At 38.7% G+C, this 121,896-nt stretch overlaps 1 protein-coding gene across 2 annotated transcripts; it reads left to right on the forward strand.

The window, feature by feature from the left end:
- The first annotated feature begins 4,235 nt into the window (after positions 1–4,235).
- Positions 4,236–98,327, forward strand: gfra2b (GDNF family receptor alpha 2b). Of its 2 annotated transcripts, XM_053644830.1 has the most exons (9): positions 4,236–4,960; positions 8,438–8,722; positions 49,318–49,395; positions 67,687–68,068; positions 81,276–81,385; positions 82,771–82,911; positions 83,062–83,249; positions 92,421–92,471; positions 97,122–98,327. In XM_053644830.1, the coding sequence occupies exons 1-9, from the start codon at positions 4,921–4,923 to the stop codon at positions 97,257–97,259; spliced, it is 1,413 nt and encodes a 470-aa protein (XP_053500805.1). In that variant the 5' UTR covers positions 4,236–4,920; the 3' UTR covers positions 97,260–98,327. The 2 variants fall into 2 exon arrangements, with proteins under 2 accessions (XP_053500805.1, XP_053500804.1); XM_053644829.1 differs by lacking the exon at positions 4,236–4,960 and having other exon boundaries at positions 8,224–8,722.
- Positions 98,328–121,896: the final 23,569 nt, after the last annotated feature.

Raw genomic sequence — 121,896 nt, forward strand, 5'->3', positions numbered from 1 at the left:
CCCATTTGAAGTTCCAGTAGTGTCTGACAAACTGAAGATGCTCGAGTTTCTTTTTGGATGAGACCTAGAGGCTTTTTTCTTGAACCCTTCCGAACAACATGTGGTGATGTAGGTGACTTTGGATTGTAGTTTTGGAGATTTTCTGACCCCAAGACGCAACTAACTTCTGCAATTCTCCAGCTGTGATCCTTGGAGATTTTTTGGCCACTTGAACCATCCTCTTCACAGTGTGTTGAGACGATATAGACACACGTCCAATTCCAGGTTGATTCATAATATTTCCAGTTGACTAGAACTTCTTAGTTATTGCCCTGGTGGTGGAAATGGGCATTTTCAATGCTTGTGCTATTTTCTTATAGTCACTTTCCATTTTGTGAAGCTCAACAACCTTTTACCGCACGTCACAGCTATATTCTTTGGTCTTACCCATTGTTATGAATGATTAAGGGAATTTGGTCTATGAGTAGTGTTGGGTAAGTTACTCAAAAAAAGTAATCCACTACAGATTATTAATTGCTACTTTCAAATTATAATCTGATTACATTACTGATTGCTGCATGTAAAAAGTAATCAGATTACTAATTACTTTATTTTCACGTTACTTTCAAAACCTATCAAATCTACAAAAATACACTACAAAGTGAAACTCACAGTTCTTTCAGTAAGTTTAGTGTGCGTCAATAAATGACATGATCAGAAAAGGTTGGATCATAAAACTTGCCTCTGGTGTTGTCACTGCTTGTAGGACTCCCAGACCGATAAAATATAAAACTTTTCTAACTAGGTTAGTTTACTGCAGTTAAGCAGCTACTCTTCCTGAAAGCACCGTTAATCTAGCCGCACGTAAATTTTAGGGGTGTGGCTTTTACACACTTAACGCTAATGGCAGCGAAAGCGAAAAACAAGCGTCCGTGAGCTACTACACAGCTAAACTATCACTGTATGGGTTTAGCTGCTACAGTGCCATGCAAAATACATTATGTTTCCTTATGCTCTGCTCAGATTATGTTCATGTAAACTAGAACTCATATAGACATTTACACACCTTGTTTTCCTGCTCAGCATCAGAGGATGTAACTGTTTCATTTTCAACCCCTTTACTGGTTTAAAAAAAAAAATCGGCGTATATCCATTTTTCCTCACATTGACTGTGAGCTAGCGTTTGGCAGAATTGAGACCCGTCATCCAATAAGACACGAGTGTTTTCACATATTTTCCTATAACCCTGTCTGATTGGTCTCGCCTCCGTTCAATGAAGATATAAAATTACAGGCTGCTCTTTTACTGACGTTCAGTTACATAGTGTCAAACCGCTCCAAGTGGCTCTAAAGAAAAAAAGCATTTTAGTTAATATTGTTTTCTTAACAATAAATTTGTATTGCAATTAACGTAATTTTATTGACAACAGTAACTGTAATCAAATTACATCGATTTAAAATGTAATGCACTACATTACTGCGTTATCAGAAAAAGTCATTAGATAACAGTAATTCGTTACTTTGTAATGCGTTACACCCAACTCTGCTTATGCGTTACCTCATATTTATACCCCAGTGAAACAGGAAGTCCAGGTTGAACAATTTCCTGTTCCTAGTCACTAAAAACTGAATTAACATATCAATGGGAATATACTTCAAATATATTTTTCTCATATGATTTCAATAATTGTTGCACACCTATATTTAACAAAGATTTTTTTTTTTGATAAACCTGTGTTGTGTTTGCAATTGTTTGATATCCATGAGAGCATTTTTGTGAATTCAAAAGATCAGAAGGTTAAACAATAAATAAAATTTTTCACAGCCTTCATTGCCCATATTTACCAAGGGTGCCAATATTAATGGAAGGCACTGTATGATCTCTCGAAGATAAAATAACGACTATCAAATTATGATTCATTATTATTACCCATAATGCTCTTGATAACGTTCGTGGCGTCATCTGTAAACGTCACGTGCGTTTAGTGTTCCAGTGCCCTTGCTGTTTTGTAGTGTTATTAGTCTATTAGTTAGATATTATGTAAGATCACTAAGTAGGCACGAGGGTAGCTGCTATTGTTTCCTAGGCAACAGACCTCTGACCTATTAAATTCACGCCCCATGAAATCAACTGTACTTAAGATCCACTTGATTTTTTTTCCCCCCAGAGCAACCTCGTGTGGCCGCGCGGATTCAGAATAAACGCTCGCGTGCGGTCTGACGTGCAGCAGCAGTATGGAAAGCCAAATCGTCCATAACCTCTTCAAAACCCAAAACAGGCGATAATGTTGTCTTTAGTAGCAACAAAAGGTTAATATTACAGGTTTTCTAGGCTGACTTGTCAGAACACTTTGCTTTTACAGCAAGTGTGTTCATTTAAAATGTCCACATTCATAAAACTCCTTCCTCAGAAAGGTCTGGTTCAGCAACTAACATGACTGAACGATGACGACAGTAACATTTTAATGCTAAACCATTAGTAATTATTGCTATAAACAGGACTTTTGACCAACACCGTGGACGCTAAAGATTTGAGACACATAGGTTTTAAACTTGAAGTGAGGAGAATTAACACACTTTTTTTTTTTTTGTTCCTTTTTTTTTTTTTGTTCAATATTCAGACAAGAGAGTAAATAATTTAGAGTTAGTAACTGCATGTGATTGGATTAATCCACAACAGAGGATCTTCTACAGAAGAGACAGTGATTCATGTTTAGAAAAATGGAGTCGCTGAACTATGGCCATTTATATATTTTTTTGTCTGTGTATTTAGTGTATTTAGAGTATATTCATTTAGTAATGCTGTAATTTTTTTTTTTTTGGGGGGGGGGGACTCATTTTATACTGTGTGATTATTACTCTCTTTTATAAAATTTTCTGTAACACACTGTATGGAAACATGTTCTCATGTCAGCTTATATGATGAAGATCGTCTAATGATTAAATGAAAATGACTACATTCTGCTTATGCCATCGGTCAGTGTGAAGGTATTTGGAGTCATTCTTGACTTGGTAAAAGAGAGGAACATGGAATAGTTTAATTTGAGCTTGAGAAAATAAGGATAAAAACAAAATAATAATAATTAATGTGAGCAAGTCAATATTTTAAAAGGTTGCTTTTGTGGTTGGGTTTTGTATCATCCTATTGCATTGTCTTATTGATTTCGGACACTACCAGAACATTGTCATCTGTAGTCACCTAAAAATGAAGATTTCTGTCATCAATTACTCATCCTCATGTCGTTCCAAACCCATAAGCCTTTCATTCATCTTCGGAATATTTTTAATGAAACCTGAGCGATTTCTGCCCCTCCATTGAAACGCTGTTCACACAAGGACTTTTGAGCTTCAAAACGTTCGGAAAAACAACATAAAAGTAATTTGCTTCCGGGTTCCTTCGTAGCACCTCTGCGCGAGAACGTCCACTTTACGAATGTACGAGTGATACAGCAGGACCCGGAAGCGATGCACTGTTTACAGCAGAGAAGGTGGACGCTGTACACAAACCGAGTCACATAGAACAATATTTGTAACAAAGATGTCTGCAGATTTCGACATAGAGAAGGACTTTTTGTCTGCTCTCGCATCAACACAACACAACACGCATGCATCGTGGTCCTCTCATGATCTATGCTGAAGTATATTCAGTCAATAAAGACTTTTTTTTTGGCACACACAAAGTATTCGCAGCGCTTCATAAAATTGGGATAAAACCACTGGAGACACATGGATTAGTTTCATGTTGTTTTTCTGAACGTTTTGAAGCTCGTACTTTTTGGCTGAACAGAGTTTTGTTTCGATAGAGGGGCAGAAATCTCTCAGGTTTCATTAAAATTGTTCCGAAAATGAACCAAAGTATTAAGGGTGTGGAACGACATGACGGTGAGTAATTGTCGACACAACCTTCATTTTTAGGTGAACTATCCACTTAATGCTACGCGGCTTGATCGCACTCACTCTCCACAATTCAAATCTAGCCATTAGAAACATGTTTAAGTTTAGTATAATCAGTGAAATCACATTTTGATGAGAAACTTCTTTGTAAGTGTGTTAAACGTTCTACTAAATTTGGTCATTTTTTTTCCACTGTACATGCATGTTAGGCTGCGATGGACTGGCGTCACATCGAGGGTGTATTCCCACCTCATGCCCAATGTTCCCAGGACTCCAGACTCCACCCACCACCTATCACCTAACACCACCCTGACCAGGATAAAGCGCTTACTCAAGACGAGTGAAAGAACCGTTTGACTTGAACATGCTTTTGAGGCGTTTGTGGAACATTTGGCTTTCCATAGCGCAACAAACACAAAGACTCCGGCACGCGCCACTTCGGTTCAGGCGCAAAAAGAGCAAAAACGAGAGAGAGAGAGTGAGAGAGAGAGTGAGAGAGAGAGAGAGAGAAGACAGAACAGAAATTACACTCGATACTATCCTGCCTGGAAGAACAGTCTTATATTTCATTAGCCTATATATTGCATGAATTCTTCAAACTTATTTACGCAATAATTATTATGATGATGATGATGATGATGATGATTGTGGCTGGTCAGTGAGTCCAGATGCGCAGTGATGAGGAATTAGTCTGAATTAGTCTCAGAAGTTGTGACGTGACGTTCTGGGAATAAACATGGCACAAGGAAAAGTTTAAACGGGAAAAAATCTGAGGTTTTGTGTCCGTATGGACGGGAAAGCACCATCGGATCTTTACCCAAGGATGCCGTGCTGGACTCCGTGATCCCCTCAGAAATAAAGATCCATAACTATCTTTCTTTCTTTCTTTCTTTCTTTCTTTCTTTCAATCAGTGTCATTTTTCACTGGATGCCAAGTGGAGCTACAGGAATCTGGATGTGAAATAGTTCAATAAAAGGGCGATTAGAGATGGAAATGTCTCATTTCTTTTAAACAACCGGAATCACCGCACCTTCATTCGGATTTATCATGATTTTATTAAATATTCTGGCACTCCTGATTGTAGCGGGTAAGTCCAAGAAAATGACACGGGATCTGTTTGGACAGGAAGTTACACTCAACAAATAACGCGAAAAAAAAAGAAAAAAAATCACTTTTTACTTTGATGTTAGTGATACATGATACAGATGTGCGTTGTGACTTTATACATATTTAGACTATATAGTATTATATAGTATACTAATATTTAGACTATATAGTATTATATAGTATACTAATATTTAGACTATATAGTATTATATTGTATACTAATATTTAGATATATAGTCAAATATTCAGATTAGACGATACACTTAGGCTAGATGAATGCTATTAAACCTAGTCTTATGATTTAAAATTATTATTTAATTTCAAATGGCTATATACTATTTTTGGGATGTCAGATTAGAGCTTGGTTTACTTTGTGGTTTACATTCCTCTAGATAGCCTGTTTATTAGTTAGGCTATCTGGTTATCTAATTTCAGTGTTTTTGTTTGTTCTTTTAACTCAAACTGTGTTTCAAAAACATCAATGGAATATCTTGACAGAAGGATGAAACTTGACATGATGTAGCTACCTCAAACGTTTTTTTGTAACTTATTAGCAGGCTGCAGTAGCTACATTTGCTGTTATACAGAAATATAGCAGGTCTTTGGGAGATTATATTTGTGATTATGCTAATTAGTCTGGAAGACGTCATGTCAACGTTATTCGGAAGGGGAAAACATATGGTTACAAAGCACAAAGTAAACAATTTAATTAGAATTAGTAGGCTATGGTTAAAGTTGGAACATTGAAATGACGCCATATATGTATTTTATTTAGAGAAGTTAAGGAAGCAGTGGTGTTAAGTAACACTCAGCAACAACCACTAATCAATCACCACAATCCATATTAGCCATTAGCTATGTTGATTTTTTTCTTTTCTTTCTTTCTTTTCCCAATTTTAGCTAGCTACACACACACACACACACACACACACACACACACACACATATATATATATATATGTGTGTGTGTGTGTGTGTCTGTGTGTGTGTGTGTCCAAGCTAAAACGGCTTACTGAGTAACTTCGAAAATGTGCCTATTTGACAACTCCAAAGAGTAGCTCATTTGCAAATGCTAGCTAAGATTAGCTTTTATGCTAATTGATAGCGAGCCCAAAGGACACTCTTGGTCATCAGCATATCACAAACCTTGCTGAAGGGGAAAAAATGATAGAGCTTTAAATAAAATAGTCATATTTAGTAATTTAAATGTTTAAAATACTTCATATTGATTTAAATTTAGAGAAATTCCAGTGTCAGCTAACAATATTTTACATTTTGCAAATTAAAAAACAAATAATAGTCACATAAACAGCTACTTATGTCCCAACAATGCGTTGAAAATGTCATACCATGCATTTCTGTTTGCTTTTAAAGAAGGTTCTTAACATTTTTTAAAAATACTTTTTATAGCTTTATACAAATTCATATATATATATATATATATATATATATATATATATATATATATATATATATATATATATATATATATATATATATATATATACACACTCAGTTGCCGACTGTAGTCAGTCATGTGCTATTTGGCTAAACAATGCCCCCCAAAAAGTCTTCCAAAATGATTGAACTAGCATGTTTTGTTGTTGTTGAGATTTAATTACACACGCCATGCCAACTTTTGTGTCTTATCTAGCATTTAGCTAAGTAATGCTCTAAACAGAAAACCCTGTAAAAATTGTAATGCTCAACATAAAATCGGTGACCAAAGCCATTCAGAAAACAAAGGCAATGTACAGTAGCTAGCATGCCGTCGATAGCTAATATAGCTAAACTATCATGCCTTGGCAGCAAAACACAAAACCTTTCAGGGGAAAATAACTTAAATAACTAAGTAATCTAAGATTTATGAAATGTTTCTATGGATTTAAATTTTATTCAAATTTAGTAAGCGGCAGTATCAGATCTGTAATAGGAGTTGTTATGCTAATGTTAATTTAAACTTAGTAAATAATCAATTGTCACTTATTAGCTACTATCTTGCTTAATTCTCTGTTGTAAATACCACGTTTCATGACATCTTAATTAAGCATTCATTTGCTGACTTATATTTGTAAATATTTTTATTTAAAACTACTCAGAAAAGAAAAGAAGTTAGCAAACAGCAGTGTCTGGTTAGCAGACTGATAGGAACTGTTTGGCTAGTGTTAATATACAGTCTGCAAATTGTCAGTGGTTCATGTTAGCTGATTTTTAGCTGGCTTTATTCTCAATAATATTTTTACTAGCCCCTTTTTATTATTTCATTTTTTAAATTAGCTTCGTAGTTGTTGGGCCATTGAGCAAGACCTGTCACCTGCTCAGTTGTAAGTCATGTTAGATAAAAGCGTCAGCCACATGAGTAAAATATAGAATGTCGAAACAGTGGTAGCTGAATGGTTAACTGATCAGAAAGTCAGGTGTTCAAATACCAGCACTGCCAAGCTGGCACTTGAGCAAGACACTTAACCATAAACTGTTCAGTTGTATCTTGTCTCAGTTGTAAGTTGCTTTGGATAAATGTGTCAACCAAATGAAGTGAATATAAATGGAATCTGGGTAATTCTGCCATTACTCAGTTCTTTCCCATACATGGCAAATCCCCAGTGTTCAGTTAGCCCTTCAATATTAGCATTGAAACAGTGTTGAGTAGACATCTACAGGGTTGAACTGACAATGCTGAATAAACACCCACAGTGAACCCTGTTATTTCAGCACAGGGATTTAGCTGGGTCGAGAAATGTCCACAGTGCTGAAAAGATGAGGAAATTACAGTCACAATCCCAGGACACACTTCAAATCTACTTCTGCACAAATTGCAGTCATTAACAAAATGTGAAACTAGCTATATTTCATTTTTCAATTAGTTTATATAGCGCTTTTAACAACAGTCATTGTCACAAAGCAGCTTCACAGTAATCCGTCTCCAGACTGCTAATGAGTGAGGCGAGGAAACACCCTGAGAGCGGCAAAAGTTTAGAGGAATTGAGACTTAGAAAGGGGAAGGCATGCAAAAGTACATCATCAGCGATGTAATGAATTAATTTGTTTGAACACATCTAACAGAAACATTCAATTTCAGTCAATATCCAAATAGTTTTTTTCCAGTAATTCGAGAAAAAAATATGTAAAAGAAAATATAAAAATTTCTATTGCTAAGTAACATACTGTTTTGATACAGTGTAGTGTATGTAGAGAAAGAGGCAGAGCCAAGGGTGACCGGTATACATGAGCTAAAAGGGCAAGTCTCCCTGACCATATTAAGAGGAAAAAATGGGGATCCATTTCATAGTGGGCTGTCATTTCCATTTTGCGTTTGATTCAAGATGTTCCTGCCTTACAATCCTCCGTCAAGTACACATAGTATATTGTTAGGATGTAATGCATAATGACTGGTTTCAGCCAATAAAAACAGAGTGGAAGTGGAGAATGATTGGATGTCTTGCCTATCTCTTCCCAGATGAGGTGGTTGCTTTGGAGAATGGTGAATGGACAGCCCCCATGGACTGTTTACGGGCGAGCGAGATGTGTAACCAAAACGCTCAGTGCAGCTCACGTTTCCGTATCATGCGCCAGTGTCTGGTGGGCCGAGACCGCAGTGCCATGCTAGAGAATAAGGAGTGCCAGGCGGCACTGGAGGTCCTGCAGGACAGCCCACTGCACCACTGCCACTGCAAGAGGGGCATGAAGAAGGAGCTGCAGTGCCTGCAGAGCTACTGGACCATCCACATGAGCCTCAACGAAGGTAAACATCAACGTTTTGGTCATGTGCTGATAATATCCACACAATATACCGTGATATTCCTGATCTTCTTATTGTGGACACTTCAACGTAATCTGTGTTTGATTCAGAAAGCCACTAGTTTTCAGCAAAGTTTGTGCTGCTGTTTACTTCCAAGGTCCCTTATTATAAAGTCCTCACAATTGTCACACAATTTTCCCCTTGCATCTGGGTTTCCATGGCAACAAGTACCACATGCTCATGTTTTGCAACATTTCACAGGTACAACAGGGTATAAGCAGACAAACTAATCAAGAACTAATCCAAAACAGGTGCACGCTATCAGGTAATATGGCAATGACAAGACAAAGGGCGGAGACAGGACCAAAACAGAAACAAATGCAGACATAAGCACATGACACATGCTGTCATGGGAACCACGTCATGAAGGAGGAATCCATGACAGCTATAGGTAATCCCATTATTGTTCTCACCAGATCAGAGTTTGACGTTTTGGTGAACGTGGTAGACCAAACAAATGCATCCACTGTGGAAAAAGCATGGTGGCTTAGTGGTAGCACGTTTGCCTCGCACCTCTGTGGTTAGAGGTTTGAATTCTGCCTCTGCCATGCATGCATAGAGTTTGCATGTTCTCCCCTTGTTTTGGCGAGCTTCCTCAGGGTACTCCGGTTTCCTCCCACAGTCCAAATACATGCATTGTACACATTGTAGGATGATTGGCAATTCCAAATTGTCCGTAGTGTATGAATGTGTGTCATTGTGCACCAATGGGTTGGCACCCCGTCTAGAGTGTCCCCTGCCATGTGCCTGAATTCCCTGGGATAGTCTCCCGGCTCTCCCATGACCCTGTGTAGGATAAACTTTTTGGAAAATGGATGGATGGATGGATAGATAACATAATGCGACGCCACAGCTTATGTAGGCAGCTTATGCAGCTAGCGACTTCCAATGTCGCTTACGTACAATAATTAGCAAACAGTAGACTGGTTGTTTTCTAGTATCTCATATTAGTTTTGGATAGTTTAACCGATTAGTTTAACTGATAAACTAGTGAGCACTAGTGAATAAACAAATGTGCAGTGAGTTAAACAACGTATAATAGAATAAATAGTGTCTCAAATGCGATGCCTGCCAAGGTCCTATTTTGGTTAAAATGCTGCCCAGGAAGATAGCTTCTAGAATGGAGCGTGACTTTATAAAGATATTTATAAGTACAGTATCACGAGTTTGGGTGATTCTCATGATATAAAAGCATAATATTGGAACATGTCTCGTCAGGATTCTACATTCAAAGGGACACTGCTTTATCTGTAATGCTATTAACTATTTCTGCTGACGTAGGCTCATGACTCTGAGATTCTGTTTAAAAAGTAACTCACGCTGTGTAATGTGTTCTATATTAGACTTGTGGAAACAAACAGACAGCTGAATGAACTTCCACTAACAGCACTGCAGTGAGTCAGGAGTTTTTTCTAAGTACTTTGGACATTTAGAGAGCTGTTGAGTTATTTAGAGGCTGTAAAATGAGTGCGTAGCCATCCTACTGTCAGTGTTACTGTGAGGTCCAGACTGAAATAGTTTAGTGTTTTAATACTGTAGTTTTTAGATAGATGTTTTTATTTTTGTAGCGTATTACGTACTGTAGCGTTATTGTAGCGTTATTTGTACTACATACAGGGCTATGGCAGCCTAAACATTATTGTAGGAAAGTAAGTTTTAATCTCTGAACTGCCACATATCTGTTGTTGGACTCTCAAGTAATATTTACAGAAGACTGCAGTGCAAAAAAATGCCTTTGTTGAAACAAGCAAGACACACTTAAATCTAGTTAAAGTGTACTAAAATCAAGCAAATAAGGTAAGCGAAACTCACTTGGTAAGAATTCTTGAAAATAGCGTAAATATCTAGTCACTAAAAATACTATTGTATCTTAAAACTTGACAAAAATGTCAAGCAAGTTGTGCTTATTACAAGCAGTGAAAACTCAGTTATTCAAGATAGACTTAAAATGAGGATTTTCATCTCATGATTGAGCTGAATTTAAGAATTTATCTAATCTTAATCTAAGATTAATAATTAGCAAAAAAAAAAAGAAAAGAAAGAAAAGAAAAGAAGCTTGCGATAAGACACAACTTCTTCAAATAAAACATAATAAAATAAGTGACTCTGTTTTAAATTAAGGCACCAGAAGCATTGTTATTTTTTAAATTTTGATTGAAACAGGGAAAAACTCTGCAACATAGTGTCAGGGATTGTAGAAGGTGGCAGATGCAAGTGCAGATTTTTATTGAATAAAATGCAAAACAAACAACCAAAACTGTGAAAACAAGAACCATGACCGTAAAAATGGACACCAGGCAAAAACATGAAGACTATAGTTGTGTCCCAAATGACGTACTATACACTATACACTTATACTATGCACTATACACTCTGCCGTCTAGTGTATAAATTTTAGAATGTAGTATCGTCTCAAATGGCACACTTTTGAAAGTATATGCTGTTTCCCGGTCGAGGGCGAATTACATCAATCGTCTCCGCAGGTGAATTTTGCTCGCACAATTTTGCTTGCACAAATCAACGTAGTAAGTTGTGGTTGTGGCTATGGATGCTGGCAATATAAACATCTTTTTTCTGTCCATCATTCCACACTTGGTTTTTTCGGTTGAATGAGTGCATCATCCGGGATCTTGAAGTGCACTTTGTTTTTTGGGGTTTTTCAGTGTGAGCACACTAATCACACTATCGATACTACAAAACGGCGTAGAACAGTGCAGAAGCGTGCAATTTGGGACGCATTATATGAGAGCAACTGGAGGACACCTGATAACACACGAACATGATGACAACAACAAAAGCCTGATAATTAGGTGCTGAAAAACTAGAACTTCTATAGAGGTGCTTATTAGGGGTAACACAGAACAGGTGTGAGTGATCAGTGGGACATGTGACATGGTCATGTGACATGCCGGGGCTGATGGGTAATGTAGTTCAGTGTGGATTTCAGCATAACCATGACACATAGCTGCTTCATTGAAAAATTTAAGTGTGCAAATGATCTTCGTTTAAAATAAGGAAAACCATCTTATTCCTCTGCTGGTGTATTATACACACCATTGTTGTTACTTGTTACTGGTTAAATCTTGCTCACTGTTAGCTGGAATATCATATTAAGACAAAGTTAGATATATTTTCATAAAATGAGATTACTTTTCTAATGAAAAACATGCTTGACAAGATTATTTATCTTTTTATACAAAAAATAAGACTCATTTCCCAGAAACAAGCCTTTTTTTGCTTTTTTTTTTTTTTTTTACTTTTTTGCAGTGTGATTACTATGATAGAATCATGGAAAGGATCAAAGACATCCAGATGATCCACATGACCTTCACCTTTGAAGCAGAGTTACTTCTACCGGCCTGAAGTTGATTATTTTCCTATAACGGCACACCCCAAATTGTTTTATTCCTCTTATACCATAGCAATTTTCCAGCGCTAACAATTTATTTATTAAAGAATGACATGTCATACTTTTTTTTATCCAAATAATCCATTTAATGTTGTTACATGAAGCAAGTTAAGTCACTTACATTATAGTAGCTATAAATATCAGATTATTTTCTCCCTCTTGAGGTTCATGAGACAAAAACAGCAGTGTGTAATGTCACAGAGAAACTGCAAAGCTCATCCTGCTGAAGACCTTTCCGTGTCGGACCGTTACAAAGCACTGACACTGGAGACTCCTTCCACGAATAAATATTTCCTTACAGAACATGTATAGCATTTGCTACTATAGAAGGGATGATGTATTTGAACGGGCGCATTAATAAAAGCAGAGTTGTCAAAGCTGCTGTTTTAGAAGATTAATCAGCACCTTCTGACCAATCATAATCAAGAGTTCACCAGTGCTGTAACACATTTTAAGACGGTTCAGTTCAAATGTACAGATAGAAGTCACCTTGTCCATTATTCCAATTCCAATGTGACCAGCTACACCAAGCAATGCCAATGATGTGGATTTCTGAATGCTGGCTTGACCGTGGAAGCAGACTAACAAAAACACTAACAAAAAATAACAGATTCAAGTGTGTAAAGACGAGCTGCCAGTACAGTGCAATACAAACAGGTATGCCAGATATTATCTAAAAAGGAAGGTCTTTAGACGTTTATGGAAGGCATGAAGATAATGAGCCGTTGAGATTGGAGACGTCTCTTTAGATGCTTTATCGACTGTTCGGATATTGAGGAGCAAGGACACCGAAGCAGCAAGATCTCAACTTACAAGCATACTCAGATCTCAGTGCCCCGTTGTTGAAAACCAGTGGTGATGCGTGGTTCCATACAAAGGTACATAGATGATGTGATACAGAGAGCTGTGAATATGCCATCTGTATTTAATTCCAGTGGAGTGATTTCAATAGGAACTTCACATGACAGAACTTATGGAGGTTACTGGATATGAAGGAAGACTAGATAGGTATGTACAGTGGAGTTTTCTGTTTTCTGAGGAACGCACAAATTGGCTGAAAAGTTGCAGTGGATAAAATGAAAACAAGACATAAAGTGCATTGTCTGTGTGTGTGTGTGTGTGTGTGTGTGTGTGTAGGAAAGAGACAGAAAGAGGAGAGGCCAAAGGGAGAAGATTGACCCTGCATTCATATGGCAGAGATATTTTACACTGGCCAAAGTGCAAACCCTTTTTTTCCCCAGGAGTGTACAGTATGTGCACTTTTTCCTGTTCAGATTAGGGACGTACCAGAATACAAATGATTTACATTATTTAAAATAAACAAAAAGCATTTTCTAAACAAATCCAAATTCTCATCCGAATACGAGGCGCGTTGTTCCTGCCAGAAGGGAACCCCGCTTGTAATACACTCCGAGCATTTGGAGTGCAGCTGAATTATTTGGTGTACACTCAGTGTGTTTGAATATTCAGTGCATGAAAATTAAGATGTACTTGCTTCCTTTTGCATACCGAGCGGCAGGCCTGCTAAGGTAAAATGCGTGCGCACACACATACACACACACACACACACACAGACGCACACACAAACATGCACAGACATACAGAGCTCCCTTTCATCATAGCATGTGTGTATACAGATAAGGCTGTAGGATTAGGAACAAGCTGAATACTCTAAGTGACCCAATGATTAAGCCTGACGACTCAATAAATGTGTGGATAAAACCATACTGCTTTTGTTCGCTGTTCTCGCAAAGTCATCGAATTTATTTAAACATCATGATTTAGGAGGAAACTGTAATCTGATTGCCACTGTAACCAATTTGCAGAAACTGTGATCTGATTGGTTAATGTGGCAATTTGCAGACAACTGTGATCTGATTGGGTACAGTGACATTTTTGCAGAAACTGTGAAATGATTGGTTACCATGGCAATTTGCAGAAACTGTGATCTGATTGGTTACCATGGCAGTTTGCAGAAACTGTGATCTGATTGGTTACCGTGGTAATTTGCAGAAACTGTGATCTGATTGGTTACCGTGGAAATTTGCAGAAACTGTGATCTGATTGGTGACATTTTGGGCAGAAACTGATCTGACTGGTAACATTTTGGGCAGAAACTGTGATCTGATTGGTGACATTTTGGGCAGAAACTGTGATCTGATTGGTGACATTTTGGGCAGAAACTGTGATCTGATTGGTGACATTTTGTGCAGAAACTGTGATCTGATTGGATACAGTGGCAATTTGCAGAAACTGGTAACTGGTAAGAAAACAGCTAATAACCAAAGTGATAGCCAAAGATTATGGTGGTATCATGGGTTACATTTGTTGTTATATTTGTTGTGAGTCAAATCGAGCTGTCAAAATGATCAGCATGCACATCAGTAATTCTGACACATGCCAAATCCTTACACATGCATGTTAGTATAAAATGGCTGGAGTTGGTTTATGTTTATTTGATGCTATGAAGTGAGTTTCATTAGGAGAAGCCCAGTGGGATGTTTACTTAAAGGTCTTCCATGTACACTCTAATAACCTGCTGCTTATTTCAGCAGCATCTGGCTTTCTCTGTGTCTCTGGGCACACAATGGCTTCTGTGCTAGTGCTTTTTTTTTTCCTTTCCAATCCACCGAACGGTTGGACTCCTATTTTGGGCTGAAGCGGCATCAGCACAGCCTGTCATTAAGATGTTTTCCCAGTGACCCTTTTGTTCTCGATTCTACCATTCTGTCGAGCCGAAAAGCAAGAGGCTTGTGAAAAATACAGGGCACTCTCGAGTGGACCGAACAGCGATGATTACAGCACCACAGAACTCAATCAAATCGACCAAGAGAACACAAAATGCACAATCCGAAACTTTAGGAGGCTCATGCACAGACACGCTCGATGTGGATACACTCAAACATGGTTATCTTGAAGCCATTCTGTCTGACTGAAGGCATGCTGTTTTACTGCTGCTAAAGAAATGCACAAATTGACCAAAAAGGTGCGATGGACACAGAAAGAGGGGCAAAATGAAAGCAGAAATGAAGTGTTTGTCTGAAAACGACAGACTGAGGAGAGGCCAGAAGAAATGATTGACCCTGCATTCACATGGAAGGGATGTTTTTACTTCACGTTGACCAAATCGTGTTACGCTGGCTACCACTAGGTCCTAGTTATTAGCGGTAAAAGCGGAATTTTTGCTCTCTTAGTGTCTATGTAGATTCCTACAAGAGTGTTTCCTTAATATTGGGAAAACCCTTCACATGGAGGAATTTGGACATTTTCTATTGAAAACGACAGACATTTATGAGCTGAACTACACTTTATGGCCAAAGGTTTGTGAACACCTGACCATCAAAGACATATCTGGTTCTTCCCCAAACTGTTGCTACAGAATTGTCTAGAATGTCTTTGCTGTAGCTTTACAATTTCCCGTCACTGGAACTAAGAGGCGCAAACCTGTTCCAGCATGACAATGCCCCTGTGCACAAAGCGAGCTCCATGAAGTCATGGTTTACCAAGGTTGGTTAAGGTGGAAGAACTCGAGTGTCCTGCTCAGAGCCCTGACCTCAACCCCAGTGAATACATTTTGGGATGAACTGCACGCCATTCCTACTCATCCAACATCAGTTCCTGACCTCACTAATGCTCTTGTGGCTGAATGAACACAAATCCCCACAGTCATGCTCCAAAATCTGCTGGAAAGCCTTTTCGAAAGTGTGGAGGGTATTATAACGGCAAAAGGGGGACTAAATCCAGAATCGGATGTTCAACAAGCACATGAGTGTGTAATGGTCAGGTGTCCACAAACATTTGGCAATATAGTGTAACTTTTAAGGCTGCATGCATGTCAAACAGAAGTAAAGTTCTGATAACATTTGAAACTCTGTTTACCCTGAAAAGTGAAAAGGGAGAATTTTGAATGATAAAAGATTTCATTTTGTCTGCCCTGCAGGAGCATCATGAATATTTTAACAGCTAATATCTGATTACAAAGCGAATTGATTAGGTGTATGTTTGTTTTGGTGTGCCATGTAGCTATACAGGAACTTGATCAATGTCTGATATTCACTGTGGGAGGAAATAACACTTAGCTAGCAAGGTTTTCCACAGAGTCTCTTAGACTGGCTCTCGTTCACAGCATGACCTTTGCAGGAAGATAGCTTAAAAAGCAAATAAATATATTTTGGTTATTTTGGTCAAATATATAAATTTACAGTTATGGCATTTGGCAGAAGCCCTTATCGAGAGCGACTTACATTGAATTCATTTATACAAATGAGCTTAGGGTTAAGGGCCTTGCTCAAGGGCCCGGCAGTGGCAGCTTGGCAGTCCCGACCTTCCGATCAGAATCTTAACTACTTGAGTTACTACTTATTTATGGGTTCTTAAATAATGCACACTCAATGTGCATTATTTAAGCAGGGGAAAAATATATATTTAAAAATATTTTAGACATTTTTTGCCAGAATTCCGTCACGGTGATTGTGATCTGCTGGCTTTTCCCAGACTGCCACAGCAAATGCGTTTGAGACGATAAAATGCATAATAATTTTAACCTTCATATTAATAAGATGTCTGGTAGGAGATCATTTCACAGTTCAACAGTTAGGAAAATGAAGCATCTGAAGTCCCATTGTCCATTACTCTTTATTTCTCAATTGCGTTAAGTTACATAACGCGCCTCACCTTTATCGTATCACCTAGCCCCGCCCATTTCATGCCGTCTGCACTGGTTCTGCCCCGCCTCTTTGTTGCTGTAAATTGCTGCAACTCTCCTGGCGACATCACGTTGCTGCAAGTGTGAGCGCTGAGTCTGAGGAGAAAAAGAAAGAAACAGACTGGAATCTGAAAAAAAAAATGGATGAGTGCAAAAAAACGGAGCTTGAATGTGTGAGAGGAAATGGACTGAAAGAGATTAAGGGAGATTAAATGGCATGGGAAGAGACCGAGAGTGAGCCAGAGGGAAAAAATGGTTATATTTGACAGATTGAAAGAAAGGGATTGAGAGAGAGAGAGAAAGAAAGATTAGAGAGGAGGGTGAGCAATAGAATAGGAAATGATAAGAATTTTTAATATAATTTTAATCTGATTATTATTGTTGTTGTTGTTATTATTGTTACATTTATTATCATTGTTGTTATTATTTTTTATTATCCTTTCTTATCTGTATTGATACTTTGGCAATATTGTATATAAGCAATCATGACAATAAAGTACTTTGAAATTGATTGAGAGAGAGAGAGAGAGAGAGAGAGAGAGAGAAATATTAGAGGAGGGTGAGCAATAGATTAGGGAAGAAAGGGAAATGATAAGAGTTTAATATAATTTTTAATTCTATTATTATTGTTGTTGTTGTTGTTGTTATTTTTTATTATCCTTTCTTATCTGTATTGATGCTTTGGCAATATTGTATGTAAACAATCATGACAGTAAAGTACTTCGAAATTGAAATTGAATTGAGAGAGAGAGAGAGAGAGAGAGAGAGAAATATTAGAGGAGGGTGAGCAATAGATAAGGGAAGAAAGGGAAATGATAATGATAGAGAGAGAGAGATGGGGGGATTTTAAAACATGAGTCACAAAAGGGTAAAACGAGTATTTGTCAGATATAAACATGTTCTCAATGGTCTCCATTTAATGAGCAAAAATAAAGAACTGTTTTCATTTTATTTGCTCAGAAATTAAACAGATACCAATATTTTAGTTGCAGAGCTTCGCTGATGTGAAACCTCGGAAAGAGCAGCATACATAAAAAAAAAACTAAAAAAAAACTAGCACATTATAAATATTAATCTCAGTTCTAAATCAGTGACACTGGAATAAGGTTGGCATATAACCATAACACTGAGAACTCTATAGTTTTACTTAGTAAAAAAATTTACTATATACAGTGCATGGGAATGTTTTTAAGTCACCTTAAGCTTGTTCTAAAATAAATGATCTTGCACTCCACAAAAAATAAAAAATATTTCAAAAATAATTTACACTTCAAGAAATCCTGATTGCACTAGTATGCAAATCGCAACTGCCACAACCCTGCATGCCCCGCCCCTTCAGCTGAGAAACTGGAATTTGATTGGATGTTATATTTGATGACGCAATATTACTTTAATGTTACGTGTCTAATGGTGCGTTCAAGTCATGTCGGAAAGATCGTATTTACGAGCCACAATGTCGTGATCACGAGTGGGAAAACTCTGGATTTTCGAGTTGGGGGCGTGTCAGTTAGAAAACACGGTGGAATCAATGGATGCGACGTCTGTAGTTGACGGTAAATTTGTTGAATTGAATGTGTACTCGTCTCAGAAGCTGATTTCAGTTATTATTTATTTATTATTTACAATAAAACGAGCTAACGGCCTGCAGAAAATACGATAGCATTGTACGATTACGATATAATACGTAACGATAACGTTTACATGTATGAATTGGCTTCATAAAAAAAAAAAAAAAAAAAAAGCAAAACACACCTGATGCACATTCTTTGGTCTTTATTTTCTAGAAGTAGAGTTAAAGAACCTTGCTGAATTTTTTGGTAGTTGATTAAGATAAGGTAAACCGCCATCTTGGTCCGACCAAAGTGACTCGAACGCACCTGAAGTTGTATTTACAACTTCCCGACTCGTAAATACGAACGTCCAGGAGGACTTGAACGCACAGTAACAGTATCTCAGATTTCCTACTGAGATGCTCATCTTCCTGTTTCTTAAGTAAGGAATGAAACACTTTGGGATGTGCTGTTATAGGAAAATAATCAACGACGGGGTGATGCATTTCAACCCGATGACAGCACATCCGGAAGTATTATATTCCTCTTATTCACAGCAATTTGCCAGTGATTCCGATTAAAGAATGACTCGTCATACTTTTTTATCCATTTATAGTTAATGCTTTAACGTTGTGGAACGTCTGTGAAACAAGTCGGTTCCTGCTGCACGTTTCATGTTTGTGGATGCAGTTTTCCTGTAGAACATTTAAACAGGTATTATTGCTGATTTTCACTGATGCTTGATCTTAAATAACAGCACATTTTATCCAGTTATGAACAGTATCAATCAGGTCATAGTCTCAGGGATGGCCCATAGTCATCTATCCTGTCTTTCAGCTCTGCCCTTTCTCTTTCTCCTCTTTTCCTGCGGCTCTCCTCATCTCTCTGCCTCCTTTTTTTATCGCCCTCATTTTTCATTCTATCTCTGCTCCATCTCCCTTTCTCCCCTCTCTCATCAGCTCATCAGTTTCTCGTTCCTTTGCTCATTTCTCTCATCCTCTCCTCTTCCTCCTCCATTCTACTTTCTCCCTCGTAGTCTTTCATTAATATCTCTCTCTCTCTCGCTCACGCGCAGGCATGCTCTCTCGTTCTCTCTGCTTCAAAGTTCTGTCAGTACCGGCAGTATCTCAGTGTGATCCCTGACACACACAGAGGCATGCTGGGAGAGAAATCACCTACAGAGGCTCTGAGTTTAGAAACCCAGGGCTGGACGAGTTTCTCTGTTCACACCCGACTGGGTGAATCCCTCCATCAAAAAGAAATAGGAAAGAGAGGATGACAGAGAAAAGGAAATTGAGCTGGAGAAGAGGAGAAACACACTGGGAGAGTAAACTGTCTCTGTAAGGAAAGTAGAGTCCAGAGACAGCAGGAAGCTGGAAGGGAGCCAAAAAAAACTATCATAGAGGAACAGGTAGAAGTAAGAGAGAAGAGGATGAGAAAAAGTATCAAAGAAAGAAATGAGAGAGACAAGACAAAGCGGTTGGAAGAAAAGAGAAAAGATAGACCTGAAAGAATCTCCTTCAGTTAGATAACTTTTGGCAACATTAGCGTTTTTGTTTTAGCAGATGTTGAAGCATGAATTATTCTTTTTCACATATTATCACACCTCGTTTAAATACCATCACAGGTTTATTTGAAGCACACCTTGATGTTTGAAAATGTCATCGCAACACTCGTCGACAGTGAGCAGAGAAAGGCTTTAACGTTAGCCTTCACCCTCAACAAGTTGTCAGCGATGACACGTAGCTAGCAGAGTTCTGTGTATTACCTTACCACTGTTGATATTTTTCACACTGCCTGTCTTAGCTGTAACACACTTTAAGGGCAATTTAGCTTCTGTGCTCTCGTTATGTTTTCACCTCTGACACCAATTAGCCATCATGCTAACAGGGCGAACACGCACACCCAGCTCTGGGTGCTAGAAGTGTGCTAACATTTTGGAGCGGTTGAACATTGTGGCTTTAACATATTTATTAATCTGTTCAAAACTATTATTAATTTATTAAAGCTTTCTGAATTTTAATGCATCCCTAATGTCCACTTTATGCACTGATTCATCTTTGCTTACGGTCATTTCATGAGAGAATCATGAAGAACCCAGGGTACGGTGTTTGTCTGGGGGAGTACGGGTTTAAAGGCAAACATTTTAATGCATGTTTATCTGACTGCAGCAGCCTGGAAGAATTTCATTCTGTCAGAGTGAACTTTTTTTTTACATTTTTTTTTTTGCCCGTATAGTTTCCTATACGTGTGTGGGCGAGCACCGAGGACAATTATGTAATTACTGAGACACACAGCGCAGCCTGCAAGCCTCGTACGTTCCTATGCAAATCCTTATTTTCAGCCGTCCATGTTAATTAGGGGATTATATCGCACCCGGATACCAAGAGACACTTTTAAATGTAAAAAGTGTTTCAGGACACAGCCAGGTCTGCGTTTGAGATATTGTTCTGTAGAGAGATGGCCCTGCCCCTCACAGATTTTTAATTAAACGAGCATGCAGGTTCGGGAGAAAAGTCATTAACTAGGTTTGCATTATAAAATGAAATAATAATAAAATGAAATAAAAAAATTTAAAAAACGAAATAATAACACGAAACCACGTGGACATCCCGACTACAGATTCATTTTGCTTCAATGTCTCGATGCAGCATGAGAAGGAGAAGTGAGCTAAATAACAGAGTTTATTATAAACTGCGACGTGACTCACTGCTTGTACTCTGCTTGTGCTCTGTTTGTACAAGGTTCATTTATTTTATTTTTAAAAAGATTTTGTTCTTAATACCGAACATGCATGACTAATTGCATACTCCAAATATAGTTCATTAGGAACGGTGTTGTGATTAACTGTTTATTTCGGTATACACGGCTTGTTCTACAAAATGATAAATATGCTATAGATTAAGAAAAAGCTATTTTCTTAATTGTCGGTAGACAGCGATACCAGCTAAAAACCCACCTCTTCCGTGAACACCTAACTAACCCCTAACATGCTAACCTCCACATTATTTAAAATAAATAAACAAATAATTTACACTGGCTCTTCCACCTCTACTCTGTGCACTTTGCTTCTCTAGAACTCAATTAAAAGATCTTGTATTGTAGCACTACTTGTATTGTTCTCCGCTTGATTTATCGCTTTGCTTGTATTTCCTCATTTGTAAGTCACTTTGGATAAAAGCGTCTGCTAAATAAATAAATATAAATGTAAATGTATGATAAGGGAGAGATGGCTAGTGGGTGGGAATTGAAGCTTACAACTTGTTGACAGTCTTACTGATGTGATTTCTGACACCGTATGACGTTGTTATCAATATAAATGACTGAAAGTAACCATCTTGAAGCAGAAATGTTCTGATTTTTGGTTCTCGCTCAGTTTTACAACGCAACCTGGCCTGCTTTTTCAGGAATTTTTTGTTTTCTGTCTTTTTAGAAATATATATTTTTTTAGAATATAATATACATTCAATCAGATGTCCCCAAACTTTACATCTGTATCCTCCAGAAATGATAAACTATTAGAAACCCTGCTGTATAAAAAGTGCCGCCGGCCACTGTGTTTTGGCATTGTGTAATTGATTTTTTTCGGTGGAAAGCAATTTCAAAAACACACCAACCTGTTCAATCTCAAGTCGCTTTCTTGTTGTCCAATTACTGCTGACTGGTTTGCTTTCTGTCTGGAGGAGGTAGAGGGGACAGAGAAAGCACTAAAACCCACTCGGATGGTGATAATAACAGAATTGACTCATATATAAGCAGCACCATTAAAATGTCTGAGCCTCTTTTTTGCTCTCTCTTTTATTTTTTTTGCTGTTGTGGCAAAAATCTACCTCTCATTTGATAATTTCCACTCAGCCCAGCGCATTAAGCCTTTTTCACCCATGCAGAATCACCTCTTTTGCATAAAACCTAAACACTGTGCATATACCATTTGGTAATTACTCATTCAAAAGGTTTCAGAAACTCAAAATGTTTTATTCAGTCAGGCCACAGTAATGGCTCTGCACTAATGGACTCTCTCTTTTTTTTTATTTTAAAGAACACTTTACTGACAATGACAGTATTTTTCTCTGAGTGGATGAGTGCCAAGTTATAGCGCAATGTAAATACAGTTTTGAAACTCTACTGCATGAAGTGCGTTAATGACCACTCAAGCAAACCACATGAGGTAACGTATAATTGGTGGAAAGGATCAAGGCTAAAACTCTCAACATGTTGTTCGAGGTTCTCGGATTTACTTTAAGCCCGATCTGAAGCTAATATCCGTGAGCTCCACATCGCTCCACAAGCTTTAGATAGTCCAGACCTCTGCCTCGTTTCTTACCGACACTGAATCGCAACATCGTGTTACACTTGTCCTACAAAATCTGCGCTGAATCTACATAAAGCAACGTATTTACTTTGAAAGCCCCTAGTAATCTTGCTCATTCTTGACCTACCTATCCTTTCATGTTATTGGATCTTCCTCTTCTCACTTGCTCACTGTCTCTTCATCAATCCTTTATAATCTCAAGCCTCGAGTCTCAGTCACAGTCACACATATTTTTTGTAAGACGTTTCACTTACATTTACCTTGGTTCTCTGTGCATTCATTTGTTCTGTACAGACACACTGACTGACTGACTGACTGACAGACGCACTGACTGAGAAACAGATCTACTGACAGACACATTGACTAACAGACACACTGGCTGACTGACAGACACACTGACTGACAGACAGATTTACTGACAGACACACTGACTGACAGACAGATTTACTGACAGACACATTGACTAACTAACAGACAGACAGATTTCCTGACTTAATAACTGACTGACTGATTGACTGACATGCAACCTGATTGACCAGTTGATTAACGGAGAGACAGAGTGACTGAGAGAAATACAGACTGACTGACACACTAATACACAGAGACAGACAGACAGACAGACATACTAACCGACTGAGAGACAGAGTGACTGACTGAGAAACAGACCAATTGACTGAATGACATAATGAGTGATAATAGGATTTAACTTGTCCTCCAGACATTTCATAACATTAAATATAACTTGGAATAAATCAAATGTACATCTAGTTTTTACTTTTATAAATAAAAAAATGTTAGCGTGGGCAAATCGCTGTGCTGTAAGAGGAATCCTATATATAAAAAAATTATACACAAGTAACCCTGGTGGTCAGAGTAACTCTGCTTCATGTCAACTTGCATTACACTACCCTGTTGATGATATTTTACTATAAACGCACATCACAACAGTCTTTCATTTTTAAGACACTGTTAAGAAACTCTTGAATGTTTTTTTTTTCTTCGAAGCTACCATCCAACACTCCAAAATTTCCAACAACCTCTTCTTAAACTGTTCACGCAAACGAGTCAAAGCCTCCACAACTTCCCATTCCTTCATGTTACTTCAGGCCACTCAGTGCCAAGATGACATTTATTTTTTTTTGCTTCGAAGAGTGATTTTTCAGAATGATCAAGCTGTCAAACCAAATCAAAAAGCGTGAGTGAGCTACAACAAATTTCTCACCTCCCAGTTGACTTACAGGCCAGTCAGAGAGTATCAAATATTTGATTTTTTTTTTTTTTTTTTGTTGCCCAAACTCTACACAGTCTAGCAGTGCGTGCTGGCCCACAAATCAAATTTAAACGGATTCGAACAACAGCCAGTAGAGACCGAGAGCTGGAAAAGAGAAATACAGAAAGTAGACGTTGATTAAATGAAACGGCAGCCCGGAATGTGCATGTGTCACTAAGGGATGAATTGAATAGATTGCGGCTAAATTAGAAATATAAGTGCACAGATTTAACCTGAGGAAATGTACAAAATTTGGGTGGAATTGGCCATGGAGGTGCTGCAATGCTTGATTTTATGTCCCTAATGGAAATATATTTTCCGCTGGGTTTCTTAAGGAATGCTTGATGCAGGTATATAGAGAGCAGGAGACATGTAGGGCCTTTTCTATATTGGTGAACCATTATGTTGTACACTAATAATAATAATAAGAAGAAGAAGAAGAAGAGGAAGAGGAAGAAGTAGAAGAATTCAATTCAACTTTATTGTCATCATACTCATAAACATAGCTATACGTAATTTAGCTAGCCTCAGGTTTGAACATATGGAATATGTTATATGATTATATTATATAACCAGTGTTAGTGCAAATTTCATAGACAGGACACTGAACATAGTACACAGTGAAGCAGAAAAAAAGGACAGTTTCATAGAATTAAAAAAAAAAAAAAAGATAACACCATTTGGCGAGAGCTTGCCGAGCTTCTCCTGCCATCTTTGATGTCCAATTAATAGCAATGTGATGCACATCGAGATGCAACATGTACAATATGATACTGTAACATGTGATATGTTGAGGCAAGACGCAAGTGTGTATCCATAAATCATTGTTACAGTGTATAGCAGGGGTCAGATAACAGGCACGCAGCAACAACAAGGGCAAATCCATACTCTTCAATCAAATAAACAGGCAGAGATGATAAAAAAAGGCTAGAAACACAGGAAAAACAAAACCAGATAACCCGACAGTAGTAAATCACAGAGAACAAGAACAAGAACGAGAAACAAGGCTCGGACTTAAAGACATAGAGGTGCAGTGAAACACTAGGGGTGCATCTCAGTCAGCTCCCTAGTCCCTCTTGTCACGAAATGATTTGTGATGTATACCTTTAAAATATAGGAACATGAAGGGACCTACTGAAGAAAGAACTTTCACCTTGCTGCGAGCTTGACCCTGTTTGGATCAAAATCTAATCAGTTCCTCTCCTGGTTACAGTGATATTTCCAGATGAATCCTACAAACATTCAGTGACTTGTTCTTGAGATATTGTGCTAACGAGAATCTCGGATGGACGCACAGACATTGATTAAATAGCATGGTGGCTAAGTGGTAAGCTAGTTTGCCTCACACCTCCAGGGTTGGGGGTTCGATTCCCACCTCCGCCCTGTGTGTGTGAGTGTGCCTTGCGATGGACTGGCCCCCCGTCCAGGGTGCCCCCAGCCTTGGATAGGCTCCAGGCTCCCCCACGATCAGGATAAGCGGTACAGAAAACGGATTGATAGATGGATAGTATAGGATTTACTGCTTGGTTTGTTCATTGGTCCATCCCTCTCCAAATCTCCAAATCTCTGTAGGTCACATAAACACCATCGAAAACATCTCATTATCAATCCACTGTGGCTCCGTCCCAAACCACACAAGCTATTCACTATATATTCCATATGTCCCCTTCTGAAAGCTCTGTGTATTAATAGGTATTCTGTCAGATAGCTTGTTCGGACACTATCCGCAGGGAATTATGGGATTTCATAATAGCCCTGGATATTTTCAATTCAAAAATGACAAGACTGTGTATAACACTGAGTAGCGAACACACTACATGGGGTTTAACGTGATGTGCCTCCAAGGACTTCTGACCTACAAGAAGAAAATGAGAGCATTTTTGCAAAGATGTGGTTAATTATAAATGATGACGACTTTATTGTCAGAGGTAATTAAAATGGGAGCACAAAGACAGCATAGAAGAATAATAGGGCACTTAAGTGAAAGTCTCTGTAGGACTGGTGTATGTGTCTCATCAGCACAGGAGAAGAATATTTAACAATCTACAAAGTAAGACCGCGACAGTACAGCAATGTATCATGATGAAGAAATAGCCATAAATGTTACGCTATACCCGTAGACCAGGGTGATCTTTTTATAAACTGCAAAAAAAATTCTTTATTTGGTACTTCAAAAATCATTATAGAACAGGAAAAGGAGCTGAAGATACACCTAGCTAGATGATAATAGTTAATGCAGGTGTATTTAGATAATTTTTTTTTTCATCCTATCCATCCATCCATTTTCTATACCACTTATCCTATAGGGTCGCGGGGAACCTGGAGCCTATCCCAGGGAACATCAGGCACAAGGCGGGGTACACCCTGGATGGTGTGCCAATCCATCTCTGGGCACACTGACATACACATTCACACACCCATTCATACACTATGGACACTTTGGACATGCTGATCAGCCTACCATACATGTCTTTGGACTGGGGGAGGAAACCGGAGTACCCGGAGGAAACCCCCGCAGCACAGGGAGAACATGCAAACTCCGCACACACACACACAGGGCTGTGGTGGGAATCAAACCCCCGACCCTGTCAGTGTGAGGGGAACGTGCTTTAAAATTACTTTAACATTGTGATAATACTGAGGTTTAGTAAGATGGTGACTAATTCAGTAAGTAATATATAATATACAACAGCACTGTTAAATTCTTGATTCTGATTGGTCAGACGGTGTTTTCTGTAACAGCAGCTCTGATAGTTGTGTCGGCTGCAAGGCAAATCACATTTACTGTACATTAACCCTTTCATGCATAAATTATTTATACACTCATCCATATTCTTTTATGTTTTCTTTTTCTTGATTAAAATTGCATGGTTCTGTCTAAATATTATTCATATTAAAATGTAAGTGGATTGTCCATGAGGGTAAAAAAAAAAAAAAAAAAGCTAAAACAGTATGCCTGGGGAAAAAAAAGTAACTTTTTTTTACATTCAGGTCTAAAATGTGTCATTTTGAAGACAAAAATTAGAGAAATTATCATTTCTGAACATAAAAAATGTACACAGTTCAGGATTCTTGCATGACACAAGGAGGCAAAAAAATCTTCTTAAAAAAATCTTCCTAGTTAAAAAAAAAACAAATAAACAAATTCTATTTTTCAATAGGCTGGTATGAGAAGACTGATTATAACTGCTATAACTTAAGCAATAACAAGAATGAACTCAGTTCACAAAGATTACACATAACTATAAACGGACAAAATGTACAACGTGTCCTTCTTAAAAAAAATTATATATATGGTTAGCGGCTGCAAATTGATATGTGGCGTAAGAGGAATAAAAGATTTCTGGACGTGCTACTATAGGAAAACAATCAATTAAGGGGTCACACCACACCATCTTGTTTTATTCCGTATTTATGTGAAGTCTGTTCTGCAGAAATCAGTCCATTCAGTATTTCACAGGGTTTTTTTGTGATTGTTGCACTCAAAAATGCTTGATTTTCCTGCTAGTTGTTTTGTCCTTTTTGCGGAAAACTATTTGAAATTGCAATTGCACGAAATTGTTTTTGCAGTGATGTTTGTTGGTAAATGAGACCTTTTAGCTGTATTCATGTTCGACGCACGCGAATCAAAAAGAGCTTTGGCTGAATAAGTGTTGTGATGATGTCACATGACACATCTTGGCCCAATTCCTGAGAAAATCTGCTGTAATTTTGGAAAATTGAAGGCTCCTCTGAATATTGCGTCGTTTGTTTGATTTTTCCATTAATTTCTGCCATCACAAAATGGACGAAATAGCTGATTCTAGCGGTGAGTAGGAGCGAAGACGGAGAACTGTTCCTCTTACCGCAGGACAGCTATGCCCTCATGAAGTGTGTTTCAATGTCAAGAGATAGGAGAGTCCTTTTTAGAACTGGTTTATTATTTAAGATCTACTGGGAGGATATTTTGACGTATTTTGATATATGGAGTTTGACCATTGCATATCATGTGAAGTATCTGGCCGTGATTGAATCTATGAAAGGGTACACCCTGTATCTCTGGTAATCTTAGAAGAAAGCACCACCACATTTTCAGGATTATAATGGGACAAGCCTAAATAATGTAACTCGAGAGAAATGCAGCTTTCCTCCATGGCATATGTGATGTTGAGCCGCAAATTTGGACAAAAATTAAAATTAGGCCCTTACTAACAGCATTAACCAAACACCCACACCACACTGTCATGTTTTATTCCAGATTTATGTGAAGTCTATTCTGCAGAAATGGATGTTCATTGAATGTGCTCCATCATGAAGCTGAAATGACTGAATGAAATGATGGATTTGTGCTCATTCATCTTTCCAAAAAATAAAAAATAAAAAAAAGCTATCATATCAAAAACCATGATAAAAGGTTAAATAATTATAACATCATGATTTATATTACGACCTCATTTATCTTATATATACCTACCCTCCCTTCGTATTTCTCTCAGATAGATGTCAGCCGTAGCAAATGAGAGGCTATAAATCAAGCAGCTCATCTGTCAGCACATTAGATCTATTCATAAAGGCTGAACTGCAAACGATGTGAGCGATGGCTGTTATTGATTGGCAAATCTGTAGTGTTATAGTGTTGTCCCACAGAAATGCTGCCGGGCTTTATTTTATTATTGTTATTTTGTATTTCTTTTTTTTTTTTTTTACAGAGATCTTTTCTAAATCAAAGCTACAAAGTGTTTACAGTGAAGATATTTTCATCACACAGACAGAGAAACAGAAAATAAAATCATTGATTATGTAAGGTATAAAATATGACAGGATATGTGGGAAAATAATCAATGATGCAGCTAAAGGGAAACTAATGGGGAGTGACTGTTACTGTAATTAAATGATTATTTGTTCCAATAAAAGTACATAGTATATAATAGCCTCAATAATTATTCTTCTTATAACACAGCAATTTGTCAAGGCGAACATTTTTTTAAATTTATTGATTAAAGAATGCCACTGTAAACACAAGTCTGTAAAACAAGTTAGTTCCTGTTATCACTTACTGTATAGTAGCAGTCAGTCCATACAGGATTGCACAGAGTTTTTTGTTATTGTTGCGACCAAGAATGCTTGTTTTTTTTATGCGACTTTTATAAAAAAAAATATTTCAAACTTTTTTTTTTTGTCTTTTTTGTGGAAAACTACTTGAATTGGCGAAATTGCAGTTGCATGAAATTGTTTTCCATATTTCTTTTGCAGTGATGTTTGTTGGTAAATGAGAGTTTTTAGCTGTACACATGTTCAACGCACATGAATAGAAGAGGGCTTTGGACGTCACATGACATGTCTTGGCCCAAACCTGTGGAAAATGTATGGTAATTTTGTAAAATTGCAAGCTCCTCTGACTATTGCGGACTTTCCTGAATTTTTCATTTTCTATTGAAAATGTTCTACTGAACAGTTGTCCTGTCTTTTTTTTTTTAAGTTAATAAGACAACAAACTTTCCTGTGTCGAAAAGCATAAAGTTACAGCTTCACCTCTGTTTCTGACTGTCTACAAAGCGCTGACACTGGAGACTCCTTCCATAAATGCTATAAATAAACAGAAGATTATCACTGTATCATTATCAATAATCAGAGTTTTCTTTTTTATCTGTTTGTGTGGAGCATCTTCCATACAAATGTCCCTGTGTTAGAAATGTAATGCATTAGAATGAGTGCATTGATATAAACCTGTGATTTGTCTTGCAGCTAGAACTACTCTCAGAGCTGCTGTTACACGATTTGACCAATCAAAATCAAGAAGTTTATTAATGCTGTGGTATACTAAACTAATCTTTATCTATTACAAATGGTCTTTAAATCAGTCTGATATCAAGCTGGCCTTAAAAATCTGACCTTCTAATTGGTTATTTTGAGGTTTTTCCCCGCTCTAAAAATCTGATTCAGCTCATCAACTGATCAACAAGCCTGATGCATTGGTGCACAAATGCATTGGGTGACTTAGAGGAATGAAAACACCAAACACCAGGATTGAGAAACACTGTTACACCGGACTATCTTGGCAGCCTTGTACTGAATGAACCACAGTAACAACAATGCATGACATAAATATCACAATATCATATAAATGATTATAAGCACTCATCAAAGGCTACACAACAGGCGGATATGACAGATAGGGGCGTTTAAGAGAGTGTGTCCCTGTGCTGAATCTAATTTTGGCATCACTCAAGGTCTCTCCATCTGCTGAACTCTTAAATGTCCTGAGACGGCACACTGCTCTTACTAAAATAACGGACAAAGTCACAGCCAAGGGCGATGTCAAAATCGCTTTACACACTCTGCTGCTTGAGATGCTTTGTGTGTGTGTGTGTGTTGTGTGTGTGTGTGTATATGCGTATTGTCATTAAGCAGCATAGCAGTGTGTAAATATGAGACCTAGCTAACAACATTATTTATAATCGTTGTCATGGTCATAGGGATGGGATGATGATTTTGAAGATTCGAGAAATTTATGTAATGAATTTTAGAAGTTTCTGATTGGCCAATAGGCATAATTAGGTGTTAATGAAATACAGCTGTGGTTGTATTAAAGGGCCTACCTTTACAGACAGTGCTTTTTTTTCCCTTGATACCATCAGACAATTCAAGTACTCAGGCAAGATCTCAGAAAAAACAAATTGTTGACCTGCACAAGATTGGTTCCTCGTTAGGAGCAATTTCCAAACAACTGCTCACACAGACATTACATCATTCAGGAAAGGCACAAATGAACTCCCAGGGATGAATAAACTTTGGTCCAAAAGGTATAACTGAGGCAACACCTTAGACAATAACAAAGGAACTATTGAAAGTGTTGGAGGTACCAAAGTATGTACATTCACTATTAAGAGTCCTACATTGTCATGGCCTGAAAGGCTTGTCATTCAAGGAAGAAGCCCCTACTCCAAGACCAGCATAGAAAAAAAAGCCAGACAGAAGTTTGCAGGTGATGACCAGGATGAAGGCCTGGCCTTGTGAAGAATAAAAATGGAACTGTTTGGCCATAATGATCAGCGCTATGTATAGGGGAAATGATCCGTGAAGCATGGGGGCGGCAGCATCATGTTCTGGTAGTTTTGCTGGAAAAGGGACCGGTGCATTCTGAAAATAGTTCATGAGGAAGGCGGATTATCTAGATATACTGACGCAACAACCTCAAGACATCAGCTAGAAATTTAAAACTTGGTTGCAACTGGATCTTCCAGCAGGACAATGATTCTAAGCATATCTCCAAAGTTGGAGGAAATGGATTCAAGACTAAAAAGTGAATATATTGGAGTGACCATCACAAAGCCCTAAGCTGGATCCCATAGAAAATATGTGGACCGAACTGAAAAAGGAATCCCACAAAAGTATGATATAGTAAATAAAAGATGAAATAAGCTATTATTTTGAAATGAACTCTTAAGGATATAAAGCAGATGTCCTGAATGGGAATTGTGAAAAAGACACAGAATGGGTGTTTGTTAAAAAAATAAATAAATAAATAAATTAAAAAAACACCAAAAGGGGTGAAAAGGTCTAATATATGTATTTCCATCTGACCCTGTTCTGCTAAATATTCTGAAGAGAAATGACAAGATGACAGCATCAATAGAGCTCCAACTGAACACAGAGAGAATGAACACGGTCATGGAGAAAATGAAAAATACACTCATGATGTTGTCATTTTCTCTGTTATTCATCGTCGTTTCCCTTCATCACATCTTCTCTTTATACAAACCATGACTATTACACCTGAACAGCTTTCTTTTCAGAATTTCCAGGTATCTCTGCACAGATCTTCATGTTGTTTATTCAAAATGTACATAAAAACAGGAGGATGGATACTGCACGTCTCTCTCACACACATCTGCAGTAAATATTAAAGAGGGCACATTACTCTATCTCTCAATTTATCTGTCATGTTATTGCCACTCTTCTTTCTTCACAGGTACCGATTCGCCCTAAAGCACTGTTTACAGATTAGGCCACGTTTGGTGGCAGAAAGCAGGATGCAGATAAAGCCACTGATCCGAGATGATCCCGTAAAAGGGCCGACTCGTTTAGAGTGATGATAAACGTTATGTAGAGATCTAAGCGTCTCTTACTAGGATGGATGTTCGCAGTGTAGCATTATGGGAAATCCACAGGATTAGGTAAGAGGGGAAAAACACGTGGGCTGTGCTGTTTTAGGAAAATAATCAATAATGTTATTTGCTGTGAAATGAATTCCAGTAAAATGGAGGTTTTCATATAACCACAACAGCACAATAATCAATATATGCCACCCCCCCCCCCCCATATTGTTCAGCCCTATTTTTAATAGAGTAAACACTTTGTTAATCACACTGTTATTATGCTGATACTGTTGGCCTTGAATATTGCTATTTGAGATTCAGCCACAGAAAAATGGAGCACAAAAAACAGAGCTGAATGTAACATGATAAAATCTCTCAGCATCTGACTTTTTATTCAAGGAAGATTAAAACGTAACCACTCGTACAAGTACAGTTTATGTAAAAAGGCAGCGCAGCTTGACATGTTTTACACTAATCTCGGGACTGAGGTGGTCTAATTTAAACCTGAAGTGCCGATCCAGAGATGTGCCTCCGCTTTTCAATACCAATTCTTCCTCACTTACTTTCTCACTCCTCGCTGTTTTTCTGAAACTCGGCTTAACAGCACTCATCTTTTTTAGCCTAATAGCCAACAGCAGTCTTCTTTTGAAAGCTATTATGTCACCTACGTATACACACGCACACACACACACACACACACACACATTTCCAGCATGAGAGTATCGCCTACATGTGGTTACACATGACAGGAGGTCTTGATGGTTAAAAAGTGTTTAGTGCTTCTACAGATTCAACAGAAACTCACTGGGTCTGAGCTGCGGGGCCACAATTTGATGATCTCGGATATAAATCATCTGCTATGATCTCAACACAACTGAATAGCTATGGGAGATATTGGAGTAATGTCTTAGACAGCGCTCTCCATCAACATCATCAAAACACCAAGTGAGAGAATACTTACACAATCTTCAAAGGGAATTCAACGTTGCGTGAGCTTCACGCTGTGGGAAGCACTCTCACGCGTGACCAGCATGTGAATCGTGCGTAACATCATGCCTATTTATAGGCCTGCCGTGATCAGGTGACGTGGCAATTAAGCATGTTGTGTGATATAAAAACAGCACCTGTGACCCGAGCCGTCAGCCTTATTATCTTCAGTGACACTGCGTGTCGGTCATTTATGTAATGCTCGCAAACACACTCTTCATTTACTCTCTATCTTTTCATAAAAAAGTAAGAAAAATTTCTTTACTTTTCCGTCCCTTAAAGAAGAGAGAAGTATGAGTGAGAGAGAATTCAGGAACACACTTTCTGTGTGAAGTGTCTAGGGTCGGAGCACACCAGGGCAACCCTCGAAGGGTCTGACTGTGCGCATCTCTAACAGAATGTGAAGTTAACATCACTAAAAGACCACCTGGCAGTGTGGAAACTACTGCCAAATGTGTTTGCATGGGTTCTGTCTACCATAGAAAAGGGTTACCAGGTCCATCTCAGAGCTGAACCATACCCCCCGGTTCAGAGGTGTGCTCACCACAGTAGTCAGCACAGAGCAGAGCCTGATGTTAGCGCAGGAAGTAAGATCCCTCTTGGACAAAGGGGCCATAGAACACGTACCCTGTTCCCTGAGGGAGGGAGGTTTTTACATCTGTTATTTCCTGTTCCACAAAAATGATGGGAGTATGTGGCCAATTTTAGATCTGCATCATCAGAACCGTACACTTTGGACATACAGGTTCAAGATGCTGACGCTCAAACTTATTGTTCCACAGATTCATTTCGAGCACTGGTTTGTGACAATAGATCTAAAAGATGCATATTTCCACATAGAAATATCACCCAGTCACAGGAAGTTCCTGAGGTCTGTGATTGGAGGCAATGTGTACCAATATAAGGATTATCCCTTCAAGCTAGCTTTATCCCCTCGCAGATTCACAAAGATCATGGATTCTGTTCTGGCTCCCTTGCGACTCCAGGTCATATGCATACTAAACTACCTGCACGACTGGTTAATTCTAGCTCAATCCAGGGAACTGGTGCTTCAACATCAAGATGTTGTTCTCGCCCACATGAGGAGCTTAGGGCTCAGGTGGAACCTCAAGAAAAGTATGCTTTCTCCAGTGCAGAGGACAACTTTTCTAGGGGTTATATGGGATTCTACTATGATGAGGGCGTTTCTATCCCCAACACGCGTAGGGTCAATCCTATATACATTGAGCAAGATAAAGCTGGGTCTGGGCATCCCCTCCAGTCTCTATGGGAGACTGTTGGGGCTTATGGCAGCAGGAGCCAACGTCATACCATTGGGCCTATTGCACATGAGACCGTTTCAGTGGTGGCTGAAAAATGAGAAAAAATCTGAGAAAAATCAGTGTCACATGGTGATGCCTATGTGCTCTGAGAATTTGGAGGTGTTTCCAGTTTCTAGTCTTGGGTTACAATCTAGGAGCATATCCTTATCGCAAGAAGGTAATGACAGATGCCTCCCTCACGGGCTGGGGAACAGTCTTAGACGGCTGTCCAGCTCACGGTCACTGGAGCAGCCCTCATCTGGAGTGGCAGATAAATCACTAGAAATGCAGACCATATTTGTAGCACTGAAATTCTTTCTTCCTCAATTCAGAGGTCACCATGTGTTGGTTGTGACACAGCGGTGGTGTCATATATCAACCACCAGGGAGGGTTATGTTCACGCCCTGTGTTCAGGCAGGCCCAACTAATTCTTCTCTGGGCGGAGGGAAAGTTTTTGTCAGTGAGTGCAACGTATAGGGGCAGACATCATGTTGAGACAGGGGCTGGGACCCAGGGATTGGAGGCTCCATCCACAAGTGGTGGAGACCATATGGTGGAGGTTCGGCCAAGCGGGACTGGATGTGTTCACCTCCAAGAAGCCAACACATTGCCTGCTGTGGTTTGCCCTCACTCCTCCTGTACCATTGGGGATGGACACCATCATGCACACGTGGCCAAGGTGACATCTGTACACTTTTCCCCTGATCGCTCTGCTCCCACCATTTCTAACAAGAGTTTGCCAAGACCGTCTATGTCTGCTCTTAGTAGCACCTTATTGGCCAGCTCGAATATGGTTCTCAGAGATAATATCCCTGCTAGCGGATCTACTGTCTCAAGCCAGGGGGCTGATTTATTACCCTCGGCCGGAACTATGGAAACTGTGGGTCTGGCCCCTGAGGGGAACCAGCTCATAGATTCTGGTCTTGAAACTGAGGTTGTAGTGACCATGTTGAATGCTAGAGCACTAACCACAAGGAAATTGTATGCGCACAATTGGCGGCTTTTTGTCTCGTGGTGTAGGGAACTTCAGCTTGACCTAGTGACTTGCGCAATAGCTACAGTCTTGGAGTTCTTATAAGGACGTTTCTCAGCAGGTTTGGCTCCTTCTACAATCAAGGTCTAAGTGGCTGCCATTTCAGCCAGCCATGCCCCTATTGATGGAGCCTCTCTGGGGAAACATCCTCTAACATCGAGGTTTATGCATGGTGTCAGGTGGCTGAGGCCCATCTGCAGACCACGCATACCTTCCTGGGACCTTTCTATGGTCCTGGAAGGTCTGTCAGGTGCCCAGGTGCCCCATTTGAGCACTTAGAGTCAGCCTCAGAAAAGCTTCTGACTCTAAAGGTAGCTCTTCTGCTGGTCTTGACATCTCTCAAGTGAGTAGGATATCTACAAGCTCTCTCTGTTGCCCCTTCCTGCATTGACTTTGCCCCAAAGTCAGCCAGTTATGTTGTGACATTATTATTTGTTTTTGGCTATCAATTATATTTTTCCAAGAAATTTTACTTGACCTTTTAATATACTGGAAATAGTTTGTGGACACTAACAGATGAAGCATTCAGAATACATAACACTCATAAAAATAGAACATGAAGAAAAGTAAATACCACTAGGCAAAACAACAACAACAATCCAACAATTAAACCTTCTGTCTTAGAATGTTTTTTTGTAACTTTTGGCCAAAAAAGGAATTTTCCCAATAAGACAAAACACACAAAAGTATTATTATTGGCATAATACCTCCTAATACTCTTTATGAGAAGTTTGCTTTGAGAATAGCCACAGGATCATAAGCTCTAATGACTTACAATTTCTTTTACTTTAAATTTACCAAATGTAAAGATAGAAGAAGGTCTTAAAATGGGCAATCAATGAATAACTAATGGTAGCCGTTTTAATTTTTTCCCACCCACCGGCCAGTTCTCCATGACAGTTACCAACCAGGTAGAGTTAAGGTGCATTCACACATACAGCGCCCTGCAGCGACCAAGCGACCAGACAACATTCATTTTCAATGAGAGCTGGTGACTTCCGGCGACATGAGCGACAGCGACCGTTGGTGACTAGATGTTGGCGTGTAGAGTGACATGACAAAGTTGAGAAAAGTTTAACTTTATGCAAATTTGGAGTAACTTGTGCAGGGAGTACAAATGGGAGTGAAGACAGTAGAGTGCATGTGTTGCATGATCCTCCATGTGTCACCATCCGTGGGTTGAGCCAGAAGCAGATGCAGATGCAGATGCAGATAAAGACATTTATTTAAAGAAACGTACTAAGAAACAAATACACTATGACAACCTTGAAACACACTGTGGCAAGAAACAAACATCAAGACATGAACAACGGGAGTCTAAGACAACGAAAGACAGTGAATCAGTGCAGACAATGGCTATATATACACATGAGTGCTCATTAACCAAAACGTGAATCAGGTGCAGGTGGTCATGTGACATGTAGTGCAGTGCAGTGGCTGATGGGCAGTGGAGTCCAGAGCTTCCTGATACGTGACAGAACCCTCCCCCAAGGGCGCTACTCCCGGAGCGCCCAAAATTATACGACCTCCATCTGGTGGTCCTGGCCCCCTGGAGAAAATGTCCCCCGCAAAATCAGGAGGCCGGGCGGCTTCTACAATGGCACAGGGAGGCTGAGATATTTCCTCGGCAGAGCATGAAAGCGGCGCGACGTCCCCAGCTGAACTGGAAGGCCGAGAGAAGTCCCCCGTGCGGCCAGGGAGAGGAGCGTGGGTCTCCTCGAAGCAGAAGGGGGGAACGCTAGTTGCCATGGAGCAGGCGGGCTGAGCGACGACCTCAGCTGAACGGGGAGGCTGAGCGACGACCTCAGCTGAACGGGGAGGCTGAGCGACGTCCACAGCTGAACGGGGAGGCTGAGCGACGTCCACAGCTGAACGGGGAGGCTGAGCGACGTCCACAGCTGAACAGGGCAGCGGGACAGCCTCCTCGGCTGTGCAGGGCAGCGGGACAGCCTCCTCGGCTGTGCAGGGCAGCGGGACAGCCTCCTCGGCTGTGCAGGGCAGCGGGACAGCCTCCTCGGCCTGTCCCTCTGAGGTCGCCATGTTGACCTCAGGTGAGAGCTCCACAGCTGAGACCTCCCCGTAGGCCTCAGGCTGGAGCCCTGCTGTCCTCATTGCCCCCCCCAAAAAAATTTCTGGGCCAGCCTTCACCTCTGGACTGCGCAGCAAGGTGTGCCTCCCCTGCAGTGGAAAGCCCCAGATGCTCAGGTTACTCTGCTGGCTGTGTTGCAAGGCGGACTGTGGCGTGAGCGGAGCTTGGCGATGCGTGTCGGCGGACTGTGGCGTGAGCGGAGCTTGGCGGTGCGTGTCGGCGGACTGTGGCGTGAGCGGAGCTTGGCGGTGCGTGTCCGCGGACTGTGGCGTGAGCGGAGCTTGGCGGTGCGTGTCGGCGGACTGTGGCGTGAGCGGAGCTTGGCTGGGCGTGAGCGGCATTTGGTCATTTGGGTCAGTAGGCCTGAACGTGAACTCAGGGACGCGAGACTTGATTTGGACCTCAGGGACGCGAGGCTTGGCTGGGACCTTAGGGACTTGAGACTTGACTGGGACTCGGACATCAAAGCCTGGTGCTAGTGCCTCCCCGCTGACCCTTTGCTGGAGCTCGGCGGGTGAGCCCACCTCGTGGGGCTCAGGTTCAAGCTCTGAGGTCACCCTGTCGGTCCCGGGCTGGGTCTCTGTACTGAACACAAACTCCCCCTTGTACCTGGACTCCTCCTCCTGTTGGCGTGGCATGGCGTAGTCCTGCATGAACATAGGCGGTAAGTTGAAGCCCAGGTAATTCCTGGCGTCCTGCTGCTTTCGTAGCGCAGCTTGGTAATTGTCCGACTGTTGGCGCAACGTGGCAAAGTACTCCACTAACATTGGTGGCATCCTGACGCCCCAGTTATCCATCTTGGCGATCTGCTGCTTCTGATTGTTGGTCTTTCGTTCTGTCACCATCCGTGGGTTGAGCCAGGAGCAGATGCAGATGCAGATGCAGATAAAGACATTTATTTAAAGAAACGTACTAAGAAACAAATACACTATGACAACCTTGAAACACACTGTGGCAAGAAACAAACATCAAGACATGAACAACGGGAGTCTAAGACAACAAAAGACAGTGAATCAGTGCAGACAATGGCTATATATACACGAGTGCTCATTAACCAAAACGTGAATCAGGTGCAGGTGGTCATGTGACATGTAGTGCAGTGCAGTGGCTGATGGGAAGTGGAGTCCAGAGCTTCCTGATACGTGACACCATGCTGTATGCGAATCCAAATTGTTTTGTGGACCCAGACAGTCTGGCGCTTGCGCTTTTGCCACAGAGAGATGGCTGAAATGGCAAAGACCACACACTGCTTCTCCTCGATCTCATAGGATGTGATGCATATAAAAAACGATGAATTTTATATACAAATTATCTCCCTCCAGAATGTTTAAATTTAACTGCAAGTTGTCAAAAGTGGAATGTTAGTTGCACCACCCAGTGATAAATGTTACTGTGGCACCCAATAGTAGGAATGCCTACTGTTGATTTCATAGTACAGCAACTGGCAACATGCAGCAATAAAATTGCTGAATGTGTGAACGTACCTTTAGGGTTAGCACATGTTCCTCCAAGCCAAATACAAGTTTTGAACTACTGCACATGCTGCATTACAGGGCAGCATAACACACTCAGAAGAAAGTGCTATCATACAAGAAGCTCACAGATGCCCACAATTGGCCAGTGTCACTCTGATTGACAGGGGAGAGGGAGTATGCCCCTCCCACCCAGAGAACATGGCTAATTTTGCTGCCTTGGCTCCGGGGCACTGTGACTGTGGCATCATCAGGAATTGAAAAACAAACACTTTTCTGTTTAATGTTAACTCATGTTAAGCATTTAATGGAGCATGCAAATACTGTCATGTGACTCATCTCCTTCTCCTGTGGTGCATCTGGAAATAAATAACGTATGATAACATACTTGAGGATTGAAAAAGGCTTCTTGGTGTATTGCCTATTAACAAACCGGTCTCAATGATCACAGCTACCATCACAAATGATCAAAATATTATCACAAATGCTGTTAATATTGTGATTCACAAACAATATATTGATGAAGCTGCTCATCTCGCCTGTGCTGAGAATCACGTAATGTTCTCTCACTTCTCTCACAACAACAACAAAAAAACACTGCTATTTCTTCAACCATGATGGAATCAAGGTGACGGATCAGTAGGGACGAGAGGGCAGTGTCGAATACAGCCATACATTAATTCACAAAGGGCAAAATGCAAAAAGTACACAAATCAAAGCTGACAAGCCAAGACGAGCAAAACTGTGCAATATGTTAAACATCAGCTAAGCTTTGTACAAGGAAATGGTGAGATTGTGTAAAGCAAAACAAGAGTATAAATACACAAGCTAATTAGAACTTGATATGAAAAATATGTGAGAGATAATTGCTTGTTATATATGATAATTAAAATGCTATAATTTGAACAGGAAAGGTTTGAGTGGAGGCGTCAGAGTGTGAGGCCGATACATGATAAAAATGCGCTTAAAATTAACCTGTTTTTGCAAATAATTCATTTGCAACCCGATCGGTAAGCCAACCTGTTTATTTCTTTTCACACAAAAGTGAACCCCTGAATGGCTGGATGAAATCCCTGCTGTATTTAACGCATTCTTGCTTTAGAGACATAATACTTCCCATTTGAAGCGCGATGAACCGATTTTCATTTCACACTGGTCACGAGTCACAAGCGTCGTGTAGTATTTTTTTTAAGTGTGTTCTCGAATAGGGTAGTAAATACAGCATGCATGTTTGTCAAGTCATGTCAAGTGGATTTTTATTGTCATTCCTCTATATACCTTGTATACACTGGAACTGTTGTTTCTTCAGGAACATGGTGCAACACAGAACAGTACACAAGACTACATAAAGTGCAAATGCACAACCATGTGAGACAAGTGCAAGACAATAAATACAGAAAACATGGGATGTAAACTACTGTGTAATGTAGCAACACAACAAAGTATAGCAGCAATTTTGGCAGCAAAAACAAGTTCCATAATATAAAAGTGACTGATGCAGCTATGTAAAGCTCTGATAAAGCTATGTAAAGACCTGTGCATGGAAAGCTATGTAAAGCTCAGATAAAGCTATGTAAAGACCTGTAGTGATAAAGCTATGTAAAGCTCTGATAAAGCTATGCAAAGACATGTACTGATAAAGCTATGTAAAGACATGTACTGATAAAGCTATGTAAAGACATGTACTGATAAAGCTATGTAAAGACCTGTACTGATAAAGCTATGTAAAGACCTGTAATGATAAAGCTATGTAAAGACCTGTACTGATAAAGCTATGTAAAGACCTGTACTGATAAAGCTATGTAAAGACCTGCACTGATTAAGATAAGATAACCTTTATTGATCCCACACTGGGGAAATTCCCTCACTACAGCAGCTCAATTACACAAAAAACAGATAGGAAAGAATACGCATTAAATAGGAATAGAATTGAAATAAAGTATCTAAAAAATATATACAATAGGGATAGAAAAATAAGAATTAAAGTAGTAAAATAATAATAATAATAATGGTATTATGTACACTATGGACACCTCAATGTATGTACAGATGAATACAAATTTGAATATATACAGATGAGTAACACCTTGTTTATATACATGAATGGATAAATGGACTATTGCGCAGTTAACAGTAGAAGGGTGAGAAACAAATAATAATAATGTGTGGGTTGATGATGCAAAAAAAACAGCTAGCAGTGCTACATTATGCTGTGGTTGCATTAAAGAGTATGACTGCTGTAGGGATGAAGGACCTGCGGTAGCGCTCTTTCTTGCACTGAGGGTGCAGCAGTCTGTTGCTGAAGGAGCTGCACAGGGACCCCAGTATTTCATACAGGGGGTGAGAGGAATTGCTCATGGTAGACGCCATCTTAGCTAACATCCTCCTCTCCCTCACCACCTCTATGCTATCCAGAGGGTAGACCAAGACAGAGCTAGCCCTCTTAACCAGTTTGTTGAGATGTTTCATGTCCTTCTCTGTGCTCCCAACTCCCCAGGAAACTACTGCATATAAGATGGCAGATGCAACCACAGTGTCATAGAAAGATTTAAGCAGGGTCCTGCACACACCAAAAGACCTCAGTCTCCTCAGCAGGTGGAGTCGACTTTGGCCCTTTTTGTACAGGACATCTGTGTTTGTGGACCAGTCCAGTTTATTGTTAAGGTGAACACCCAGGAATTTATATGTCTCCACACTCTCCATGTCAACACCCTGGATGCTCACCAGCATAGACCGGGTTGGCCTCCTGCGGAGGTTGACTACCATCTCCTTTGTCTTGATGGCATTGAGGCAGAGGTGGTTTATCTCACACCAGTTGACAAAGTCAGCGATGACCTCCCGGAACTCCTGATCGTTCTCCTCTGATACTCGTCCAACAATGACCGTATCATCAGAGAACTTCTGCATGTGGCAGCTGTTAGTGTTCTGCCTGAAGTCCGCTGTGTACAGGGTGAAGAGAAATGGAGCAAGCACTGTACCCTGCGGTGCTCCCGTGCTGCTAATCACCACATCCGACATACAGTCCTGGAGCCTCACATACTGTGGTCTGTCAGTAAGATAGTTGGTGATCCATGCAGCCAGGTGGCAGTCAACTCCAGCTCCCAAAAGCTTCCCCCTAAGTAGTGATGGCTGAATTGTGTTGAAAGCACTGGAAAAATAAAAAAACATGATCCTCACAATGCTCCCAGTACTCTCCAGGTGTAGAAGTGATCTGTGCATCAGATAAATAATGGCGTCCTCAACCCCCATGAATGGTCGGTAAGCGAACTACAGGGGGTCTAGCTCTGAGCTCACTAGGGTCCACAGCTGTCGCAGTACAATCCTCTCCATGGACTTCATCAGGTGTGAAGTTAAGGCTACCGGTCTGAAGTGGTTTGGCTCTCTCGGATGCGCAATTTTGGGTACTGGAACCACACAGGAAGTCTTCCACAGTATTGGAACTCCTGTTAGTCTCAGGCTCAGATTAAAGATGTGCAGGGTGACCTCACTGAGCTGATCTGCACAGTCTTTAAGCAGTCTGGAGCTGATTCCGTCCCGGCCTGGGGCCTTTCTTGCCTTGATCTTCTTTAGCTCCTTCTTCACCTGATTGAGTGTCAGAGGGAGACTGCAGGGGGGAGTTGTTGGCGATCCCTGATGAATGGTATGGAGGGAGGGGTGTGAAACCTCCTCGAGTGAGGGATGGAGTGGAGAGGAGTGAGCTGTGTAATGCTGATATCTCAGAAGCTCTGAGGTGTGAGTTGGATGATGCTGATATTCCTGGAGCCCTGGGGGTGGAGGAGGGAGTGCCTAATTGCCCAAGAGGGAAAGGTTGAGTCGCTGACAGGTCTGAGGTCTGGTAGGAGGGGGGAGGAGATGGAGCTGAATCAAATCTATTAAAAAATAGATTTAATTCATTTGCCCTGTCACGGTCACCGGATACAAGGCCCCTCCCATTATCTTTGTTCTGACCTGAAATTGTTTTCAGTCCCCTCCAGACCTCCCTCATGTTGTCCTGTTGAAGGCGCTCCTCCAACTTTTTTCTGTAGCTGTCCTTTCCTTTCCTTATCTCCCCTCTGAGCTGTTTTTGAACCCTCCTCAGCTCATCTTTGTCCCCCAGTCCAAACAGTTTCTTTTTTCTTTGTGGCATTTAACATACTGTGTGGGGGGATGGGTATTGGTGTAGACAGTTATCACGATGACGTGCAAGAACTCCCTCGGCAGGTAATATGGCCGCATGCTAACCGCTAGCAACTCAATATCCTTAGTCAACCACGGCTCTTTAACCGTGATATGCCCAGGGTTACACCATCTCTCATTCACAAACATCACTGTTCACCCACCCTTCCTTTTACCGCTCTCCTTTGCTTTCCTGTCCGCTCTCACAAGTTGAAATCCGTCCAGTGTAACCAGTGAATCCGTAGTGAGATCGTTCAACCATGTCTCCGTGAAGCACATAATGCTACATTCCCGGTACTCTCTCTGCATCCTGGTTAGCGCCATTAGTTCTTCCATCTCATTGGAGAGAGATCTCACATTCCCCATAATAACGGACGGAATGTACGGTTTGTACCGTTTTTTTCTCTCCCGACGTTTAAGTCCAGCTCTGCTTCCCCTTCTCCTTCTCCTAATTTCCTCGGGGATCACCGGTCTTTCTGTAGGAAGTATCCTGGTGTTGCTCAGTGCTAACAGCTGCTCCCTAGTGTAAACAACAGAGCCGTGGCCGAATGGGTCTCCCAGTGCGGAGCGGTACAGTCCAACTAACAGAAAAATAAACATTGCTAACCTCCACAATCGCGTATCCATATCTGCAAACGCAACGCCGAAGATTAGTGTAGAAAAAAAACACGAAGAAAGCACAAAAAACAGGGGAAATATACTAAACTTAGCCAAAAAAGATCAGAGCTGCTGCAACAGGCTGCCACTCACGCCGCGCCTACATGCCTAATGCCTAAAGCTATGTAAAGACCTGTAGTGATAAAACTATGTAAAGACCTGTACTAATAAAGCTATGTAAAGACCTGTAGTGATAAAGCTATGTAAAGATCTGTGCAATGACAGGTCAGAAAGTTTATCGTATTAACCAGCTGTTCCAGTCTGTTCCAGCAGGGCTACAAGTTGTGCTCTTTGGTTTATGAGCCTGCACTCTATAATATTCCCATTTTCTTCATAGGTTTATTTAAATAGCATAATGCAAGCACAGCAGTGGTAAATTGGGATGGATACTGCATCTGGTGTCAAATTGGCCTAAGTTGCTCGATCATTGTCGTGTTGTGTTGTGTAGTAGCTTTTGTTGTGTAAATCTGTAGAAGAAGTTTTTCTGTAATTCACACTATCACTATCATGGACCATTGTTGTAGACATACAGATTAAACACTTTAAAAAAAAAAAAAGTTTTCTTCTGGTACAAAGCAGACACATTATTATTTTGCCACATGACCGGTGTCCCTGATTCAACAAGGGCGGAGTTTAATTTAAATTTGATCAGGCAATTGCAACATTGATAATATGACCGCCACATAGCCTGTTCTGTTCCCTCGAGGTATTGCTTAGCATAAAATACTGTGTGTGCTCCATTCTTTCATCTTCATCATACCACAGCACTTTTGAATTCTCAAATCAGAAGCTTAGGAGCATCTCTGACAGGAGTTCTGGCTATAACATCATTCTTATAAGAATTCTTATATTAATGTGCTCATTCTAAAATACTATTGTTTCTATAGTAACAAATCATTTACTGGGACTTGAATAACACACATTCCACATAACCTAAGCCTATTTATAAACTAAATTTATTCAACTATAAATAAAAAAAAACAAAACAAACAAAAAAAAAAAAAACGTATAATTGATGATATGTCAAGTTTCCTGTTAGGAGTTTTTTATGTAACATTTGTGGAAGGAGTCTCCAGTGTCAGTGCTTTGGAACAGTCAGGACACAGGACTTTTTGGATTTCTCAGTAACATGACAACTGCATTTTTGTCTTATTAACTTCAAGAGAGAGAAAGAAAGAGAGGTTTGTGAGAGAAAGATGGTTGATAGCTGCTATAGTACAAGTGATAACAGGAACTAACTTGTCTCACGTGTATTCCATAACAATAAATGTCTCTATAAATGGTTGACGTCAAAGCATGACGTGTCGTTTGTTAATAAATTAAAAATTGTAATCATTGGAATATTACTTGTATAAGTGGTATAAGTGGAATAACACACTTTGGGCTGTGCTAATATTTGGGCTCTGCTAATATATGCACGCAGTATTAGGTTTATACACAATAAAATGTTAGCGAGCTAGGTAATGTAGCTACCGATTTTAATTATACAGTAGCGTAATTGACTTAATGTTGGCTAGTAATGTGATATCGCTAATGCTAGAGACATAATGTTAAAGCAGAGGGGTTAAAGCAATGCAAACATGTGCACACATGATGCAGTATTAGACCATAAGCACATCATAATGAAACTAAAGCTGAATCCGGGACATTTTCTCAAATTTAGAAATTAAATTAAATTAAATCAATTTAAATCTTTAAATTAAAATTAAATTTTGGCTAGTAATATGATCTTGCTAATGCTAGAGATATAACATATAATGCTAGAGATATATAATGGTAATGTTAGCTAAGCTAAATAGTTAGCTGTCTAATATTTGCTGTTTTAGGTAGCTGCCTAGCTAAGGTAATGTTGCTAAGCCATGATATTTTTTAAATTAAAACCAATTTATTCTGTTGCAATATGTTGAGGTGCAGAACTGGAAAGAAAAACATGGTGATGTCACATGATCATTAATCAGTAAGCCTTAGTACGTATTGCTTAATAAACAATACATTCACCTTTTAAAATTCTTGTTTAATTTTTACAGTGTAATTATAGTATTGTTCCAAAGATTCTTGGTCCATACATCTCTGTTGTAGGCCTGGATGATAAAGGTGATGTAGTTCACCACAGAGGGACTAATTTGTGACTTTCTACCACTAACCCTCATTGTTTTAAGCTCTAGTGCTCAGGGAGCAGCGAGCACTCGGATAAACGCCGGTGTCAGGATAAATGCCTAATCTTTCATCATGGTGAATGTTGTAGTCAGGATATTGTATTATAACAGTGTTGTATTTGGGCAGAAAGTTCACTTGAAGTATTTAAAAAAATAGGATTAAATCTTGAACAGAGTTAGCTGACTAACATCTAGCTTGATAACTAATGCTAGCTATTTACATATGCCATCTCCCAGGTTGTGTTTTGCTCTGTACTGTACTGTAGCTACATTCAGCACTGAACACTGTTCATTTCTAGCAATCTATAAACACAAATGAAAAAGCAACCTCTTGCAGCACAGAGTAAACTGCTAACTAGACTAACCAGATATTAACTGTGCTGCTCATTGTCTGCACACATTAGCTGGCTAAATGTAGGAAATGTCTAAATTTGAGAAAATGTCCCGGATTCAGCTTTAGTTTCATTATGATGTGCTTATGGTCTAATACTGCATCATGTGTGCACATGTTTGCATTGCTTTAACCCCACATTACTAGCCAACATTAAGTCAATTACGCTACTGTGTAATTAAAATCAGTAGCTAGGTTACCTAGCTCGCTAACAATTTTATTGTGTATGAACCTAATACTGTGTGCAGCATGTAGAAATAACATTTGGGAGTGTGCTCTTATAGGAAAAATAGCTACGCCATGGTGGTGTGATGCGGACAGATGGAGAACGGAGTTACTGTTACAGCACCAAAGTGGATTATTTTCCAATAACAGCACAGTCCAAAGTGTGTTATTCCACTTATACCACTTATACAAATAATCTGCCATTGTTTACAAGTTTTCATTTATTAACAAATTACATGCCATGCTTTTTAATCATGTATAGCGACATTGGTCAATTATAAAAGATTTGTAACAACTATTGGCCAAATTCCTGCCTCTCAACCATTAGCCTACTCTCGCATGAACAAGCGAAGGTGAAGCTCTGTTGTGTTCGGCTATTGTTGCTTGACAATAGCAGCAAATGACCGCTGTCCTGAGTCGAAACAACGCCCATGGCCATATAAGGTCATTTTTAAGTTCATGTTATCGCATTGCTTCGTATTACATGGCCATTTAAATGTGTAAATGATTGCAGAAGGTTCACTCGTGGCATCTGATATATTTTATTTTATTCCATGGACATTCAAAAGAATGTAGGAAAAAATATAAAACGTGGACAGAGTGAAAACAATTTTATTTATATATATTTATGTCTGCTTTCACAGTAACACTGCTTTGAACGCTGTTAAGAAAAGTCAGGTAACCAGGATAATGCACAGAATCAAATGGCTGGGTAAAGGTCAGATAAGAAACAAACTAAGCTTTTACTTTGCAGAGTCTCTTTTGAACTCTGTGTGTGTGTGTGTGTGTGAGAGAGAGAGAGAGAGAGAAAGAGAGAGAGAGAGAGAGAGAGAGATTGGGAACAGGTGCGTGTAATCAAAAGTCTGGCGACTGGGTGAGGGTTAGCAGCAGTGGGTTCCGGGGGTGGCCATTTTGATAGGCTGATGTGTGTTCCGGGACGTGGAGTTCATGGACTGAAAGGACTTGACACTAGATAGCATTAAGGCCAGTTTATTCCTAAAGCTGTGCAGTGCCTTTTCATTAACACTGGCCATTGTTATATATAATATATTGGTATATTGTTATACCACAGCACAGTTGATTGATTGCTCGAATCTGATTAATCAGGAAGTGGGCATTATTTTTTTCTCTGTAACAGGAGTGATAGATTAATATCAATGCGATCGTTCGAATACGTTATTGTTTGTACAGTAACAGCTCATACACAGGGGCTTGTACGACAGATTCTCCACATAATCTAGGACTAATAATAAACAGATTGTTTTAAAAGTGTTGTTTAAAAGTAAAATGTATCATCGTTGCTCTGGTGACATGTTTTGCTATTAGAAATTTAGTTTAAATTTATGGAAGGAGTTTCGGTTGAAGTGTTTTGTAACAGTCATGATGCCTTGTGAAATTTAGCAGCACAGAAAAGTCTTAGTACAGGGGTTTACGCCTTCCAGTTTTACAGTAAAGAGAGCGAGAGAGAGAGAGAGGTAAGGCATTGATTGTTTGTCACAGCTATAGCATAAGTGAGAACAGGAACTAACTTGTCTCTCGGATGTTCCACAACATTAAATCTCACTATAAATCTGTTCAAGTGCATGATGTGTCGTTCATTAATAAATTAAACACTGTAATTGCTGTGGCATACGTGGAATAACATACGACAGCCAATATAGCGCACTTGGGAGTAATGCACTTTGGAGCGTAGCATCACTTCCCTCAGCATGTATTATTTGAGTTATCAAATGAGTTAACCGACTGTTACGCCTACTGATGTTCCAGAGGGGAGGGGCTACACTTAGTTTCGGCTTGAACTGTACAGTATAGCATGCATAATTGTATTTTTTTTTTCTTCCAAAATGAATTAGAATATTGTAAACAACACTACGTCTGATGTAAAATGACTTGTCATTGTGGTCCATCAACTCCCAGATTATTTAATAGTTTTGTTTTGTTCTCATATATTTTAAGCTGGCTTCATGTTAAGGCTGTATTTATTCATGTATTAAATATTTACTTGCTCTAACATGAAGTCTAGAACTAAAACATGACATTGAATGTTGTGGAAGATCACGACTACACCACAGATTCAACGCAGTTGGATTCTCATTGTTGATTATTCCGAAAATGTTGATCAATTTTTTTCTTATAGCAACAACTCTGAAAGTCGTTCCAGCGGTAAGGCGAATCACGGGGTTATATTAATGCGCTCGTTCTAATTCATTATGTTTATATAGTAACAGCTAAATCATAGGAAGCTTTAAATAATCTAATCGTGATAAACTGATAAACAGATTATTTGTTATCTAATAAAGAACATTGTACAATGTTGACGTTTTCATTTATTTAACATTTACGGAAGGAGTCTCCAGTGTTAGTCCTTTGTAACAGTAAGTTTTCCACCATGGGAAAGTCTTTAGAATGGTTTCCAGTTTCTCTGGAACATGATCACGTACTTGTTTTGGGATGTTCCACAGCATTTAACGTAACCATAAAAGGATTTTTTTAAAAAGTATGACATGTCATTCTTTAATTAATAGAAAACGTAACGCCTGAAATAGACTAATTGCTGTGGCGTAAGAGGAATAAAACACTTCAGGGCGTGCTGTTATTGGAAAATAATCTACTTCGAAACTCTGCATCGCACCACCCCGTCACTGATTAGTTTCCGTTAACAGCACATCCTCCGGGGTTTTATTTCTTACATAGCACATGTCTGGTAGACTCTACTGGAAATGAAAATGTGATTTTTGTGTTTACAGGAGAAGAACTTTACGAGACGTCCCCCTACGAGCCAATGCATTTCTCAGATGAATTCCGACTCGCTTCTATTATTTCAGGTACAAGAGATTATTTTTAATTAAAAATGTGTTCATTCTGAATCTTATTATGCCATGTGTTTCCCTATAAGGTTAGCATCCGGGGGAGCAGCTTTGCAGTATCACACTCATATTTCTGTCACAAAAAGCCTGAAGCTATTGTTGTTTTTGTGTGTGTGTGTGTGTGTGTGTGTGTGTGTGTGTGTGTGTGTGTGTGTGTGCGTGATTGAGCATGCATCTTTTTCTTCCTTTCCTTTTTTTTATAGCTTTTGTTAAGCAGAGATTTATTTGCACTTACTAAAACATTAATAAAGGCTTTAAGGTTTAGCAGCTTTATATTTGGGTGTGTAATAAATGGCATCAGATTAAAACATTTTTAGCTTTTGCTTATTTGTAAACCTTGCTGATTCATTAGCAGATCTAATCCTGAGCTTGAAGGGAAAAACGTTGCACAAAAACAAACCAAATGCCTTGTGTGTTTAAGTACTCCTTGTTTTCTTTGTTTAAGACGGAAGTTTTCATTAAAACCGCATTATACATCATCACGTTTTAGCAGTGAGCTCACTGAGATGTTATCTTTCTTATCTATTTAGTTGGAAATATTGTTAATGCATCAAGTCACACGAGACAGAATCGTTTACAGTGATTAACCCATTCATGTCCGAAACCGATTACAGTAAAGCTAATGCTACAAGCTAATAATACAGTGAAACTGATCATTTCAGAATGTAAACGTGGAAAGCTGATGGGTTCATTTCTGTTCACAGTGATGGCGAATTTGATGGCGGTTTGCTTCATTTCGTACCGATGGAGTCATAAGGAAATGTATTAACCGTACCTCGGCTCTCAGCTTTAACGTTTACCTCGTGGCAAATAATAACAAATACACAAAGTGTGAGATGATCTAGGGGGCCCTCATCTGTTCTCGTCACTTCCAGCTGAGCATGTTGAGCTCTGATTGACTCTTCAGGCATGAAATAGTGCAGGGGGAAAAGAAATGAAAAGCGTAAAGCAAACAAACGGCAAACACACTGACATGGTAAGCAGTTTGTGCCTGCATTCTGCATCATAATCTTGAATAATATATATATATAAAAAAATAAGCAATTTAAGCACTGTGCATTACTGAAACACGCAACATGCTTCTCCATGTCGTAAATATGTATTTGAGGCAGGCTAGCACAAAAAAAGTGGGATGTCTATGGGGAACAAAGTGGAGAAATGGACAGTGTATCTGATTAAATACTTCATTTGATATAATAAACTTGCACAATCAGTGGCAGGCAGTTATGCATGTTATTTGTTCCTTGCTTGTTTGCTCAGAGGTTTATATACACTGTTGCAAGGATAGAACTACTTCTGAAATGTTTTTTTTTTTCACTCTCGAAGATATATTTTATTTATTTAGGTGAAATAGTTATCCAGGGAAAACGAATGCTCCTTTGTAATTATTTACAAATTAATGTAATTGTTTATTGAGCTGCTTTATTTTAATGCAGCTCTGGCAACCCTGGACATATGTCACAAACACATACATCCATCCTTCCATCCATATTCCTTACCGCTTATCCTACCCAGGGTCACAGGGAGCCTGGAGCCTACCCCAGGGAACTCGGGGCACAAGGTGGGGGACACCCTGGACGGGGTGCCAACCCCATCACAGGCACAATGACTCACATTCACACACTATAGACAATTTGGAAATGACAATCAACCTACAACATGTCTTTGGACTGGGGGAGGGAACCGGAGTACCACACACAACACGTGCATCAATTTGCTCAATTATGACAAGGGATTTTTTTCTGGTTTTGCTTTCTCGTAAATTTTCAAATAGGAGCTCAGTCATTATATTCAAGCTTGCTTTTGTCACATCTCCCAAGCCATTTCCCATACTGTAAAACCGGATAAGTTCATTTAACTCAAAAAATTTGAGGAAACTAAGCAAAATACACTTAAATATAACAAAAATTTAACTCAAACTTGTTATATTTAAGTGTATTTGGCTTAAAGAAATTGATTTATCTTCTTCAAATTTTTGAGGTAATTAGTTTCCTCGTATTTTTTTGAGTTAAATAAACTTATCCAGTTTTACACTTCAGAATTTCTCACCATCACTTCCACAACAAACTCCATTTCCCAGAATATACCGCCAGATAATGTAGATAAGGTGGTGCATGTGCGTATTTACCACATGACCATCACGTGCCCGGTTTATACTTGAGTTTACGTCCGTGTGCAAAATCAGTGAGCAGCATTGTTCATACACTCACCTACATACTTTATTGTACATCTGGGGGATTAAAACCAATATCCACTCAATGTCACATCAGGACCAAAACATCTCTGTTTGTTTGGTTTCCAACAGTCAAAACTTTCCATTGTCTAGATTGTTGTCATGAGCTATGTAGGTTTGAAGGCTACGTGAGAGGTGTTTAAAATCCAGCACTAAGTGTTTGTTTGATTACTCATTGCCTGATTATCTCCTTGCCTGTCTCGATCGGCTGACCTTTCTCCTGCCTGTCTTCCATATTGGATTTGCCATTTTTGGTTTCGGTTGCTTACTGGTTTTAATAAAGCTCTGCAGTTACTTCCAAACCTGTGCACGAATCTTGACAGCTTTCTAGAACTGCAAAGTTGATAAATGGGATGTGCTTTCATAAATTCAAACCGTAATTATCTGATAATACAGAGCAGACTTTCTGTACAGACAGGCCATTGTGTATCATATTGATTGTACATTATGCAGTTTTCTTAAATATGTGATTGCAGAACGCAGCCATAAATAGGTCACATTACATAAGAGTCTAACCAACTAACCAAGATGTGTCACTGTACATCCTAGTGCTTCTGAAGTGTGAAAAATCTGGACAATTAGCTAAAATGTACATGAGGTCAATCTGAATTAACAGCAGTAGGAGTGAAATCCTGTCTTCTTATTTATTCTGTAATAAATTTCATAGACTTTAAAAGAAACATTAAGATTCTGTTCTATATAAAAGTGAGCGTTTTTTTTTTTTTTCTTTTCGGAAAAGGAAAACGTCAATATAAATGCATGAAGTTTAATCCTTCGTGTTCGTTTAAAAGGCTGAAGGTGGCATAACACATGCCACATGAAGAGAACACACAGCTGTGCAAAGATAAATTCAGGTGTTTAAAGGGTTATAGGAACTTAAATGATGCAAATCTGACAGTAATTCTTGACCGTAATTATTACATTTAAGACGTGAAGTCAGAATAGATGCTCTAAAGAAAGTTTACTATCCATCAGACATGTCTCCTCTACTCGACAAAGGTACACGTTATTCTTGTCAGTGTTTTTATAGCTCATGTTATCTTACAGTATACAGTATAGTATTTTTATAACTCGTGTCCCCACCATTAAGGATAATGTAATAGAATTTCATAACTTAGGAATAACATGTAAAATTATTTCTAAGACGTTGAACATCCGAGTAAGCACTGTTGGATCAATAGGGAGGAAGTGGAATCTGCCTCACACCACCCAAGCGCTACCTAGACAAGGCCATGCCTCAAAACTAGACAATGACTGGTGAGGGAAGTCACAGTGAGGCTAACAGTCTCTCTGAAGCAGTTAAAAAAATACAGTGGCTGAGAGTGGAGTGAAGGTACACCAGACAACCATTTCAATAGCTGTGCATTATTGAGGACTGTATGAGAGTCCTCAATTGTATTGCTTAAGAAGAGCCATATGAAAGCATAAGAGTGACCCACGGAAGATAGTGTGATGAGACCAAGCTCGACAATTTGTTTGAGACAAGTTTCAAAGCACTATGTGTGGCGCAAATTAACACACCTCAGTTAACGCCATCAAATATGGTGGTGGCAGCATCATGGACTTGGGATGCTTTCCATCCTCAGAAACTGGGCTTCTTGTCAGATTTTAACGGACAACGGATGGAGTAAAATACAAGGAGATGTTATTATAAGAGAACCTGCTTCAGCCTGCTAAATCAAACTAAAGCTTGAGTGCTTAAAAAAGGTGAATGTTCTACAGTGTTCTTTTGCGCGGACTGTATATGTATATGTATATGTATAGACAGGCATTTCTACTGCAAGTGAAAGTGAAATTCTGCATCGAACAGCAAACAGGAACATTCATTTTCATCTGGCTGAGAAAAAGGATGACCTTTTCTCTTATCTGGTGGCAGAGAAGCAACACACACCCCATGCACTGTTCAGGTTTAGACAGGCGCATCCCAACAGGCAGTTACACACACATAATATAAAAGACAACTCTATAAAATATTATTATTACCCTCAGGTCCATAACCTGCAAGTCTCATCCCAAAGGCCATCAGTGTCTTGTGTCTTTGTAGACTTTACTGGCCACAGGCTGATCCCGTCATGTATACATTCTAACCATTCTCCTGTCCACCAGTTCCAGGCGTCAGCATTCAACTCACCGATGAAGTTCACCTTCTTGATGATTCAGTCTTTCCTGACTTAACTCCAGTGACCTAAGTGCTGACTTCACTTTGTTTTAATTGGTCTGCATTAGTCACTATTACAACCTCAATTCAATCAGACCACCAGAGGAGAACAAAATGAATGTGTATGAATCATAATTGCAGCACAGAGGAAAGGCTGGTGTGATTCAGAGACCCAGTGTTGGCTTTTTTTTTTTCCATCCCTTGTGCTGTCACCTCTGAAATTTGATTGCACAGTGGCATAACAGAGAGCATCAAGTGACGAGATTTTACCTGGGATTCTGTGTGAAATACAGCGAGAGAGAGCGAGTGAGAGAGAGCGAGAGAGAGAGAGTGTATACCAATATAAGAAATAACATGTGCTGATGGAATGGAACAAAACCCATCCTCGATCCTGCTGTCATGAAAAGCCATTTATTTTTTCCCATTCCTTATGTGCCACGTCACATTTCTCATTATTTACACTGAAAGGTAATGAAAGGTAATCTGGATCCTGATATCAGAGCGACAGTACTGCCGTCAGAGAGTAACACACCACCTGAAACACACCACAGAGAAATATGCAGAGGTTCATACAGCTGAGAAACAATTTTATCAGTAAACAAAAATGCACTTGGCCATGAAGCACTTAGTTTATAGGCTGCATGTGTGGAAAAAAAAGTATTTTTTTAGTGATGCATAGGCTTAAAGAACATGTTGCTCTCTGCTCACATCATGGAGGGCATTTAATTCAATACTTTTTGTTTATTCATACATTTAATTATTCATGTCAATGTAATCAATGCAGTTTTTATGGATTCCAGAGAATTCTACTTAAAACTGCTACAAATCTATATTTTAAGTTGAAAGCACACAAGTGTATAGAATGTCTTTGTATGCTGTAGCATTACAATTTCTCTTCAGTGGAACTAAGAAGCCCAAACCTGTTCCAGCATGACAAGGTCCCTGTGCACAAAGCCAGCTCCATGAAGACCTGGTTTGAGAAGGTAGATTAAGGTGGAAGAACCCGAGTGTCCTGCACAGAGCCCTGACCTCAACCCCACCGAACACATTTGGGATGTACTAGAACATCGACTGCACCCCATTCCTCCTCAACCAACATCAGTGTCTGACCTTACTAATGCTCTTGTGGCTGAATGATCATGAATCCCCACAGCCACGCCCCCAAATCTAGTAGAAAGCCTTCGTAGAAGAGTGGAGGTTATTATAAGAGCAAAGGCGGACAAAATCTGGATTGGGATATTCAACAAGAACATATGTGTGTGATGATCAGGTGTCCACAAATGTTTGGCCATATAATGTATAATCTATGGAACTTGCTGGCAGTGGCAAATGCAAATACTCTGCTGGATGGAAGATTTTAGGTGATCGTGCACTAAAATGCAGTAAATAGTAAAAAAAAAAAAAAATGTAATCAGAAATCCTTTTTACAAAGAGGTTCTCTAATGTTCATACGACTGGCATAGGAGAGAAAAGAAAACAGAATATTCATTCGCTTCCTAATTATCAGCACCATTAACATTATTTGTAAAGTGTTAGATTTGACAGAAGAATATTTAATATTTTGCGTTTTTGAGCATTGCCGGCTGAAATTTTTCAGTGGCATCCCTAAGAAACACAGTTACCTGATGTTTATATATACGTGACTAATTTTAGGTAAGTCGAACATACACTGATCGATTTTATTTCATGTTCATGAACTCAAAATATTCTCTATTTACCTTGACAGAAATCAAGGACACCATAAATGTCCTGCAAGCCCCGTGAGCACATGAGATGGGCAGGTTTAGGGTCTCAGAGATATCAAAACACCTGCACAAACCCTTCCAGATTCATATGGCAATTGGATCATCTCCCGTTTTATAGGCGATAGAAATATTTCTCTTTTGGAGTATTTTTGAGTGATAACTCCTACTAGCGGTTGCTAATGTTAACTTGAGGAGCCACGCCAAATCCATAAAGGAATGGTAATATTTGCTGGACTTTACTGGATATAATGAGAGTATGTCATGCAGCGGAGTCGGAGAGTTATGCGAGTGCAGGTTAGCCTTTTATTAAAAAGACGCTGGCAAACAATTCCAAAATGTGAGGCAAGGATCATAAGCATGAAACAGGCAGAAGATCAGGTGCTCAGCAAACAGAACAATATAGGCAAAACCAAAATCCAAAAACCAGGCAAGAATAAAAACCAGAATAGCGAGATACAGACACAAGGCTTGGTAAGTCAGGTACAGACACACTGAGCATTACTTTCCAACTGAGCATGTGTCCAAGTCTGTATATGTATATGTGAGTCTTATTGTGAACAGGTGTGCGTGATTAGAACTCGGAAGATGGTCTGCATCGGAAATCATGCTATGATAGTACCTACTGCATTCGATTCAGTACCTACTGCTCGGCCGCTGATACAGTACGTACTGATCAGTATAAGTGGTATGAATACAATCTGGACGTACTAAGCAGCACGGATTCGGACAGCTCTTCCGTGCCAGTCCAGTTGCATTATGGGATATCGCAGCATCCACTGTGTCCATTGGTTCCATACTGCAGAATCTCAGCGGAAGCAGTAGGTCATCCGGGTATTTCTCGCATATTGTTTTATCTATACTGAGAATTCAGACATACTACATTTTGGCGTACTGCTTTTCGCCTACTGTGTAGTAGGTTAGTAGGGATATTCGGACGCAGCCATGGGGAACGTGTCGGTGGAGTGTTGTGCAGGGGATTGTAGTTTGTGGCGGCCATGTTTGTAGGCCCTACTTTATTTGTAGGTCTACCATTTGATCTGGCCCACATCCTACCTTGGATTAACGGTGGTTAACTCATCTGCATCTTGACTGCAAAATCACAGCCAGAGCTTTACAGCAGGGCCATTTTCAACTCTAAAATGAAATGTCATACAAGCATCGGTTGTATTTTTGCCCACATTCCAAAGTCGAATATAAACTTTAAACGACGCTGCATACAACTTTTGGCCCAACATACACATGCACAAAAGCACATTTTAGGTCTTACCTGCCTTAAGTCTGCTAAATTTGGCACAGAATCATCTGTTGTCCAGAGAGTTTCTTTTTCAGAAAGGATTCCCCTTTAGGAAGCCGGAACAATCCAAAGAACCCTCGAGGAACCCTGACCGTATGTTCACATTAGCAGGCAATAAATCAACATGATGCTGTTAATTTTCCATGTGCGTGCATGACACAGAGCCACGATTTCACCAACAGCAACAAGCAACATTTGAACTGATATTTTCTCAGTTGTATGTAAATTAGATATGACGCGGTAAAGCTAGAAATCCGAACAACTGGCTTGAATGATTCTTTAGACCAATGTTTTCTTCAGTCCCACACTCAGAACTTTAGTTTCTACCTGTAGTTCGTTTCTATTTACTTTTTGGCTTGCAAAAATGGAAGAAAAACCTAAACTTTAAAATAACCATGGTTTCATCGTATGTCCTATACGACCTCTTAGTAAATGTATATAGAGACATTATGAAGAAAAATAAAGCTTAAATAGGAACAAGTAGAGATTGTTGTTGCCTTTGGTCACCGTATGTCGCTAGTAGAGTTAGCTTCCTTTACTAATCTGTCAGTGAAGCTAGTATGAAGTCTAGCATGTAACATGTAAATCAAACTATATTATATAAATATATTTTAATCAAAAGTGGTGTGTATAAAGTGTATAGGGGATTGTAGGCTATACGTTTTTACTTTATTCCTCATGTTAACTAAAAAAAACAATGGTGGCAACAGTAGCAGTCACTGAACACCTACAAGGCACAAACTACAAGTGACACGAGCGACTTGTCACTTGCTAGTTTGAACACAGGCTTATTTGTAACAGTGTAGAACCAATGCAATATAGTTGTTTATTCTGGAAGCTGACAAAATTCTCTCATGCCCTAGAACTTCACCCACAAGAAATCTGCTCTCCTCTGCCGAAACATTGACACCTGCAGCAACTTTGATTGCATGCCGCCGGCTTAATTGTTCAAACGCCATTTTCTCCCGGGCCGTGATAACACCCAGCGAGAAAAACACACCGCCAACTCTGTGCTAATCACACTAATAAACCAAAACATGCACCACATAATGGAGTTAACAGAAGCAATGGGAATCAAAATGATAAATTATAAACAAATAGAGAATAAACAGAGAAAAGCACGATGATGCACACTTAAACTCAAATGCCGAGTAATATGCTCAGGGAACACATTTTCTCAAAGAGCGGGACAGATACAGATAGGCAGGGACAGGGACAGACAAAGAGAGAGGGACAGTCAGAGAGAGCGGGGGAGACTGACAGACTGGGACAGGAACTGACAGAGAGTGGCACAGGGAGAAAGACAGGGACAGACAGAGGCAGGAACAATTCCAGCGAGAGACAGTCAGAGACAGAGACAGACAGAAGGACAGGCAAAGAGAGGGACAAACAGACAGGGACAGTTAGAGAGAGGGACAGACAGAGAGAAGGACAGAGGGAGACAGGGACAATTAGAGAGAGAGAGACATAGCGACAGAGGCAGACATTCAGAAAAAAGGGACTTATAGAGAGAGTGACAGTCAGGCTGAGCAGACAGAGACCAGGACAGAAATACAGAGACTGAGAGAGGGGCAATCAGAGACAGAGATATATGGTCGGGGGGGGGCATACAGAAAGAGATAGACAGAGACAGGTTCAAGTCAGAAGGAGGGATAGATGGAGACAGATGGAGAGAGAGACAAACAGAGAGACAGACAGTCAGAGAGAGACAGAGTGAGGGAGAAAGAGACAGACAGGGAGAGGGACAGAGACAGATAGGGACAGGGAGGGACAGACAGAGAGATAGGCAGAGGGACAGACAGACAGAGAGAGAGACAGAGGGGCAATCAGAGGGTGGGACACACAGAAAGAGGGACAGCTTATTGAATTGAACTGAATTGAATGAAATGCTAGTCAGGACCAGCCATGCCTTAGTGTAGTGACAGAAGTGAGGAGACGTGACGGAATGTGAGCAACACAGCGAGGACAGCTCTAACCAATAAGGGACTGTGACATTTAAAGGACATTTAACTCTGCACCACATACGGAGCAGTGGAATATTACAGTGTTTGAAAGGAGTGGTGTGTTTCTAATCGATTAGTGCAGGAAGACCTCACTGTGACTGAGACAGACTTCAAAACAGCTTTCTGTCTCTTCAAGTGCAAAACACACAGCAAGCAAATCACATCAGATTATCTGAATTCATCACATCAGGCTGTGCCGCTTTATGTGACGCTGCATATGGCTGAGAACGGACAGTTTCATGAACAAGCATGAAAATAAGTGCTGTGGAACAGAAGGAAGGAAGGAAGGAAGGCAGGAACAAACGAATGAAGACAGAAACAGAGGACAGAGGGAGAGAGTTAGGTCAGTGTGTCATATTTGTTTATATGTTAGTTTATATATAGAATAGAAAGAAAGAAAGAAAGAAAGAAAGAAAGAAAGGGGGTTGAAACGTTGGACAAAAAGAAGAAGGAAAGGGATAATAGAAGAAAAAAATAATAAAAAGTACAGAAACTAGAAAAGTGGAAAACATGACAGACATGAAAAAGAAGGAAAGGAAAGAGATATTGAATAGAAATGGAGAAAAATAGAGAATATTAGGAAGAAAGAAGAATGGAGAGGTATTAAAGAAAGAAAGAAAAACACATAAATCACACCAGACCATATCTGATGAGACCAAGGTGTAACTTTTTGGGCATAATTCTAAAAAATATGTTTTTCTCAAAAACAAGGGGCTTTATGAAGATAGAGGGAATCATGGATAGCTCCAAATACCAACTTGTGGAATAACTTGAAGTGGGCTATGCACAGGAGACCCCCTCGTGATCTTATAGCTCTGGAGCATTTTTGCAAGGAAGAGTGGAGTAAAATGAGAAATGAAGATGTCAGTCAGTCAGTCATTCAGTCAGGGCCTGTTTACACGAGTGCGTTTTCATTTTAAAACGCATAACTTTTGTTACGGTTACGCCAGTCGTCTACACCACTACAGTGTTTTTGACCCTCGAAAACAGAGACTTTCGGAAACGCCAAAGACCCCATTTTAGTTTGAAAACTCCGGGCTCGCATTTCAGTGTAAACAGACCAAAACGAAGACTTTTGAAAACTAATCCTTCCCTGATTCGTCAAGCTCCTACCATGTGACCGTTACGCTACCTTGATCGTATACACAACAACACGGAGACTGAACCGCAAACTTTCCTGGCTGTGTTATCATTCTTAACAGCCATTGTGCAGATAAATTCTGTATTTTATAATACTGCAGCGGCCTACATGCGCAAGAGGCGAGCTACAATTAGAGTGATCGCAAACAAATCTCATTTCAAGCGGTGTAAACCCTACATGGAATGCCGGTTTGGACTAGCGACCAACTTCCTGTTTACACTTGTATGTGCATTCCCAGTGCACATGAATGGTTATGTGACATGCATTTTCGGTCGTGTAACGTGGACGGAGCTTCTGAAACACGGCGGAAACACCAGTGTGGACGAGGATTGTTTTCATTTGAAAACACCGTTTTCAAATGAAAATGCTCTAGTGTAAACAGGGCCTCAATCAGTCCTTCATTCAGTCAGTCATTTATTCAGTCAGTCCTTCAATCAGTCAGTCCTTCATTCAGTCAGTCATTCATTCAGTCAGTCAGTCATTCATTCAGACAGTCATTCAGTCAGACAGTCATTCAGTCAGACAGTCATTCAGTCCTTCATTCAGACAGTCATTCAGTCGGACATTCAGTCAGTCATTTAGTCAGACAGTCATTCAGTCAGACAGTCATTCAGTCAGTCCTTCATTCAGTCAGACATTCAGTCAGTCCTTCATTCAGTGAGTCATTCAGTCGGACATTCAGTCAGTCCTTCATTCAATCATTTATTCAGTCAGTCATTCAGTCAGACAGTCCTTCATTCTGTCAGTCATTCAGTCAGTCCTTCATTCAGTCAGACAGTCATTCAGTCATTCAATCAGTGAGTCCTTCAGTCAGTCCTTCATTCAGTCAGACAGTCATTCAGTCATTCAGTAAGTCCTTCATTCAGTCAGTCATTCAGTCAGTCCTTCATTCAGTCAGAGAGTCATTCAGTCATTCACTCAGTCGGTCCTTCAGTCAGACATTCATTCAGTCAGACAGTCATTCAGTCAGACAGTCATTCAGGCAGTCATTCAGTCAGACAGTCATTCAGTCAGTCATTCAGTCAGTCAGACATTCATTCAGTCAGACAGTCATTCAGTCCTTCATTCAGTCAGTCATTCAGTCCTTCATTCAGTCAGTGAGAGAAAATGCCTCTGGTAGGTGCTCTTCAAAAAGATGCTTTAACAAACACCATGCCACCCGTTTTTGCATCTGTAGATGAGTGATGTGTGTTTGATAGCTGATGAAAATTAAAATGGTAATGTACTCAGTCCTTCGGACCCAGTTGTATGACGGTTTCATCATAGCATGTTGCTTTTAAGGAACCAAACCCAGATATGTTCTTTCTTCCAAAACAGATTCCTGGACTTTGATGTGAATGGGCCCTGCAGTCATTTCTTCCCTGATTCTCTCCTCTCAGAGATGAAACGAGGCAGTGTTTGTGTCTCTCACCACTCTGAGTGTGTCGGGATTTCGAAGGACTTGGCGCTGAGCTTCACGCTGCTTGAAACAAGGCTCCACTTTCCACTAACGTGACCTTACGAAAGCCTCTGTCTCTGTGCGATTCTGTTTTGAAGCCCTCATTTGATTCCCTGCGCTTAAATAAAACATGCGGTGAATCGCCGGAGGGATGGAAGATACTGAGATACGGAGAGACCCCCTCCTGTCAGCACCGTAACAAGCTCACTCCGCTGCCGTGATAATTGGCCATCGCACACGCATACGCACGGAATATTTATCAGTCCTGCCGAGTCCCACAGCATCGCAAACATGTCCCCTTCAGCTGTGTGTGTGTGTGTGTGTGTGTGTACACGTGTGTGTACGTGTGTGGGATTGTGTCGATGCCAAGGTTGAGATAAAATAAGAACGAAAGGAATATCAGAACAAATAGAGATCCACAAATGTGTATAAATGATAAAAGAAAAAAAGAAAAAACAGAGAATAATCAATGGAAACGATGAAAGAAAATAAGAAAGAAAGAGAGAAAGAAAACAACTAAACTGAACAAATGACCCAGGCAAGATAATAGAAATAAGAATGAAAGAAATTAAATGAGAAAAGAACTCTAAGAAAGTATGTAACAGAAAGAAAGAAACAAACAAACAAACCAACAGACATACAGAACAGAAATATTAATCACAAAGCTAGGAAGAAAAGAAACAAATGAGAAAGAAAGAAAGAATGAATGAATGAATGAAAAGGAAAATAATAGGAAAAGGGAGATGAAAGAACAGACGGAAATACAAAAGAAACAGATAACACAAGAAATAATAAGAAAGTGTCTGTGAGAGAGAGAGTGTGTGTGTGTCTAGAATTGAGAGAATAGAATGATGAATGTGGTGAACGGAAGAAAAGAAGGAAGAAAAGAAAGAAGGGCAAATGAGACAGAGAATAAGATAAAGGAAGAGAAATACTGACAGTAGGTTAAAGCCTTGTATAACAAGCCTAGGAGATTTAGATTACATCAGAGCCTCGACAAGCATCAGCCAAAATGCGGCCTCATCCTGATTTGGTGTGAAGGCTCTCTCAGTGTGTAGTGAGGGAGGAAGAGGCGGAAAGCGGGACAGGGCCACTCCGCTCAGATCCGATTAGATTTTATGGGTCTGAACCCGAGGCAATGTGCTCGAACAAAACAAAACAAAAACAACTCGAGTGAAAATACAATACAGGTGATTTAGTCCACAAATCACAGAGGAGAAACACAATAAGTAGAACTCGATTTATGACATTAATATGAAAAAAGGTGCGCTTTACCTGCGGGCTGCTGTATTTCAGATTCAAAGCACAGCCTGAATAAACATGATGTTCTGCAGCAGAATCGGTGGAGAAGCGCACCTTTTCGTCTAAATGAATTACATCAGCAGTTTCAACTCGGGACTACACAAAGTCGCTTATCCAACATTTCACATTGGGCGAAAACTAATTAAAGCTGCTTCAGAGAACAAAGGCGAGGCTTTTAGGAAAAATGCAATTAGAGTGCGGGCAAGTTGTTATCTGAGCAACTGAAAAGGTCAGAACATGTGACAGGTTTAACTCTGAGGCGACATACACAGAAGATTCACTGCAAGGCTTTAGGCATATTCTTCCCACACACCGTATAATTAAGCACTAATAACTCATTTCTCAGAACTAACTTGTGATGTATGAATGCTAGAAATCTGGCTGTTCTGTTGCACTTATGAACTCCATTCCTTAGCCACATTCTTTAAAGGTACCTGCCTCACTGGCTAGCAATTAGCAAAAAGGAAAACACTGGAAGACATTTTAGCACCATCATTTGTCATATCATGTCCCAGCTTTCAGTTCCCCAGACAAACAGGTTCAAAAACCAAAATACTTTTTTTTTTTTTCATTTGGGCTTCTGCATGGTGCAATGAAAAAGCATTGTCCAGAAATCCCAAGTTTGAATCCTGACGATGCCACAGCCATCTGAGGCTGGGGGTCCAAGAGCTTTGTGCTCTCTGGGTGGGATGGATGGTATACTGTCTCTTCCCAGTCAATCACACCATCTCAAGGCAATCAGGGGCATCTGTGAGCTCATGTATGTGGAAGAAGGTAGTGTTGGAAACTCAGAAGTGAAGACCTGAAGACTCGGGTATATATTCAGCAGGATTCTTTATTGAGAACGTACTGTTTCAAGCTGCAGTCATCAAGTCTAAACAAGGGATCTGTATATTGTAGTTTATATATATATATATATATATATATATATATATATATATATATATATATATATATATATATATATATATATATATATATATATACATAAAAAAGCACTCAGGTGACGATCTTAAACAAAGTATGCAAAGGAAGTACGCAGTTCTTCTTCAGGAACCACCCAAGATGCTGGAGTTTCATCAGCCCTAATCCATATCAGCATAACTATACCACTCAGACACTTCATTTTAATAGAGATAAAGAAAAGTCCAAACCTCAGGTATTGCTGATCATGAACAATGGCCACCAATTCAAAGAATGGGACAGAGACACCAAGGGGATAAAAAAAAAGTTGATAGCTCTCAGTTATCATGCTCGTGTGACTCACAATAAAGAGAACAGGCACTGGCAGAAACCTAATACAAGAAACTTTCCTCAGTGTAATCATTCAGCTGATGCTATATACATATAGGTAAAAAGTGACTCTTAAATTTGTATTCCTACAGTAGATAGAGTTCCACCCTGTGACACAGCATAAGCACGAGCTGGCAGAAACCAATTTAGGGGTTTCTCTTTAGAGTAAAGGGTGGCTACGTGACAATGTACTGTACTGGTTTGTTACCATTACTCTGTATCAATGCAGTTAACTAGCTAACCATACATTTTTACATCAGTTATCACTTTTTAGACTCAACAAGTTAGTTTTCCAGGCAACCAAAACATGGAACTGGCTAGCTTGCCAGTTGGGCTTGCTAATTTGATGGACAAAGGATTTGTCCACCCCTGTAAACAAATAGACTACTCCTCACTTAGTGATTGGCAAACTATCCATATAGCATTGTTCCATAATGTTTGTGAGCATGCTAGCTGATTTATTTTTATATTGGGAATGACTGGCAATCTATGAACACAGTTATAACTTTTAACTGGTTACCTCGGTCACAGTGACAGTTTGGTCCACCATTTGTCAGACTTTCACAGAACTTGGGTCCAGTTAACATAATGATGGGATTGTCTATACTGAGAAAAACAAATGCAGTGCTGCTCTCAGATTTGGCAAAAATATAGGTGTATTAGAAGTATAGCTGCCTTCCAAATCATACAGCCCTTATCTTGGGAGTATTCAAAGTCCACCCAAAAATTCTTCCTGTCTGAGTTGCCTTTAAACTGGATCGCAGTGAGTGAATGTAGGGGACAAAATACTGAACAGCTTGGATAGTCCTTTTCCTCTTTGGCCTGGAGAACACGTCGGCTGTTTTATCCAAAAACTGTTTGAAATGCTCGTCAGACCACAAAACACGATTCCACTGTGCTACTGTCCATCTCAGATGAGAGCGAGCCCAGAGAAGTCGGCGGTGCTTCTGGACAGTGTTGATCTATGGCTTCTGCTTTGCATAATATATCCTTAACTTGCATCTGTGGATGCAGCGGCGAATGGTGTCAATCGACAATTGCCCATGGCAGGATATCTATTACAGACTCATTTTTAAGACAGTGACGTCTGAGGGATCGGAGATCACGTGCATTCAGAAGTGGTTTTCGGCCTCGCCCTTTACGCACCGGGATTTGACCGGATTCCTTGAATCTTTTAATTATATTCTGCACTGTAGAAGGTGAAATGCCCAAAATCCTACCCATCTGTCTTTGGGGAATGTTCTTCTCAAAATGTTGGCGGATTGGTGAGCCTCGACCCATCCTTGCTCTTGAAGGACTAGGCCTTTTTTGGAGGCTTTTTATGTACTATGATTAGATGATTGCCTCACCTGTTTCACATCACCTTCTTATTTCAACTTGTCACATTGCTATTAGTCCTAAATTGCCCCTGTCCCAACTTTTTTTGGAACATGTTGCGTGCATCAATTTCAAAATAAACGTTAATATCTTCAAAAAAAAATTATGCAGTTGATTAGGTAAAACATCAAATACCTTGTCTTTATACGTTTATTTTTTTGCTTAAATACAAGTCAAACTACATTTACAAATCACTCCTCTTTGTTTTTATTAGCATTTTCCATACTGTCCCAACTTTTTCAGAATTGGGGTTGTACATGGGGTTGTACATGTTGTCTCCATGGAAACCACTTATTTATGACCATGTTTCTGCCTCATTAACCTTCAGTGTATATATACCTTAGCATTTACTTGTGAACTCTTGCACTTTTATCAGTCAATCAGTTATTAAGTGGTTTGTTACTGTCTTTTGCTGTTACTCATATGGTTGTTGCTTCTTTTTGAAGTCACTTCTTTTTGTTTAACTTTCCCTGAATATTCTTGCATTTTTGGATTTGCCCATTTTGTTACTAAAGGTAACATTACCCCCATTGTGCTGTGCACGTTCCACCAAAAATTATATACTGTCCCAGGAGAAAATATATCCCACCATCTCTAATACAGCAGCTCTCTAGATCTCAGACAGAAAATGCTTGGGATGTCTTAAGTCAGTGCACCATAACTCAAGCATGTTATTCTAGTCAGGGTTGCAGCAGATCCGGAGCACTGGGCATGAGGCAGGAATATACCCTGGATGGTGTGTATTGCAGGTCACCGTGCACACACATTCACACTTTTAGATGTTTTTGGGAGGTGCGAGGAAACAGGAATACCTGGAGAATCCCCACAGGGACATAGGGAGAATATGCAAAACTCTTCACAGACAGAAACCCAAGCTTAGAATTGACCCAGGGACCCTGGAGTTGTACGTTGATCTTGCTACACACTTTGCCACCATGCCACCTTTCAATTCTGAATAACCGTGCCATTAAATTATGTTTAAAGAACAGATTACCATGGTTGTTATGTAGATGCATAACAGATGATATTGTTTCATGTACTAATGTCAGGTTGTCTCCAGAACTTATAACTCTGTTAGATGTTCCGCTAGCTCTGGAAGAACTTTTCAAAGGCAGTAGGCCAATAATAGAGGTGTTGATGGGTTTCCAATTCCGTTATATAAAAGAAAATGTTCTGCACGTAGAGCTGACAAGTCTAAAGTTATAGCAGCAACTCACCTGCCAATGGATGGTATTGACTCTACTGCCTCCATTCATATAAATAACTGGCAACCCATTGCTCTTTTGAGCTTGGTCTATAAAAGTTTCTCAAAAAGTCTCGCTAACTGACTGAAATTTAAATGATATCCATTATGCTCAAGGGCCAGACCTTTTGTATTCATGAATGGTCAATTATGGGTAATCTGTTTCTGATTAGAGTGGCACAGTGACACATTGGGTAACATTACCACCTCACAACTCCACGATCCCTGGTTTTGGTCCTGGACTCGGGTTACTCCCTGTATGATATTTTGCGTATTCTCTCTGGGTCTGCTTGGGTTTCCTTAGGGTTCTCTAGTTTCCTCCCACATCCCTAAACAATCCTGGTGTCCCGTTCAAGTTGTAGTCAAACTTCACGCCCAGTGTTTCCAGGATATTCTCTGGTTCCACCATGACCCTGACTGGGATAAAGTCATTACTGAAGATGAATGAATGAATGTTTCTATATTTATACACAATTAAGAAGCATTTGACCTTGTTAGAACCTAGTTGGGTTAGGGATGGTGCTGTAGGTAGTTGTGTTTCCTTACAACTTGACGGTCCAAGCTTGGTTTACTGTACGTAAGTGTTTCTTCCTGATTGTCCAGTTGGTAGGTGAATTGTGTGTATGGCGTGATTGCCATCCCATCATGCACCCAGTCCACTCAGGATAAGTTGGAGCCCATCCAGTAAAAAGCAGTAATTGAAGATGAAATAAATGAAAATGTTTTGAATTATTGAATGGATATGTGGTTAACCATATGGATGAAAAATAATTTATTTTTTTTTGGCAAGTATCAGTGCATCGTAGAAAATTATTTCCCCACCTCTATTGAACTTTTCTCGAGTTAACAATGCATGTGTTTATGTGAGAAATAATGAATTTATATATTACATTTACAGCATTATTGAATGTCAACACAGCCTCATTACAATATAGTTCTACTGATAATGCAAAAACAAATATGATATATCATTTAATCATTTCTCCCTCCCTTTCTCTTTCTCCCTCTGTCTGTCTCTGCAGCTATGGACTCGGCCTCGTCTAAGGGTACCGTGTGTCCCGAGTCTATGAATTCGTGTAATCCATGTCTGGATGCTACAAAGGCGTGTAACCTGAACGCGGTGTGTAAGCGTCAGCGCTCGGCCTACGTCACCGCGTGTAGCCGCTCTGTACCCATCACACTCTCCGAGCCGTGCAGCCGTAAACGCTGCCACCGGGCACTGCGCCAGTTCTTTGAGCGCGTGCAGAACGATCTCAGCTACCCACTGCTCTTCTGCTCGTGCAGGGACAAAGCGTGTGCTGAGCGACGACGCCAGACCATCGTACCCACCTGCTCTTTTGAGGAAAAGGCGAAACCGAACTGCCTCGAGCTCCGGAGGATCTGTCGATCAGATGCACTCTGCAGGTATGGACTAATAGACATGTAAAGGCCAAGGATCATGATATAGAACGGGCTAGGAATGTAAAAATAGACCAGTATGAACAAGCTGTAATCTACACAATGACAAAACAGTGTTCTCTACTTCGTCAAACGACATCAACACAATACCGTATTTACAGTTTGTTATAAACCAATGCAACAACATATGTGCGGAACATTTTTTTTTTTTTCAATGAAAGGAAGTAGCAAATAGTGTGTTCAACATGTAATCCTTCAAGCAATACCTCAACAGTGCAGCCTATCATCCTGTATAGCTCCCATAGAGTTCCTCTTGGCAGAAATCGATGATTGATATTGCACAAACTCATTTAATCCTCACAGGCGATTAGCAACACTCAGAATAGCTGTTAAATTGAGTGGAGAATGTTAATTAGCCGGATCCGGTGAGCTAATAAGAAAATCAATCGGCTTTGTGTCAACCAAACGATTCCTTTCAGAGTCAGCAGTGATTCTTCAACATCGACCACTAGCAGCTTCCAAATACCAAATATCACTTTAGACTTTTATGATGTTATTTCAAAAAAATGTAATAAATTAAGAATGTCAGTCTGAGCAGCACACCATGCAGGAAGAAGCATTCCTGGAGGGTAGCTTGCAGCAGTACAAGCAGTGTACTGCTAGAAGTGTTTAGTCTGTTTATTTTGCGCAGGTCAGAACACAGCAACCGCTCTCTCGCTCCAAGAGCATCTGAGCAAGGTGGTCTCGGTCTGCTTCTCTGAGAACACTGAAAAATTTGTGTCTGAGTCGACCCAAATGCAGGAACTGACCCTTGTTTTTTGGGTTGCAGTATTTTGTTGTAGATGGAGATTAGAGTAAACTGACTGGCGATAATATTTGCATGTAAATACAGACAGTGTGGCTGCTAACATCTTAACTAGCTGACTAGCATTGCTGCCTAAAGCATACATAATTGATATAGCATTGTGACACACAATTCTTTATTTTGGACTGTATGTGTTTTTCTCTGGTGCTCCTTTGATGACGTTGTCTTGTAACGTAAGATACCTGATGGAAGCACACAACACTGTTTGGAATTCGCATACAATTAGCAAAACATTTGTATTTACATGGTTCTGTATTGCTGATTCTCTAATGTTACCCATAGAGAAAGAGTGAGAGAGAGAAAGAGAGAGAGAGAGAGAGAGAGAGAGAGAGAGAGAGAGAGAGAGAGAGAAGACGGTTTGTCCTCATGGTGTGGGATTTATAGTAGGCGAAGGTCACTGTAAAGTTAAACCCCATGTCTCAGTCTGCAAAATCACCTTTAAACTGGAGGACATCCAACACACACATACAGAGCTGCAGCAGCACACACTGTGGATTTAAAAAATAATAATAATAATAATTCCAATAAAAGTCCATGGAAACCAATTGTAAAGGGCAAATCCAAAACAGGAAGACGGTGGCCGAAAACAGGACAAACGCATAACTTGGAGAAATAAAACAAATGCTCATGATCTATTAAACCAGACAACAATGCTAGTAAACAGACAGAATAAATGATGAAGTAATCCGAGAAGTAGGGAACAAGGAATCTAAGAAGCAATTTCATTAGTAAGCTAGAAAGCTGTATAATCAGTAAGTTAAGAAATCAGCGAAGTAGGCAAGAAGGAAAGTAGGATCTAGGAAAGTAAGGAATCAGTAAACCAAATCAAGGAGACTAGAATACTGTATAATTTGGAATCTAAACAATAAAGAGTGAAGTAAGGGGAAGAAAATGATTTGATAAATGATAGTTTTGTTTATGTTTTTTTTTCTGTCATTGTATTACTTAATAATGAATAGTAAGCCCTACATACTAATCTAATGTATCTAATGCTAATTTGACATACACTGGCCAAAAGTTTGTGGACACTTGACCATCACACCCATATGTGGTTCTTCCCCAAACTGTTGCCACAAAGTTGAAGCACACAATTGTCTAGAATGTCTTTGTATGCTGTAGCATTACAATTTCCCTTCACAGGAACTAAGAGTCTTAAACATGTTCCAGCATGACAATGCCCCTTGCGCAAAACAAGCTCCATGGTTTGTGAAGGTTGGAGTGGAAGAACTCAGGTGTCCTGCACAGAGCCCTGACCTCAACCCAACTGAACACCTTTCCGATGAACTAGAACACTGACTGCACCCCAGGCCTCCTCACCCATCATCAATTCCTGATCTCACTAATGCTCTTGTGGCTGAATGATCAGAAATCCACACAGCCACGCCCCAAAATCAAGTGATAAGCCTTCCCAGAAGAGTAGAGGTAATCATAACAGCAAAGGGGAACAAAATCTGCAATGTTCAACAAGCACATATGAGTGTGATGGTTAGGTGAGGTGTCCACATACTTTTGATCATATAGTATACCTCGTAAGGGGTAACATGAAGGTTGGAATGCTGTGGGGGTTTTTTTTTGTTAGCAACAAGCTAGCCAGCTAACTTTGATGAGCCAGTAATCAGTGATCTGTATAGTTAATGATGTAGTGGTTGATGTAGATGTAGATGTAACAAGCTTATATGTCTGTGTGTTGATTTATCTAAAGCAAATAGTTGTATATACTATAGCATAACTCATTTAAAGGTTAGAAGTGCTACTTTGTTTACTTCTGATCACACAATGAACGAGGAAGGAACTCCTAGTTGAATAGACTACCGCAAGTTGACGAGTTGAGGTGTGCTTTCTTTGGCTTTACCTGGTTGATGTTTGGGAATTACAAGTTACGACCTCGAATCGAACACATTATATGCCAAACGTATCCATTTTGCTCCGAACTGATTAACAGCGTGTGAGAGCAAGTACCCCTCTCTGCAAAACCCTTAGAAATGAGGTAATTAGTGTAATTAAGTAGAGAACTAGGAAACAAAAATAGGAAACAATGAGCATAGGAAACAAGGCAACCAGTCAGCAATGAATTTTGGGTCAGTTAAATGATCAGTTAACTAGTACCAAGACATAAACAAAGAGAAGAAGAAAGTAGAAAACTACTGTAGGTAGTCAGACACCTTAAAAAAGAGAATAAGAAACTCAGGAATGAAAATAAGAAGTCTGTAAGGTAGACATTTATTCATGCAATTTTCTCTACTCTTGTACTGATATCAGGTTGGACAGTTATACTAGGAATTCATTATACTTTTGATCTGAAAGACAAGAAAATTACTCACAAAAGCAAAATAGCTGTGGAGCTTGTGTAATTTTCTGGCATAGAAATGCCTATTAAATTTTTTAAGGTTGTTTCTATGAGGGATTTAAAGCAGAAAAAACAATCTCAGCAAATTGCACATACAGAGGAAAAACTGCATTTTGAATGTAATGCCTGAAAACATCAGACAAAGTTTTTTTGGGGGGGTTTTAGGACACACCATTTGAAGCAGCAGGCATTGATTTCTCATGCTGCATTTTTGGATGTCATACCTAAGCACACTTTTTATCCACGCCTTTGACATTAATAGCGCAGCATTTTTGATCAAGCTAGAAAAAAGACAGTTTTATTAAGCCTCGAGGGAGACCATTTTAAAGCTTTGATTCATTTGAGGTGATGTGATTCTTTCCCTCTTTTAAATTCAGTACATTTGTGTCTTAACGTTGTGGCGTCAGGGTGTAGTGAGATCTATGAGGCGTGACATTCCTCTGAACTGGACTCCGGGTTAAAAAGCTGCAGGTCGAAGCTTGGCTGAGAAACCTCAGGTTTTTTTGTCAGATAAGCCGCTGTCATATCGCATTCTCATCACATCTGAGGGATTATAGAAGAGTGTGGTGGAAAAAACAGCAAAGATTTTAGAACCTGCAGATCTTTGTTGCTTAATCCTGTTGCTTTGGTGAACCATGTCAGGGAATTAAAAGAAGCGCGCACACGCGTTTTGATGTTAGATGTTCTACGGGAGCTAAAAAAAAAAATAATACTACCTCTACAGAAAAATAATGAGTATCTTTTTTTATATTTATATTTAACAATTTATCGTTAAATATAATTCATGAATAACAAAAAGAAGTGCCGTTCAGTATAGGAAGGAGTCCATGGTTTCAAGTATTCAATTTTCAAGACAGTTGTGACATGCAGTGAGATCTGGTTTACTCGGGGTTAGATTTATTAAGAGGTACAACCTGGAGTCAAAACACAGGGAGACCGTCTCAACATAGGACAAGCTATAAACATAAATCAAATAAACAGGCAGAGATCAGAAAGAAAGGCTTAACTAAACAAAGCACAATAAGACTTCGCAAAGTTTCACAGACACAAAAAGGTATAAAACAACAAGCGCACTACTTAGTTAATACTCCAATGACAAGACAGGGGCCAGAGACAGGACCAAAACAGAAACAAAGACAAACATGAGCACTTGGTACTTGCCACCATGGGGACCACAAAATGAAGGAAGAAGCTATGAGTCTTAAAATAATACTTGTAAATTCCTTGTAAAAATCTTGCATTATTATTTAGTAATCAAAAGAAGTCTAGTGTGTTTTTATGAAAACACACTTGCAGAAAATTGCACCAATTACGACAAACTAAGTGTGGTTTGTTGCATTGTATAATCAAGACACACTCAGTATGGATTGGCTACAAATATTAAAGCTGTTCAGTTGCCCTTTTCTTTTTCAGGATATATTTTTGTGAAAACCTAGGCCCAGTGAGCTCTCCCTCTGCTAACCACTGTGCTAACACAACTAAGAAGAATTGGACAGTTTTTGCTCCATCTCATGAGGCACAATATTCACATCTAGATGTGTTAAAAAAAAAACTTAGAACATAGTACCTTTACTGGCAGATTATCCAATTTGTAGGTGAGCAAAAGTATGGGAAAAGATAGTCTTAAAGTAAATGAAAGTGAATAATGCATAATATTTGGTTGCATATCCCTTGCTTTCAATAACTGCATCAAGCGTGCGACTCACTGACATCACCAAACTGCATTCTTCTTGCGTTCTTCTGTTGTGTTGCTTGTCCAGGCTTTTACTGTAGCCTCTTTCAGTTGTTGTCTGTTTCGGGAGGGTTTCTCGCTTCAGTCTCTTCTTCAGGAGGTGAACTTGGGTTAAGGTCTGGTGATTGACTTGGCCAGTCTAAAATCTTCCGCTTTTTCCCCCTGATAAAGTCCTTTGTTGTGTTGGCAGTGTGTTTTGGGTCATTGTCTTGGTGCATGATGAAGTTCCTCCCAATTAGATTGGGATGCATTTCCCTGTAAATTGGTAGACAGATTTCTGCAAACTTCTGAATTCATTCTGCTGCTACCATGATGAGTTACATCATCAATAAAGATTAGTGATCTTGTTCCAGAAGCAGACATGCAAGCCCAAGCCATGACGCTACCTCCACCATGCTTAACTGATGACCTTCTATGTTTTGGATCATGAGCAGATCTGTTCTTTCTCCACACTTTGGCCTTTCCATCACTTTGGTAGAGCATAATCATGGTTTCAGAACTTGTGTGGCTCATCTCTGAATTTATTTGCGAATTCCAATCTGACTTTCCAATTCTTACTGATGAGTGGTTTGCATCTTGTGGTATGGCCTCTATATTTCTCTTGAAGTCTTCTTCAAACGCTGGATGTTGATAGCCACAAGTGTTCACAGGTGAAACCCAGGGCTCAAACCAAGAGTAGACATTCAGTGCTATTAATTGTTTAAACAATCAATCTAACAGGGCAGGCCTGGGCAACAAGAAACACCAGTCAGTCACATGTTCCGATAGTTTTGATTACTTGAAAAACAGGTATGTCCAACCAAAAGGTGCCATATTCTAAGGTGAAACACACCTAGCTGTAAATATCAGGAAATTAAAGCTGAAATTCTGATCTATCGTCTCATATTGAAAAGCTGGGTATTTTCTTGTTGGTTTTTTATTGTGTTATCGACAGAAATATAAGAGGTTGTTGAGGTTATGCCTGTTTATAGCTGATATAATGCAAGTTATAACTGGAACTAACTTGTTTCCTGGACATTCCACAATATTAAATGCAACTATAAATGGATAAAAAACACAATGTGTCATACATTAATGAATAAAAATGATAATTGTTGGCAAATTTCTATTGTATAAGAGGAGTTAAAGGGAATTACTTTAAGACATGCAGTTAGAGTAAAATAATGAACTATGGGGTGGTAACAGTAACTCGGCTTCATGTCAGGCCACATCACACCACCCAGTCATTGATTATTGTCATGTAACAGTATACCACCAAGTGTTTTATTCTTTATTTATTTTGCAATAAATAGCTCCTTTATATTCAATTGAAGCACAAACTAGTTAGTTATCAAATGTAACGCTGCCATGTTTCGTGTGTGTGTGTCTGTGTGTGCTGGAGTTACAAGCCAAACACCTTCTTTTTTTTCTTTTTTTTTTTAAGTTGATAGTGTATTTAGAAGCACTAGCTATGTTCCATCTTCAAAGTGCTTCAAATTTTTGGCCCTGGTTTCCTTTTTTCCCCCTAGAATGTAACTCTCTATTGTGTGAGGACATGTCCGCTGATACCATGCCAGGACACGATGGGCACCATCTGCTCCAATACCCAAAGCTACCGCACTCCAATTAGGAAAATAAAGTGGGCCGAAACCCTGCTGACGGATGAGAGCAATACAGTCACATCCAAAAATCTGAGACCAGACACACACACAAAAAGAATTCTGCACAGTTGTTCAATATTTAAAAAAAAAGCATTACTTAAAACTGTGATGAATCCGTCATGACACATTGCCTAACACCTGATATCGACTCCTGCAGTATTATACTGTGTTTTATCATCTCTGCTGCTTTCAGACAATAAAAAAAATGATACTGGAATTACAATGGTGAAGAACAGTGGAGTCTTTATAAGGTATTAGAGTTAGGTGTGTTAGAAACACAGCGAGCGGACTGCTGAATATAATCAGGACTTTTGTTCAGTGCTTTCGTGTTGAAATTTAGGATTCATCCTGTACTTCCTTTAAGGGTAATTTCCTTAATGATTATCTCTCTGCTTATGTACAGGTGCATCTCAAAAAATTAGAGTATCGTGGAAAAGTTTGGGTTTTTTTCCGTAATTAAATTCAAAAAGTCGAACTTTTCATATATTCTAGATTCATTACACATAAAGTGAAATATCTCAAGCCTTTTTTTTCTTTTACTCTTGATGATTACGGCTTACAGCTCACAGAAATCAAAAATCCAGTATCTCAAAATATTAGAATAAAGAATTTATAATACAGACATGTGGACCTGAGAAGATCTCTAATCAGCTAATTAACTCAAAACACCTGCAAAGGTTTCCTGAGGCTTTAATCTCTCAGTCAGGTTCAGTACACATGACTACAATCACAGGGAAGATGGAAGTCATTGTTGCATTTCATTTGGAAATCAAGGTGCCAGAGTCTGGAGGAAGAGTGGAGAGGGACAGAATCCAAGTTGCTTGAAGTCCAGTGTGAAGTTTTCACTGTCAGTGATGATTTGAGGTGCCATGTCATCTGCTGGTGTTGATCTAAGTCGAGAGTCGATGCAACGTCTACCAGGAGATTTTAGAGAACTTCATGCTTCCATCTGCTGACAAGTTTTATGGAGATGCTGATTTTCTTTTCTGCGAACCCAGAAGAACATTAAGGCTCGTCTGAATTTTGCCAAAACACACCTTAATGATCCTCAAACCTTTTAGGAGAATGTTCTGTGGAGTGATGAGTTGAAAGTGGAACTGTTTGGAAGACAGCGGTCCCGTTACATCTGGCCTAAACCAAACACAGAATTCCACAAAAAGATCATCATACCTACGATCAAGCATGGTGGAGGAAGTGTGATGGTGTGGGGATGCTTTGCTGCTTCAGGGTCTCGCCAACTTGCAATAATTGAGTGAAACATGAATTTTGCTCTGTACCAGAGAATCCTAAAGGAGAATATCTGGTCTGTAAATTGAAACTCAAGCGCAACTGGATTATGCAGCAAGACAATGATCCAAAGCATAGGAGTAAATCCTAGTCCTAGAAGTAAGTGAAAAACATTTGGTTGCAGTTAAGGGTGGCACAACTAGATTTTAAGTTTAATGGGGGCAATTAGTTGGGGTTTTTTTCACGTTGGTGATAGGTGTTGGATAACATTTTTTTGCTTAAATAAAATAAATAAAGAAAGAAATAAAGAAAGAAATCAGGATACAAGTACTTTTTCACAGCACTGTACTGTATGTGGTTGATGGCTGTTTATGTAGCATTATGGAAGGTGTCTGGAGTGTCAGTGCTTTGTATTTGTCAGAGTTTTCAGGATGAGGACTTTGCACTTTCTTTTTGGTCTTACAAACAAAAAGAGAGGCTGGTCGTTTATAGCTGCTACAATGTAAGCGATAACAGGAACTAACTTTTTTCGTGGACGTTCCACAACATTAAACATTACCATAAATGGATACTTATATGAAAGCACATGTTGTTCTCTAATAAATTAACCATTTCTAGCTTTGGCAAATTGCTGTGGTATAAGAGGAATAAAACACGTCAGGGTGTGCTGTTATAGGAAAACAATCAACTTCAGGCTGGTAACTCAGCAGTAACATCAGTAATGTCACCCTTTGTGTTGGGGTGCATCACACCACCCAGTCATTGATTAGTTTCCTATTCCAGCATGCCCCCTTATGTAATAATTAGCTTATATTACCTAGGTAGGCTGTCAAAAAGCTAAAAGGTTAGACAGTTAAAAAGACTAAAATGATAGACTGTATGCGGAAGAATAGATAGATAGATAGATAGATAGATAGATAGATCTAGACTAAATTTAAAACGTTCAGTAAGGCACTTTTTTCAGACGTACTAGGACCCACAAATAAAGCGTAATAAATAAGTAGAGGATCAACAGGATCAGGTGAATTTCTGAACTCAGTCTGACCTTCCCTTCAGACATCCTGAGTGCTTAGGATCCTGCACAGAGCACATCTGAGAGAGGTAGAGGGGGGAAAAGGAGCAAAAAAAATAGAAAAACAGCATAACGTTGCTTCATTAATTTAGCAGTGAAGTGAGCAGGAACAAAGCACAGGATACGGCCGAGAGCAAAACTGCTATTAAAGCCATTTGTTATCTCACTCCTCTGAAGCCTGTTGGTATATTCCTGAAACAAATGAACACAGATCCAGCACATTAGTTACAGGATAAATGCCGAGAGCTAAATCACGCTGAGGGAAAGTCGAATGAGCAGAACTGTTAACATTGGTGAGGAAGAGAGACGGAGTGCGTCCTCTTACTATCTATCTGTCTGACTGGTGTTTCCACCACATGTAGTACTGACCCTGATGATTGATTGACTACATTGATATATAGACAGATAGATTGACAGGTGGAAATACAGATATCTAGCTGAAAAATAGACAGACAAAGAGGAGTTATTAATGATGGGTTAATACAAAACATACTCTTTTGCTACTGTTAACAGGGTCATCAGGTAATTAACCATTCTGGTAAATCAGCCATTCTGCTTTGGCATTTCTTAATTAAGACATTTACATATTGCATTATGGCCTTTATAATGACCTGCATGATTTCCTTATTACAATTCTTACTCCCATTCCAACTTACTATGCCAAATATATAATCAAACGCCCCAAGCCATACGTTCATATCGTGTAATCATTAATGGTCCCCAGGTTTGTAATCAAACATAATTAGGAAGGTTTTGGCTTACTTGTTTGTTTGTGCATGTTAATACGCTCACCATGCTCATCCTTGGGTTATTAAAACAGCAATCAAAGCCCAGATCTGCAGTGTGTGTAATATTATGGGGGTTGAGTGATCTGCAGCACTGCTGCAATAACGTCCAAACGTTATAGTTTAAGCATCCAAGGATTTAATACAATAGAATTTGGAGCTGTTTTGATACATTAAAGTGTGATTCAGATTCAGCATTGTGTATAAAATTGCTCATTTTAAATTAAAGCCCACACTGCCTTTTGTGGGACTGACAGATACAGAAGCCACATCTCATTTACTGGGACTGACAGATACAGACGCCACACGTCCTTTACTGGGACTGACAGATACAGACGCCACACTTCCTTTACTGAGACTGACAGATACAGACGCCACACTTCCTTTACTGAGACTGACAGATACAGAAGCCATATCTCGTTTACTGGGACTGACGGACAGAAGCCACACCTCCTTTACTGGGACTGAAATAAACAGAAGCCACACCTTTACTGGAATTCACAGACACAGAAGCCACACCTCCAATACTGGGACTGACAGACACAGAAGCCAGATCTTATTTACAGGGACTGACAGACACAGAAACCACACCTCCTTTACAGGGACTGACAGACACAGAAGCCAGGCCTCCTTAGCTTTACTGACAGATACAGAAGCCACACCCCATTTTAGCTTGACTGACAGATACAGCTTTTTGTTAGCATTTGATGACTGAGAAAATAAATAAATAAAAAGTTCTTGGTAGCAGACTCTGACTTTCAGATGTTTATTCACAGTCACACAGGCAAGATGGAACGAATACAGGACTCTCCAATACAGCACTCCAAACTCAGCCGTAGATGAGGTTTGAGTGTGCGCAGTACTTGAATATGTTCCAGTCACTTCAGTGAAATTAGCAGTGCATTCCTGTGATCAGTCTGCCACGCATCAGCTGCATGAAAAGCACAAAGTAATAATCGAGAAAGCCTTCAGAATGCGGCGACTTTCAGGGCCACCATTTGTTCTGTAATAGAGGGATTTTTTGATGGCATGTTGGTGCCACTCTTATCAGAAATATGAAGTGTAAAGTCAAATGCATCATGCATTTTCATCCCAGTATGGCCGAGAAATAAGGATGACCTTTTCTCTTATCAGGTGGAAGAGAAACATTTCAGCCCCCCCCCCCCCCCCCCAACAAACAGGGACTTTTTCAAAATATTATTATTACTGTTATGTTTATAACCTGCTAGTCTTAGTCTGAGATACTATACTTATAGGCCACGGAGTGTTCTGTGATTTCTGTACACTTTTCTGGCCACAAGCTTCAGAATCTTGTTTGCAATATACTTGTACATTTGTACTTGTACATTTGTATACAATATACTTGTACTTGTATACACTTCTTGTCTTGGTTATGTTAAAACATGCATTTGTAATATGGGCTCTGATTTTCTTTTTGATTCAATCTAAATCACAGAATAAAATGCAATAGGGCATGCTGTTACAGGAAAATAATCAACTCACATGAAGTGGAGTTACTGTCATACCCTGAAGTTTATTACTGTTTTATCCCTCTTATACCACAGTAGTTTCTCAATACAAATTTTTCTTTTCCTTACTAAGCAATGATACATCGTCAACTTTTTATCTGTTTCTAGTTACAATGTTGTGGAACATCCAGAAAACAAGTTAGCCCCGATAATATCCAATATTGTTTTATATCATCTGAAAATAAGCAGACAAGAAGTTTTTTAATTTGATAAATCTTATTAAAGCTGCAAGCAGCATTGTCAGGGGCTAAGCACCCAGACTCTGTGAGCTGCACATTCACAGATGCACTACAACTGTTGCATAAGCAATCACAGAAACGCAGAGAAATACTTATAGGCAAAGGGATTCAGGAATGATTTGTAGTTTCACACATTAGCCAGTCTGTTATGGGAGAACAGTTTTGAATATCAGAGTTCCTTTAATAACTTTTGTTTAGACAGGTCTCAAGATGATGTGAGCCAAATTTGGTGAAGATTGGACAACATTTGGAGGAGTCGCAAAAAATGCATGTTTAGCGTGTTATTGTAACTTTTCACCAGTAGTTGGTGCTGTCACAAAATTTGTTGCATAGCCTCGGGTCATGGTCCTGAAGTTGCCTACCAAGTTTTGTGAGGCTTTTGTGGCAAAGTTGGTGATGATTGGACAAAATTTGTAGGAAGAATAGTGAAAAAAGAGTTTTTGACAAAATCCAAGATGGCGGAAAACGTCATTAGATGGAAACTGATGTCAAATGGTGCGTTAAACTTGTCTCGATCAAAGGATGCCTAGCGTTTAAATTTTGGACACATGGTTCAAAAGTTATGACATAAACATTCTTCCAAATTAGTCCCAAATTTGATCCAGTGGTGGCGCTAGAGTTGGCAGCACTTGGCCTATATTTGGTCAGAATATTCCTTAGACCCTCCCCAATCAGTCTGTATGGGCTGCCATAGACAACCTAGCAAGAAGAACAACAATAGGGTGCCTCCACACCTGTGCTTATACTTTCCAAGTTATGTAGCTTCCCCAGCAAAAGTACTGCAAAATATTAGCGCCCCTAGAGGTTATTTAATAATAGCATTTTGTTCATTAATGAACTTTTCATGAATTAATTTTTAAATGCATTCTGATTTAAAGAGATCGCATCAGTGAATTGCTCTAGTGCTGATAAGTCTGTGGAACCTTAATATATATATATATATATATATATATATATATATATATATATATATATATATATATATATATATATATATATATAATATATATATATATATATATCTCATTATAACATTGTTGCTTTTTATAATAATTCTGGGATTAATAAAAAAAAACTGTAAATGTTCGTATTGTAAATGAACAGAATGATTACGTATATAAAAATTCAAAGCATATTGCTGGGACAAGTAAAAATTCACATACAGTTAAACAGGAAACGGTCTGGTGACAATGAAAATGAGAACCTCGTCTCTGGTTGATTTTTTGCATCTCTACAAGATCAATGAGGACAGATGTGAGACATCTATAATAAATAAATATTGCATGAATTAAATCTGGCCCATATAAGTTTATCTGCAGTGGATTGGGATATATATATATATTTTGCTGGCATCCTTCCGTCTTCGGGAGACGATGGTGTAGCATCTGTTTCGGGTGAATTTATTTGCACATATATGTATATACTGTTTATACACACTACCGGTCAAAAGTTTGGGGACACTCGACTGAAATGTCTCTCATGATATTAAAAACCTTTTGATCTGAACGTGTGTGATTAAATGTTTGAAATCGGTGTTGTAGACAAAAATATAATTGTGCCAACAGAGAGATAGAGAGAGAGAGAGGCAACATTTCTGTAATATAATTTATGATGTGCAAAATTGCATTGGATGATGATTTATTGGAGACAGATGTTATGCTTATATTGAGCCACAGAGGAATGCGGATTTATCTTAATCCTGCTCCTATTTACTCAAACGTGTTCCTCAGATATGTTGACGTTTATTTATCTGTCTACTGCTTCTTTTTTGGATTAGATCCAGATTGGCAGACTTCCACATGAACTGCCAGACGACTCCGCACTCGATAACGAGCTGTCCTAATGACAACTACCATGGCTGTCTCGTGTCCTACGTGGGGCTTATAGGTAAGTGATTAGATGCACATCCTCACCATGTAGAGACATCTAAGATGTATATTAACAGAAATGTAAAAGCTGTGCACAAGATCCGCAAAGCAAGCAGATCTAAAGGGATAAACAAGCTAAATAAATGTAAAGGGAATTCACCTAAATTCTGTTTTGAAAAAGAAAGAAAAACTTTACATACACATGACACTAGGTCTTATTAGTGTACAACAAGCTTATGGGTTATGTAATACTTCTTAAAGGAGCAGTTTATCATTTTTAGATTTCAATTAGATTTCTACTGGCTGAAAATTTTGCCAAATGTAAATAGAACAAATACTTTAACCTGTCAAACATTTGTCTAAAAACTAAAAAAAAAGAAAGAAAGAAAAAAGGAAAGAAAGAAAGAAAGAAAGAAACTGGAGCCATGTTTGTTAAGAAGCTATCTGACATTTAACTAGAACGTAAACAATTGGGGACATGCTGTTTTAGGAAAATAATCAATGAAAGGATGGTCAGATATAACTCAGTGCAAAGAGGAGTAACTGTAACCTCCCTGATGTTGATTTTATTTTCCAGGAACAGCACATTCGGAAGTGTTTTATTCCTTTAATACTACAGCAATCTGCTAACACCAAGTTTGAATTTTTTTAAAGAACCGTGCAACATACTTTTTAACCGTTTATAGTTAGTTATGTTTATGGTTACATTCAATGAAACTCGTTCCTGTAATCCAGTCAAGTGGGTTTTTATTGTCATTCTTTCTATATAGCTTGTATACATTGGAACTGTTGTTTCTCCAAGACCATTGTGCAATGCATAACAGTACGCCAGACTACATAAAGTGCAAATACACAACAGGGTGAGACGAGTGAGGGACAATAAATACACAGAACAATATATACACAGACCATGGGCTGTAAACTGTAAACTATTTAGTAGTGTAGTAGCAACAGGTATAGCTGTATCAATTGCATTATAAACAGTCATTTCCTGTAGACGTATCCTATCTCTGACTGTTATGAAGCGCTGACACTGGAGACTCCTTTCATACATGCTAAATAAACATCTCCTCACAGAAAATTTCCCCATATAAACAACTGCTCACCTAATCCACTTCTGTGAATTATATAGTTATTATAAAAACAATGATGTATAAGAACGAGCGCATAAATATAAACCTGGGATTTCAATTCCAGTCAGAAATACTGCCGGAGTTGCTGTTAGGGAGAATTAATCAACACCTTCTGACCAGTCAGAATTGATCATTTAACAGCACTGTGGAATAATAATAATAATAATAATAATAATAATAATAATAATAATAATAATAGCATTTTTTCTATACAAAGAGAATGTGTGTGAAGAGCAGCTAAAGTGATGCACAACTATTGTGACCCCAACAGGATCAGATGTGACCCCAAACTATGTGGATGCCAACCACGCCAACATCACCATATCGCCATGGTGCAGTTGCCGTGGCAGCGGTAACCAGGAGACAGAGTGTGAAGCTTTTCTGCGTGACTTCAGAGAGAACGCATGTCTACGTGAGTGGCTTTAACATGACATGCAGCCTCGCCTAATAACACACTAATGAGAAAGAGAAAAAAAGTCACGTCTCGCATTAGGCTCAACTTTCAAACTCTGTGTTCAAAATTCTCTGTGGAGTACTGTCTCTCTGTTGTGTTTGCATGTAGGAAACGCAATCCAGGCATTTGGTTACGGAGCAGACGCTGGTTTCCTTCCGTTCACCGAATCTCATTCCGTCGTCCCATCTGAAAAACCCAACCTTCACCCTGCCATTATAACTAAACCCGACATCATCAACAACGACGTCAAACAGGTCGAGAGTGCGTGCGTTTTCTCCACATGCGCTAATCTTAAGGTACGTCAAACGCACACACACACACACACACGCTGAACACAGATCCTGTGTTCATCTCTGTGTGAATGATGCTGAAATTTGACTTTTTGTCAAATTCTTGATGCCATTCATTCAAACAGTAATGGAACGGTCTTTACCTCATTATTTTCTGAACCACTACATTCCCTCTGAAACAGCACCACTCCAGGGCCTCACATTAAATGGTAAATGGTAAATGGCGCACTTATATAGCACTTTTATCCAAAGTGCTTTACACTGTGTCTCATTCACCCATTCACACAAACACTCACACACCAATGGTAGCAGAGTTGCCATGCAAGGCACTGACTTGCCATCGGGAGCAACTTGGGGATCAGTGTCTTGCCCAAGGACACTTTGACATGTGGAGTCATGTGGGCCAGGAATCGAACCGCCAACCCTATGATTAGTGGACAACCCACTCTACCACCTGATCCACAGCCGCCCACATTAATGGCTGAACAGAACTGTGTGATGCTGTTTCAGAAGGAATGGAGTGGTTCACTGAACAGCTTTTTGAGCAACAGGCAACATTACTAATCTAGCAAGGGTAAAGTCTGATAGGGAGCCTGTAGCCCACAACTCTATGCCTGGATTAGATTCCACCCATAGAGTTAAAATGGAGCATGTGCACTTGTACAGTTGTCTATTATACAATTTGTTCCGTCATAATGCGACCAATATGGTGTCCAGAACAGGAAACAATAACCTATGCCAGTATGTGAAGAACAGACAGCTGGCGGTGTACACACTACGTAAGAATTATATAAGCATATTTTGATGTCATAACGACTTCAAAATAGCACCCGTAGTAGTAGCTGCTGCCAAGTACTGGTTCAAGAGCATGGGTGAGGCAGTAGAGTGCACCGAGGTCGGCCATGACCGAGGTCGGCTTCTAGGCTCCCGAAGTCAGGTTTTCCAAGAATTTGATCGGTTGAATAAACAAAATCTCAGAACTGTGGACTTTTAAAATATTTGATTGAAACACAATGCGCTCTTTGATAGAGTCTGAGGTGTCATTTTAGCCAGAAATCGAGATCCAAAGTTGATTAAAGTGCCTAATTTCCACAGCCTCGTTCTCGGGCATCGTAGATCAGAGGTCTCGTTAGAAATCTCCTGAAGATCTCTTTTTAGCAGTTATAACATGTTGGTTGCTGTGATTCAGTGCTATCAGACTATCAGTCACTATCAGTGCAGATTATTCTGGGTTTGGTCTTTATGAATGAACGCGATCACATGACCAGTGTGCGCTCTCTCTCTCTCTCTCTCTCTCTCTCCCCCCTACCTTTTAAAGTCCCCATGAAATCAAAATTTGGGGACTTTTAGTATGAACATGTTAACCTTAAGGTTATAAATACGCTAGTGTGCTCCAAAACAATGACAATATTCGCATTTAGAAGATATATGTGCTCAAAATGTACAGTCTCTGTCGACCACCAAAACGAATCAACCATTTTGATGACATCACTCTGCATTTCAGCTGCTCATCAAATTTTCCGTCCAATCAAATGCTCTCTTGAATCTGAAGTGTCCCACCCCCAACAGTTGTAAGATTCCTGGCTGTGAGGTAAGCTAAGCACTATTGGTTATTTAAAAAGGGGGAGGAGCCACTCAATATGTTTCAGCCACCCTGACTTCCTGTTTCAGTGGAAATCATGTCAACACATCGATAATACTATGCGTTTCAAGGCACTTCACAGGGACTTAAACTCTAGGATTCTAGTACACTTAGTGGTTTTCAAGAGTCTGAATCAGAGAGAATTTGAGGCTTCTGGTTTATTTGCTATTTGGTTTGGTTTCACGGTGCACATAATTATACGAACCAAAAAGCTGAAAAATGACTTGTAGAGCTGAAAATGTACCCGTAAAACTTTTTCATACAGTAATACATAAGCCAAATTTGGTGCATGTACAGTAGGAATCACAAAACTCAATATCCAGAACACATGGCATTTCTTCAGCACTACAGCTACTGTATGTCCTTCAGCTCAGTTTGTACCTCCACCCCAGTTTAGCAGCTCACATTGAAAAATAGACAGAGTGTTTGGGGTACTTTAAAGGTCAAATCTCTTTCTCACTGCAATTAAACTGCACTGAAGTTCACTTTGAAGCAGTGTCAGACCACCTCGCACCTCACCTGATGTGTTCTCACCTGCCTAAAGTACTACACCAAAGGTTCTAACCCCCACTTCTAGGAGATGAATAAATTAGGGCTGTTAATATTAATACTTTAATAACACTTTTAGAACACTTTTTTTCTGCCACTTTTTGAATACAGTTAACACGTTTTCTTAATTCCTAGCACTGCATAGAAACTTAGTCAGATTTCCATAGCTAAATGATACTTATTTCCAACTTTAGAACTAATTTCAAGCTTCGATCAGTCTTCTTCTCCTGGCAGATCACTTTTTCTTATTTGAAGCATTCATTTCCAGAAAGAAGAAAAAACATCTGCCAATATAATTAGAAAATGTCATTCAACAATGAGTAAAAGCATCTAAAAACAGGATTCATAATCATCTGTTAATATGAAATATTACATGAATCAAGATATTTTTCAATTTCATCGTCTTTAAAACATCACGTTTTTTGCAGTGTACGTTATTCCCCATTAATCCCAGGCAAGCTGCACACGTACAGTTCTTTAAGAATTTTATTTTTATCAAATTTGAGCTTAACGAACACAAACACAAAGTAATTAGAAACGATAATGTGATTAACCACTATAAATGTTCTCAATCATATAAGAATTATAGAATGAATTTATACAATATACTGCATGCTGCTTAGAGAATTATTTTCTACGGTTAATTAAAAATCCTTCATAAAGTTACTCAATTCACTTCCGAGACTGTGATGACTTTGTTCCCTTCCACTTCTGATCAAGAATTTGGGTCCAGGTTATTATGACAGAAATGTTTTTTTTTGTTTTTTTTTGTTTTTTTATCTAGACTGGCACCAGATAGCAATAAACTCAAACATATGCTCCTTTCTCAAGCAATCCCGGCATGGAAAGTAATTTATTGGCATTTTTAGTGTCCTTCAGCACAGATGTGTGGCTTTGTTTCCTCTCCATCACACACTGAGGATCTGAGTGTTGGATATTTATTCGTTTCTGCTTGGGTGTGTGCCAGCATTCTGTTTTCAGCACAGACTTGTTATCACAATTTACGATATTATGATGATATCCAACATTAAACTCAGCATGGCCAGGTGTGTCTGCCATGTTTTTGGTGAAAATGATGGGAGTATAATGTACAAGGAGGACATGTATGCTAAGCTTAAGTCTATCGTTTCCCCTCAATGAATATTACCGAAGCCACGACTGCAGTGGATGAATACTTCCTGCATTACAGTTTGTTGATTTCTACAGATCTTTTCATATATAATCTGAGAGAATAAATGCAATTTTATTGTTTCCTAAAGCACAGATTGTAGCCCGGAACACATTTAACTGTAAAGTAAATTCCACAGCCTCTAGGTACAGATTTACTATACAACATGAATATAATGTCAATGTGTATAATCATATTTTGTTTATTTATTAGAGCTATAGAGCTTTTTATTCCTGAACTTTCCACCCACATCACATTAGATCCAATGACATTATTTACAGGCCTACTTGATTTGTGTTATTGAGGTTTGGACCAATGTAGCTAAATTTAAATTGTGGGACTAAGTATGCCACAAAGATAGCTCAGGCTTAACGTTACGGAATCTAACGTGGCCACAATAATATCATACATATTGAAAGTCTAAGCGAGGAAGGGGTGCTGTGACAGGGTGATGTGATGTGTCCGACATTAAATGGAGTTACTGTTTCCACCCCAAAGTTAATTTATTGTATCAGAACATCCTGAAGTGATTTATTCCTCTTATACCACACGAATTTCCCAGCACTAACAAATGTTTTATTTATCAAGAGATAAAGCATCATTTCTATCCGTTTAATAGCTATGTTTAACACTGTGGAACATCCACAAATGGTTAAATTCATGTTTCTGCTTTATATAAGAAAGTTAATAAGAAAAACAAAAGCAGTGTGTCATTTACCACGAAACCAGAAAAGCACAAAGCCATCTGTCCTGAAAACTTTCCCGTGGTAGAAAACAAATGCTGCATTAAACTCAAGGTTGTAAACCGTGTTTCTTGAGCTCTGACCAGGCAAACGCAAAGGAAGTCCTACTCGGAAACTCAGGATGGTCTCCTTAACTCCGAGTTCAGCAAGTGACATCAAATCATTGTGCACTTTTACCCTTTAAATAAGTCAAACTGTATATACTAGTGTTCGCTTTCGATCAATCAGCATACAGACAAATTCGCTTGGTAAATCTATAACACTATAGGCTATACAGTTATTGGATTTGAGGAGGAAAATATACAGCAGTTGTTACAGACACAGACGCAATGTATTTTAAAACCATTTTTGATATGAAGATCAGAAATAATCATTTAAAAAGCTACAGAAATATGTACAAAATGTCATACATGGCAAGTTTCATTTGTATCTCTTTTAATGGCACATGGAGGTACTAAGTCTTTTCTCTGAGTGTGTTTTGTTTGCTTCCCACACTGACTGAACACGCACACTGTCGCACTCACACTTTTCATGGCAGGGTGATCATCACATATTATATATATATATATATATATATATATATATATTTTTTTTTTTAATGTACAGTTTTATTGTGAGTTGAAAGTGTTCTGATGTTAATCTTTGAGGGGAACAGCAGGAAAACGATACTGTAACACCACACTGGTACTGTAGGGATACTTTAAACCGAATATTGATGACTACATTTCCAGTATCTGCCTTATTCATGAGCGCCTCTTTCCCCAGAGAACATCCTTTACCTGTCTGAAAATGGATTTCGATGCGCAAACATGAATATATTTTAAATATTATGAAAACATCATGTTCCTCCCGGTTCTCCCATGCGGCCGTGTGTCATTCTGCAAAGGAAATGGGTACAGGATCATCATCATAAGTGAATGATGAAGCTATAAATATAATAGTCCATGTGAAAAAGAGGAAGAGCCATTTCCAGTATGCAGTTAATAGATACAAAATTTGCTGCTGCACTATGAAGCTGAATTCCACCACATGCGTAATTACATAAATGGCTTTTTTTCTAACCTTTAGAGGAGTAGAAATGTGATTTGTGCTCCAGAAAAAAATTAATTAAACCTTGATATTTCTCAGCCTTTTATATGAATCATTTTCACTTCAGCATTTAGCACGGCATGTTTTTTATGTAGCTTGTAGCATATTTCTGTAGCACCTCACTCAGTGCGTTTACATGGACAACAATAATCCGATATTAACCCGATTAAGACGATACTCTGATTAAGAAACAAACATGTAAACAGAGATTATTTATGACTTTAATCTGACTAAAGTCACACTCGAAGTAAACACAAATGGAATTAAGACATGTGGAGTACTCCTGTTTTAGTCGCATTATCGACGTGCGTTACAGACGTGTACAATTCAATTCAATTCAATTTTATTTGTATAGCGCTTTTTACTATAGACATTGTCATAAAGCAGCTTTACAGAAATATCAACACGGTATATAAATATTAAAGGTGCGAATTTATCCCAACTGAGCAAGCCACTGAGTGGCGACGGTGGCAAGGAAAATCTCCCTAAGATGTTTTAAGAGGAAGAAACCTTGAGAGGAACCAGACTCAGAAGGGAACCCGTCCTCATCTGGGTAACAACAGATAGTGTGAAAAAGTTCATTATGGATTTATATGAAGTCTGTTTGGCCTTAGAAGCAGCCGTAGTCCCAGCAATCTGGAATTGGACTAGATGAGAGCTCCATCCAGAGGTAGGACATCCGAAACGGATCAGGCAGGTCCGGAGAGCAGAGAGGATCAGGATGTCTAGTATCTCCATAAAATCAGTGTACACACCTTAATGTACACACCTTAATCACATTATTAATGCCGTGTGGGAGTTTTCACCGCATTGTGAGACAGGACACGTACACACACGGCAGTGCTCAACCGTTTGACGGCAAACAAGAGAGCACGGCTGCGTCTGAAACCACGTACTTGCCTGCTATATAGTAGGAGAAATATATGCATTTCAGTTACTATATAGTAGGTAAGTAAACGGTTTTGGACGCAGCCCACGGCTTCAAGCAGTCGTCTATTTGCACGTACAGCAAATGAAGCTTTCGTAAAATTATAACTGAAACACCCAAAACTGTATATGGTACCATAACGCAACTGTATGTCGATACGTGAAATTCTGGACGGACGTCGGATGGCGTGGAGTGGGGACGTAATGACGTGTGCCGTTAATCGATCTATGTTCTATAACATGTAAAACAGGAACATGAAAGGAATATTCTAAAAGCAACTCATGTAAACACCTTAATCAGAATATTATCTTATTCAGAATAAGGTCAACAATTAGATTACTGCTGTCTGTGTAAACGTACTACGAACTAAGTTTCTCAATGTGGCAGAATGTCTGCGTATTAGAGGTCAATGCTAAGTGCTAAGTACCGTAATTGTATCCATACAGAGTCTTTTTTTTTTTTAGCAATTTCCAAACACATCTGAGAGAAATGTTGACATTCCAAATGCTTTTGTCTCATTTCCGCCGTCATTGTGCGTTTGAATTGTTCGCAAAATAGACTTAACGGCAACCTGATAGCTTGACACACTATTAGCTTCTAAATTCGCCTCAGTTGGTTGCCTAGCAGCAAAGTTCTCATAATGTTAAACAGCTGTGCAACCATAATATGGGATTTTTAACGTTTCAGTTATTTTCTATTGTAAGTTAAATTTGCCAACATCTAACACAACGTGTTCACTGACATATCATTTGACAAGTTTTTTTCCAGAACGTTCCCTTGGTGGGTGGTGATTTCTTTTCACACTAATTGGATATACAGGCGAAAAATATCCTCGCTGTACTAATTATATTCCCTCTGATAAGTGTTTAATGATTTACACAATGCTAATGTAACGCACCTGATTCAGTGACTCTGAGAGGCAGGTGTGTGTGATTATGGCTTTAATAAAACTCGACATTTCTGTTGTACACGGTTTCTATAGACATTTAGTCAAAGCCTGATGGTGTCAAGCCGTCAAACTTGGCAACTTTCCAATTAGGGATATACTAGGTATGAAAACACTGTGTGATTTTCTACAAACTCTGATATCATTTAAAAAAAAAAAAAAAAAAAAAAAAAAAAACACTTTGAATGTAATGGATTTAACCTTTAAAAAAAACATTAATCCATCCCAGGCAACAGTCACATGCTTACAAGGTTCCTTTGCTGACAGTGGTGGCATTTTGCGCTTAAATGTGAAACAGGGTTGAGTTTGTTTTTGTTTGTTTTCTTCAGGCAAAATGTGCTTAACTAGCATCCATGCTAAAATAATGATTTACGTAATTGTTTTTTGTTTTTTTTTTACTAATAATTTACTTTAAATCTATAATTTGGGTAAAAGGAATGCACTTTCAATGTGGCCTTGTTAGTCAATATCACAATATTATTAAAAATAAACAAACAAGAATGAGAGGTCCTGCTTTTCTTCTTCTCTCGATCTTCATATGTTTAATATTCCAAATATCTCATGGGATGAAAGTGTTCAGGAAACAGGGCTGAGTGAATGAACTGAAAAGTACATTTTTTCATAACATATTACGGATGATTCATGTGTGAGTGGGAACAGGGTAGTTACAAAGTGCTGTCGATTTTGTAGGTTTTGAAACGTTGTTATGAAGGACACTGTGTTTAAAATGTCTTTTACTTTTATTCTACACACATGTCTGTAAATGTAATATCAATGGGACATAAATGGTATCTAAATTGTGGAATAGCCTACATGCCTACTTCTTTTGCTAGCAACAAGCTAGCCTGCTAACTATGATGAGTGATGTATATTTACCTTCTCAAAACAGTTCAACAAAAGACTTCATGTTAAAACCATAATGAACTTTCTTTTACTTTCGCACTATCCGTTGTTGCCCAGATGAGGACAGGTTTCCTTCTGAGTCTGGTTCCTCTCAACGTTTCTTCCTCATATCATCTTAGGGAGTTTTTCCTCACCACCGTAGCCACCTCACTAGGGATAAATTCACACATTTAAAATCTGTATCCTGTGTTTATATGTTTCTGTAAAGCTGCTTTGAGACAATTGTCCACTGTTAAAAGTGCTATACAAATACATTTGAATTGAATTGAATTAAATGTTCTATATTTAACTCATTTAAAGGTAAAAATAAAAATAAAAAAAGTGCTAGTTTTTTATGGTTGATGCTGTGAGCAGCCATATTGATTTGAGATCAAGCTTTTATTTTAAATTTCAGGTTCATGATTGAGTTCTTGTTTGCGGGGTGGGGAAGGTGTGTGTCCGAGGATGGTACAGGAAAATTATATATATATATATATATATATATATATATATATATATATATATATATATATATATATATATATATATATATATATATATATATATATATATTTAGCTGCCCAAATGAACAGAAAAAGAAGAAGAAAAAAAATCACAATTTCATAATTAAAACAAAATGTACTCAAGTAACAAGGAGGTGAGAAGTGCGCAGACAATTACTAATCCCATGCCCAGGGACAGGAAGTTAAAAAAAAAAAAAAAAACTAAATAAATAAACAAACAAAACAAAAACAAAAATTTTTATCCATTTTTGTAACATTATTATACAATCTATCATTAGGCTTCATGATTAATCCAGCATATATATAAAAAAACAACCATATTGATTTGATGCCACTTGCTGAACTCGAGGTTGAGGAGAGTCGATGGGCATTTCCTTTGGGTTTCTAGTCGGGGATCAGAAATTACGAGTTAAGCATTAGTCATGAAGAGATTATAACAGTTAACGCTGTGTGCTAGCATGCTCGTTTGTTACAGTTAGATAGATTTCCATTCCGTGCAGAGATTTCCCGCGCATCCAAACATTTGATTTGTCTCAGTCTTCAATAACAAATTCTAAAATTATGAATATATTAAGGATCAAATAAGGATGGGCGATGAAATTGAAACAGTTTCTGAGATTCGCTTTTCATAACACACGGTTTTGATGGATGTTTAGTGGCGCTTCTATCTTCCGCAGTCATATTTTCCTGTGTCTGTGTCTCCCAGGACGGTGCAGAGAAGTGTTCTCCCTCCAGCAGTTTTGAATGTGCAGATGAGGTAAGACGTCAAGCGCAGGGAATTTCAGCTCATTTCCAGCTGCACAACTTTGATTACCTCGGGTGTGTTGGGAGCTCGGGCGAAACACAAACGCTTGGGTGAAGAGTCGAGCCATTGAAGGGCAATACACAAAAAGCATGAGGTCCTATGACTGTGTACTTGACAATGTCCTGTACGAGTGACTCAGGCTGTCTCTTTAGATCTTACAGCAATACATCTGTCATATTTAGGATAATATCCCTCCTGTGCATCTCAGTGATGATTGATATAAACAGTGGTGATGACAAGAATCCCACAAGTCTGTTCCCCACGCTCAGGATTTCTCCTGATGGAAAGTATGATTGTCTAGGTGGCAGTAAGAAATGACACACCACAGATTCAGATATGTAAACACCAGGCATGTTTTCACTCAAAGATTTATATATTTAGCTCTTTCAGACTCTCAGTCACATCAGCTCGCTAATTCTGAAGACAATAAAAAAAAAAAATGTTCAAATTAAATTTGAATGCAGCAAACGTTCACAAGTTAGTCACATAGTTTAAAACATGAAGCTTTGTTCTGTTTTGTACTTTCAATCAGTCTCAGCCATTATTTTTTGACATTTTGCGAAAGAAACTGTCATCACACAAACACATCATTTTATACCACAGCGCTGCTGAATTCTCAAATCTAATTGGAACGCAGCTCTGACCAGCTGTAATTCAGATCGTAGGTTTTTATTCATGATTCGAGAACATTATTGTCGTATACACAAGGTTTCTTGCATAATGAGATTGTTAGTTTGCACACTTCCACAGGTTCTGCAGTAGCAATAACAAAGAAAATTATCATCTATAAAAAAAATTTAATAAAAGGGGTTCAAGTTTAAAAAAAAAAAAAAGATAGAACATACACACACACACACACACACACACACACACACACACACACATATATATTATATATATATATATATATATATATATATATATATATATATATATATATATATATATATATATATATATATATATATATATATATATATATATATATATATATATATATAAAAAATACACTACCGGTCAAAAGTTTGGGGACACTCGACTGAAATGTTTCTCATGATCTTAAAAACCTTTTGATCTGAAGGTGTATGATTAAATGTTTGAAATCTGTGTTGTAGAAAAAAATATAATTGTAGATGCTAAAATATTAAATATTTGGATTTATTTTGGATTTTTTTTTTATTTTTTATCACAACATAATTCCTACAGTTCCATTTGTGTTATTCCAGAGTTTTTGATGACTTTATTATTATTCTAAAATGTGGGGGAACAAATAAGTAAGCAATCTAACATCAAAACAGTGATGCTTTTCCTAAATCGAGAAACAGTTGTTTGGGCTACAGTTTGACAACAGCCGCCATCTAATACAATTTTTTTTTTCAGATTTACTAGGATTTGTACGTTCTGAAAAGAATGTACTGGAAACACTAATAAAAATCTACTGTAAAGCTGGGACACAGTCTGGAATGCTGCTGCGAGTCAAAACGGGATGCTTTAAGCAGCAATTTATTATAATGCCTGTGTGATATACCAAAACGTTCTTCTTTTATCGTTTAAGACTGAAGAAAAGCGTGTGCAATGAAAGTACAAGTTTTCGAATATTTTTTAAAGTCATTAAATGATTAGTTTTTAGAGAGTCAGCAGAGATGTGCAGCTCTGTGCACAGTGAGAAGTCTGTGTGAGCCGTATGGAGCAGCGGCTCAATAAATGAGAGCATATTTCTTTTTCTTTAGTTTGAACAGAAATATGGTAGAAATATAGTTTTAATTTGGATCTCATTAAGGCAGTGTTTAGGTCAGGCTAAAACTCAATGGCATCTCCCATTAGTATTACTAGGAGTATCACAACCTTTTATGTACCGTGCACAGGGTTGCCAGATTGCACGTATTGCAAATACACACTATATGCCCAAATATTTGTGGACACCTGACCATCACACCCATTTCAGATTTAGTGCCCCTCCCCTTTGCTGTTTTGATAACCTAGGGTTGTTGGTGTGCGTGTGTGTGTGTGTGTGTCTCGGTGTAAGGGTAGGATGTAGGTGGAAGTGGTAGATTGTGGCTAATGAGTCTGACACCCCTGGAGAACAGGCTGTCCCAGACTTTGTACAATTTACCAGACTTTACAAGTGTGGCCAGTGAGTGGCCGGCGTGATAGAGACCCCCGAGGACACTGTTAGCTCATCTGTACACTCTCCTGTTGTAGATGTTCTGCAGTGAGAAGAGATCTGTCCCTGTCCCTTTCTAGACTGTCAAGATCACCTGCCTTAATTATTTCTTGTCCTGTGCATATTAATACTAATTATCATCTCTATCGTAACAACTGCCACATAAACGGGTACCAAAATTGTCTAATTGTGAGGTAATATGGTGGGGAGACATTTATTTAACATTTATGGAAGGAGTCTCCAGTGTCAGCTGTAACTCCTTGTTTTCCGATCTTGCAAAGTGTTCTTTTTTTTTTCATGAGACAATTTTAAACAGAGGCTCAGGCCACATCACACCAGCCTGCCACTGATTATATTCCTATAACTGCAAACAACTGTAAACTGTATTTATAATATGCACTTGCATACTTACAGTATATTGGGCTTTTTTTCTTGTTTTTAACATTAAAATCTCAGAAATAATTCAGCACTACTTTTTCAAATTGAAATTCATAGGTACTGCTAAAATGAGATCTAATAATCAAATAAATAAACGTTTCCAGTGAATGACATGCCAGTTAGTTAATTTGGCACTGCTGGATATTAGGACAGTGACAGCGTAGTTATTTGTTGTAGTCATGAACACTAGAATGCGCAGGGACTGGAGGAGCTGCCTGAATATTCTGCAGACTTAGAGATGTTGGTGATGAGGATGATCCTGATTATACAAGCCAGTGAGGGAGATGATTCTGACAGCTCGACACATGGTCACATGGTCTTGTGATTACTGAAGGGGGAAAAAAGTTGGTAAAACGGGCTAGCGGTGGTCCCTCGGAGACAGGAAATAATGATGCTGTTACTCAGCCCAGCCCCTGTATAGTATATTAAATAGTAGATAGCTCAACGTTCCAGTGCCTTCAGTCAGCTTATCCATCCATGACTGATGTGTAAACACTGGGTGCCTATTCAGGCAGTAGTGCCCTGATGACAATAAAATGTTTTACTCAGCTAAAATGCTGCTGAGGTGACACGTTGGTTCATTTTTGACATGCAACACATTTCTGATTAAAATCTGTATATTCTAGGGGTGGGAATAAGGATATTGTCTTAATATGAATTGGGTAATCAGATTGAGGTGTTTACATGACTCAATACTAATTAGAATATTGATTAAAATTAGTTTACATTTTTTTTTTTTTTTTACTTTAGGCCATGGCTCTTTTACTTTAAATAACTTGACTCACAAGAAAAGTGTGAACCCTGGCAGAAGGAGGCACACGTGTCTCAGTGCTCACAGAATTGAAGTCATACGTCTGAGTTTCTCTAGACAATTGCAAACACCTTCTCACAGCACCTGGCATTTATTTTTATTGACCAAGCTCGTAAAACAGAAGTGAATCCGATAGCAATGTATTAAACGGCTATTGTTGTCAACTGTGACCTAAATAACAGCTTCTCGATTTAGGAAACGCCCACTATAGAACTTAAGACAATAAGATGTTTTTTGTATAAGCTATGCATGATATTAGTCTACCACAACATCACACAATGCCATGCCCCTCCCAGTGCTTTCAACTAACGCAGCTCAATAGCACTCTAGAACAATCTCACCCATGCTACAAGAATGTGGTATTAATATTAGATTCGATTCATCTTTATTGTCACTGTGTACAGAATACAAATACAGAAATGCAGTTAGCATGTAACCAAAAGTGCATATTATATATATATATATATATAAAAAATATACCTATCCATCCATTTATTATACCGCTTATCCTACTGGGTCGCGGGGAACCTGGAGCCTATCCCAGGGAGCATGGGGCACAAGGCGGAGTACAACCTGGATGGGGTGCCAATTCATCTCAGGGCACACTGACATCCACATTCACACACTACGGACACTTTGGACGAGCCAATCAGCCTACCATACATGTCTTTGGACTGGGGGAGGAAACCGGAGTACCCGAAAGAAACCCCTGCACACACAGTGCATTGGCGGGAATCAAACCCCCAACCCTGGCGGTGTGAGAAGAGCGTGCTAATTCTAAGCAACCGTGCGCCCTGTATATAATTATTATTTTGTGCAAAGGTATTGTATGAGGTAGAGAAATGCATCAGTAATTAATCAGTAATGTGCAAAGAGGCAACAATGAGGTGTAAGGGCAAGTTAACATGGTGATGCAAATGACAGAGACAAATGGTATTTAAGATTGCAAACAGCATTTATATTGTACAGTACAGTTGTTGCTGTTTTTTTTTTACATGGGTCAGAATGGGGGTGTACAGTTCAGTGTCTGAGTTCAGGATGAGGTCAAGTATATAATATCGTGATAGCGATGCAATATTATGATGTGACTATTGTTAAGCACTTAATTACTAATAATATGTTCACATGTTACAGTTAAGTCTGCAATTTTCCACTTCATCATAAGCTTGTCTTTCCTTTTCCTTTACAGAACGTTCTGGACTCCAACATGGACGGCTCCATCGACTCCCACCAATCCGAGAACGACAGACACTCATCCGCGTATCTGTCCAGCATCTCCACGGCAACCATCGTCCTGTCCATCGTACTTGTCATTCAGGTCGTGTAAATAAATCTCCGAGTCCACAAGGGCCAAAACAATCAGCTGGACACCTCCAGTCCAAACACTGACATTGATCTCTGTCATTCTCTCTATCTCTATCTCTCTCTCGCTCTTTCTCTTTCTGTGTGTCTCACAAGCCATTTTTAACAATTTTCGTCAAAATGAAGAGAAGCAGCGACTGCAGAATTGTAGTCCTACAGCACGGGAAGCATCTCCGTGACTATTAGCTTAGCATCATGGGCTAATCAGGGGGAGTTTTGAGAAAATTGGGATTGAACAGCCAAAGGAAGTAAGAATGCAAAAAAGCTTTTGTGATGTACAGGTATATAATCACAGGAGACCTTTCATGGATAATTGAAACAGCATGTGGCTGTCAGATACAGACGCATTTTCCATAATAATGAGCTTCTTCTTTATAATTACATCCAGCTGAGCAGCAAGTTCTGTAAAATAAATCTCCACACAGCTGTCTGATATGGCAGGACACATGGTTCATATGTAAAACGCTTTTAATTTACAGATAAAGTCAGGTCCAACAGTATGAGTTAGCAGAAATGACTTTTTTTTATCGAATCAGTTGTCAAACACTAAGGCTAGTGGATGACTAGAAATATGGATGCTTCACCCCAGACCATCTCTGATTGGCTGACGCTTGGTCATGTCAAAGTATGTTACACTAAAAATGGAAATAATATGGATAATGGAGATCAATTTTCACACAATGCCACGCCTCAGTTGGCATGGCATCTTCAGCACTGAGTTATAAATAAGGAATAAAACATGATAGGGTGGCCGCTTTACGTCTTAGGCTGCATCACACTCCTCTGTCATTGATTATTTATCCATAACCGCATGACCTGCAATGCTTTCTTCCTCTCATTCCACAGCCATTTGTGCCTACATTTATGGTTCATTTGTTACTAATTAAAGAGCAACCCGTCATGTTGTTATCCGTTTACAGTTACATTTAATATTAACTCCTGATATCCTTTATGCTATAACAAGTCTGGGAAGACATTCCTTCAGAGAATCTCCAGCGCTGATTCTGGAGACTCCTCCGAAACATGCAAAATAAACATCGATTTAAATCTGTCCCTGTATAAACTGTCACTACAGTATTGAGAATTCAGCAGCACTGTGGTCTGGTAATTATTAATGGCAAGTACATTTTTGTTGATCTTACTCAGTTAAGCTGTTATTCAAGAACAGACATGAACCGAGACAAATACACTATACGGCATAAAGTATGTGGACACCTGACCATCACACCATTATGTGGTTCTTCCCCAATCTGTTGCCACAAAGTCTAAGCACATAATTGTATAGAATGTCTTTGTATGCTGTAGATTTACAGTTTCCTTTCACTGGAACTAAGAGGCCCAAACCTGTTCCAGCATGACAATGCCCCTGTACGCAAAGCAAGGTTCATGAAGACATGGTTTGCCAAGGCTGGAATAGAAGAGCTCGAGGGTCCTGCACAGAGCCCTGACTTCAACCCCACTGAACACCTTTGGGATGAACTGGAACGCTTACTGTACCCCATTCCTCCTCATCCACATCACTGCCTGAACTCACTAATGCTCTTGTGGCTGAATGATCACAAATCCCCACAGCAACGCTCCAAAATCTAGTGCAAAGCCTTCCCAGAAGAGTGGAGGTTATTATAAGAGCAAACTCTGGAATGGGATGTTCAAAAAGCATATGTGAGTGTTATGGTCAGGTGTCCACAAATGTTTAGACGTATAGTGTATGAGCTTGAAATCTATCTAAATATGTTGTCAAATTTCAGCATATACCATACAGTGTATTAAGTTCAGACAGAGTCCATATAAATTTTTTTCTTAACCAGTAGCACACAGTTTTTCCACCCCTTGAAGTGTTTTGTGTTCTCATCCCTGCTGCTTTCCTTTAATAAGGCTGTGCTGAATTTATATCCGATTTTAATCATGATCACAGATTTCGGCTTCCTTAATTACCTAATCAGTACAACATTAGAGAGTTTGGCTAAATAGGATAATGTTAGATCATTTTGTATAATGATGCTGGGGTGATAAATGATGAGCTCCCTATTCACGTGTTTAACTGTTTATTTGTTAGTGCACTTACTGTATTCATTTATTTAAGTCTAGCTGTGCTTATAATTATCCTGTAATATGATATGACTTGAGTAAGGCCCAGTTTTATTTTGATTGAATATTTATAGTACAACCCCAATTCCAAAAAAGTTGGGACGCTGTGTAAAAGGTAAACAAATGAAATGTAAATAAACCCATATGTTATTCACATTAGAATATATATATATAAAAAAAACATATCAAATGTTTAAACTGAGGAGATGGACCGTTTTAAGGAAAAAAAATAAGGTCATTTTGAATTTCATGGCTGCAACACTTCTCAAAAAAGTTGGGACAGGTGCAGCAAAAGGCTGGAAAAGTAAGTGCTACTGAAAAGAAAGAGCTGGAGGTTAATTGTGAACAGGTCAGTAAGATGATTGGGTTTAAAAAGAGCATCTTAGAGAGGCAGAGTCTTTCAGAAGTAAAAATGGGCAGAGGTTCACCAATCTGCGAAAAACTGCGTCTACAATTTGTGGAACAATTTCAGAACAATGTTCCTCAATGTAAAATTATGAAGATATTCATAATCCAGCTTTTTATCATGGCTCAGTTCAAAAGCCTGCATCTCTGATGGTATGGGTTGCATTAGTGCCTATGGAATGGGCAGGTTGCACATCTGGAAAGGCACCTGCTGAAAGACTCTGCCTCTCGAAGATACTCTTTTTATACACAATCATGTCACTGACCTGTTGTCAATGAACCTAATTAGTTGCAAAATGTTCCTCCAGCTGTTTCTTTTCAGTAACACTTATTTTTCCAGCGTTTTGTTGCCCCCGTCCCAACTTTTTTGAGATGTGTTGCAGCCATCAAATTCAAAATTACCTTTTTTTCTTCTTCTTAAAATGGTACATTTCCTCAGTTTAAACATTTTTATATGCTATCTATGTTCTATTGTGAGTAACATATGGGTTTATGAGGTTTGCAAATCATTTTACACCGTGTCCCAACTTTTTTGAAATTGGGGTTGTAATATGTGAAGAAAACGTGCAATAAACTGTTATGTTCCTAAAATACTGACACATCATAGTTTTTATCCATTTATGGTGTATGAAAAACTCTTTTGTTCCTAAATTCAAATAATTTTGACCAAATATCATGATTTTCACCACGGTTTTATCCAGCATCCTGCAGCCCTAGTTTGAGATTATGCCGTTTTTACATGAATAGAGTTGAGGAAAGTCTGATCTTTAACTCATACTTGTCTTGATTGATTGCTTTGCCTTTTATTTTAGCCGAGAAAGAAGAGCGTCAGAACAGAAGCATACTTAACCCTGCTCCCCCTCACAGCAACTCTCCTGCATGCTAATTGGTGTTGTTTGTTTGTTGTTTTTTTCTGTACGTGAGTTACAGGAGCATCATTAAGCTGTCGCAGCCCGTCAGAATAAAAACACACCCATCTGTACGAACAAGTCGTCACTGCACAAAAAGAAAGCAGATACACGACTCCGTGGGTGTGAGCTGTGAATCGACTGTATTTGTCAAACCAGATGATCCTTCACTAATATAATTAAACAAAACTGGATTGTGTTTGCTAACTGATGGAAGTCAAATCAGTGATTGGTGTTGACTCAGACTGTTGGGCCTGACTGTATCGTGTATGAAAATGTGAAATGGACGTACATTTAACACAGCTTTTAGAAGCTTATGTGTAGGCATGTGCTGATGTTATTTTTCCATATCAACATAATTTCTACTATCACAACTAGGGATCCATTAATAGTGAGTACGAGTACGCTTTTTGGTACTGAAATGAGTAACGTACTGAGTAAGCAATCAGGGGCATCATGGAACATTTTACGTAGCTCTGTTTATATTGGTTACTGCAGTGTGTTGCTAGCTCATGCAGAGTTTTATTTTAACAAGGTTATTGCATTTTAAACGGCATATTTAACAATAAACACAAGGACGGCTGACTAGGCCTGTCGCGATAATTACGTTATCGACTTATCGTACGATATACGGACATGACCCCGATCATTTTTGCCGACCTTGATATTGCCCACTATGTTTACATGCACGTTTGTTTACATAAGAATGAAAGTCACCAACCATTCATGCTGCTTCGGTCCTCTCACTGCTCTAGGGCTTTCAAATTTAAATTCGAACTTTGGATATTCGTCAAATCTAAGATAAAAATGCACAAAAACTGGGCATTTGAATTTAAGACGTGGCGCAAGCACTAGCACTGATTTGAATAAAAACATACTCTTACGTAAATATAATACTGACTGAATTTGAAGGATATTTTTGGCAGAAGACAAAAACTATGACTAAAAACAGTGTGAAAATGAACACTGGAAATGGCCTGAGAAACTAGGTTAAATCTTTTGATTTGATCATTTTATGCACTTTAATTTAAAAATAAACGTTAACAGCCAGGTTTGTTCTTTGCAGTAAACAATATAACATGGTGCTGTTTAGTTTGTATTAATTAGTTTTGCCCTCTTATGGACTGTTGATTTAAAAATCTGGTGTTAACTAATATTCTCCTCCTAACTGAAATAATGTCTTTAGATTTCGAATATATATATATATATATATATATATATATATATATATATATATATATCAGCAAAGAAAGAAAGAAAGAAAGAAAGAAAGAAGAAAGCATGCACGTTTCAGTGCTCAGTGCTCGCAATACTGAACTGCTCTCACGTGTGATAAAGTCTCCAGCGTCACAGATCCACGCTCACAAATGCCTTTGTGTGTGCGTAATTCACAACACCTTGTGCTCGTTCTTAAAGACCATGTGCACTTGTACTCCTCTGCACACTCAGGTCGGCCATCCTTACGCCCTCTGTTAATGATACTGTTGTAATGGCATGTTGAAAAGATGTTTTATCAGGTTACTTGTATTGTAAGAAAATGCTGGGGTTCCTCCTCTTGATTTTTTTTTTTTATTTGACTATTTGACTATATCATTAATCATGAAATACATCCAGATCACTGTCATTCTGTGTCCTCTGTTCAATAGCATGACGACTACACAGCAAAATCCCCAGTGTTGAATTAACACCCTCTAAAAGTGTTAAAGGATTTTGCTGTGTAGGCTTACATCACACAGTATCACGTAGTATCAGATGTTAGTATCTGAGCATGAGTAATGTGTACGGGTAAATGAGCAGGATGAGTATCAGACCGACCCATGATTCCTGTGTCAGTGTTATGACATCCGTAATCACAATATTTTATTACAAAATGATTAACTGAAATTAGAGATGGACGTAAATTATGCGATGCTGCCGTCATATTTGGCCACCCTAACCCTAACCCTCCCAATCCTGAACATCTTGAAAACTCCCAGATTGGTTAACAGGAAAGCCATCGTGTAGCTCATCATTGCAGTTCATGACTTTAGTACACACTAACACAGCTAAATTTTAAAAGATGCAACTTTTTACATCTACTACAATGGTGAACAGACAGTTTTTGACACTGATGCATGATTGTCATGTGACCTTCACAACTCCAAGGTGGAATTGCAGAGATACCTCTGATCGATGCTGTTTTCTGTAGTAAATATCCCAATTTCCTGTTTGAATGCTTTCTATAGGTGTATAAGCAGACTGTGCTGTTTAAAATACAAAAACAAAATGGAGGACATTATTGGATTTGACACACCTAGTAGACTCTTTTCTATTGTTTCTGCATTTTGTGCAGGGAACACTTTTGGGGAATGGACTGAATTCACTAGTGTGGACAAAACATGGTGAAAAATTACCCATGTTTTTTCAAATTTACATATGTTAGTGTCGACTACGTCATTGTTATCCAAGTAAGCCCAAAATCAGAAGCCTGCTTGGCAGTGCACTTGCTACTCTAGCTCAGCAATCTCCCTTTATACAGAGCATTTATACAGCTTTAATATTGTCAATACACATTATACTGTACACTACCAGTATAAAGTGTAGACATATTCATTCTTTATTTATTTATTTTTTCCACATTTTAGAATAATAATAAAGTCATCAAAATTCCTAATAGCACAAATGGACCTAGGGGAATTATGTTATGATAAAAAAAAAAATCCTAAATAAATCAAAATAATTTCATATATAGCATCTTCAAAGTAGAGACCCTTTTTTGCCTAGAATTTTCAGAAATGTATTCTTGGCATTTTCTCAACCGATTTCTTGAGGAATTTCCCTGAGATGATTTTTAAACAGGATTAAAGGACTTCACACCTACGCTGGACTCTTATCGGCTGCTTTTCAGAATATTTCTCTCCTGGAGTCTATCCCAGCGAACTCGGTGGGGGATACCCCGGACGGGGTGCCAATACATTACAGGGCACATTCACACACCCGTTCAAACATTATGGACAATTTAGACATGCCAATCAGCTTGCAATGCATGTCTCCAGACTAGGGAAGGAAGCCAGAGTACCCAGAGGATACCCCCGAAGCACGGGGAGAACATTCAAACTCCGCACATAGGGCGGAGGTGGGATTTGAACCCCCAACCCAGGAGGTGCGAGGCAAAAGTGTTGATACAATTAATGTTGTTACAATAGAAATTATAGAAACAAAAAAAGCTCTTACTATAGAAACGATAATATATTAGAAAGAATGCATTAATAATAAACCTGTGATTTGAATTATAGCCGGCACTTCTGTCACTGTTGTTGTGTAAGACTAACACATGACAGCCCCCCCCCACCACCAAGTGCATTATTTTCATATAACAGCACAGTCAGGAGTGTATTATTCCACTTATCCCACAGCAATTTGCCAGTGATTGCAATGTACAACACATCATGCATAGTAATGGTTTACAATTAGAGTTAATGTTGTGCAATGTCTGAGAGACAAGTTAGTTCCTATTCTCACTTATGTTATAGTGGAGATAAACAGTTATTCCCTCATCAGCCTACCCCTCTCTCTCTCTCTCTCTCTCTCTCTCTCTCTCTCTCTCTTTCAAAAAACACAGTCATTTTACCAAGAAACCATAAACGTGTAAACTCCTCTCTGCTGAAGACCTTCGTGTACTGATAAACATCGCAAAGCACCATCACTGCTACAAAGCCCTTACATAAATACTCCTTTCATAAATGTTAAATAAATGTCTTCTAACACAAAACATCACCAGTTAAACATTTTACGTTGTTAAACAATGACATGTTTTTTGTATCCGTTTAGTTTTAGCCTTAGATTATATGGAGCTTCCACCGTACAAGTACCTGCATATGAGCTGTTACTATAGAAACAATGAGGTATCCGAATGATGGCATTGGTATTAATCTGTCGTTCACGTTACAGCTGGAAATACCTGTGCTGTTATACAAAAATCATGCACACTTTCTGACCAATCAGATTCGAGCACTCAACAGCACTGTGACATTCCGAAGATCTTTAGAGACTGATTTGTGAAATATTTAAAGATTACAAAAGCACAAGTGATTAAGACATGCATCCTACACAATATGGCTACATGTACTAACAAATTAAATAGGAGTAAGAGGTGCACACTGATGACATCACATAACAGTGATTGGGTTAAAAAAAATCCAGGTTGCAATTGGTGACAATACAATGTTACCAGCGCTCTTCTTCAGTTATGATTCATTCTTCATTGTTTTTCTTTTCGCTTCACCCAGGAGACTCGGATCAGCGCCCAAGCTGAACAAAGCTTCATTTACTTATTGTGTAAATTGTTCGTGTTTTATAGTGTGCAATCTATCGTGGGGCCTTAATTTTGTTTTGCTCTCTGCTATGTCACGGATTCTGGACGGGGCACGACAGGCATTTTGTTTCCGGAAGAACAAACATGTTTTCTTTACTCTGTGCTGCTTTAAACATTGGGTCAGGAGGGAGGCAGACTCAAGAATGTGTCTGAAATCTTTGTCAAAGTCTCAATAAAAAGAAAATGTCATGTTGATAAAATGTTATTTTAATGTTGCAAGTTGTGATATTTTACACAGATGTGAGTGGACATGGGCTTAATAAAAAAAAAAACATTATGAGATACTATGTGATTATTTAGAACACGTTCACTGGTTATTTATTTTAGTTATTTATATACTTAAGATATTTAAGTAGCATAAAATAATTCAGATTGTCAGATCACAAATAAAATGAATAAGATCAAATGTTAAGTAAGGAATAAACCCCTTGAAAAATAAGGAATGGCCAGGTGGTATGATGTTACCTGATATGATAGAGTTACTTTTACCAGCCCAAAGTTGATTATTTTCCTGTAACATTATGTCACAAAGCGTTTTATTTAAGCCAACGAGTGCAAATTTATTTATTTATTTATTTTTTATTAAAGTTGGATGTCACACTTTTATCCGTTCATATTTACAGTTAATATTATGGAATATCTATGAAGTTTCTCTTTTCACTTATGCTATAGCAGCTATAAACAGTTATTTCCTCAGCAGCCTCATTTTGTCTGACTTTAATTATAAAAAATTTTTTTTAAATAAATACACCTTGTCATTTTACAGAGAAACCACAAAATCTTCCAACCTGAAGACAGAAAATGCAAAGTTTCTGTTTTACTTCTGACACTAAATACATGCAGAGTCATGCATCGCTGTGCAGTTCTTGCCTCGTTTCCCATTGAAGCTAAGCGCTATATAAATGTAACTGTAACTAAAAAAAAAAATCCTTCCAAAATAATGCTAAATAAGTCCCCTAAGAGAAAAACTTCACCATATCAATGTGGTTTTTAAATCCATTAACAAAGAGCACCCACCATACAAGTCCCTGGGGGTTAAATAATGGTATTGCACATTTTAAAGCCCGTTTAAACTCGTAGAAGTTGTTCCCACAACAAATGAAGCCAGTCTCTTCAGTAGGAAGGCCGTGGTGGCCTGTTTTAAGGAGAAGACTCTATGTGATCGGTCCAAATTAATTATTCATGTGGCCCTAAGTTAAGATTGCACTGACTGTACATCTGTCCCCAGAATGGGACGGGGTGTTTTATCCCTCCTGAAGTCCAAGATGATTCTCTTCACAGCACTCGACAGATCTCTTCAGACTCCCCTCAATGAGTCGTGAGTGTTTGTTGCTGGGGTAGGAAGCTGACTTTTGGAACCTGAAGTCTGCTGCGTAGAGGATAATATGACTGAGGAGAGAACAATATGCCAGGAGCCTCCTGTGCTGCACAATATGGTGTCTAAAGTGCAGCTAAAAGGGCAACCAAATAGCAGCATCATGGTGAGATAATACAACAGTCAGTTCACCAGGCTATCAGTGACCTGCATCGATCTGAGCTTTTTCCCCAACAGAGCAGAAGCCACGATTCTTGCCAAATTCCCTACTCTCTTTACAGCCATGAAAAAAAAAAAAAAACATTAAAATATGTTTGCAAATTGGACTGGGATCTTTGTTTATTAATGACATAATATATCTATATATTTAATAAATATTTATTAAATATTAAATATTATGCAATTGCTTGAAGACAGATGACAATTTCTTGAAGATACGTTCGTTTTGCCTGGCAAATGATAATTCTTTAAAAATATACTTATTGATTAATATTTCATGTCTTCAAAAATAATTTGTCCATTACAGATAAATGGTGGGGGACATATACAAGAATTAAATAAAAAGATTCAAAAAAGAAATAATAATAATAATAATAATAATAATAATAATAATATCACTGTACAGATACAAATACAGCACATGAATCATGCAGACAGTGTGAGCAGTTGTTTATATTGCACAAGGACCAGTACACTGAGGTCACTCACAGTGCGGCACTGGAGAAACGCAAGTACACAATTTCCTATTCTATTTAAAGAAAGAAAAAAAAAGATAAAACTCAGGCTATGTTTTTTTGGACAACATTTGGAATGGAGCCCCTGAAGTCCTCATCAACCTGTCTGTGAACTCTCACGCTGCTGCTCTGATCATTCACTCCCTCTGGCTTTCAGTGAGTGTTTGTGGTTCTGTTCGATCAGTGATGGAAAAGAAAAAGAAAAAAAACATGTTTGTCTGGATTAGGGGTGTGGTACTGTATGAATATGGCTGTATAAAGTTATACAGGAAAAGTAAAATGTATTTACTCTTAGAAAAAAAAGGGTTTATCGAGGGTTTATTGGATAGTTACAGAGTTTTTCATAGAACCAGAGGGATAAAACAAAGAGTACTAGGGTTTCAGAATTAATATTTTTGCTAAGAGTGTATACTATTAAAGTTATAGCTTACCAATAGGACAAACAGGCTTTGTACTATTAAAAATAGGCCTCACACTACTAAAAATAGGTCTCACTCTAATAAAATAATCCTCGTACTAATACTAAAAGTCTACAAGCTAGTACTAATAGTCCTCATGCTAGTACAAATAGGCTTCATACAAGGATGTTAGCTGAAGTGTTAATCATCCAGGGCTGAGCCCAGATCCTTCTCCATAAAAAAAAAAAACTTTTAAAAACTTATTTCTAAATAGACTGCATGCATTTTTTTCTTGCTTGTAAGAGTTAATTGCTTAAAAATTGGACAAAGTTTAATTATCATAAAACTTGCCTCGGGTGTTTTACAGTACATGTAATTACAGTATATGTAATACACAGGTCCATATTTAATAGCAGTAGTGCTAATTGCAGCAATTAGCAACCAATGAGCATGGCCAATTGCTCACATTCTTTCTTTATCCATCCCATCTGTACACCTGAGACAAGAGGCAATGCATACTGAGGTCAAATTCTTGCATGTCCATTCAGCATTTATGCACAAATTCAACATATATCACCATTGTAGATACACCCAAAATTTGTGAAAGATGCTATTAAATATAGACGTTACTCATGCAGAGTGTTCAATATCATCCCAATATTGCTTCACAATGAGGATGCAGGCGTTATTTTAATGACCAGATTTAAAAGAGCAGCAACTGGAGACACCGTGAGAGCTGATAGAAGTTTATTAAAGCAGAAATTGAACTTGAATTTGAGATTCAAAATAGAGTTTAGAAGAAAAAAAATGACACATGTACATAATTGACTTCTCAATTGGAAAGAAAGTGTTGGTTAGTATTGTGACCATAGTCGCAACTTGCACAGGGATTTTTGTATGGTGGACGATTAACATAAAACAGATTTGTTGATAAAGTTTACTCTGAGGAGATGTTTATTTTGCATTCATGGAAGGAGTCTCCAGTTTCCGCACATTATAACAGCCAAATGTAACGCTGTTAGGTTTTCCACCACAGGAAAGTCCACAGGACAGAGGATTTGTGCTTTGTGGTTTCACTGTAACACGACAAGCTACGTTTTTGTCATGTTTTTTGTCTTGTTAACGTCAAGAAAGAGAGAAAAAAAGAGAGGCTTTTCTTAGTGTGTCTCTGCTGCCTTCAGTCAATTACACAACGCTGTTATGGAGAATGAGAATTTGAATCGGACCAAATTGAGTCACAGGATTCTCAATCACATATTGGCACGGCAGTCTTTGTTCTGCTTCGGTTTCTGAAATTAGAAGTGTGATTACTGACACATTTTTCATTTTGCACATTTCACCACCCTCAGATCTTAATTTGGCAGTCTCGCTGTTACAAAACCAACAGGCAGCAAATGGGAAATGTCAATACTACATACTACATTGTGATAACAGGCCAATATTCTGCTTCTATACTGGTGAGAAAAAGGTTGTGTGTCCGGATCTGAGCACTGACAAACTCACTGGCGGATTCTTGAGGCAGATTCAAATTCCTCAGCTCTGTGCGTTCATCAAATTCTGCCTTACTTAAGTCCTATATTTTTAAACTCTGAAAATAGTCTAGAAAAATAACTTTGTATATCCATTTCATCATGGAAGCTTCAATTAATCTAAGCAGCAATAAACACGTGAATTTTTGAGCTTTTCCGATTAAATTCATCGCACATTTATATGTGCTTAAAATCTGATTATCGGATTTATGGATTTCATTTTTCAAAATCATGGGATTTTTTTTCTGTCATTTGGTTTACAGCACGTCATGATGTCAGAGATTTACAACCTAGAACAACACAACATAAAAACTCAAATCTAAATAACAGCAGGTTATGCTGTTACTGAGGAGGAGCTTGCCTCAATAATGCCCTTTAGAAAGGGGTTTTCTTTTAGAACTCGTTCCACATAGAACAGTTCTAACGAGTTAGTATTGTTATCATCCAAGAACCCTTGAGGAACTCTTAGGTTTCTTGATCCAGAATGTTACCAGGTATTGCGAATATTTACAGAACCAAACCAAAGGGAACTTTACAAGGGCCTCATGCCCATACTTTGTTTTTTGAATTCTGAAAATAAGATTTTTGACTGTATCATTAAAAGGAAAAAAAAAAAAATAAAAAAATAAAACGTGATATTGGTTATGACTCCCTGGGATTGGCTCCAGGTTCCCCCGCGACCCTGAAGAAGGAGTAAGTGGTAGAAGATGGATGGATGGATGGATGGATGGATGGATATTGGTTATGGAGTCGTACGTCGAAAACATTCTCACATTTCCACACTTTTCCAGTACTTTTACACTAACGATTCTCAGCATTCGGTTTGGGACAGATTTGAAGTTCAAGGTCAAGTTCAACAGCTGCAACTAGCTACCACTGAGATTTATGTCAAATCAAACATGATGTCAAATGCAAAAAGAATGATGGTTTTAACACATTCCCTTATACGCATTGTTTATTCTGAGATTAATATCAGTTTTCTTCCTAATCAGATCGTTTGTTAGTAGTAGTAGTAGTTGTTGTTGTTATTGCAGTACTTATTATTAAGTTAAAAATGTTCTTTAATTTCACTACAAACCAAGCACTCACACTTCTGTTTCTCATCCCATTCAAATGTGGAATTACCAAGGTGATGTGTGTGCGCGCGTCTTCAGTTTTAACATCCCGATGTAATTAGCTAATTGCCTACACAGTAATTACGTACCCCTCACACAACTGTTTATATTTATGCCTTTGAGTTTTGACTGCTCTCGCGCCTGATGTGGTGTAATCAGAGGCTTGTCCCTGCCAGCATTCAGACAGAAAGGTAAAAAAAAAACCATTGAAAATAAAGGTTGACACGGCAGAAACGATTATGCTTGTACACTCAGGCTGGGAATCTCAGAGGAAATCAGGGAAGTAAAGCTGCAGAAATCAAATGCATATGCAACATAAACCCACACACACTATTTGCATGTGTTCCTATTAAAGTAGCAATAGGAAAAACATAGATTTAAAATGTGAACACCAGTTAAATTACTCGAAGCCAGGTTCTTATATTTGCAAGACACATTTAATGGGCTGACAAGTGGTGCAGTAATTCACCCTATCATCACGAGGACAGAGTTTGACTCTTAAAAGCAGCTTTTCAAGGGAAGGATAATCTTCATCATTTCACTTCCCAATCACAGGCATCTGTGAGCCTATGTATAAAGAAAATGGCAGTTATTTTTTTTTTCCTCCAGTGGTACTACTGTTCAAAAAGATATTTTTCCTCTTAAAGTAAGTCACACATAATATTAACACCTTATTCATTTGTCACGTGATTTTTCCAGACGATTCATTTTTCACGTCTTGAATTTTTTTTAATTTTTTTTTTTTTTTTTTTACACGATTCATTTTTCACGTCTTGAATCTTTTTTTTTTCACGATTCATTTTTCGTATGTGATTTTAACACACAATCGTTTCCACATGTATTTTAAAACGATTCATTTTCCACATGTGATGTTTACACAATTTATTTATCATGTGATTTTTACACGAATAATTTTCCACCTGTGATTTTTACATAGTTCATTTTTCACATGATTCATATTTCACGTTATTTTGACACAATACAATTTTTTTACATTTGATATTTGCACGATTCATTTTTCACATCATTTATACACATGATTCGTTTTTTACATGATTTTTACACGATTCATTTTCCGCACATGATTTTTACATGATTACTTTATCGCGATTTTTTTTTTTTTTTTTTTTTTTTTTTACAATCTTTAGTGTTATTCTTGTTTGTCTTCCTGGCTTCAACTTTTTTTTTCTTTTTTCCACTTTTGATCCAGTTATGTCCTGCATCACGCTGTTTGCATGATGGTCTGCCTGCTTGGACTTTGACAATTTGCATAGTTTTTAAAGATTTTACTGACAACTACATCCACCTGCCTGCAACATCATAACGCATGAAACTCCACACACACTTTAACCTGAGCATAAGGCAGCAACGCTACCTTTTGCACCAGTATGTGGACCAGTACCTAGCTTAATTTAACCCAAATGTACAAGATAATTAGCTTGCACTGTGTATTAAAACAGAATGCTGTTAATATAATTATTTGACTAATAGAAACCAGAGGACAAAATGTGTGCTCGGTTGATATCTGCAGTGCAGCAGGCAACAGGATTTATCACTGAACAGCAAGCTGTAATTACACCGTAAACTCGCACTACCACAAAATCTACACCGATTGGAGTGTTACATTCAATATAGGTATAAAATAAAAAGTGGTTAGCAGCATATTTTGTTTTAACACCATTTCAGTAGCCCACTGAGTCTACCAAGATACAACATATAAAAATAAATAAATAAATAAATAAATAAATAACCTTATGGGCTTTGGCATTACCTGCTTTTCCCAGGTGCCTGTGCTACCAATTTGTCCACTTTGGCCTACAGATAAAAGAAATGTGCAATATGGTTAAGACATGCCACAGTGCTGTAAGTTATATCACAAGATGTGTGATCATCTGGGAAAACCTGATGGTACTGTAGCTAGATTCTGGGAAATATGAAAAAAATTAGTCCGAATTTTTGTCAGTGTTTTTCTGGTTTTGATTTGACACCTCAACTTTAGGAAACCATGCAAATATTTTACCAAAACAATGTGAATTTATTATTTTTTTTATCTTCCATTGGCTATCTTTCTACAAAGATTATGTTGATTAAGGAGCCAGTTTAACATTTTTGGTGGTGAACACAGTAAGTCTGCTTAAAATGTTTGATATTTTGCTAGCTAAGTGTGAGTTCTTCACATGATGGTACAAATTTCACAATTTTATCAAGTCTTTGGTGTCAGGAAATAGCCCAGGAAAAATACCCCCTCCCTGCCAACAGGAGTCACTATCACCTGGAGTTCTACTTCAGTTGTTCACATCCGGTTCACTTCTTGGTAATGGAAAGTGCACGGTTTTCACAGTATTCTTGCAAAGTCTTGCTAATCTCTCCAGTTGTAAAAATAGCCCCAATTACCATGTCTATGTATGATTTTTCACTGTCCTTTCCTGAATCCTTTTTTTTTTTTTTTTTTTTTGGATCATCCCTGTCTGTTTGAGATGCTCCTGTAGTTTTCAGAACCATATACAGTATAGTAGAAAAAGCCCAAATTACACCATGTGAAGGGTTCCCCAAGCCACTACACAAATTCCTTTGTCTAAAGTTTGCCTATAAATTGGTAGCTTCAAAACAGTATTGAAGTAGTCCCATGATTAAAATGTGATGTGTTACAAATATTAATGAAATTCATAAATTAAATATTTATGTAGAAACTGTAGCAAATGTGTTTAACCTTAAGTAGCAAACATTAAACATTAAAGCAAGATGTAAAAATTACAAATACAAATGTACACCATTCACACACAACATTTGCAAGGGGATTATCCATCCATCTTCTATACCACTTATCCTTCCTTCAGGGTCACGGGGAACCTGGAGCCTATCCCCAGGAGCATAGGGCACAAGGCGGGGTACACCCTGGACAGGGTGCCAATCCATCGCAGGGCACAATCACATACACACTCACACACCCATTCATACACTACGGACACTTTAGACACGCCAATCAGCCTACCATGCATGTCTTTGGACTGGGGGAGGAAACCGGAGTACCTGGAGGAAACCCCCGCAGCATTGGGAGAACATGCAAACAAGGGGATTATTATTATTATTATTATTATTATTATTATTATTATTATTATTATTATTATGAAAGCAATATGGGCCTCAGCTGTCTATTTGGTTTCCTGTAGTTAGAAGGATTGTGGAGATAAAGAGCTGCACTTATCATCATGTGATGTGCTGTGACAGATGTGCACACATTTACGACAGATCGCTAAAACCTTTTTTTTCCTGGTATCAATCACAATTTTAATGGAAACAAATTGGATATGTGAACAAATATAACTCTCCCTCTGTCTCACTCACTCACAGTGCCAGCTTCTACACAGAACTGCCTACAGGGAGAATGTCATATATAAAATCACTGGTGATCATATTCATTTTAAAGGCAGTCGACAGATTTAGACAATAGTTCATCAGTTTAAGAGACCAATCTTCTGCAAACAAGAGATTCATCACTACATTTTAACACTTAACTTAAATTCAGGCACTATAGCTGTTCAGATTTTTTTGCCCTCTTGCAAACTACACTGCCAGTCTGTATTTTAGCATTTTCATTGAAATCAACTCAACAAATCGTCTACAATTTGAAATGAAAATCCAACCAAAGAGTAGATATAAGTCAATCAAGATGAAATGTTAAATTGAGAATTGCAAAATGACTATTTTATTGAAACAATCCAGATCTAATCTTTATCACTCGCATTAGGTAATTTATGCACTCCATAGATTACGTTTTACAATTAATACTATCGCTGTTTATCACAGTCTCTGATCTATAAACTTAACAGCTTTACCATCCAAGAGCCCCTGGCTTTAATAAAACACTCATTAAGGTCTCCTTAGAATTTAAGAGCGAGCACAATAAATTCTAACCAGATTTAGCTTTCATTATGTTAATTGCTGTTCTATATCATTATGTTTGTTCTGTGGCAGTAATAATTATTCATCTGTCATCAAATGTCTGATTACCACAAAAGGTAATGATAAAATTGCATTTAAAGATTTCATTCCGACTGTGGTGCAGGGACTTTGCAGACATTTTGACAGCTGGTATCTTATGTCCAGCAACTTGATCAAATCTTGACATTCACTGTGTGAGGAAATCATATTTAGCTAGCAAGGTTTTAGATACGGTCGTTAGCCAAACTTACTATTTTACCACTGCATTTGTTAAACTGGCTTCTTACACAACATGATTTTTGCATGAGGAAAGTAAATATAAACATTCCCTCATCGTTTTGTTGAAATATATTTAGAATTTCTTAAAAGGTGAGGCGTCAAAGTATGTTATAGGCAGAAAACTCCTGGGTTATGCATGTAACACTGTTCCCTTTCAAAGGGAACGAGACGTTGTGTGGTGTTATGCTAAATGCAACGTCGAAGTTCCCTTTGAAAGGGAACATCTGGGTTACGCATGTAACCCAGTTCCCTGAGAAGGGAACGAGACGTTGCGTTTAGCATAACACTACGCAACGTCGAAGTTCCCTTTGAAAGGGAAGCCTGATTTTGGGCAAAAAACAGATTTTTCTTGTAACGCACAAACATGTCTCACAAAGCTTCCCTTACTTTTTAGCAAAATTAGCCTTAGAAGCAGCCAATGAACACCAAAAAGTGTCTTGGACGCTGTGTAGAATTGGCATTTAAAAGAAAAATTCTAGTCTTTGGTTTACTTTTCTTAATGTACTCATTTCCCGAACTGGGTATTTAGACTGATAGTACTCTTATTATGTGACGTACCTCGTTCGTGAACTGTGAAGTAGCATGAGGATATACACTTCTGTAAGTCACTCAGGATAAGGACATCTGCTTAAATGCCATATACTTGTATGTAAATGTTTATGTCCATCTCAGGTGATCTCATCACTCAAACTACTTAGAGAGGTGAACAAGGCATTATGTAGTACATTTGTAATGTGAACACTACTGCATCCTGATGTGTTCCTGACAAAAAAATGGGTAAAAACTGAGCAGCATTGCTTTGTATTTGTCCACTTACAGTTTCACAAGGAAAATCACTAGGTTTATTATTTCCCCGAAGTAATCCTTCACCTATAGCCTAACTTGCCCTCACGTAGGGATTTCTTAATCTCCCCAAATGAACAGTTAAGCTGGATATTGCATGGGCTATATATATATTTTTTTATATATATATATATATATATATATATATATATATATATATATATATATATATATATATATATATATATATATTAGTATGAACTATTTTCTCTGATGCTTTAGGACCTGCTAAGTGCACTTAATTGGTATTCAACCGCAGAAAAACTGCAGAACCCAGCAGAAATAAAACAGACTAATGCAAGTAAAAGTATAGTTTTACTCAAGAGTAAAACATATTCACATTAAAACTACTCTTACATAAAGTAGTAGACATTAAACTGAGCTAATGTAGCACATTATGAACCTCCTCTGCCAACAACATTCAGAAACATCTCAACTCGGGCTGAAAGAAAACAACTTTATGAACTTTTAAGGGCACTAAACAACATCCTACAGCTGAGGTCGGAGGAGAATGGTCAAACTGGTTTGAGCTGACTGGAAGGCTATGGTTACTCTAACAACCACTCTTTACAAGCTTTATGAGCAGAAAAGCAACACAGAAAGAGCAACATGTCAAACTTTGGGGCAGATGTGTGACAGCAACAGAAGACAATAGTGGGTTTCATTCTTGTCAGCTAAGAACAGGAATCTGAGGCTACTGTGGGCATCCAAACTGGACAGCTGAAGATTTGAAAAACATTGCCTGGTCTTAAAGGGCAGGTGTAAATATCCAGCCATCTTACTAGTCCATTTCTAATCAGATCTTTCCAGACAGATGTTAGTACTCATTGTAAGAGAAACTATGACCTATAGATTCAAGTTCTGATTTCCAAACTGAACCCAAAACTAGTTCTGAGTTTAGATTAAAGTGCACCTGTTGTGCTTTTTCAGATATAACCTTTCATGTAGTGTGTTACAAAGCTGTTTGTGAATGTAAGAAGTCTGCAAAGTTTCAAAAATCAAAGTGCATGACAAATGGAGTTATTGACTCCAAAAAAAGAATAATCGGTGCACTTTAAGAGTTCATCCTGTTCTACTGACAGCTCATTGTGAATAATTGAGGTTAAAAGGAAAGTTTCATAAACTTGCCTTCTGCATCAACTCACGCAAAGGGCTGTGGCAACAGTTATCACTGGGAAAATACCCCACCCAACTACTGCATTCACACACTACTGCACTCACTCTTCAGTAATACTGTATATGTGCAATCTAATTATAAACAGACACAATTAAAACAAGGTATTAAAAAGGATCATTTTTATATATTGTATATATGACTTCCTGTTTCACAGGAGTATAAGAGGTAACACATAGGCCAAATTCCCTTAGTTATTCATAATAATGGGTAAGACCAAGGAATAGGGATGCTCCGGTCAGGATTTTTGCATCCGACACGATTACCGATTTCTTGTCATCGTGATCGGCCAATACTAATCACAATCGTTCAAGCTTTATATAACGTGATATGTAAGCTTTCTGTTGACTGTCACTGTTAATCTTTTAATACCACAGATGTTGCCTTGGTTATATTATTTACAGTAATGTTGTTTTAACTGAGGATCAAATAAATAAGCACAACAAGTATTCATTTTACAATGAACATTTTAATAGGCCTTTAAAAATACACGGCAAACAGCGAATTTTTCAGTGTTTCTTGCGACCTCGTAATAATTCCACACTGGACAGGACATGACTGCAGCGCTAGTGTGTAATGTCATCATGTGTTTTACGTCCTCACATGTTTTACATCATCATATTGCGATCAGTTCATGAGATGGGCCAAATTTAGAGACTACCGATCAAGTCATAGAATGTGATTGGCGGCCGATCTATTGGAGCATCCCTACCAAAGAATGTAGCTGTGATGTTCGGCAAAAGGTTGTTGAGTTTTACAAAATCAGAAGTGGCTATAAGAAAATAGCACAAGCATTGAAAATGTCCATTTCCACCATCAGGGCAATAATTAAGAAGTTCCATTCAACTGAAAATGTTATGAAACAACCTGGAATTGGACGTGTGTCTATATCGTCTCAACGCACTGTGAAGAGGATGGTTCATATAGACAAAAAAATCTCCAAGGATCACAGCTGGAGAACTGCAGGAATTAGTTGACCCCAGTCTTGGGGTCAGAAAGTCTCCAAAACTACAATCCGAAGACACCTACATCACCACAAGTTGTTTTGGAGGGTTTCAAGATAAAAGCCTCTACTCTCATCCAAAAACGAACTCAAGGGAGATAGCACAAATTATTGAATAAAAGGGTGCCAATAATTATTGTTAACACATAATTTTTTGATAAACCTGTGTTTTGTTTGCAATTGTTTGATATCAATGAGAGCAGAGAAATACACACACACACACACACACACACACACATTATATATATATAAGTTGTCACAAATTTCCCCCTAGTGCCATGTTATCATGTATTTGTTTAGGTTGCCATTTGTGCTTTTGTTTCGATTCATGTCTTGTCTGCACCCATGTCCTATCATTGGTTGTCTCCTTTGAGTGTCTCGATTACTTGCACCTGTTTTCAGTTTGCCCTTTGATTAGTTTGTATATTTAAACCTTCGTGTTTCTGTGTTCAGTGCAAAGTATTGTTCAGTGTGTGTCCGCCTGTCATTACTTTTGTTCCACGTTCTGATTCCCTGGTAATCGATATTGTTTTGTTCCCTCGTTTGTGTGCTTTGGATTAGCCAGATATTGTTGTTCACAGATCACCTGACCTCTGCCTGTTTCCTGTTCTTGCATTTGATTCACATTTTGGATTTGTCTGCCTAAACGAAACACCTAACTGTACTCGCGTCCGTCTCAGCCTTTATCCCCTGACATAAATAAGCAGAAAGCTTTTATTATTGTTATTACAGGCAGACCTTAAATTAAATACTGCTACATCCTCATCCTCTAACATGTGTTTGTAATCTACAAACTGTTATGTGAATTTGATTCAATCTTTAATTGCTATTCACTGGTCCTATCTAATTATCTTAAACTAGGAATCTCTCTATTAATTGTCTCTAAAACTTCAAGAGCTCCAAGTCTTCAAATATGCACAACAAATAAATAAAGGTAACTGGAATTGGATTATAATCCTGAGGACATTTTCCGCTCTGATTTTCTTCATCAGATTTTCTTCATCAGATTTTCTTCATCAGATGTTTCAGTCAAGCTGCAGCTTCAATGAATCAGCAGATCTTTTTAAGAACTAGCCCACGTTTCCGCAAGTTCAGGAGTCAATTCATTCAATTATATAATGTGTTTACTAAATATTTTTAAAATATATTATACCACAGCACAAAAACTCATACACAGGGTGGAGGACCTACATAATCTAAAATTAATAATAAATAGATTTCTGATGTAAAAGAAAACATTTAATCATTGATTTGGTTAAGATTTCTGTAAAAAAAAAAAAAAAAAGGGCATTTGTTTATTTTTGTAAGGAGTCTCCAGTGTCAGCACATTAACAGTCAAAGGTGACTGTTTCCACCACTTCAGGATAAAGTTTGTGGTTTCTTGGTAATATGAAAAGATTTGACATGACACTTCACAGTCATTATCAAAATTCAAGCTCAGGATCAAACACCAGACCTCCTGTACTACCATGTTGCCACTACTTACCTAACATAATGTTCATAATTTTGCCCACTTTGTAGCTACCACTAGCAAAGTTTCAGTCATTACACTCCTCTGTGCATTCTGCATTATTATGAGTCAAACAAAGCACAACGTTCTGACCCTGAATCTTGTCACTCAATTAACAGTACTTGAATGATATAAACAAACATGGCAAAAAGGCATCACCATTAACTTATTCTCATTGTGATTTCAAGTGGCCATTGAGCTATTTGTGCTTAAATCTGAATCAGCTATCGGTCTGCTGCTATCGGCCTCTAATGGATCAGTAAAAAACCCACAGAACAAGAAGCTCTTCCACAAGTGGCAGTAATCAAACACTTGAAGCCTGATATCTTTCAGATAACACTGTGTACTTTCCTGAGGATCTTCTCCAGTTAAATAGGATTGGTTCACTTACATACACACCATCCTTTTAGTAACAAGCCTAAAGGGCTCTATCACAGCACTTGAAAACAAAGCTTTCATATTTTTGAGACTTTTTATTTTTTATTTTTTAAATCCACTGTGTGTATCTCTCAGATCATTTTCACAGGTAATGAGATTTGTTAAGGAGAGATTGATGCAGAGGCCATGGTGGGTCCTGCTTCCATGTAGCTGAACTTCACGCTGAAATGTTAAATGCCGTTCATAATAATGGGGCCTGAAACTCAATCAGAATCATGAATCAACCGTAATCAAACCCTGCAGGGATTCAGAAATGATCCATTACTTGTTACTTGTTACAGTAATTAGTAGTCAGTTATACAATTGCATTCCATTTGTTGAAATCTGTACTTTTAGCCTACATAACCAGGGATGATCCTGGAAGTATATAAATGGGGTAGCCAGACAGTGAGCAGAAAATCGGGTGGTTGGGGAGGCGTCAATCCTGGAGGCAAGGAGATGACAGGGTGGCCAGCAAGTGACCACAAATGAGGTAGCAGGATGTGGCAAGGAATTGGGATTGTGAGGTACTTGCTGGGAAACAGGGTAGTCAGGAAATCAGGATCCATTTAATTCAGTAACAACAGTAATAGTGAAAATATAGTCAGGAAATTTGGTGGTCAGGGGGTAGCCAGAAAAAAGTATGATCAGTGCCCATCAGCGGGTGGCTAGGGAAAAGAGTGATGGTGGACAGGAAAAACAGTGATCAGGGGGTGGCCATGAAAAAGAGAGATCAGGGGGTGGCCATGAAAAAGAGAGATCAGGGAGTGGCCATGAAAAAGACTTATCGGGGTGGCCATGAAAAAGAGAGTGGATGGCACCCTATCCAGGGTCCCCCGCCTTGTGCCCCAAGTCCCCTGGGATAGGCTCCAGGCTCCCCATGACCCTGTGTAGGATAAGCGGTACAGAAAATGGATGGATTTCATAACAGAAGTCAGAGAAACCATCTAATAGTGCTGGATATCGTTTGAAATAAACATTCACCAATATAAAATGTATCTAATCAATTTCTACAACTGTGGTGCTGAGTTTCTGGCAGCCAATTATAAGAATGTGAAAAATGGCGGACTCAATATCTTACAGTCAGTCTGCTGAAGTTGAGGGATATATGTGTGTGTATATGTGTGTGTATGTGAGTTGGATGGGGGAGCGGGGGGGCGGCTGATAATAGACGGTGACGTTATTTGTTAACAGATGGTGTGAATCATGAAAGGGACATTGGTGTGATCCAGCACAGTTCGGCAGGACACAGGAGGATCACATCCTGCAGAAAGTACACACACACAGACACACAATATAGTTTCATAAATATTGGATCAATATTCTCTTCTTTTGAGGTATTTACCTCATTTTGAAAGCTGGTACAGCATGATGCTGCTTAATGTAACTGAAAATATTGGCATTCCATGGATTCCACTCTCTCAAATTCCATCACACACTCATCTCTCTTCGAGAAACTATTACAAAAGATATCTATTGAGGTCCATGTGATGCAGAGAGGGCAAAGCACACCAGCAGGATCTCCACGCTCATTAACAAGGCAACAACATTAGGTCATTGACCCCTGTGGCGAGTGTTAAGGTCAGTCTCCAGGTTGGCCATGACACTCGCACACACTCCTGAGGGTTCACACACGAGCTCTCACAATCAGATGTGTGAGATTTAACACAGATTTTGGCGCAAGAGAATGTGTATGACATCAGATAAACTGGTAACTGATTCCATTTAAAGATTTTAACCCTTTTAAATCACCGTAGGTGTAATATAAAGCTGCTGTAATCATGTCTAAAAGCACTTTGGTTAACTAGCTATCACTGAGAAACAATGTACAGTAAACAATGTATCTGGGATTGTCTTGGACTCTGTATTCACCAATGAACATTTTAACATGCTTTGACCCCTGCCTGGAAATGGTTTCTGTTGCTATATTGCGCTCAAACTAACATAACACACACACACAGTAAGGTTATATTATTCAGAGCTGTTGATTTAAGTCCAAGTTATTTCAATATCTGTGTAGGAAAAGATACATGTATTGAGAGTCCAGTTACATATGTGCTTAAGACAATTTTTATGCAAATTACCTGTGTGTGATTCACACCGTTAATCTTGACAGATATTTGTTGAGTTGAGCTTAAGGTTAAGCACGGTTTGTTTGTTTTTTTTTAAAGTTTTTTAGTGTCTAGCTAGTTTAGTTAGTTTAGTGTCATGTTTCTGAATTTGCTGTCATGTTTCAGTATGTTTTTATGTTTATAATTTGCTGTCATGTTTCTGGTTTGTTTGGGGTTTTTTTGTTTTTACATATTTCTGAATTTGCTGTCATGTTTCAGGTTTGTTTGTTTGCTTTTACATGTTTCTGAATTTACTGTCATGTTTCCGGTTTGTTTGTTTGTTTTGTTTTTACATATTTCTGAATTTGCTGTCATGTTTCTGGTTTGTTTGTTTGTTTTGTTTTTACATATTTCTGAATTTGCTGTCATGTTTCTGGTTTGTTTGTTTGTTTGTTTTGTTTTACATATTTCTGAATTTGCTGTCATGTTTCTGGTTTGTTTGTTTTGTTTTTACACATTTCTGAATTTGCTGTCATG

Source organism: Ictalurus furcatus, chromosome 16 (genome assembly GCF_023375685.1).
Source record: "Ictalurus furcatus strain D&B chromosome 16, Billie_1.0, whole genome shotgun sequence".
In the NCBI taxonomy this organism is placed as follows: domain Eukaryota; kingdom Metazoa; phylum Chordata; class Actinopteri; order Siluriformes; family Ictaluridae; genus Ictalurus; species Ictalurus furcatus.

Excerpts from the sequence above, each read along its gene's own strand:
- gfra2b (XM_053644829.1), top strand. The coding sequence starts at position 8,359 with ATGCATAATGACTGGTTTCAGCCAATAAAAACAGAGTGGAAGTGGAGA. Across the intron at positions 81,386-82,770 it reads GTCCTACGTGGGGCTTATAG|GATCAGATGTGACCCCAAAC; the intron begins GTAAGTGATTAG and ends TGACCCCAACAG. Across the intron at positions 82,912-83,061 it reads CAGAGAGAACGCATGTCTAC|GAAACGCAATCCAGGCATTT; the intron begins GTGAGTGGCTTT and ends GTTTGCATGTAG.